A 131,929-nucleotide genomic window follows, 5' to 3' on the forward strand; every position below is an offset into this window, starting at 1 on the left:
ATGATTTATTATAAATAATTTATCCGTGCACATCATTATTTTATTCATGTGCCCTCATCTTCTTTAATCAAAATCACTTCCCATTCTTGTTTCAGAGTCATCTCTTCTCTTCTCTCTGATGGCATGTTTACTGGCATGAGGGCGGGGAACCTGTCACTCACATGAGATCGACCAATAGCAAACCACAACCATCCAATCAATTCCCAATGGAAAAAATAAAGTCCGCCCCTACATTTTTTATTGTTTGAAAATTCACTCAGATATACATCACAATAGGGAAAAAAACACTATCGCACCTTCCGTTTCATCCCAACTTTATAGGGGCATTCGGCAACTATTTCCGTTTAGAAATCATTTGGATGGTTTAATTAACCTGTTCTGGTGAGAATGGTGACTTTCCCCGCTCCCCCCAGCGTTCCCAGGCGGGAAACCAACCTTGCAACATGAGGATTAACGTCCCGGTAAGTTGGAAATAGGAAGTCTTGTGAGAAGCGAGAACGAACGAGAAACACAAACTGCTTTATGGTAATTCGACATAAACACACACGCCGCCCTCAATGTGTATGATGTATTACCCACCTCGGTAGACATAGCTCCACACGATAAAGTTGGCCGGCTCCGATAATAACAAATGCACATGAGCAGCGGTAGAAAGGGGGAGGAGGGTGCCGCAAGTGAGACATTGTTGTGAAATATACGCCTCACAGCTGTATAGGGGGAGCTCGTTGAGAAAACATGCGACAACAAAAGTGAAAATCAGCGAAGAAATAGCTAGAGTTGCCGAATGCCCCTTTAACTAGCAAATGTTGCAAGAAAAAATCTTTGTTTTGGTTTCATGCAAAATCATGTTTCTACTATTGTCTATCTTTTTATTCACTCCTAAAGAAGGATGCATGGGAGAGATATTGTTGTACTAAATTCTAAATATGAATATTTCTTTTGTTTACAGTATGGATGACATCAACTAACATACTGGAATACAACAAATCAACTTTAAAGCCAAAATGACTGATTCAAGGCAACCAAACATTTTAGCAATCATGCACAGTCCAGTTCTGTTCACTGGTACAACATGTTCTCCCTGAGAAGAGATGACTCAAGGAAACCCTTTACCATTGGAATTCGAAAATCTTTTGACGGTCCTTCAACTAAGCTCCAAAAATGGAATGGACACCTATGGGATTTCTTTTCATGGGTTTGCACATAGGTTTGCAGTTTCATATGGACTTAACAAGCACCACCTAGTGCGTGAATGTGATTTTGCGCTGTATTAGAAGACATTTAGCATCTGCTAAGAACATGAACATTACTTATTGATGCATATTTTTAAAATTGTAAATATCATTTAAACTTACACCATGTAACATTTTTTTGTTCAAAATTGACAACATTTAAATAATGAGTAACACATCATCAATCCTTCTTACAAAACGTGATTTTGTCTTACCCGATTCAGTATGGTAAGCCTATTATAAGTGTTTATATTTTAGTTTTGTTTTTTAACCGAAAAGTTTCATATACCTTTAAATTCAATTCAATCAATAAATTATTATTGTAAAATATTATTAATTACATAATTGTGTCAAATTCATTGGAAAGTGAGGGATATTAATGGGCCAATATACAAAATAAATATTTTCTAAAATATTTATATATATATATATATATTTATATATTGTCAGAAAGATTTGCTTTGTTTGAGAACATTCTGTGGTCAAATGTGTAATCAGATTTTTCTTTTCTTTTATATTTTTTTATTAGAGACCAAAAAGTCTGAACATACCTTCCTCTAGTGGACAATATAAAAACCATCAGGCTAACTCCATGAACAACTACTGACAACATCAGGCTAACTCCATGAACAACTACTGACAACATCAGGCTAACTCCATGAACAACTACTGACAACATCAGGCTAACTCCATGAACAACTACTGACAACATCAGGCTAACTCCATGAACAACTACTGACAACATCAGGCTAACTCCATGAACAACTACTGACAACATCAGGCTAACTCCATGAACAACTACTGACAACATCAGGCTAACTCCATGAACAACTACTGACAACATCAGGCTAACTCCATGAACAACTACTGACAACATCAGGCTAACTCCATGGACTCATTTTGTTTCATACAATATAAAGCAGTCTTGACACAAGACAAATTGCTTATGAGAACTGTTTAGGCATTCAGTTAATTTTAATGCAATTATTTTATTAAAATTATTACTGTAATTATTTTTGTATTTAATTATTTAATGTAAAGAACATTTAGTTGTTTAATTGTATTTTTAAATAGTATTACTGATTCTTAATCCTATTGTTAATTGTGTAACAAAAAAACAAATATATTGCTTAAAATTTGAAAGGTGTCCAAGATAATAAAATACATATGCACAACCAGAACATTCACATGCAGTACACTGGATAATACAAGTATAAGCCACACTTAAAATATAGAAATGGCATTGCATTAAAATACCCTAATATATAAAACCATGTGGCATTTATTTCAAAAACACACTTTCCGACCAGAAAGAGTCAGATTAAACATTTAAAGGGGCTATATGTAAAATTAAAAAAACTTTTGTTTTTAGTGTTTTTAGCGCACTTGTTCACACGTAACATACAAGAGACTGAACGTGATATTAAGGCCCCGATATACTCACGGCAAAGTTCTTTTTTGTTCTTACCTTAAAATTAAAAGAAGCTGGAAATAAATTTTCAGCGAGCAACACTGTTAGCGAACATCCAGACATCCATTACGTTTTTAGATGAAAATGTGCTTCGCGCTTTCCTCTCAGTAACAATAAACACAACAAAAATGACAGCGGTGAGAACGCATCTGTTCATAGCGATATGGATATGTTTGCACCAGTTCTGCAATTCACCGGCATCATGTCTTCCTGTATGTGAGCTTAAATCCATTTTCTGTGCATGACACATAGAAATTAAAGAACAGAATGGCTCTTTCGGCATTATCGCACTAGGAACACACATTGTATGTATTTCATTGAGAAGCTTGGTTGCGCATGTAAACGTCACATCCTTTTGATCTTCCTGGCAAAAACGTCCCGACGAGTCCTCCACACAAAACATCAGCCTACATGCTTTCATAGGCAACCTAGGAAGTCGGGGAAGTTGTTGTTTAAGTTTCATTTCCATCTGTTCACATCGACAACGAAAAAGCGAGTAAAACATCTTACATATAGCCCCTTTAACATTTTAATTGTGACCTTAAAAATATCCAAATACTTTTTGGTGCGTCTGTAGTGTCCACAGCGACTATGAAGTTGTTAATGTTATTTCTACAGTACCTGCTTTAGGACCAACATTACCAGGTGTCTGAGACGAGGATAATTACAGATTAAGGCCAGGATGTTGTGTCTGAGATCATAGGTAAAACACACAAACCACGTTACTTGCATATTGTAATTGCTATAGTAGGCTGCAATAGTTGCATAAACTGTAAAATATTTTAACTTTTTTTTTTATCACAAAGCAATGATTGTGGTACCATCTGTAGCTACAGATGTATGTCAACGGAAAACGCCCCTATGTGTAACGGGAACATGATACAAATTGGATGGGTTCGGCTGTTGACAGGCTAAGTGTTTGTGTGTCATGATCTCTTTTGCACTGTTTGCTCTGTACAGTTATATGGGCCTCTCTCCATCTCTCACGCATGTCTCCACCGCCATCCATCTCTTTCAGATCTCCTGTGTTGTTCCCCACCCGCCGTAATGACTAAATGATGAGGTACTGTCACAAAAAGTAACCTATTTTTATCCACTCAAAGTTCTTGTTAAAATGATAAATTATGAAAATGACTTTGTTGAGCAGCTTAACATACCTGGAACAGGAAGGTATGATTTGTTGAGGGCTGAGGCCCTCCAGAACAATTCATCTAAATATTTTATAATCTTTTATCATTCATAATCTTCCAAACATTATTGCTGTAAAATGTATCGCTTGTCCATGTACTATAGTTTTGGCAGCCAAGTGTAATACCAATGCCCAGTGATATGTCATAAATAATAGAATACAATTGATCAACAAACAAAACACAACATAAAAGAACAGACAGAAAGAATTGAACACAACTCAACAGATCCAAATACAACATAACACAACAATAGAATAGAATAGAACATAAAACAACAGAATAGAAGTTAATAGAATAAAATATAGCTTTTACGTTATTGACCCTTTCTTTAATATTCTTTCCCCCATTAGTTTCTGTTTCTCCGCTTTGTATAGTTTCGGTTTCCTTGATTACTGATCATATCCTTGTTTGTTTGTATTGTTACTTATGATTTGCACCTGTCTCTCATTATGTTCGCCTTGTATTTATACTCCCTGTTTATTTTAGTCCTTTGGCGGTTCTCGTTTATGATTTATGTGGTTAGCGTTCATCCCTTTGTGAGTTCTTGTGTTTCTTAATATTTTGAAATGTAATAAAAACTGTCTACTTAAAGAATAAAACACAACTCAACAAAATAGAAGAGAACACAACAAAATAAAAAAAGAATATAACTCAACCCACCACAGAAGACCAAAACAGAACATAGAATAGGATTCAACAATATCATAGAACAAAATAGAACAAAATTTATCACACAATAAAGGAACAGAATAGAAGAGAACACCGAATAAAATAGAACTCAACTCATCACAGAAAAACAGAACAGTTCTCGACATAAAAGAAAAAAAATGAATATAAAAACACATAGAATAGAACACAAGTCAACACAATAGATCTCAACACACCACAGAATAAAAGATAAGAACACAACTCAACTGAAGGACAGAAGAATTAAACTGAACACAATACAATAGAACTCAACTCAATACACCACAAAACCCATGGTTTTAAATTTGACCCACCACAAAATCCAATACACTTAACAAACCATAAAACAGAATAGAATAAAACAATAGAAAAGAACCCAACACACCAGAAAAGAACAAAATACAACAGAGCACAAACTGAAGCATAAAGAATAGCGTAGAATAAAACTCAACACAATAGACTAGAACACAACAGATTAGAACTTATCACACAATAAAATAACTTAATATAATAAAAACAATAGAGTAGAATGCAACATACCACAAAAAGAGCAGAACACAGAATTGAATTTAACTACAAAATAATAGAATATAATAAAACAACACAATAGAATAGAACACAATAGCATACAACTTAACACACATAAATTAACGGAATATAATAAAACATTATAGAACAGAATTTACCACATAAGAACTAACTAGAAAAGAATACATAATTAAATAGAACTCAACGCAAGAACAGAACAGAAAAAAATAAAATAGAACAGAGATACCAAAGACCAGAAGAGAACAGCACATAGAATAGGACACAAGTCAACACAAATAGAATTTAACACACAAGCACAGATTAGAATAAAACTCAATAGGATAGGATAGGATAGAATTAAACTTAACACGATACAACAGAACTCAACACACCACAAAATAATAAAACAGAAACGAATTTAGAAGAAAAATAATAAAATGAAATACAATAAAACACAGTAGAATAGGAAAAAAAATTTGAACAAATTGGAGTTTAACTCGCTATAAAGAATAGCATAAAATAGAACTTAACACGCCATAAAAACTGAATAGAATAATACAATAGAATAGAACAAAATAGAATAGAATATAGAGTAGAAAACAACCCAGCACAATAGAATAAAACAATACAGCTACAGATCAGCCCTTTGTTTAATGAATGACACACACTCACACGTGTGTGTGTGTGTGTGTACGTGTGTGTGTGTGTGTGTGTGTGTGTGTGTGTGTGTGTGTGTGTGTGTGTGTGTGTGTGTGTGTGTGTGTGTGTGTGTGTGTGTGTGTGTGTACACAGCATGCATTAAGAGATGAAAATATCAGGTCATGGGCACGCAGGGGGTTGCATTTGATCTAGTGTTCCATGATCTACCAGGCATGTCTTTTCAGCTCACCCCCTCCCAGTCCCCTCCCTCCTCTCCTGCTACTACACACTGGCTGTCAGCTGCCGGTCTCATGACCCGGACGGCACACACTGAGCATGCCCGAGCTGTCGTGGGTTGTCAGGGAGAAAGCAGACATCGGAGACAGCGAGGAAATCAAGCTATGAGAGGAGCCAGATGAGAGACAGTGACGCTAGACAATAGGGCTACTCATTTCTAATTAAGACTCTTTGTGTCAGCCAACTCACTTTATATATACACACGCTTCCTGGTGTAGAGCATTTTGGGATGTTTTGTTAAGGTTATGCCATACAAACCTCGTTTAAAGCATCTGCCTTGTCTTCAAGAGGTAAGACTGGAATTTTATTTTACAGTGCAGCACTACTGCAAATGTAATATAGCTAGTTTAATATTCGATGGATTATTGTGCCCATATTATGTTGTATTCATTCATATTTTTGTTCATTCATTTATTTTTTCAAGAAAACATCAGAACATCCAACAGGTGTACAAGATAATTACAAATGACGTCTGTAAAGAACAGAAACAATGGACTTATACATTGTCCACATTATTGATTATTATAATTACTTTATTTAAAAATACTGTATTCGATATAAAAAATATATATTAAAAATAAATCAATAAATGTAATCCTCCATTTAAAATACGTACATGCAATCACATTTTAAGTGTTTTGTAATGTGCACCACACACAAAGTCAATATGTGGTGACACTAAATGGATGTTTAATGAATTACCACTCTTGCATTGTGTTGTCACAGACTGCCATGGAGATGACTTTGCTAATATACCCCAATAATATACCCCAATGAGCACAGCCCTTCAGTCGGCTTTGTTCAACCTGCGTTGACTTCCCAAACAAATCCCAGCCTAGCCAAACCACACTTAGCTGGAATGGATGAATGTGGCCGAGGGAAATCACTAGAGCAGCATCTATGAACAGCATGGTAGGGAAATCAAACATGCTAACCATTATCTAACGCACTGTACGCAAATAACATGCCTTGACGGACAGTATAACCAGACCTAGCGGATGATCTAAGATGTAGCCTGCCCTACTGACACACTCACCTCGTTGAGTAGCTTACTGACTGACTGATAAGGGCTATTCAGTGTCTAATAAATGGGGGATGGGTAATGAATTAGTGCTTCACATGAGAAATTAGCTGTTATTGACCCCTGATAACTTTTTCAGAGCATCGGTGAGCAATTCTGGAGCGACGAGGACTCGGATGGTGACAGCGATGGTGAGGATTTCATCTATGGCGCCCAGGTTAGCATATTACCAAAAAATCTATTAGAAAATCATGCTAAACCTGAAGCTAATTAGCTTAATTAGTAAACAAAGCTAGTTTTGTTCATTTATTCATGTATTTTATAGATCTATCTACATGTATTTTATCTATAATTTGTTATTTTGCTCATCTACATATGTCAGTGGCTGAATGTAGAGTGCATTGGGGTTACCAAAGTGCATTGTGGGGTTTTCAGGGGATTAGTGTAGGTTTAAAGCCGGCTCCCTAGTATGAGGAGCAGCAGATGGCTCCAGTTTTTCAGATTACCTGAAGTTGGTTCAGATTTCTTGGCAAAACGAAGAGTATCTGTCCTCTCTTAATGAATAATAAATGAACGTATCGTTCGGGACATTATTTTCACTTGGTTGAGCTCCTAAAACTAAAATTACTATTGGTTTTAGTTCAGCGTCAATGTAAAAACTGCAAGCTAAATCATTAAACATAATTTTGATATTACAAATTAAAGAATGGTTTCCCTGTCAGATCTAGCTGTACACACTCTGATTAAGTGCTAAACTTCAAGTAACATGTATTTAAAGGGTCTTTTTTTTGTGTGTGTGCAAATATTCATGTGATAACAGTCACTAAGGACAGGAACTTTTTTTCACCATAAATATGCCTTAAAGATGATTTCGGTAATGTTATGCAAAACTCCAACCTGTGTGGATATAAAATACACCCTGAAAGGGCATGAGAAGCAGCATTCTAGTTCTAGCATATCTTTATTTGTAAAAAACAAAAAACAACAACAACAACAAAAAAGTCCAACAACAGTTGACTAGACACATTCCTAACTCATGCACACACTCATGTGTGTCTCCTCTGACATATAGAAGGTTAAATTATAATAAAAAACAATCTAAGGCAAACAATTCATTATCGTCAATGGACATAATCACATAGAGCCAGGACAGTATATATGTTATCTACGAGTTTATAGGTCGCATGGTTGACAATTTCAACATTTTGACTCATAATTTTAATTGCAGGCCTAGTCGGGCCAACCACATGCTATTTTCTTGGTCAGGTTAACGTCATTTGAACATATATTTGAACTGAAATAAATATATATAACATAAATATATTGCAAACCATAACAATGTACCCAACATAGTTGATAGTTAATTAATATACTCCTTGACTTGACATGTTATTTTAGATACATTATTGGAATTAAACGAGAGGGCTCTTACAATAATATATTTAAAATAACACCATAAGATGCCTGTCACATTGTGTGGTGATACACCATTTTTTTTAGTTACAAGAAGTTTTTTCGTTCAGTACAGGGTCATAGTCGTTAAATATACATATATTTTTTATTACTTATGTTTATTATCATCAATAGAAATGAAATGTATCCTTGTAGATTGTAGATGACTCTTATGCTAACGCAAGTTTCTATGCAGGGTCATTATGCCACTGACCTGAGTCGACACCCGCAGCTGGACATCGATGTTGGTGCAGTGAAGGACATCTATTCTGAAAGTGCCGTTTTTGTCAGGTACATTTTGACCCACAAAGCTTCAACAAGTCCCCTGAAATACATAGGAATAAAAGGAAATCAAATAAGCTTGTATATGAGGATCATGTCATTTCTACTGTGATTGAGGTCATTGTTCATGATTATTGTATTATATTATTTGGGAAGCCTCTGTCCACAAAATGTCCACCATCAATATAACTGTGGAGTTTTTACCTGCTCTCTTTATTTCAGGGAGTATGAGACCATTGACGATGTGGACATTGACCTGCACATTAATGTCAGCTTCCTGGATGTAAGAGCTTCTGGAGCTTACTTTAATAATTTCCATATTTAACTTATTCTAAATGAGCCATTTGAAAAAGGGCAGAAATGGAATTTCTGTTCACATCCCCTACTCGGGGCTATTATAGTTAACTTTAACTAAAACTAAAACCATAAAAATTACTTTTGTTACTCGAAATAAAATAAACATTAACTAAAATAAAATATAAAAAACGTATTTCATTACAGCTAGTTCCCAATGCATCATTTTCATTGAGCTTAGCTTGATGTACTAAAATAATTCAAAAAAATATATATAATAAAAAAACATGAAAAAACTCAATAAAATAAAACTACTAAAATTTTAACTCAAAGTGAAAATGGAAAATAAAAAATTCAACATATAAAAGAACCTATAATAGTATTTCAATGCTACTAAAATAATGTTTGCATTCTGCAGGAGGAGGTGGCGTCAGCATGGAAGGTCAGTAGAACAGAGCCAATCATTTTACGCCTTCGTTTCTCCCTCTCCCAGTATCTGGATGGACCAGGTGAGTAACTATTTTAGTTACGAAAGACAGGAAGTGACTCAACTTAAATTCGCTGACAGCATCTCCACCTCTTTAAGAACCCACTGTGGAGGTGTTCCAGCCAACTTGTAAAGATGCTTTCTGCCTTGGGGTCCAGCTTAAAAGGTGAGCTGTGTTTCTATTCTATTTCGTCCAAACTGACATACTGCATATGCCTCGGTAATGATTACACCAACAAATATTGATGTCTTCTCGCAGAATTCTCAGCAGTTTTGTATCTAATCAATGGAAACATCTCAGCAACGAGTTCCTGAACGCACAACAGAGAAAGAGACACAGCTGGTTTAAGGCTGGAGGAACCATCAAGAAGTTCAGAGCTGGACTCAGCATCTTCTCACCAATAACAAAGTAAGATAAGATCCAACCTAGAGCAGTGGTTCTCCACCGGGGGGGTCGCGGCCCACTAGCCTCAGTGATCATTCAAGGGGAACCGCGAGAAAAAAGTAAATTACAAGCTACCTTGTTACCAATCACCTCAACGTGTGATCGACAACGAGTGGATCTCTGAGCTGGTGTGAGTGAATGGAGGCGGGACTAATTTGCATATTCATAGATCCGCTTGCAGTATTGATTTGGAGAAGAAGTGGGACCTTGGAGTAAAAAAGGTTGAGAACCACTGATCTAGTGAGTAGAAAATATGTGCCAAATATCCTAATAGTAATATTAACAGTGTTACATGTCAACGGCTATTTGTCCCCCCAGGTGTTCCAGTGTTCCTCTAATTCAGGGCCCTGGGGTGAAAGCAAGGCCAGCAGGACAAGAGTTGAGAGTGACCCGCTTGATGAGCCGCTCCATGTCCTGCACCAAAGGAGATCTGCACACCTCCAACCCAATTGGACAAGTGCGTTTAAACATGCCTACATATAATAATGTATCATGATATCACATGATGGATATAGATTTCATCAATGTCACATGTCCTTCAGAAATCAAGAAACATTTCTTAATATTATCATTGTTGAAAACAATTGTTAATATTAATATTAAATATTTTTGTGGAAACTGTGATGCATTTATTTCAGGATTCTTTGATCAGTATAAAGTTCAAAAGAACAGCATTTATTTAAACTATAAATCTATTATATTGTCATCACTTTTGACCAACTTAATGCATCCTTGCTGAATAAAAGTATCACTTTCTCTTACTGACCCCAAATGGTATTGTATGTGTATGTATAAATACACACACACACACACACACACACACACACACACACACACACACACACACACTGTCTCTTTGTATATATTAATCTATTGAACAATTTATGTCAAATGATTGACACAGTGCTTTTTTTAACAGACTGTGGCCGTCCCAGACTCAAGATCCACAGTGCACATCACCACCAGACAGCTCATTCAACTCTTCTTCTCCTCACAAGCGCTCATGCACTGCAAGAGCATCCCGACCCTGGAGTACGGCTTCCTCGTTCAGGCAAACCTCAACTTTATTCAATGCATTCTACCTTTAAATGTAAAACACTTCTAGTATTTGCGTAACGAATTGCAATTAGTCTTATTTCTTGTATTCTTTCTATTAACTATTTAACCTGATTATCCAACTTACCTAATTATCATTTTTTGTCCTCTAGGTTATGAAGTACTCAGAACAAAGGATCTCAACTCTGAATGATTATTGTGTGGTCTGTGATGAACAGCATGTCTTTCAGAACGGCTCCATGCTCAAGGTACAACACATACTTGGAAATCTCCATTAAAATACACCGGTACGTCCATACCACTATCATCACAATCTATTTTCTCATTGTGTCGTTCAGCCTGCTGTTTGTGCGAGAGAACTGTGCGTGTTCTCCTTCAACACTCTGGGCGTCATGTCAGGAGCTGCAGAAGATGTAGCCACAGGAGCTGAGGTATCACACACACTTCACTTAGCTAAATCAAGCCGTACCGTAACATAGAGGTTATATAAGATGATTTTCTATAAAATGTATATACACTACCGGTCAAAAGTTTGGTATAATTACGATTTTTTTATGTTGTTCTCTCTTATGCTCACCAAGGCTGCATTTATTTGATCAGAATACAGGAAAACAGTGATACTGTCAAATATTATTACAGTTCAAAATTTAAACAGTTTCTATTTGAATAGATTTTAAAATGTTATTTATTCTTTTGATGTCAAAGCTGAATTTTCAGCATCATTACTCCAATTTTAAGTGTCACATGATCATTCAGAAATCATTCTAATATGCTGATTTGGTGCTTATGGTGCTTTATTTTTTTAAATAAGAAATTCATAATTTTATTCAGCAAGGATTCATTACATTTATCAAAGGTGACAGTAAAGACATTTATAATGTTACAAAAGATTTCAATTTAAAATAAATGTTGTTCTTTTGAATTTTCTATCAATTATCAAGTATCACGGTTTCCACAAAAATATTAAGCAGGACTGTTTTCAACATTGATAATAATAAGAACAATTATTATTAACCGAGTACCAAATCAGCATATTAGAATGATTTCTGAAGGATCATGTGACACTGAAGACTGGAGTAATGATGCTGAAAATTCAGTTTTGATCACAGGAATAAATTACATTTTGTGTATATTTACCAGTGAATTGAAAATAGTTATTTTAAATTCTAATAATAATTCACAATATTACTGTTTTAGCTTATTTTTGATCAAATAAATGCAGCCTCGTTGAGCATGAAATACTTAATAAAAACACATAAAAATTACTTTTTTATACAGGTAGTGGACCTGCTGGTGGCAATGTGTCGTGCTGCACTTGAATCTGCCCGTAAAAGCATTATCTTTGACCCTTACCCCTCTGTCGTTGACCCTCATGACCCCAAGTCTCTGGCCTTCAATCCGAAGGTAGCTTCTTTACCAAACAAAACGTTTCTAATTTCAGTTTTACAATTCTGGAATTTGATGCTTAGAATGACTGTGTGACTTTCTTCGTTCATTTTCCGCTTATAGAAAAGAAGTTACGAGCGGCTGCAGAGAGCATTAGACAGCATCATGTCAATCCGAGAAATAACACAAGTGAGACATTTGTAAAATGCCAACACTATTTGAGATACACAAGTTTACATTATCCGTGCCTTGACATTATTCCAACCAAGTTTGAAGCGATTCTGGTAAATATAAGAGGACAATTTCAAAGCCTGTTGTTTTGACACACTTCCTGCTGCTATGACTGTGACTCACAATAGCTACATCAACGTTCACATTTTATAGGCCGTCCATTGTCCTTGTTGAGGAAATGATTGACACCTAAACTAATATTTTACAGGGCTCTTATGTTGAAATAAAAAAACAGATGGACAAAATGGACCCGCTTGCACATCCTCTGCTACAGTGGTGAGTGAAGCTGAGTTTCCTCAGACATTTTCCTGTCATCGAAATGACCCTTAATCTTCTTTTTCTTCTCAGGATTATATCCAGCAACAGGTCTCACTTTGTCAAGCTCCCCTCCAGCAGGGTAAGGGCGTTTGATCACATTTTCTCTCAAATAACAGTGTGACTAAACCTTTATTTCCCTACTTGTCTCACTCTCCGTTTTTGTGCTTCCAGCAACTGAAGTTCATGCACACCTCTCATCAGTTCCTGCTCCTCAGCAGTCCTCCTGCCAAAGAGGCCCGCTTTCGCACCGCCCGAAAACTCCACGGGAGCACGTTCGCTTTTCAGTGAGCTTCAGTTTAGCATGAGATCATATCATGACCACTAACATAAACCAGCCTGGAGCAACATGAAAATCTTGACTTTTGTTACTAATCCCTGGTTCTCTATCTTCAGTGGTTCTCATATTGAAAACTGGCACTCCATTCTGCGAAATGGACTTGTAAATGCCTCCTACACGAAACTGCAGGTACCACGGTTACCCCTAATGTAGTGTGTTACCCCACCACAGATTTCCTACTTAGCATATTGAGCCTTGGCCAATATTTCTTCCTGTTCTCTTTGACACAAGCTGCATGGGGCGGCCTATGGGAAGGGCATCTACCTCAGCCCCATCTCCAGCATCTCATTTGGATACTCAGGTAGGAGTCTTTGGTGCAACATTTTTTTTATTTTAAATATGCATCGAAAAGTTAATCGTTTTGGACATTTTGAGAGACCGAGACATTTTGGATGTATTTTGACAATTTGGGACAGGGACCATGGTAATACCATGATTTTCTAGACATGTTCCATGATAATACCAGTTAGGTCTTCTGGGGTTTTCTGACTAGGGTCCAGGAACTTTTTAGGGCTGCAAGGGGGTCACAGAAAATTTGAGAGAAAGAAAAACATATTGTAATGTATTCTAGTTTTTTCAAGGTTATTGTGTAAACCTAATTAACCTAACCTAATATTAATCAAATATGTTTAATGCAATAATTTAACATTTTTGATTTATCATTTTCTAAAAACTGGTCATATATTATTGGTCAGATTAATTACCATAAATATAAAGTTTAATCACAATATATCTATAAAAAAAAATCTAAAAACTAAAGACATTATGAGATTAATCACAATAAATATAAATTAATTGTATTTTCTATAGAAACTGGTCAGACATTAGATTAATCACAATAAATATAAATTATTTGTATTTTCTATAGAAACTGGTCGGATTATGAGATTAATCACAATAATATCAATTATTTGTATTTTCTGTAGAAACTGGTCAGATTATGAGATTAATCTCAATAAATATAATTTATTTGTATATTCTATAGAAGCTGGTCAGATTATGAGATTAATCACAATAAATAGAAATTATTGGTATTTTCTGTAGAAACTGGTCGGATTATGAGATTAATCCCAATAAATGTAAATTATTTGTATATTCTATAGAAACTGATCAGATTATGAGATTAATCACAATAAATATAAATTATTTGTATTTTCTATAGAAACTGGTCAGATTATGAGATTAATCACAATAAATATAAATTATTTGTATATTCTATAGAAACTGGTCGGATTATGAGATTAATCACAATAAATGTAAATTATTTGTATATTCTATAGAAACTGATCGGATTATGAGATTAATCACAATAAATATAAATTATTTGTATATTCTATAGAAACTGGTCAGATTATGAGATTAATCCCAATAAATGTAAATTATTTGTATATTCTATAGAAACTGGTCGGATTATGAGATTAATCACAATAAATGTAAATTATTTGTATATTCTATAGAAACTGATCAGATTATGAGATTAATCACAATAAATATAAATTATTTGTATTTTCTATAGAAACTGGTCGGATTATGACATTAATCACAATAAATATAAATTATTTGTATTTTTTATATAAACTGGTCAGATTATGAGATTAATCCCAATAAATATAAGTTATTTATAATAACTTATTAATATTATTTTAAACAGGTCAGAGAAAGTAATTATAAATTATTTATATTTATTGGGATTAAAATCATTTAACAACCTTTTTTGTATTATAGACACTTTATAGTATCATAATAAATGGTTTTCTCACATAAATGTATCTTCATGTATTAAAATATACAGCTGCCTTTATATTCTAAGGAGGAGGCCCCTCACAAAGGTATCATACATTTTGAGGGTCCTTGGCATCAAAAACTTTGAAACAAACACCCTTATGAATACCTTAATATTTGAATATAAAAATCATTCTCTACTATGATTTATATCGAAGTACCATCAATACCACTTCCAGATTATGTTTTTAAGGAAACTTTTCTGAAGTATTTGAAATAATTTTGAATGTTTTACTGCAGTGTTAATTAATGGTGCTGTATTGGTGTGCAGGAATGGGAAAAGGACAGCACCACATGCCTACTAAAGAGGAATTAGTAAAGCACTACAACCGGGTCAACACTGTCTTACAGGTATTAACTCTATATGTGGAGATTGGACTGATACGGATGTATTACAGGTGCAATCTGTAGTTAATCGTACTAGGTGAGTCGAACCTGATTGGAAACAATATAAGCAGAGTCATATAAGTGTTATTTGTTCACTTTTGGGATTGCACTCACATCGCTAGTTTATCAGCTACAAGAAAGACACTTCTTACTTTCTTGTATTGTATGTATCACTGTTAAATGTGTCATTTTTCTTTTGCAGTGTCGACCCGTACATTCAAGGTTTCTTCAGAGTCGGAATCTGAACTGCGTTGCTCTGTGTGAGGGTATGATGTTAAAAATACCTGGAAATACAAATTACGTCATTCAAATCATTATAGAGACTTTTTACTAATAATAAACATTTTAAAAGTGCCTTATTCATTTTTTTTTCAACAGTAATAACATCCAAAGATCTACAGAAACATGGAAACATTTGGGTTTGCCCGATTTCTGATCACGTCTGCACACGGTTCTTTTTTGTGTGAGTATCTTCCCAGCTAACAGGGAAGGTTAACTTTTATGATTAAACAAAATTGTCCATTTTGATTTCATGCCGCCTTTAATAAAACATTTGTTCAAAGTTATCTGGTGTTATTAAAGTTCTCAAAACGTTAGCACAAAAAAACATAATTTATAGAACATTCATGGAACGTTTTTAGCTGAAACCTTTTGTTGGACATTTCTGAAATGTTACTACTTGTTTAAGAAAGTTCAGAGAACATTAAAAAGTAACAAACCCATAAATGATAAAAGTGAAGAAAGAAGAAGAATTAAGGGGGGGGGGGGGGGTAGTTGGTAGGATAGTGTCTTGGCAGTGTCCACCATAGTGCTGAATATGTTGTTGTTGTTTGGGGGGGGGGCATTTTTAAAATGTTATTTTTAACAACATTCAGATATAACGTTTTTTAAATATTAACATTAACAAAAGAATCGTAAAACATATTTTTGTTTGCTTCGTCTACGCTTTAGCATGTTCTTTGTCTGTCATTCCTCAGGTACGAGGACGGTCAGGTAGGAGATGCTAACATAAACACACAGAACGTCCGGATACAGAAGGAGATATTGCGGGTGATTGGAGGACAATCGACCTGACTGACCTGTTTCACCACTGTGACGCTTTGAGAAACTCTACAAGGGAACATATCAACTGAATATGGGAAAGAATTACCTCAAACGAAGTGTTTTTGGTGACGCTACCCTCCAGTCAAGTTCGTCTTTACATGGAAAGACGGGATCTCTTTTGTAACTTTTTTGATAAAACATTTTCTTGATTTTTAATTTAGTCTCTATTTATGTCATGATCGCTTTACATTTTCTTCTACATCATTTGAAGTGCTGTTAATTAGCGTTGAATTTACAGCAGTTAAAAAAAATTGTTCCCATTTTGCCCACTGGGGGTCTCTATTGCCTAAAGAGAAGCATAACAATAGCGTTTGCTTGGAAATGAAATAGGAAAGTCTTCTAATTCTATAAACCTGCCATTTTAAAGTGTTTACATCTACCACTAGAGATAGGTCCTGTTTAATGTATGTTTACTGGTGAAATGCAGCATATCCGTCAGTTGATTGAGTTTATTTTCAATATAATGTTGTGATGCCCCTTTTTATATGGATCTTAAAACTCTTAATGTTACATGAAATGTTAACAAGTTTGGTGCTGTGCACTAGAAAGCATCCTGTTCTCATTCACTCTTCAGAGAGCTTCGAGCGGAGAAGACTGACAATAAACTTCACGTAATGACACATTACAGACGAAAAAGGTATGCTTTTTGTCGACGTCAAACTTAAGGACGCTAAACTAATCTGAGGGTTATGCTTTCAAACGGCCCATTTTTGTTTGTCAGCTCATTTTCAATAAATTTAAAGCATGTAACGACAACATACATTCTTCAAAATTTCTTCGTTTGTGTTCAGCAGAACAAATTAACTCATACATGTTTAAAACAACATGATGGTGAGTAAATTATGGTAGAATTTTCATTTTTGGGTGAACTGTCCCTTGTACGGCTCAATTTCCCGAACAACGTTTTATAAATGGACTGAATAGGCCTATGTCTAAACCTGCCGAAACGTTTCTGCAAACTGTTGGGGTACAGTATATAAATATAACTTTGTAAAAACAATAGATGTCAATGGAAAGTCCCCATAATGTTAGAAATAAATAGGGTAGGTCGGTTGTCATACTGTTATCTGTAACGACGAGTCACGACCCCTAAAAAAATTAATAGTGTGTTGCATCGCGTCAAAGTCCCAAAGGACATTTTGACTTCTCGGTTTAGCCAGCGGGTCTGTTCTCCTCTGAAGCAGAAACACATAATAATTCATAACAGTGCACTACATCCACATGAGCCCCGCATCTGCTCCTAGACCCCATACCTCCCTTTTTACATCATATTACATTTTTAATTAACCTACATAATTTTATTAGAATATTATTCGTGTGTGTGTGTGAGAGAGAGAGATTTACAAATATATTATGTATTTACAGCTAAAGTTCTGCTACATATTCATCCCATATTAAATGCATTTAGCAAAATTATAATGTTCAATTATAAAGCCATTCAAAAAATGATTATTGTTATTATATTAACAAAGTATGTTTTTTACGTTGTAAATAGGTTACATTAAGGTCCTTTACAAAAATGTTATAGGTCAGGCTTAAAAACACTCATTTTATATATGTAACTAAGGTCCAACACAATCTCTCTGTTTTGAAGATGCCTATAACATAAAACACAATTGTTCTCTCTTCTTGTTTTAGAATAACAAAATTGAAAAAGGCAGTGGAACATCTTGTTTTTGTCACCAGCTTTAATTTGTCCTAATTATCCACTTTGACTAAATTGCCTCTTCTTTGTAGGCTAAATTATTTTTTGATTTCCGAAAACTGCTTTGTATGATAATGTGCACATGATTTTTCTTTCTCATTTACTCTAAAGTTTTCTTTTAGTCGACAGGACCTGTGCAAAATGAATCGATGTTTAGCACATCTTTCATTAAATTACACTGTAAAATAAATGTTGTTTCCACTTAAAATTAAGTGTTCGTTCTGCCTTCATTTTAAGTTTAGCTGACTTGTGAAGTTGTACTAAGTGACAACTTGGATATTTGAGTTGACTAAACGTACAATTTTTAAGGCAGCACGAACGCTTACTTTTCTAAGTTCTTTTCCCAGTGCAGACATCACTGAGACATCCCGATGTTAGTTTAAATGATCCACTTTTTATTCTATTAGTCCTTCTATTCCCCTTTCTTTTACACTCTACCTTTCCCTGAGTGTGGTTATTATCTTTCTCGGGACACATCTGAATGCTTTGACCCTCGCAAATGTTGTACAAGTGCAGATCACGGCTGAACACACCTCGATACAATCCAGCTCGAGTAGTTCTTACACCCTCAGCAAAAAGTGTTCAAAAAGCACTTGGACTGAGCCGTAAGGGAGAACTGTTCCAGAATGGAAGTGAGGCATGAAGGAGCCCTTTTCCAATTTTTCATCAGCCAGAAAATTACCCGGGCAGTCTTCAAGCTTGCATATTTCTCGCTACAGAGGAACTTGCTGTTACAGTTTGTTTTTGAAACGCTCCGGACTGGCGCCCAATTTCTCCTTCCACACCAGCGGACGTTAAGTAAAAAGCCAATCTTTAATATTCCTCTCATCCCTTTGTAAGAGAGATTGCCTCTTTAACCAAAGTTGTCACTGAAGCCCCACTCTTTCGCCTCACACCATTAAACAAACTTCATTCTGACTTCATTTCCCTGTGGGTGTTGCAATCTGCAGTGCTCCTCTTTGAGACCTAATTTTCCTTTAATTAAATTAGTAAGACTTCCAAAGAAATCCGCTAGAGAGGCCCTGCGGCTTGGTTTCTGTTGTCGGGCAGATAACGGCTGTGAGTGTGTGTCGTCTATGGAGATTGATAAAGTAATTGAAACAGTAATTGTCAACATGTTCACTTTTATCTGTTCTGGCAGCTTACTAAAATAAGACCGTCTGGTTGGCAGTGCACTTGAAAGGCCCAGTTTTACCACCAGCATATCTGTAACTGGTCCTATAGCATCTTTAAAGACACTCACTGAAATGTGTCCGCTCTTCAGATTAATACAAGAGAATGTTTACACAGAATGTTGTAAAATAGCATTTATTTTGGTGGGAAACCATGTAAAAATGCTACAGCAAAAATCTTTACCTTACCAAATATGCAAGATAAACATATAAAATAATTTAAAAAAATACACACAAATGAAATAAAATTATAAAACAGTATAAATAATAATAAGTAATTCATAATTTGTGCTTTGTAAAAGACAGAATTTATTATTTTATTTATTTTATCATCTTTTAAAACATTATATTTAACTATATAATATTTATATAATATAATATTTAATGTTTAAAAGTAAAACATTTTTTAAATATATTTTTCAATTATGAATCGCCTTATAATTTTGGAGAAAAACATCCCTGCATCAACCATCACATTTGTATTGATTTTTTAAAGGGTTTCTCTCTTATTATTATTGTGTGTACATTGTACTGTTTAATGTTGTATTGCATTTTAAAGTAGCATATTAATAAACAATATTTTAATAATTTAATAAATTTTAGATTATTAATAAAAAACCTCGAGGAGTACTTTTTCTGTGTATATTGTTTCTGTATAAAACAGTTTCAAGAGAAAAAAAATGATTTCATATAAAAACATATATTTTAAAAAATACAGTATATTTACCATTATAGCACAATATTTTTGAAGTTATATTTTTATAATTATGGAGAAACACATTACTCCATAAACAATCACATTTGTATCAAATTATTTATAGTCATATTTCTTATTATTTTTGTTATCGGTTATGTACAATGGAGTGTTAAATGTTGTATTTTACATTAATTTGTACTGCATTATTTTAGTGTTGATGTTTTGTTTTTGTACCTTGTCTATGTTAGTACTGAACATATAGTTACAGGAAAAGCAACTTATGATAAACTTTAAGACCCTCCATTAATCTAACTGCATATAAAATATATTTTACTTTACATTTACAGTGTATACTTTTGCTTTTTACTCTTTCCACGCTTCGTCTTGTTGAACAGAAAGCTTGCCTTGCCTTCTGTCAACCCGGTCTCTAGAATGTTGGATGCTCCCCTTCAGGATACAGACTGTGTATTTTGTCAAGCAGAACCGCATGGCCCTCTTCTCTGATTGAAATCACAGCCTCGGGGCTCCAACACTTTGAGAGCGTTCAGCAGCCACAGTGGGAATAGATGCAGAAATAGAACTGACGAAACAGCCACCTTCGGACAATAATGTTCACCGTGAATCCTCACTTGGTAAATGGCAGTTTGTTGTTGCTATAACAATTTAGCATTGTTTTTTTTAGCAACACTTTATTTTACAGTGTCCTTGTTACATATGTTACACTTACTATAGTAATAACAGTAAATTATGCATAATTACATGCAACTAACCCCCAACCAAATCCTAATCCTACCCTATCCCTATAGTAAGTACATGTAGTTGATTAATATTACTCAGTACTTAAATATATAATTACACTGTAACAATGACACCTCAAAATAAAGTGTAACCGTTTTTTTATATACAAACATAATTTCATCATTTAAGTAGTTGGCCAAAAGCCAATTTAAAAAGAAGCAGATTCCTGGCATTAGTCAACTGTGCTTATATAGATAATTGTTTACTGGCTGGATTGTGCTGTCATGCATGGGAGGATGTGTTTTTAAACTCTCAGTCTTAATCAGTCACGCATGTTAATCAGCCACAGACACGCGCTGATTGACAGGACTTCATTAACACTGAGGATTTTAAACGGGGAACTCGGGTAAGCATTTGCCAGGATGAAATTTTCAATTCTGCACGGAGCACTTGCCAGACACAGTTACTGTTTCTTTAAGAGATCTTTTGCCTCTCCGCCCTCCTCCCTCTCTGTGTCCCTCACAACCTCTCAGATTGGGTCTTCAGTACGTTCTGGAGTGTGGCAGTCACCACTTAAGAGTAAATATGCGAAAGGTCTCAGATTATGAGCAGGCATCTAGGGTGAAACGCAGTGACAGATGCAGAACTTCACCTTACAGTGGACGGTTATGAGAGTTCTAAGAGCAAAAAGGTAAATGCATCACTAGACGTTTCTTCAAAATCAATTCAGCGTTAATTTGTTCTTGTTCCATAAAGTTCTTACATTTTTATTTTATTAAATTATTGTATTTTTGTGTAATTGCATGTTTAAATACGCTTGACTTTTATATTATTATTATTTTATTTATTACATTTAATTGTTATTATATACACATTTTATTTTAATTGCGTGTAATTGTATATCTAAATACAATTGCCTTTATTATTATTTATTTTTATTTCTTATATGAATCAAAATCTGCTACGGGGTGATTTAATGCAACAAATCATGTTCAAAGTGTATCATCTTTTATTGGAAAATTAAACAACATTTGATCAAACTTTGATTATTGCCTTAATCTTTTAAACAACTGAGAGGATAGTGATCAAACTACATTTTATAAAAAAAATCACCTGTCAAATGTGTATTACATCAGCATATGAGAGTCAAATTGGAAGACTGCAGGGACTCATTTCAAGATCAACGCATTGTACGATATTTACAAACCCGGTGAGGTTTTTTAATTGGATTGGCATTTATTCTATTTAGCATGGAGTGGAAAGTATTTCACTAACTTCCCTGATCATTCAAATTTATACTCGTGTGCGTTTTACGTACGTTACCATCTCTGACAGACAGCGGTTGGGTCCCAAATCACATACTCTCTTGAGTAGGTACTTATTTTGAATAAGTAATTACTTCACGACTGCTAAAAAAGTATGTTCTTATAGTATGAATGTGTGTAGTATGAATATAATCCAGCCACACTACATTCGCCATGTTGTCATTAGTATGTGACCTACCAGCATCAGTTACGTCGCTTCACTGCCATTCACAAATCATCTCCGTGGCCTTATGTGATATTGAAGTATCTATCGTATGCACACTTCAGAATCTCACCAGAAGTAGTAGGTCATCCGGGTACTTTTTGCCTACTCTTTTATGCGTTCTGTGAATTCAAACATACATCTTTTATCACATACTCTTTTTCACCTATATAGTAGAGAAGTATGAGATTTCGGATGCTGCGCGAATGTTGAAGTCACTCAGGCGGCCATTTTCTTCCTCTTCTCAGAAAGCAGTGACGCACTCAAAACATCCGGTAGTGTGGGTTTTCCAGGAAATGCGTGTACTTCTCGTAAAAACTACTGTCTTGTGCATGTTATTTTTTGACAGACTTTGATGTCGTGATATTCAAATTATGTGGATTTAAAAAAAAAGATGGATCCTACGGTAATAATTGTTAATTTATTAGCCAGCAACTATTCAGTGCAGTGATTGATGCCCATGAGTGTGTTTATGTCGTTGTTTTTAGTTCCAATATTCCAACAGCCAGCCTAAGTTTTTGACGGACGTGATAATGTGCACAAGGGTTGAACTATGTTTGATTTTGGGGAAATTCTAAAATTCGCGTTCAAAGTGCTTTTTGTGCAGTTCATTATACTTATTTTATGAATTAAAGTTTATTTTGTATAACTTAAATTAAATGTAACTCAGAGTCTGACATGTTTGGCTTGTCAAAAGTGTTACATTCAGCTGTCGCAAATTCATTGACTTTTGAAAATCAAGTTCATTTTTTAACCAGGAAAGGAGTGGTTTTGATGCACAGTTGTTTCTATTGTCTCTGATAACAAAACTATTTTATTAACTGGGCATCAATCACTGCACTGAATAGTTGCTGGCTAATAAATTAACAATTATTACCGTAGGATCCATCATTTTTTTTAAATCCACATAATTTGAATATCACCGCATCAAAGTCTGTCAAAAAATAACATGCACAAGACAGTAGTTTTTACGAGAAGTACACGCATTTCCTGGAAAACCCACACTACCGGATGTTTTGAGTGCGTCACTGCTTACTGAGAAGAGGAAGAAAATGGCCGCCTGAGTGACTTCAACATTCGCGCAGCATCCGAAATCTCATACTTCTCTACTATATAGGTGAAAAAGAGTATGTGATAAAAGATGTATGTTTGAATTCACAGAACTCATAAAAGAGTAGGCAAAAAGTACCCGGATGACCTACTACTTCTGGTGAGATTCTGAAGTGTGCATACGACAGATACTTCAATATCACATAAGGCCACGGAGATGATTTGTGAATGGCAGTGAAGCGACGTAACTGATGCTGGTAGGTCACATACTAATGACAAAAAAAAAAAACATTTACCAGCAAATAAAAGTGGAAATTCACTTTTTAAAACAGTTTTTTCATTATTACCACTTAGCAGATTTTGTCTCATATATAATTTTTGTTATATATAATGTGTTTATTATTTATATGTTTTTATTTTAGAATTATTATTTGGAATTTTATTTTATTTAAAATTATTATTTTATTTGTGTAATTTTGAATACATTTGCTTATACTGTAACTGTACATGGCATCATCCATAAACTAAAAGCTGAAAACTTTGAAAAAAAATTACATTATGCCCAAAATGAGCTAGTTAAATTTAAAATGTGGTTTTGCCTCTGAATTCATGGTGTTTTCCCCTTGTTTGGTTACAGCTCCCCTCTAACGGAGACTGAAATATGCTTCAAAGGTAGTGACTGAGAAATTGCTGATACTCAGCACATTCAGCTTTGATGAATTTGCTCGATTTACAGACCAGATTTTTTTCTTTTCTTCAATGTCAACTGCCTTGTCATTCAGTTCAGAGCTTTGGGAATAACAGAACATTAGCATTTAATATAATTTGGTTTCCCTCACGTTTGTGCAATTTCTTAGACGTTGGAATAGAATAGTGCTACGACTCAGTTCTGGGAAATATTATCAAGTGGTACTAAATTTTGCAGCCTCAAGAACATAAATAACCTATAAATATGTTTATGCCGGGCAGTGAGCTACATGATAACACACAATCTACATGTACCACATCTATCCAACCCTCTAAACTGAATCCCACAAACATTACTGGATCTCCTAACAAACCAAAGCAAGAAGGATTCAGGAAGGTCTGTTCCACTGGAGAACCAATCCCATGTCCAATCCCAGGACTGGCGTCTGAGGTGCTGGAAATGCGCGTGAAGGAAGGAAGCAAGATCAGGAACCTTTTGGGTTTTGCCATGTCTCGGTTTCAAGGCGACGGGAACGCGGCTCCAACCTCGCAGGTTCTGTTCAGTGGGACGGGACGGGCTGTGACCAAAACCATCACCTGTGCGGAGATTATGAAACGGAAAGTGCAGGGCTTACACCAGGTGTCAAAGCTCCAGTACAGGACAGTGACTGAGGTGTGGGAGAGCCAGGAGAGCGGCCCGGTTCAGATGACCATACACAGAACGCTTCCTTCCATTTGTATTCTTCTGTCCAAAGAACCGCTGGACCAGCAGGAGCCGGGATATCAGCCTCCAGTCGAGACTCTCTCGGAGGAAAGCAAATGGGCAGATGGACCGCATGGGAATGGAAAGCCAGAAAAAAGACCACTGAGTCCTTGTTCTCATGATCTTCCCAGTCTTAAAAGAGCTGCTCTGGAACAGGACAAAATTGCAGCTTTGGAACCAGTTAAAAAATGTTAATATAAAAGTATATTTTGTGTATAATTTGCTATATGCTTATAACAGTCATACAACTTGGCCATATTAGGATGCAATAAATATGAATGTGTGATTTGAATGATAAAATGCATGAAGTCATTTTGTTAGTATTACCACATGGTCTGTGTTTAAATGACATCCAAAATATAAAACCAAATAATTTATTTTCGGCTAGTTTTCTTACTCATTCACTTTCACCTTGCCTGCTCGGTGTTATTCATATTTGTGTTCATTTGGTAACACTTTGGAATACTGTTCCATCAGTAATTAATAACTATGAACAAATGAGTAACGCAATATTATCACCTTAACTAACAAGAAACTCTGATTTATGAATTAGTAAGTAATAGTGCTCAGTTGAATGTGGTAGTTCTCTATCAGCTAATCACTATATACTTCCCAGAACTACCATACAGGTTCATAATTAATGTGAATAATGCATAAAGTATCATTCATTTCAAAGTGAGGGTCATGATAACCCACTAGTAATGACTCAAGTATTACCAAATCCTTAAGAAGGAATTACTGATTATTTGGAACAGTATTCTAAAGGGAAAAGCATGATAACTCACTAGTAATGACTGAAGACAGGCTAAGGTTTTGCGTATAATGACTCAAGTGTTACGACATCCTTCTAAAGGAGTAAACAGTAACGTGAGTTACATAATCTGATTACTTTTTTCAAGTCACTAGTAAAGTAAAGCATTACTTTTAAATTTACAACAAAATATCAGAGTTACTTTTTCAAATAAGTAACGCAAGTTACTTTGTTTTCCCATTTATAAACGGACACCTCTCCTGTCCCCATGTTGAGAGAAATACTAGGTAAATGCGGAGGAGGAGTTGTGTTTGCTGTGTGAACATGATGGTTATTGTAGTTCTAGACTAAATATGAGCATGCATTTACTCATCTCACTTGAACAAACACATTCAGTATTCCTCAAAATGAATGTTAACAGTGAAATGCAAACTCAGAATATTACACAAACCTGCAATAAATATGTTAACACAATTACTTAATCTCACTTTATACTTATGTCTTTGCTGCTGACCTTCTATGATCTAATTCAACCATACTAGTAAGCAAAAATGACTTTAGTTAAACATCACTTTTGTTTTTCATTTTTTCGTTTTTATTGCTGAAGTAAGTGTTGATTCAACTTTCTTCTCTGTTCTTCTATTCAGAATGGCGGCAGAGCTGAAAGGTTTGTTTTAGCTGTGCTCTCTATACTGAACAGGCGTGAATTTGCATTTCCTTCAGCCTGAGGCTTATTCATTTCACTTTTGGTCTGAAAGGGCCTTTATATTTGCCAAAAAATTGAATTTTTAATAGAATTGTTTTAAACAAACAAACAAGCCCAGCAGAGTGAGAAAACAGTGACGCAAAGGTAACGTAACAGATTACTTTTTTTAGGGAGTAACGCAATATTGTAATCTACTACTTTTGAAAGTAACTTTCCCCAACACTGGGAATCACAAATTAGTATGAGTGAAGATCATGGTAACCCTGGAATGACTCAAGAGGTTTCAAATCCATCCAAAATCTTACAAAAACCTCAAAAGCGTATATGACTTCAGTCATTATTCCTGCTTTTCACTTTAGAATACTGTTCCTAATTAGTCATTCCTTCTGAAAGATTCGGTAATACTTGAGTCATTCATTATAAGTGGGCTACGATGATCTTCAGGTTAGAATTAATTATACATTAATTCAAATTGATCACATTAATTATGAACCTGTATATACTTCTTAGTAATCCTCTGGGAGGTATGTAAGCTTAACTGGCGCTATTACTTACTAATTCGTTCATCAGAGTTTCTTGTAGTTCACCCAAAAATGAAAATTCTGTCATAATTTACTAACCCCTCAAGTTGTTCCAAACCTGTATGAATTTCTAACACTTTATTTTGATGCTCCCCCAACAGCAAGTACATGACCACTCATTCAACTAACCCTAATCCCTTACTAACACTAACCCTACAGTCTACTAATTCTCTGAGAGTTAGTTGACAGGTGCAGCGTTACTTATAGTCAACAGAATATTTAAAGGGGACCATCACAATAAAGTATAACGGAATTTCTCACTTCTGCTGAACACAAAAGAAGATATTTTGAAGTATGTCGGTAAACAAACAATTGATGGGCCCCATTGACTTCCGTAGTATTTTTTTCTTTACTTTGGAAAGTCAATGGGGTCCACAAACATGTTTGTTTCACATATTCTTCAAAATATCATCTTTCGAAATTCATACAGCTTTGGAACAACTTGAGGGTGAGTAAATGATTAGTTCATTTCTGGATGAACTATCCCTTTTGCTAATAGTTACTAGAATGTTAATATTGTGTGTAGTTATTATTCATTAATGACGGAACAGTGACCATCATTTTATTTCAATTTTAGTTATTTTGCTGCATCAAGTTAAAATAAATGTAGATAAGAGATGTTTCATTTGCAAATATATATATATATATATATATATATATATATATATATATATATATATATATATATATATACAGGTCCTTCTCAAAAAATTAGCATATTGTGATAAAGTTCATTATTTTCCATAATGTAATGATAAAAATTAAACTTTCATATATTTTAGATTCATTGCACACCAACTGAAATATTTCAGGTCTTTTATTGTTTTAATACTGATGATTTTGGCATACAGCTCATGAAAACCCAAAATTCATATGCTAATTTTTTGAGAAGGACCTATATATATATATATATATATATATATATGTAACAATAATGTTTTTATTTAGTTTTAACAATACCTTATGAAATGTAATACTGCCCCCTGGTGATGAGAACAACTATTTTGGTAACACAGATGCTTGATGCTGTATTTTAGCTGTATTATTTGATAATAATGCCATAATATAGCACAAAATAGATTACTAATGACGGCATATAATATCATTTAAATCATAAATATGTAATGAAAATTGCTTCTATATATATATGCAATAAATGCAGAATATTTGGCGTGGTGATTGTACACAGTATAGAAATGTATCTTTTGTCCTTCATGCTTTTTTATAATCCTCTTTAGCAAACCCCCCTCACTAGTCCATACGCTACTTTATTGCCAAAGATGTGCGCATGCGCAGTGACGCGACAGTCGCGTGTTAGCAGGTCGGGTATCTGAACTAGCCTCAGCAGCGCGAACCCGTGTATCGTTCTTCAAGTTCGAGCAGCGCTTGAGCCCGGTGATCCGCACAATGTTCAGAGCCGCCCTTCGAGTCTCAGTCTCCGGTGCTCGGAGTTTAACAAGGGCACGGCCACAATATACAGGTAAATGCAGATTTTGCCGTATTACTTATGACATATTTCATAGAAAAAACTACAATAAGAGGCAGAGTTAAATGAAACACCTTGAACGTAGCTTAGCATATGAGCTAACAGAAGCCGGTGCCTTGCTTGAAAGGTTATACCTTTTAGAGGTTATTATCACGCTCTCATTTATCGCTTTTATTAAAGCATTTCTATTTCATATTCGTGTTTTCCCTGTCATTTATTTAGTCCTGTAGATGTTTTCTCACAGTGTCCTTGTAATGACCCACTAGAGTGAGGCTTCGGCCCAGCGCGCGGAGGAAACGCCACACTCAAACCGAAAGCTTCCTAGATTGACACATTACTCTAAGCTATCGTTGAAACAGGAAGTCTAAAAGATAACTGCATTTTAAACACAGCAAACAAGCTGTGTGGTTTATACTTTTTGCTTTGTAGCAGTTTAATCATATAGTCAATGGCTACGTGCAAGACTTGCATTTTAAGATGAAGAATAACGTTGCGCAATACATTCACCTTGCGTCAGTGCAAACTGCACTTTAAATTAGCTACAATACATTGACCTCTGCGAACCCACACCTTAGATCATAATAGATGCAAGTATAGTATCATCAGAATATAGACCACATCATACAACATCTAGTTTGCATCTCATTTTTAGAATATCAGTTGGATTTATTGCCTGACAGTTTATTTAGCAAACAGTTAAGATTTAGCTTAAATCGTACTTCCCCATCGGACAAGGTAACATGGGTCAAACTAGAACTGGACCAGTTCCAGCTTGAACAAGGCCTGAATGCAAAATTCCACTCCACTATTCAGAGTTGTTCGCAATCATTGATACATAGACTAAATATTTAGAGCATTATTATGAGAATAATGGCCCTTTTACACCTACACCATTGACCATGACGGCAATGTTTTTATTGTTTGGATGTCATTCTCTAACTAACTTATTTAGTGTATCAAGTCTCTTCCGATCTGATCGTCTATGGTCTTTTACCCACAGCTTCGGTAGCTGCTCGTTCTTATTCCCATGGCAAACAGGAGACTGATGAAGAGTTTGATGCCCGCTGGGTCACTTACTTCAGCAAGCCGGACATCGATGCTTGGGAGCTGAGGAAAGGTGGGTGACTGAGGCGTTTTGACCTCATTGAATCAGCAGCTGTGCATTCAACTGCTGAGCTTGTAAAGCAAGGATTTACTCTCATAAATGTTTTTTAATGGCCTTACTTTCAATCTAAAATCCTCTTTTATTTGAATGCTGCTCTTTATGATTGCCGTATTTTAGAAAGTGAATTCCGTAGCAAGTTATGTCCCTGAAATGTTTTTGATGCTTGCTCCCCAATTTCCCCAATATATTTATATTTATATATATATTTATACACACACTCTCACAGTACCAATCTAAGGTTTGGAAACATTGACGTTTTTGAAAAGTCTCTTATGCTCATTTAATCAAATTTAATCAAAAACACAGAAAAAAAATAGTAATATTGTGAAATATAATTACAATTTAAAATAATGGTTTTCTGTTTGAATATACTTTCAAATGTAATTTATTCCAGTGATGTAAAGCTGTATTTTTCAGCATCATTACTCCAGACTTCAGTGTCACATGATCCTTCAGAAATCATTATAATATGCTGTATTTATTATCAATGTTGGAGACAGTTGTGCTGCTTAATATTTTTTATAACCTGTGATACTTTTTTTCAGGATTCTTTGATAAATATTAAATAAATGCTGTTCTTTTTTATGCACTACCATTTGGGGTCAGTAATTTCTTTTTCTTTTTTGAAAGAAATTAATACTTTTATTCAGCAAGGATGTGTTAAATTGATAAAAAGTGATAGTAAAGATGCTGTATCGCCCTGTAACTATACTATACCATTATACAAGTAGGTTTCCATAATTAAACATAAAAAATGGATCTATATTGTTACAGCCTGTAGTTTTTTTTTTCTTTTTAATGATTACAAACCTGTAAAGCTGGTTTAGTTTGATCCGTTGGTATAAAAAAATTAACGACCGTCTATTTATCTTTAACCTATAAAATCTTTGGAACAAGGAAGTGCAAGTTGTAAGGAAGACAATGTCAACAGAATGACACCCATCTGATGTCTGTGGAGTAAATGTCTGTCCTCTTTTCTTTTTTTTTCGCTTCAGGAATGAACACTTTGATCGGTTACGACTTGGTACCTGAGCCAAAGATTCTGGAGGCAGCCCTGAAAGCCTGTCGGAGGCTCGACGATTTAGCCAGTGCCATCCGCATTCTCGAGGCCGTCAAGGTCATTCAATCTCTCTGAACAACTGCAAAATACACCACCGTGACATTATTCACTTCATCTCTTGAAGCTGTTTAACGTGATTTTTCTGAAAATGAATACAAAAAAATATTTTTACAAATTTAAGTAAAATTGTACTTGTATTCATTACTTTTTCTTTTACACAGGACAAATCTGGCCCACACAAAGAGATCTACCCCTATGTTATCCAAGAGCTGTTGCCTACCCTCAGTGAGCTTGGTATCCCTACACCCGAGGAACTTGGCATTGACAAAGCATAGATGTCTGCGATTGTGGTGAGTATCAGCATGCATGATGTATTGTTCCTCTAAGTAAAGTGCAAGGTGTTTTCTTATTTGATTGAACATGTCCACTGTATCTTTTCTTTTCACCTACAGTTTTCCAGAGGACTGCTGCTCTTGTCTGGACCGAGTAGACCACTGTACTTGAAGTCATTGCCTCGTGTCATGGTGTTTGTGTTATATTTAATTGGCCTTTATTATGTTCTTTTGCTTGTAAAATATTGATGGACCTAATAAAGGGAGATTTATCTTTACTCAATCTTGTTGTGTTTATATCTGATGCCAGACTTTGCTCCAGACTTGCTGTATTAACTGTTGACTTAAAGAGACAGTTTGGCCAAAAATTAAAATTGTTGTTCCAAACCTGTATGAATTTCTTATGCTGACATTTTAAAGAATGTCAGTAACCAAACAGTTGTGACATTTACTTCCATAGTATGAAGGGAAAAATACTATGAAAGTCAATGGGGCCATCAACTGTTTGGTTATAAACATTCTTCAAAATATTATCTTTTATGTTCCACATAACAGAAACTCATACAGGTTTGGAACAACATGAGGGTAAGTAAATGACAATTTTCATTTCTGGGTGAACTATCCCTTTAAATGTAGTTTTGTTTGTTTATGTCTTTAAATAGTTATAATCAATCACAAAAGTGACAAATCTATCCACAAGTCGTTAAATGTTACTGATTTTTTAAATTTAATGAAAGCAACTTATTTCCGGTGAATGTGCAAGACTTCCGATTCATTAACCGCTATAGGTAAACTACTAGACGAATAACAAAGCGCAGTAAACGGTAAAACAATTTGCTTTTCAAACCAGTGTTTATTAATATCATATGATTATACATTTAAAATAATATATATATTTTTTTAAGTACCAGTTTCCAACAACAATTAGCGTAACGAAAAATTCGTACCTAAAATAACAGGAAGCGGCCGATACCGGAAGCCTCGCACATTCGAGGTAAACATAAACGCGCCCGCCCTTACGTTAAAAATAAGGTGGATAGTAAAATGTTTTTGACACCATAGACTATAATCATATAGTAAGCGTTATAGCAGTTTTGAATCAGTAGAGGGCGCAGCAGGTATGCTTTCAAGTTAAATCATATATCAAAAAGTCAAAATTACAATCAATAGTTGTGGTGTAGCCTATACTTAAAAGCCTTTTTTTTTATCGTACTTTTTCCATCGGAGAATTTTTACATTTGGTCTTCAATAAATAGTATGCTCAAACGTAGCTAAGCTGTGGTCAGAATTTCGAGTCTAAAATGAAAAATGACAGCCTAATATTAGATCCATGAAATAGCCATGTAAGTGTATGATAAATTTTGTGCTATAAATATTTTACTTGGCTGCTTGCATAGGGGAAACGTAAGAACGTGGTAACTTGTTGCACGAGCGAGTGGGGCGGGATTTAAATATGCGTGAATGTGCGGGGGGATTGGCTCCGGGTGGAGGAGGAAAAGTCGAGGGGACTGTGGGAGTCCCTGAGCGCGCAGTTCGGGAGGTGAGGTCAGGCGTTTCCCCTTTGGCTGGCCCCAGTGTCGAGTGTTTTTTCCCCTCCCTCTGCGAACACCGAGAGGTTTATTACCGTTTGATCAGAGGGGATATTAAACGTCCGGGTGGATGCACACGTACTCGGTGCGCTGAGCAAAACGCACAGTGGTTTATCTAGGAAAAGAGTGATGGTGGACAATTCCAGTAGCAGCAAAGCGCAAGTGGTGAGTTCCGTCCTGTTGGCACAGAGCCCTGTTGAATGTATTGATAAGCTACTGTAATATTTCATCAGCCGATCTCGAGCGAATTAAATATTGTATCATGTGTAGCCTACATTTAAGATTTTCTAACATAGTCGCAATGGATCAACATGGATTTAAATTACCTTCTTGTGAGTGATCAAGCTATTAAATGTAGCGAAAATCCACATTGTACACGTCATGATATCAGGATTTTTTTTTTGATGATACTACTCGTGCTGTTTATTTGTTTTTAAAGTTTCAGTTCGCGCGCTGCCGTATTCGAATTCGTCAAAAACATCTCTGTTTGTTTCCATTAGAACGCGATACTTTGTTGCGTCGTGTGTTCGTTCTCTCTTTTAATAGCTTAATTGTTTTTGGAAGAGCGCCATACTTTTTGGCAGCCATGATTCGACTTTGCTCTGAATATCTTCTGTAACTGCGCGCACTTATCAAACTATGCTTTAATTAGTTATAAAGTAAAAGCATAACTCGACTGGATTTGGCTAAATATTAATTATTTAACAAAGTGTAAAGCGAGACGCTGTTTTAGCCGGACATCCGGTCGTTCCACAATCCAGACTGATCGCCTGTATTGGGGGGGGTCAAAGGTAGGTTGGCCTACTGGGCGATAGGCGAGCTGCGGAATGCGACTTTAATCCTTTTGTGACATGAAAACTGTTAACACTTATTAAAATTCTTGTAAATATTAATTCGAAATTTCGAAGGCTGACCGGGCCACGTTCGTTGTGAAGATTTACTTAAAACCTATTTGTTCCGTTTAAATTACATTAATTTGAATTCATTATTATTGTTGTTTGTGCTTATTTGTTTACCCATTTTTGTGAATCGAATTCCCCGTTTACGGCTCTTACTGCGTTTCTATTAAGCAAATACTGTTAATTCGAATTAAAAGAATTGGAGTTGCAAAAAAAAGTAGAATGTGATTGTTTACAAATTAGTTGTGTTACGTGACTGAACGTTTGAAAGTGAGTTATTCAGTTGTTTATTATTATATATTTGAGGGAAATTTTTATTATGAACTACAGTACAGGTCAAAAGTTTGGAAACATAACTATTTTTAATGTTTTTGAAAGAATCCTCTAATGCTCATCAAGCCTGCATTTATTTGATAAAAATACAGAAAAAACAGTAATATTGTGAAATATTATTACAATTTAAAATAATGGTTTTCTATTTGAATATACTTTCAAATATAAGTTATTTCTGGGATGCAAAGCTGAATTATCATCAGCAATTACTCCAGACTTCAGTGTCACATGATTCTTCAGAAATCAGTCTAATATGCTGATTTATTATCAATTTTGGAAACAGTTGTGCTGCTTAATTTTTCTGTGCAATCTGTGATACTTTTTTCAGGATTCATTGATGAACAAAAAATTACAGCGTTTATTTAAAATAGAAATCTTTTGTATAGTTTATATATATATATATATATATATATATATATATATATATATATAATTATTTTTATTTTTTTCCTCCGGGTGAAAAAACAACATATCATGAAATTGACTTAAAGAATTTATGTACAGAGTGAATGTATTTACTTATTTTCTTCTGTCCACAATCCAGCCCAGCTTGTCTCAAGACAGCAGTCTGGCTAGTGCATTTTCCCAGGCGGCTTTCGGAAGTGCGGCTGGTGTCAAACTGGAGGCAGTTATGGAGCAGCTCCAGAGACAACAACAAGCTAAACTGGAGATGGAGCGCAAGGAGAGACAATTCAGGGAAGCCCACATTCTGTACGCCCAACAGCTGGCTGCACAGCAAGCCATCATGGCCTCCGCTAGGGCCCAGGGCACCCCATTAACCCCTGATTTTTACAGCAAAAACTCCAGAGACAGAGCGCTGAAAGGCGACCAGGGGCCTCCAGCTGCCAGGGGGCCCATGAAAACCAGCTCTGACCTAGTACACGAGGAGGACGCCGCTGATGAGATGGACAGGGGAAGAGGCTCCGAGGGGGACGAAGAGGACGATGATGAGATGATGATGGATGGAGAAGACGGCAGTGAAGAAGAGGAAAGCGAAGGGTTGGAGTTCCTCAGGAGGCAAAGCCTTGCTCTTCAGCAAGCGGCTGTTGGAGTCCCTCCATATCCGTACGCCGTCTACGCCGCCTCGCCCTCCGCTGCTAAAAAACGTGCCCTGTCACCAACCACTAAGGTGAAAGATGAACCCGAAGACTCCCTCAACGACCAACAATCGTTCAACACCCCAAACGGGCTGGGAGATTGGAGCCTCGATGACTCATTCAAACAGGTTTGCGTTTATATTTCTATCTTGTCATTGTGTTCTCTACCACTCTATCACCATTGACCTACAAAAGCAGCCATACAGCATATTTTCATTCAACAGATCATAAGATGAATTGTAAAGAGTCTTTACATGTTCAAAAACTGTGAAACCACTAAAATCAACTGCAATGTTGTAAGCTCTGAATCGGACATTTAATCAAGTTTTCTTGAGCACATCAGGAATTTGTGTTCTAAAAATGCACAAAAGAATTTGGTTGTTACTTAGAGGTAAGGTTTTAGTGAAAGATTATAGTGGCATACAACTTCATAAAACACTGTTGAGGGTAATCTAGAGGGGAGATTTTCACAAAATCTGTCAAAATCATGTCAGAAGAAATACATTTTTGTTTGTTTGTTGTAAAAAAAGTCTAGATTTTCTGAATTTTTATTGCCATAATGTTATTAACTAAAGTTATAAACAATTGGTTGTACTTTGGTATACTGCCCTTAATTTATGCTAATTTTAATAAAATTTAAGCGATAATGGAATCATCGATGGAAATATTAAAAGGAAATATCAAATGCATTATGGTAATGAGAATTAAGAGATTCAATTCCAATTCCAGAACGCAAAAGGAACATGCATTCTCCCAAAAGTGTACCAAACAAATTGTCCCTCTTTTTTCTCTTCTTGTTGCATTCTCCTTCTTTCTGAAGCTATTGTCTTCCTCTTCCCTTATCGTCAATAGTGTCCTGCTGTGAGCCAAGCTGTACCCTCAGACATGGTCCTTCGACTCTGTCAGTTAATTTCTCCGTTTGTTCAGCCCGAGTCTTTAGGGAATTCTGTCCTGACATAAGGCTTTTGTCCCTGGATATCCCTGAAGTGTGGCGTTCTGGCAGGCGGCCCAACAGGAGACCGCTTTGCTTTCATTCTCTCTCACTTCTTGCCGTCTCACTTTCCTCTGTCATTCCCCCTACCGCTGGTGTTTCTTGAGAACAAGCTCTTGGCAGTAATGCTGTCTTGGCCTGTGACCAGAGAGGCACGCTGTCAAGTTGCAATACAAGAGGGAGAATGTTAGAGAATGCGCATGCTTTTGGAGAGCCGCCCTGACAGGTAACACGTGTAGATTTTGCAGGATTTAAATCTTCTAGAGTGAACAATTGCATTTGGGACACAGTGCATTTAAAGAGATTATTCATCAGAAATAAAAGAAATTTGGATGTCATTTACTCACCCTCATGTTGTTCCAAACCTATGATAAAACACATAAGAGTGTATTTTGAGAAATGTCTTTTTGCCCATACAATGAAAGTCAATGGGGTCCAAAGTTGGACATTGGACATTCTTCAAAATATCCTTTTGTGTTCCACAGAAGAAAGTAAGTCATACAGGTTTGGAACTACATGAAACGACTTTGGCATTTTCATGTTTGTGTGATGTCATTTTCGTAAACGCAATTTCATGCTTTTAAAGCACTCGCGTCAATCATGATAGGATGAAGCCGTCTTTAAGAAGACTGTCTAGGTAGGTTTAATATGGAGTGAGACATTTCCCTGTAGTGCTGTCATCCATTTTAGTGGCCTCAGGTCTGAGCTCTTTGTTTGCTCAGCTGTGCTTGAGTGATCGATCAATCAGGGAAAAATGGATTGCTCTAATTTCAAATGCTCACTCTCATGGCTTCTTGAGCCCTTGATATTTGCATACTTTCACTCAAAGCCCATTTACCCTTCTTAATTATACTACGTTGAATAACTCATATATATGTATATATATCGAAATCCCTAAAGCAGCATTTAATAGTAGTACATCCATTTTAATTCTGTAAGTGTTGCCATCTTTGATGTTATGACCGTGTTTTTACGCTAAACATCTAACATGGTTTTATTGACAGTTACTGACATCAAGCATGTTCAAAACGGTTTTATTTGCGTTACATCAGTAACAACAAGCACAAGTTGGGAAAACTATGGTGATGGTTGGGAAGATAGTGTGTTGACAGGCAGGTCTGTGATGTTTTCATCACACCCATGTCATTATATATGTATTTATAGAGGGTAGTGGTCTGAGGGCTTGTATACTGCTTTTCAAATATAGGCTTGTTCACGTGTATAGGAAACAATAGGAGATTCAGTGCCCTGAAAAGGCTGATGGTTGGACTTATACCTCATTACTAAGAGGGAAGGGTTTAGTGAATGAGCTTAATAGAGTCACTTCATGTATAGTGCATTTTTAAGGGTGGGGTTTTCACAAAGAAATCTGCCAAGAAAATGTCCAGGTCACTCCAAAATCAAAAGTTAGCATCCAGGAAATAATTGTTTTTTCTTTAATAATATTTAGGCTCTTTTAACAACCATTACGATTTTCTGCATTATTACACTATTTCATTAGTTCTCCCTAAATTCTAAATACTGTAATGCATAAAGAAAACTTGTTTTTGTATTTTCATTACAGTAATGTAAATAATTGAATATTTGTAAAATTTAATATTGAATTAAAATATTTAAAAATGATGGTAATATTTTTTATATCACCCTTAATTTATGCCAATGAAACTTTTTTTGAAAAATACTGATTTGTGGTAATGAGAATTACCAATAAAAAAATGGAAATGGTGAAATGTCAAATGCATTACGGTAATGAGAATTAGGGGGTAAAATGTGCCTAATTGTCCTAAAAAACAATTGTTGATCCTACATGTGTTTTAAGTATATATTCTAATAATCAAGTATAAATTCTTTTTTGATCGATACGTTTTTGAGATGACCCAGACATTAGTATTTTGGTCAAATTTTAATGCACACAAAAAAAGAGCAAAACGCTTATTAAATAAGACCTGTTTTGGAGCTTGAGGGGTTCAATCCCACCCCCACCCTCTTTTTTTTGGTCCCACTCGTCTTTATTTCTGTCCTTTAGTATTTAATGATGCTCTCCGTGGTAACAGTATCAGATTGCATGGTGGGATGGGGGGGGGGGGGGGGGGGGTGTGAAGAAACTGGTTTGATGGCACTGACTACACAAAAGAGAACAGATGCCACAAATGGCATTTTTAAATGAGGGTGGGGGGTTGTCTTTTTGAAGCTTTTCACACTTAAATGGTTAAGCCTTAGTCAATCAGTAAACACCTTTAATAAAAGCGCAGTAATCGGGTGTAAAGTTGGCGGTAGCGTTTACTCATAATCTTAGCAAACGGGGGAGTTAATTGGCAGTTTGTAGATAAAGGAAGTTCACGCCAGCTTTGTTTAATATCTCCAAGGGGAAGGACTTTGCAGGTTTTTCAGGGGATGTTACTATCGTAATTTCTGCTTCCTGTGCTTTGTTGTTGCTGATTTGTTTTTCAGGTTTACTAGCGTTGAATTCAATAAATCATCTCCAAGTCAGTGAGGGGGTCAAATGGTTGCCATTAAACTTTTCATTGAACACATGGCTGAGGCTAGTCCAGATAGCTCGGCGCCCTTTAAACCTAGCGTTTTTAGCGGTAGCTGACACAATGCCCCTTTAAGGGAGCTCGGCATGGTAATCTTGGGTGATTAATGGAGTTTTAATCAGGCTCAGTTGACGTCGGAGCGCGCATGTGCCTTGAGTTACGGCCTCCCATTTGGTGAGTATGATGACCATATCAAAGGCATCGGGTCAATAGAAACACCCCCACTACTTTGATTCTGCGTTTGTCAGGAGAAATATATGGCAGCAATTAGCAAAATCTTTTTAACCAAGTACCTGTTTATTATTTTAGGGGCCGAAATATTCACTCCAAGTCTTACTGTGAAGCTGCCAATTGCATTTTTGCTACCCAACATGGACTGGGATACATTGTCTTCCTTGGGGTTACTATGGTAAAAGTGATGTGTATGGATAAACAAAAAGACAGCAGTGCTTTAGATTGCACACTCTTGACGTTTTCCCTTCCCCCAAGGGTGTTTCTAAACGAACAACAGGAAATTTGTCCTTGGGTTCGAGGGACAATCTTGTTTGTCGAACTGTTGCATTATTTAACTGTCAGCGTCACCTTGACAACATGTCACCCCCATTCTAGCGATATAACCCAGCCGGTTGCAATCAATTCTTATTATATTGCTGTCGCAGTGGAATCATTTTCCATATAAATTATCAATGACCTGATGGCCTCACATTTGTACGTTCCCTCTAAAAGTTAGCACGTACATCTGGAGTACATTATTAGCACGTTGTAGCTTATTTCTCTAACGCGTTACGAGCATTAATGCGCTCGCGAGGTCTGCCAGTCTTACTCTGGTAGCTTTGACTGCGCTCGCGGTCCATCTTGATGGAGAAGTTTCAGTTGAACGGCCCTCCTGGGTCCTATGATGATGTGATCGCTGGCGTCAGCTCGAAGTGCAGCCCATCTGTGTGATAGATCAGCGGCGATTCAATTAGCCCTCAACAATATCAGCCCGATTCCGTGATAAAACACGGTTTATTTGAGTTGTCAGATGGATGTTTTATAGCTGTGTTTTGGTGCCATTTCACCCTTCCCGTTCCAGTGTGAAGTATCTGGTAGGGTGGTAACTCTAACCCTTGAATAGGAGGCATTTGATAGTAAAAATCTTTAAAGGCCAGAGGCAAGAATGTGAGTGTAGTGAGGGTCTGGTGTCTGCGTCTAGTTTGTCCAGCCCCACCCAGAGGAAACATTCCAAGTGGAATTAGAGTTTCTTTTCTTCAAATGGTGAGAATTCCCATTAGGGGCCTATGCATAAAGGGAGAATAGAGGGAGTGTCTTTGTCGCAGCCGTCCTATGATTTGTGACCTTTTCTAGTCCATTTCACCAAGTGTAACAGAAGCAAGTAATGGAGGGGGGAATGGTAATCAACCAGAAAGGTGTATGGTGAAGGGAGGGTGTGTTTTCTTATTTGTCCGTCCATTTCCTTTCCCTCTTAACAAGTATAGAATGTTTGTCCCCAACCCCCCTCAAAACATGTCCCAACTCGCCAGAGGTTCGTTCTAGCCAAAAGCAGCTTAGGACTTTATCATAACATAGTATCTATTTATCAGTGTGACTAGAATGTGGAATTTTAAGCACACCTAGGAAGTGCTAAAGAAATGCATACCTTCGTAAAAGTTTTGTCGGACTGGCATAGGTGTTTTTGCTTAAAATTGTTTCCCAGTGGGGTTAAAAGTAAGGTTTTTGTGTCAGATGAAAACTGTTTATATGGGTTAAAAGTACATTTTGGTTTATATTACAAAATAGCTCTTTTTGATTAAAAAAAAGACAAAAGAGCAATTTTCTATTTATTTCTTCTACTTATCATTATTATTATTATTATCTTATGTAATTTACCTTTTATATGGATGTGTTTTGCAGATGTAGACATGATGCAAGAATTGCAAAGTATTATAAACAGTAAATGCAAATATCAGGGTTATATTTCAGGGTTCAGAACATGAATGATATTTGCATTTACGGTTTATAATACTTTGCAATTCTTGCATCATGTCGACATCTGCAAAACACATTCATTAATTTAGTCAAATGGGACTAACAACTTGATCCCAACACTATAGATGCAGTCCACCTTTTTCAAAAGAAGTTATTTAAAAAGAAAGTTAACTTACATTTTTAACCAAAAAAAAAGAGAAAAACAAAACATCCTTTGGTTTTAGCACAAATAGATAAAATTATGTTTTAAAAATGATGTTTTTAAATTCTTGACCTTGGTTCCACAGACAAGGCTTAAAACTACTCCCAGACTAAGATGTCTAAACAGTTTTAACTAAAAGAAACGTGCCCTGACATATCTTAAAACATCTCAAGATGTACACCAGTAATGTTTTTTCTAAGACCCATTTATAAAAGCTACTTAGATCTCCAAATTGAACTATGACCTAATCCTGGCTTAATCCAAGCCTGGTCTGTGAAACCAGGCCTTAAAGTTAGTAGAAGAGCCACTGAGGATGGGTAAGCTTCTGGGATATGATGTCCTCCTTCAGTTCCTTCCTTTACAAATTTCCAAAGGGCATAAAACTGTGATTGGACCATGGTGGACAGAAATGTTCACACCTGTGTCCATTTGTGTGAAAGGCCATCTCTTTTCTCATGTAGTAGCACCCAGTCAGGACAAAGATAATGGATGTGAACTCTGCCTCAGGCCTTTGCAGGATGTTCAAGGATTTGGACAAGCAGTTACAGGCCCTGGCTTTGGGCCTTTTGTCTCTCTTTTCGGCTCTTGTCAACTATGTGCCATTTGTATTTTTCAAAGGACTATATCAGCAATAAGGCCTAATAAAGCTGCTTTGTTTTTGTTTTTTACCCCTCCTCCTTTTATAGTAAACTTTACGTTTTGTTTTCCAATGCCCTTGCATACTTAACACTGCATATTTTACAGACTTTTCACCATATTTTTTCCACGTCATCTTACTCTGGGATACTGGACCACCTTAAAATATTGTTTACCATTGTGCTGCATACAGCAACGAATTGATTATAATGGATCCATTACAAATTCCCAGGGATAGGTGTGCCAAATCTACTCCCTCCCCCGGCCTCCCCGGCCTCTATTGCTCCTGGCACAGCAAGGAGCCGAATAAGGGATACTGTGACTTTTGGCAGTGGGGAAGCAGTTATTTGATTTGGATTAAAAGATCCAGGCCATCCCCCATGGTGCTGCTCTCTGCTGTTGCCCATGGAGCAGCTGCAGCGGTGACATAAATTCAGTCAGAGAAAGTTTCCCTGATCTATGTCTTTGTCTTTTATTAAATGATCATTGTAAAGTTCAGTTATTTCCCTTTTTATTTTCGTTTTGCATCTTGTTTTTATTTTGGGAAATTTATCAGCTATTTATTTATTTTTGGAACTTTCTTTGGTTTATTTATTTATTGTTTTATTTTTTGTTTTTATTTGAATCGCCAAATTTCTTTATATAGCACTTTTTACAATACACATTGTTTCAAAGCACCTTTACAGAAAATCATGATGTTAATGTTTATAATATCTTAATATTTTCATGCCGTAGTCTCATTTAGCAGATTAGAGCTGGAACTGTACAGTCAATCGAGTAGTTGACATTTGCTATATAGTAAATCTCGCCCTATGTGGGTATTGTGTATGGAAACAAGTAAAGTTGTGCATACTTGACTATCTTACTTTATATAAAGAGCTGGGCAATAATATAGTTACATTTTGTGACAAAATAATAATAAAAAGGCTATATTTTGGTTCGTTTTTGTTATTTTTAACTTATTTGGGTCATTTACTTTTTTATATTATAATTTTTTTTATTCTTAATAAATTATTCTTTTATGAAAATAAAACTGCCTACTTACGTGCCTCTGTCTCTTCTCATTTATTTATTTATTTTTAATATATTTTGTGTGTTATTTTGATAACTGCTTTTTTTTCTTGTTTTTTTTTTATTCGGTTCAGTTTTATTTTTTTATTTTGGAAACTTGAGTGCCTTTCTTTTTTCCCTATTTATTTAATATTTTTATTGGGTTTTTTTTGTTTGTTTTGGAAACATAACCATACCACAGATCAGTTGTATATGGCTTCATGTTGCACTGTTACTCAGCTAATGTGAAAGACCTACATTTAAACTGGATTCATGTGATGCATCAAAACCAAACTATAATCAACTAACCTGTCTACTCTGGAACTTCATATACAATATAGCAGAATATCTATGCCATCATAAAGCCCAACCCTATTGTAAAATAATGGTTTAAGAAAGAAAATCAAACAGCTTAACTGCCTCAACTTCATGTTGACTCACGGTGAGTGCTAAAGACAAAATTGTCCCTCACAGCATGATCTCTGATTTATCAAAATACAATTACCACCCATTCCTATCAGCATACTGGTATATTTGCATTAACACCCAGAGAGGTCTGCTTGATAGGGGAGGTTACCGTTTCATCTCAGTTGAACAGTCCCGTCTAGGTGTTGATAGCACTTTGGGAAGCCCATTCTGCTATAGCATTACTGCCTGTTGACTTAATGTCTCTCACCACACTGGTTTCTCTATGGTAGACTGTATTCACATTAGAAGATCTTCGCTTGAGCCCTTCTGTTAGGATGTCACTTATCTATAAGACTCATGCTGTGGTTTCCACCCACATTAATGTTGGTGTTGTTGTTTTTTACTAAAATCAAATGGGAAAAGATTTTCATGAGCTAGAGCCTTATGTTCCTAGTAGAGACAATTGAATTTTGTGTTTTTCCCTTCAGCCCAAGTAATTATTTGCCGCATTCAGATGTGACAAACACTGGACAGCACCATGTGTTTGTTCCTTCTACTCAAGTCATTATTTGCCTGGGTCAGCTAGTGTAGTGGTTTCTGTTGAATTAATATGGGGGAAGGGGCTTACATTTCCTTTGGGTGACCCAGATGGTCATCTGCTTCTTCTCTTCTCAGCTAATTTGGATACTAGCCAATCAGTTCTCCCTTAATATGATTAGTAAGGCCAAAGCTTGACCTGTAAGCCTGATAACAGCTTGCACAGTTCGTAAATGTCTTCAATGTAGGATTATGTTTTGCATTCGGATCTCGTGTCGATGCCATTTGGCGTGGCATGTGCACCTGACAAAATTTGTTGAGGTCTGCGAAGCCTGAGATTTCTTGTACTCCTTTTATATTGGAATTCAATTTACAAGTGCTTGTCATTTTCAGATCCCCTCAAAGTAATACAGTAGATACTCTAATTTCTCTACTAATCTTTTATATATAAAATAAATATGGGGTCTGTGAAGTTTGAGATTTCTCGTAATCCTTTTATAATTATACAAGCGGTTGTTTTCAGATTCCCTCAAGGTTATACAGTAGATGGTCATTCACTTGACACATCACAATAGCACACAGCATGGATGCCCACCGCTGTTGATCGACTTGATTCCCTACCGGGTTCCCGGCCGCTCTTGGGCCCAGCTGGTGTGTATTTGCTGTAAACGTGAAGAGGGCCAGGCTGTAGACTGCTCTCTTCCCCAGCTGTGATTCACTTAGCATATTAAAGAGTGGGGTGGTGGATGAGTCCTGTAAACTGCTTTATTGCCACTCTGCCTTTTCCTTTCAGACTTTGTGTAAATGAATACTGGAGCCACAGTGGATAACTTGTAATCAAGAACAGGGCATGTCCACAGAGGGACTATTAGATTTTATAACGGTTTTGTGGTCATGGCTCCTGGGTAACAACGGTTACGTGGCGCTAAATCTAATTGCCTTCAAGTATATGAGCTAAAAAGATTGCATCAGTGTTAATACTAGAGATATATCAATTTGTTTGTAACATTGGTTATTGGCTGATATTACATATTTTAAATTTAACATTATCAATCCATATTAGATGGATATCAGATTTTGTTTTACTATTAGTATTGGTTGATTTGGGATATTTTTCAAGCTTGTTTCTCCAGTCTTACCTATTTCCCAATTGTCCATATTGTTGTATTTGGATGATGATTAGAGTTTTTTTTTTTTTAGTAGTTTTAGTTTATATTAAATTTATGCTTCTTTCCTCTATTTTTACATTTAAATTCACTTTAAGTGAGTGTTAAGGGCGTTCACACCAAGGACGATTCAGGACGGTTTTTTTTTCCATCTAATGAATGATAAACATTGGCAGCCAATCAGAATTCAGCCTCCTTTAAAGAGCTCAAGCATTTAAAGCTGCAGGCGACAACTATACGGCACGCTTATAATAATCAGAACGATATCGTCCGCTGGTGTGGGTACTAATATAGTTATCTTTAGATATCGTTCTTGGTTTGAACTGGCCTTTAGATGATGGCCAAGGTAATTATTTAAAAACTATTTAGTGATTTAATAACAGTGTAAAATGTAATCTTAAATAATCACAAAATTAATATACATTTTCCGCACTATACATTTATACATTTATTGTGATGCCTAAATTCACTTTTGCTTTTAAAATTAATTTCTTTTTTATAGAATATATTACTTATTTATTATTTTTTGACAAAATTGTATGCAATTTTAATATTAGCCATTTATTGTTTTTTGGTCATTACAGGAAAATAATTATCAGCCAGAATTTGTACTTTCCCTTGCTGTAGCTTCTGTCCACTGTCAGCCCGCCATCAGCTCCATACCCCTTCATTTTAGCTTGAGGAAGACCCTTGGAGTTCAAAGGTTAGAGCTAAAGAAGGCCTTCCTGACATGAAGAGAAGAGCCTGTTTGTGCATCTTGACTCCCGACACCCAATAACTCACTTTTTTGCTTGTCCTTTCAAACAGTGGACCCCAATGTCATCCCCTCCCATCACATTTTTGCTAATTGTTTCTCTTTCTTTTCTCGTAGAATGGAAATTCAAGTTGGAATGAGGAAAGCGATGGTGGGAGAAGCCGAGGAGAAGCCTCCAGGGACTTTGCCAAGGTAAACATTGCTTTTGTTAGCCACACACATAGTCATTACACATTTTGTCAGTGACACACTAACACAATTTTGCTGGGTTATTTAACCTTACATCAGCGTGTGAAATAACTACTTTTTATTTATTAGAGCTGTCAGTTTTTCCATCACAATGAATCAAAAACATTTTTTGTGAACTCATTCAGTTCTATATTTTCTATATTTCAACTATAATTATTGGGTTCTGAGTTTTTTTTTCTGACACTCATACTGGAATATATACACTACGGTTCAAAAGCTTGGGGTCTGTAAGATTTTTTAAAATGTTTTTCATAGAAGTCTCTTATGATCATTTAAACTGCATTTATTTGACAAAAATGCAGTGAAAACTCTAATATTGTGAAATATTGTTACAATTTATAATAAAAGTTTTCTATTTGAATATATTGTAAAATGTAATTTATTCCTGTGATCAAAGCTGAATTTTCAGCATCATTACTTCAGTCTTCAGTGTCTCATGATTCTTCAGAATTCCTTCTAATATACTGGATTGCTGCTTAAGAAACATTTATGATTATCAATGTTGAAAACAGTTGTGCTACTTAACATTTTTTGTGGAAACGGTGATGCATTTTTTTCAGGACTCATTGATTAATAGAAAGTTCAAAAGAAGAGATTGGCATGGTGTTATTTCAGTTAGCCTAATAGCTGTTTTGATTTGCATTGAGAGATGATCTTATGGAAAGTGCCCCATGCCAATCTCTAGGTATGGTGAAGGGAATGTGATGATGTGGGGATATTATAATTCCAAAGGCCAAGGGAACTTTCTCAGGATGCATATTATCCTGGATCCATGAAATAACTGGCCTTTAACAATAAAAATCTGCCTGCCTCTATGGGAATTTAACATAGGGGTGTCCTGACTTATGCAACCTGTATTTTAAGGAAGAACATTTATTTATTTACGATACATTATTCATTCACAAAGAAAATTGATGTCCTTGAAGGTTGGATTTTTCCTAATTTTTTTTAAGGCATTAAGATCAATTTCCAAAAGATGATTTTTTTATTCCTCTTTTTAGTCAACTTTAGCATGGGTGTGTTCACTTATGTTAAGCACTGTGTATAGATAGATAGATAGATAGATAGATAGATAGATAGAGAGATAGAGATATATAGATAGAGAGAGCGAGCGAGAGAAAGAGAGAGACTGCTATCATTCAATTCATCTGAAGTTTCCGATCAGTAAAAATCACACAGAACAAAATAAAACGGTTATAATGTCAAAAGTAATGATGCGTTAGCATATTTACAGTATTATATGTGAGGGTTAATTCACGGCTAGCTGTGCAATAAACTATTTTAATCCATGATGTGGAGGCAAATGAATGAATTATAGCAATTTATTTAAGTTCATTATCGAGAGAGATACGTTTATGTTGTCCTTTTTCCATGTGCACGGTGCGATCTCCAATCTCTGTGTGCAAGCATTGTGCCCGCTTCACTGAAAACAGCGCATTAATATAGAACAGTGATTAAACTGACTGGAACTACATGTGCATTAAACTGTTGTAATGCACACCTTCTAGCCTATCAGAATCAAGTATTCAGACAGACCATGGTATAAATGTATTTAATCGCATACCTTTACGAAATTTGACAGCCCTTATATTGGTTAAATTAATTCTGTATTTTATCAAACAAGTAAACAAACAAGGGCTTGTCCAACAGTACTAACAGTAGCTTTATGTGTACAAAAAGATTGATGTAAAGACGGTTCCAAAAGGATTTCAGAATTATTAACTTATTAATTGTTCACAATTTTTACTTGCAGCTTTATGAACTGGACAACGACCCAAAACGGAAGGAATTCCTCGACGACCTCTTTGCGTACATGCAGAAACGGGGTAGGACGGGCTCTTTTAATCCCATTTCAAACATCAATTTTGAAAATATAGGGGAAGTCTCCGTACAAATAATTTCAATCCACTTCATTTTCCATTTTCCAATCCATTTTCTAGCTTCACTCTTTGGTGATGTGCGATTTCATCTGACACCTATACCTAGCATAGAGACGGCCCTCATAGTTAAGTGGAATCATATGTCCCTGGTCTCAGATTAGCATACTGTGACAGGAAGATGGCCCTGCCGGCGTCATCCAACTAAGACTAAGCTCTCAGCGACACAGCTTGACGGGGCTATTAACCCCATACCACGGGTTTAAACTCAACCAGATGGAGAGCTGTTTGTGTTGGTCTACCATCACACCCCCGTACCACCTACTAGTGTGCGTAAGTGGGGTTGTCAGCTGAGACTTCATAATAGGCGGGGGATGGGGAAAGTGTGATCTTGCCAAATGTCCGTCATGGAGGTCCTCGCAGCCATGATTAATGATGTTTTTTTTGACTGATGGAGTGTGTGAAAATGACTTCTCTGGGTGACGGTTGTGTGTTATTCAAAGGATCCATCCTGGAAGTGTTTCAGCGTGCGCCTCGTCTGATTTTTAAGCCTGTGGTGGATATCTTGTCAGGCGTTTTGCATATCGCAATGCAAATATCTAGTTTACCTGTGACATTCAGCTCAGTGACCAAGACTAGGGGTTTTGTACTGGTTTTGTACAGATTGTGTCCTGTTTCCACTCGGCAGCTTTGAAAAGCAAACAGACCTTGTTTTGTTGATTCGGGTGTCTGGTGTTGTTCTGAAGGGTCTCTAGCTAACTGTCTCTCTTTCTACTTCAGTTTATTCTAGTGGTCGACCGCTAAGGAATTTTTTTCTTATCTTTATCTTAGAGAGCAGGTGGCCGATATATAGTATACCATGTTGTTTAATTGAATTTTACTGCAAAACATTTTGTATTAGGAAAATGAATCGGTATGGAGAAATTATTTGTAATTGATAAATCTTTCAAATAAACTTAAATTTATACTTTAGATTGAAACTATCTTTTTTTTAATAGTTAGGTCTAATAAATTACTAGACCAATGTTAAACAAAGACCGTAAATGGATGGAAAGATGGAGAAGGGAGCTCCTGTGTCAAAAAAAAGTTATTCAGTTATGCTATCAAATTAAGTCAATTTCCGAAACTTAACTGCCAAACAGAAAAACGATTGTGAAAAGAAAGTTTGACCAAATATTAGCCAATATAGATCGATCAACCACTAGTTTATTTCAACACCACTTAAAAAAACAGGATGCTGTGTAGCGTCTTTAGACATATTTTGGTGTATTTGATGTCCAAAATAGGTTTGTTGGTGGCCTTTTTTGGGAAGATTAAAGGAATATCCCAGGTTGAATATAAGTTCAGCTCAATCAACAGCATTTGTGGTATAATGTTGATTACCAAAAAATTACTTCCACTTGTCCCTCCTTTAAAAAAAAAAAAAAAAAAAATTGCAAAAGTTTGTTGAATGGGGCCATTTTGTAAATGTTAAAATACTAAATGGTACAGCCACAATACACAAACAATATGTGAGTTAACATGAATTTAGTTTTGACAATGTAATGCCTAAACTCAAAAATGACCCTAAAAAGGATGAAAAAAACATTACAGCTCAAATCACACACAGAAAGATTAAAGGGATAGTTTACCCCAAAATTGTAATTTAAGATATTTTGAAGAATGTTAATAACCAAACAGTTTATGGGCCGCATTGACATAGTTTTTCCCCATACTATGGAGGTCAATGGGGCCCGTCAACTGTTTGGTTACCCATGTTCTTCAAAAATATCTTATTTTATGCTCAACAGAAGAAAGAAATTCATACAGGTTTGGAACAACTTGAGGGTGAGTAAATGATGGCTGAACTATACCTTTAATGTATTTATAAAATTCTAAGCTTCTTATTTCTCCTTTTAAATCCTCCAAACATTGGCCCCAGTCACTTCCATTGTAAGTGCCTTTTTTTAATGACGGATGAATCAAAATTACTTTAACTTTATTGGTAATCCACAACTGTTGTTGACTGAGCTTCACTTGTATTGAACCTGAAATATTCCTTTTAATGGCACACCCGCTGTATAAAGGTTTTTATGCTTTGATCTTTTTAACTTTGCACGCACTTCTATAAAAGTCGGCCTCTGCCCTGTGTATTGTCCACATCAGAGCCCTTGAAATTTGATAAGATGGGAGGAGGACAGGAGCAGTGGCTGCAGGGGAGTTTTGTGAGGGGATGTTCAGTGTGTGTGTGTGTGTGTGTTGATTGGGGGCTGTGAGGGGGCCGTCTTTTGCTCGGGGCCTGAGGGGATCAGATAGAGGGTGGGTGAGGTGGATTAAGGGGCCCCTGTCCCTCTCCCTCTCCTAAAGATTAATGAGACCCTAAAACTCAGGGCCCCACCTTTGATATTAGAAGAATGACAGACAGTAGAAAAGCAAAGACAATGCTGTGACTGCTGAATAACAGCGGGATGGGGAGGGGATTGCATGGATGAGAGGAAATGATGACAAGATGAGTAGAGAAAGAGAGGGCGCAATAAGTTATAAGAATGCTGAAAACCAGTTAGTGAACTTGTGTGCCAATAGTTTCAAAATAGAGAAAATGAGCCAGAGTTAATTTGTTGTTTATGGAGAAGTGCAACTCTGTATATCGATTGAAATGTATGGATCTTACTAAAACATTAAGGGAATCGGAAAAAAACCCCATTGTAAAATCATTACAAAACAACCTAATTGACTCTTATGCAGGCAATAGCAATGTAAATTACGGTGCCAATATTCAACAAAGTTAAATATATTTATAATCATGGTAATAAGACAATTCTTGTGACAATTAGTCTAACAAAATGTTTGAATGTGTATGTATATTGAATGTTTGCTGTTTTTAAATGTGACTCATCCAATCGGATCTTACAGCCAGAACTATTTGCAAGTAAAGACTAATGTCATTAAGAATGCACAAAATATTAGTACTATATCAGATTATATACAGATGGTGTTATTTATTTATTTAAATTTATCTGTATTTGTCCATATTAGATGTAAATTGGCCAATATTGAGTATTTAATTGTACATTCTCATCCGTATTTTTACATTTTATTTATCTTTTGCTTAAGTTACATTTTAAATGCATGAATAATTTAATAATGTTGTTAAAGGTAATCGTTAATAAATCTCCAAATTAATATTTTTTTCAGTCTGTACATTTAGCATTTGGAGGCATTTATTTATTATTTTTATGTTTATTTAGACAATATAATGTAGAATTTTAATATCAGGCATTTATCAGTTATTGCTTTTAACATGAAAAGAATCAGTTAATCAGTATTTGTCAGAATTTCTTATATCAGTGTTTTTTTTTGTATTAATAAAAAAAACTTTGCAAAAAACTTTGACAAGTACCAAATGTTACTGTACCAAATATATAAAAATTTCCAAAAATATTATACATTAATTATACAAATATATTTGATAGGGATGCACCGATGCGGATAACCAATAATTCTTTATATTTCAAAGCCGATAAGCGATATATTGGCCGATTAATCTAAATCCAAATTTTTATATAATTTCTTATAATGTTCTCATTATAATTTTATGTAGCCGATGTAGCCAGACTTGCGCTGCACATGTTGCATTAATTGTATCTTCCTTTTCTGAACTCCAATCATATTTCAAGCAATTCAAAAACATCATGGCGAACAGTGCGCATCTGAAGTGTCTCAGCTGAAGGAAATAATCCATTTATCGGCTTTAATATATTGGCCAAATTTTCTTATCGGTCTGAAAATGATAGCGTTAAAAATGAACATGTATCGGCCTAATCATATATATTAGAACATGTATACTACAGGCCTGATAGCGTTCCGGCGCCACGCCGGATTTCCGGCGTACAGACGTGTCTGCGAAAAAAATAAAAATAAAATCAACAGCAAAAGAAGCTGAGTTCGACCAATCATAGCGCTGGGTTCATTCCAATAGCAAGCGGGTATGATTGACAGATGAGTAAGGCCTATAATTAAAAAGAGACTGAAAATCGACAGCAATAAAGAATCCCGCTCGATCCCGCTTCCACTCCCGCGGCCGCCTCTGACTGAGTTCATGAGCGAGGACAGTAGGCCACAGTAGTCACGGCACTTCTGACTCCTGAAGGTAAACGGGCTGGGGTGGATGTGGAAAGTTGAAGTATTGTATTGAGTTAACTTAATCTGGATTCTATTATCACATTAATAGTGATTCGCATTCGCATGGGTTATCTTAAAATACTCTGTCATTCATGTCACTCAGATAAGATGAAGACATCATACAGCCATGCAAATTATAAAATGCTTAAGTATTGTTGAACAATAAATCTAAATAAAATTAAAATCGCTATGGCTTACTGATTATGAAAGTGCTGTGATTTGTGGATTAATTTAGCCTCCTGATAAGGAGTCTGCAAACAGGCGTTTATTTATTCATTCTCAGTGTTGAGAAACGTAGCCTGCATGTGTTACGTTATTGTGTTATAATAACTAAAGTACCTAATTATGTTAACTTACATAATAATTTTGTATGAAAACTAGCGCGTTACTTGTGGATAAGAAACCGTTGTACCAGTGTTGCGCTAGCTCTCTCTCTCACAAACACAGAACGCGCGCAAACAGAGAGAGATAATTGTAAAATGAAAATTGACGAACTGTTTTGTTCTTGGTTGTGGTTTTTTTCCTGTCAAAATGCCAGAAAGCAATTTTTATTATCCATCCCGTGTTTTTAAAATTCGTTAAATGACGGACGTTTTATTATTAACACAGGCCTATGTCATATTCTTCTAACATATACTTGATATTCTTTTTAGAATAAGTGATTCGTTTTGCTATTATTGGTCCTGTGACAGGACTCCTGTCTATTCATTTTCAATTATTTTCTATAAGTATGTTTGTATTAGCTAACGTTTATTCAGCTAATGCGTGTCCTGTTTAAAATGTGCAATGTTCAAATGCAAAGACAGCACGGCTCAAATAAAAGCCCTTTTTTCTTTTCTTTTTATCAAGTAGGCTATCATATTTGGATATTGGAATAACAAATTAAGTAGAACTATCTTAAATGTACAAATGTTTTTTTACTGTTTTCTAGGAGTTTCTTAATTTTAGATTAGTTGACCAGTACATTATTTTGCAATGCAATATTAATCATGAAAAAAATACATTGCAGTGCAGTGCAAGTGAAATTTAGGATTTGGGTCGAATTCAAAAAACTAAAAAGAGTTATGTAGATAGGCATGTGTTTGTGTGTGTCTTGCATTCTCAAAAAATAATGACAAAAATATATGACAACAATATAAGAAGACTAGAAGAACAATCGCTCATCCACTCGTTACTTTGTGTCAGAAATTGGCGGAGGATAAACTCGCCCTACGCATCCGTCCCAGGGAAAAAAGTTCAGGCTCAGGATTTTTTTCTACTATCACCCCTGATACTAATATGGTGACCGATATATCGTGCATCCCTAATATTTGAGACTTATATATTTGAGGCGGTTGCAATTGACCAATCAGAATCAGGTATTCTATAGAGCCTCATAAACACATGTTCATAAACACTTCCAAATTCATCACGGTATCCTTTGTTGAATTATTTAACTGGCTCCTTTTGTTGCTGTTTTAATGTTTGTAGCTTCTAAAAGAACAGCTTTGAATTATGACTAAGAGCATTTGTTGCCCATTTTAATTTATCGTTGACATACCGAACAGCTGCAATAGAAGCGCTGCTCGGTTTCCTACAGTCAGCAGGGAGGAGGCTATATGTGTGCACGGCCTCTATTGTGTGACTTCATAATAAGTGTGGCATGTCCTGTTTGGAGCATTTGTCTTGTCACTCCTGAGGCTTGTTACTCTCCTCAAGCATGTTTATGACATCCTGGGTTTGAAGTGGGCCGCTCGTTTCCCACCCGAGCGTCTCTGTCCTTTTATGACCACCGACTACAGATTTATCTTGTAAAGTCAGGAAGATCCCCAAAAAACTCTTTCCTTATCCCTTTCTCTTTGCGTCAATGTTCAATCTCCCCAGGGAAACGCAGCCTTGTACTGAGCCCTCATTCGTTCGTTTTTATGGCCCAGTGGTATAGGGACGTGGCCCTCCTAAACCAGTAAACATGTTGAAGTCTTAATCGAATGCGCTAAATCAAACTCGACCTTAAATTCCTTCTTGTGCAGTGTCAAATCAACTGAACTATGACCCGTGTGTTTATAATAAAGAATAAATACTTCGAACAAAAATGTGTACATGCATCTATTATCAGCAATATGTCTTCTGCGTGTAATGTCTTGACATGCTCATCTATGATAAGAAATTAAAACTAATCCTAATTAATTCAGATAATAATAGTTTTCTCTGCAAGTAAAGCTATTAGCTTTAGAGCCAGGGCGGCTATATATGCATGCTATATATGTGTGTGTGTGTGTGTGTGTGTGTGTGTGTGTGTGTGTGTGTGTGTGTGTGTCTGTCTGTCTTTGGAGTTGTGGAGTGGAAGATGGGTGTTGGAGGAAACATGAATATTTTATACAAGAACGGAAAGTGCTTGTTGCCAAAGAAAATGAAAAATGACTCTCGCTCTCCCTGTTTGATGCGATTTTTCTCAATTTCAAGGATGTTGTGGGTGAAAATTCCGGTGAATCTCAGAAAATCTGTTTGTTTTTTCTTGACATTGCAATAATTTGCAAGTATATCAATTATATTTTAAAAATAAATAATTATTATATAATCATTTTTGTAAAATAAACTAAATATGTTTGTAATAATTATTGTACTGCCTTTTTCCTGTGCCATTTAAATAATGGTCGACTGATATTTTGCCACGGGAGACATATCGGCCGATATTTGGCTTGCTTTTTTATGTGCATCAGCCGATACGTTTTACTGTTTCGCCAATGTCGGAAGTGGGACTTTTATTTTGACAGCGTTGAGAACATCAATGCCTGAACACAAAGCGCTCCCTTTAACAGTTTAATTAAACAGAACATTTAAAAGAAAAAAAAGTATGTTGTTTAAAAAAAAAGTATTAAAACATTTGCATTTACATTAGTAATAGAAAGTCAAAACTATATTTTCTCATTAACCGTCAACATACAAATACGCATTTATATCATATAAACAAGTCTTTGAATATCTAATAAACATTTAATTTCACAAACCTTGCAGACTTACAGACAAGCTGTGAGATCTTTTGAAATGTGTGTTTGTAGACTGCATGAACGCATGTTACTCTGTGCAAATTAAACGAGCACAGGAAACTTTATTTTAGTCATTTTTAAACAAATTCTTGATTCTGCAATCCTATTACAGTGTTTTTCAAAAATAAAGAAGTTGCCATCCGAAGTATACGTTTGATCATTTTACTGTTTTATTTATTTTTTTATTCATTTTTAAATAATTTCTCATTTATTGAATATTAAGTAAATACATTTTTTACATATTATATCAGCCATCGGCCGCCATGTTCTCTAAGATATCTGCATCGGCAATCAAAAAAGAATATCAGTCAAAAACTACACATTTAAAAATAAATAAATTACTATTACAGTAAAATTTGTGTTAAGAGAATCTAATGAAACCATTACATTTATTCATTTATATTTATTTATTAATTTATTTGGTCATTTGTGTCGTATATATTGTGCAAAAGACTTGAACAGCCCTAAAATGTACTTTAGTTTCTGTAAGCAAAATCTAATTTCTTCTTCTTTTTTTTTTTTTTTTGACTTGACTGGTGTGAAATGTGATCTGGCATTACCCTAACGTTTTTCAGGTTATCATAACAAAAGATCTAACCACACAACATCATCCAGGATCTTTCATCGGGTGTGAGACCATGCACTTCCTGTTTGCCCCCTCACTTCCTCTCTGCAGCAGCCATACAGTAAGAATGGCAATCATTGTTTAGGTCAGAGCGTGGAATTTCCTTCACCAGCCCGGCGTCTCGGAGCGCCTTATTGGTTCATCGCAGCACGGAGGCTTCTTAATGTGGGCAGCTGTTTCCTCCTATATTTAGGGCAGTGGTCAGATTCACTGACCTATTTTTTCGAGCAAACAAATGGGGGAGGGGATGGAATTAGATGTGTTATTAAAAAAAAAAAAAAAAGAGAAATTAGTTAGAAATTTCTGCTTTGTCTTTGAACTCCAAGTCCAAACGGTAAAGAAATGACAGCATTGTATCAGTTTATAATAACTGAAGAACTAGTAAAGTGATGAAGCCACAATACTAGTAATGTGTCTGTCCTTTTCTAGAACCGAGTGTGGAACTGTCTGGATTTTGTCTCATTTTTTTGTCCTTTCTGAACATTTCAGTTGATGTTAGTTAGAATTTGTTCTCTTCATAGATTTGTTCAGCGTTCACCCATTTGCATACCCTGCAACCTCATGCTTTTATTTCATTAACCCCGTCTTGACGTGTCTCATTGCCCATTTCTTAAGACGCATGAAGGGAGACAACATGATATCAATTAGGAGTGCAGTGCTTCAGCATTAAACCCTTGCACAGCGTACATCAATCAATAATGAAGCCTCTTTAGCAGGAAAAGGCTTCCAATGACTTTTCCATTCTTGAGTTTGAGCTAAATTGGTTTTGCAGTTACGGAGCGTGTCACAAGGCCGCTCTCTAGACGATTTCCTGTGGACCTTTACCTGCATCTCCAGCTCGGTGACCTAGCACTAACCTTTTGCTCGAATCTGAGCAGCGATTGTTTGATGAATGAGTAATGTCATTCCTAGCATTAAATAACTGCCTTTCAAAGGAAGCCCTTGCTCCGGTCTCTCCGGGGGGTGCTGGGCCTTGTCTTGGAGGCCTCGGCTTCTAAATTACACTGGGTAAATGAACGCTTTATGGCCGTTTGCTGTGAGGACTTTCAGGATGGAACATTCTGAACCCGATAATTCAAGAAGAACCTCACAATAGAATCGGCCATTAGAACTAGGTGTTTATTCGGAACTAGCATTATAATTCACATTTCTATAAGAACATTGCATGAGTGTGTTCTGAAAGTGTGTATGTATGTATATGTATATATATATATATATATATATATATATATATATATTAGAGGTGGGCATAGATTAATTTTTTTAATCTAGATTAATCTCACTGTAATCTTGGAATTAATCTAGATGAATCTAGATTAAAATGGCTCATTTGAATTCGGCCGAAGGCATTCAGAATATGTGTGCTACCCAAATAATGACTAAAAGTAAGTCTTTGAGAATAGTTCGCCTTGCGTAGGGATGTGAATTTCTGCCAAAAATGCCATTCGACAATAGAGGAGCAATAGTCGAATATCGTTAAAAAAAAAACCGCACACTCACAATGACAGAAAGGGAGGCCAATTTCATCTTTAGCGATTTGTCAAACAAACCGTTTATTAATTGAACAAGTAACATGTTTTCGTCGTTTTTTTAACATAGTAGGCTAATTGGAAGTAGAAGGAAGAAAAAACATTAAGCACGACGTAGCTACAGTCCGTTTTTGCATCGCCAAACCAGATGCTCGTCGTTAGATCAAAAAATTATGTCATAATGATTTTATGTGAACCGCCTTTACCGGCAATAGCCTCCTCCTTTTTAAACAAATTAGTTTCAATCAATGTATACTATTCGTGTGACTATGCCCCTGCGCAATACACACACATTACCGCAGGCTGGCGGGTGTTCATTTCATAAACTGTACACAATGGTAGCTTATTAACCTGTTAACCTTTGCCAGTGCGCCGACACTCTGAAGCGTTTTTTTTGTAGCCTATAAATTAATGTATATGTCCAAAAAACAGATAATGTCATACTTTTTAGTAGTGCTATCGTGTCGTAATAATCTGTTTGGTTGTAAAATGTATTACCTGAATGAAATGAAATCGAATGCATCGTCATGTGGAATCATTGATTCACTGACAGCTTACGAAGATGTTCAACTAATAAAGATCGTCATCGCTGGCAAACAATATGATGCATTTGCAGATTTGCTTTCACTAGACTAAACTCTAGATCCACGGGCACTTCATCCACACTCTTGATGTTTTTAAATCTTCCTGTTACGACTCCGAGTCGAGTGTGATTGAACACGCTTCAGATGATTCAGTGCGTGAGGAACTGAACAGATCATTCAGACTGATTCGCGAACCGATTTAGACAGATCTGCCAACTTGTTTGATGAATTCTTTGAACAGAATCGACTCAAAAGAGTGATTCATTTGTAAATTGAGCATCGCTCATGCCCATAAAAAGATACAGCGCGCTTGGAATAAACTCATCTAACAACATGTATTGCATTAAAATAAAGTAACGAGAGGAACGTCGCCCAACATAACATGTAAAAGTATACACCTTGTGTCCCTGACAGGAAAATACCCTGGTGCGCGATCTGTGACAGTAGGCGCGGCATCAATTATGTCAAATATACTAGGCTACACATGGAATTGCGCGAAAATATAACGATATTCGAAAAAGCTATTTTATGATCCCAACCCAACTTTGAGAATAGATTAACGGCAATATTTTTTTTATCGCCCGATAAGAGTCTCACGTTAACGCAGCATGTTAACGCCGATAACGGACCACCACTAATATATATATATATATATATATATATATATATATATAATGTGTATATATATATCTCACCTAAAAGATTATTAGAAACACCTGTTCAATTTCTCATTAATGCAATTATCTAATCAACCAATCACATGGCAGTTGCGTCAATGCATTTAGGGGTGTGGTCCTGGTCAAGACAATCTCCTGAACTCCAAACTGAATGTCAGAATGGGAAAGAAAGGTGATTTAAGCAATTTTGAGCGTGGCATGGTTGTTGATGCCAGACGGGCCGGTCTGAGTATTTCACAATCTGCTCAGTTACTGGGATTTTCACACACAACCATTTCTAGGGTTTACAAAGAATGGTGTGAAAAGGGAAAAACATCCAGTATGCGGCAGTCCTGTGGGCGAAAATGCTTTATGGATGCTAGAGGTCAGAGGAGAATGGGCCGACTGATTCAAGCTGATAGAAGAGCAACTTTAACTGAAATAACCACTCATTACAACCGAGGTATGCAGCAAAGCATTTGTGAAGCCACAGCACGCACAACCTTGAGGCGGATGGGCTACAACAGCAGAAGACCCCACCGGGTACCACTCATCTCCACTACAAATAGGAAAAAGAGGCTACAATTTGAGCTCACCAAAATTGGACAGTTGAAGACTGGAAAAATGTTGCCTGGTCTGATGAGTCTCGATTTCTGTTGAGACATTCAGATGGTAGAGTCAGAATTTGGCATAAACAGAATGAGAACATGGATCAATCATGCCTTATTACCACTGTGCAGGCTGGTGGTGGTGGTGTAATGGTGTGGGGGATGTTTTCTTGGCACACTTTAGGCCCCTGAGTGCCAATTGGGCATCGTTTAAATGCCACGCCCTACCTAGGGGTGGCACGGTACATGAAAAACATCCCAACCGTTCGGTTCATGCGCAATGTAACCTCGTGCCAGTTACCTCAGACAGTGTGTTTACTTTTCGCGCGAAATAAGAGATGTGTGGACAATGGACATACATATGAGGCTTGTTCGACTTGAACCGGTGCTGCACAGACCGATCGATGAATAACATCAAAGTACCGCGAGAGCAACGGCTCCGTATGCTTTTCAATCACTCTCGCGGTACTTTGATGTCATAAACCGATCGATCTGTGCAGCACCGGTTCAAGTCGAACAAGCCTACAGTAAAAGTGGAGTATGGAGTGCTGCAGGTCTCGTCAAGTATAGAAATGTCAAGTGGGAGATATAAGGAAGGCTAACCGGAGTTAGAGGATGCGCCAGCGTCGTATAAGTCCGGTGTGTGGGAACATTTTGGATTTCATGTTACCTATGATATTTAAATACAGTGATAAGTTTAGATAAGAACACCAGTCATATGTTTCCAAATACTGCACTTTAATTTCAAGTGAAGAAAATCCTCACTCTCAGGGAATAGAAGGATTGTTGATACTGTTTTTGTGTTGAGGTTGAACTTATGTTTCACTTTATGGTTATGCCTTTGCTATTGTTATAGCCTCATTATAGGCAATTATGTGTAGCATATTTTGACTTATTTTAAAGATAGTGCTTTAAGAGTTTCTCTCTTTTTCTTTTAAAAAATAAACATTTTGTAAGAGCTACACTGACGTTGACAGTTTGATAAATGCAAGTTAATTTTAATCTTTGTGTGCTAAAAATGCACATAAGTCCCTGTAGAGATAGCAATACACATTCTCCTTTTTTGCCAAACAAACAAAAGCATTTCATCAATGTCTTCTCTCTTGCTGTATCAAAATGTCACCTAGCTTTCCTCAGAGAGGGTCTCAATAATGTGCTTAAAGTCAAGTCAAACTCAGTTTGTGCATGATTATACATGATATACATTTTTTTTAATACTGTTTCCTAAATTGTGGATAATTAAGCTATAGTCTATATCATATGCTGAAGTACATTTCTGGAGTGTTAAAGATTAAAAGAAAAAATAACAACAAGAACCGTACAGAACCGAAAACCGTGACCCTAAAACCGTGATACGAACCGAACCGTGGGTTTTGTGAACCGTGCCACCCCTATGTCTACCTGAACATTGTTTCTGACCATGTCCATCCCTTTATGGCCACCATGTACCCATCCTCTGATGGCTACTTCTAGCAGGATAATGCACCATGTCACAAAGCTCGAATCATTTCAAATTGGTTTCTTGAACATGACAATGAGTTCACTGTACTAAAATGGCCCCCATAGTCACCTGATCTCAACCAAATAGAGCATCTTTGGGATGTGGTGGAACGGGAGCTTCGTGCCCTGGATGTGCATCCCACAAATCTCCATCAACTGCAAGATGCTATCCTATCAATATGGGCCAACATTTCTAAAGAATGCTTTCAGCACCATTTGAATCAATGCCACGTAGAATTAAGGCAGTTCGGAAGGTGAAAGGGGGTCAAACACAGTATTAGTATGGTTATACAGTATTAATACAGGTTATACATGCATGAATTTTTAACAATAACCATTCTTGTCTTAGGATAACTTAGAACTTTTTTGATCCACTTGAAATGTTGACTACTGTGTATGTGTATATATATATATATATATACACACACACACACACACACACACACACACACACACACACACACACACACACACACACACAGTACTGGTCAAAAGTTTGGAAAGAATGTTTTTAAAAGAATCCTTTTATGCTCATCAAGCCTGAATTTATTTGATCAAAAATACAGAAAAAATAGTAATATTATGAAGTATTATTACAATTTAAAATAATGGTTTTCTATTTGAATATACTTTAAAAATAATTTATTTCTGTTATGCAAAGTTTAATTTTCAGCTTCAGTACTCCTGACTTCAGTGTCACATGATCTTTCAGAAATGATTCTAATATGCTGATTTTAATGTTTTTTTTTATAACCTGTGATGCTTTCAGGATTCTTTGATTGATAAAAAGTAAAAATAAATTATCAAATCAGCATATTAGATCATTTCTGAAGGTTCGTGTGACCAAAGTATATTAAAATAGAAAACCATTATTTTAAATTGTAATAATATATTATTTTTTTCTGTATTTTTGATTAAAAGAATGCAGGCTTGATGAGCATAAGAGATTTCTCTCAGAAAAATAAAAACTAGTAATGATTTCAAACTTTTGACCAGTACCGTATATGAATGTGAGTGTATATAATAGATTTAAAGACAGAATTACATGCATATTCGTTAGCCATATAATTAGTGTTAATGGTTGATATTTGTTAGTGCACAGGTGCCCATCTATGTGCATTTGAATACATGTTAATGAGAATAGAGAATGGAGCTAAATTAGGGCATAATCCTGACCTCAGGTCACCAGGACTATTCAACCCCCCGCTTCTCACAAAGCTCACACATACATTAATTGGTTTTATTCCAGAATAGGCCCAGCGTGGTATGTGGGGGGAGGATTTGAGCATGGCATTATGGGGGCTCAAAGCCCCTCCCATTCTGTTCTGTACACACTTTGGTAACTGTGCTAACAGAGCGTGTGCGTGTGTGTGTGTGTGTGTTTAGTTGCTGCAATCCCTCCAAATGCGCTTCATGCCTACCCACACCGGCTCATTGCTCACAGATTAAAAACTCAATCACTTCAATCCCTGGGAAGGGGTGGGCAGCACAAACACTCATGAGCTTTTAATGCCACAGATTGGCTTCTGCTTGCATCTCTATTTCAGCCCATCACTTCCTAACATCAGCTTATCATTTAGCATAGCTACTGTTGATTGGCCCATAGCTGCCCTTCATCAGCCTATATCTGACCATAGTTACTGTGTTGTTTACCCATCACTTTCCACAGTCAGCAGCTTTATCAACCCATCATTATGGTCTGAATAATGTCCTTCACTTCTCACACTTACTGTGTTCATGAGCCTATCATTTCAGTTCACTACCCATAGATACTTTCATACATTACGGTCTTAATAAATCCCATTACTTCCTACAGTACAGGGCCTATGAAATCCATTTTATTTTTCCCAAATGCCATTATTTTGCTTGTAGTTTCCGTTTTCGTTCATTCTGTTTTAATGGTTTAATTAAATTTGAATGATCAAAAAGAATGGCTAATTAATAGAAATTATTAAATGTATATAATTTAACAACTAGGCCCTATTTATTAAAAGTTTAAATAACATTCCCCGTTAAATCCGTTTTATTTTCCCCTAAAAGGTTTCAGTTTTATTTTTTCTAGAGTCTGTTTTGTTGGTTTAATAAAATTGTTGTTATCCAAAAATGTTGAAGTAATAAAATTCATGAAATTCATTCATTTTAGGAGTTCATAACATTTTTACAATTTAAATAATTTATTGTTACAATAAAATGGCCATATTAAATGTTATATGAAATGAGTCCAAATTTAATTTCACACAAATGTATTATCAAAAACAGTGGTAATAAAATGAAGCCATAAAAAATTACAATTTAATTAAGATTTTAAAATGTAATCGAATGAAAATGTAACAGTTCATTTTATTTTTTTTGGCTAACAACAAAACTTTAATTTCAAAGTTTAAATCCAGTTGAGCCTAAACTATTCCCCTAAACACTCAACCAACTCTACTTTCTCAGCTGGTTTGATGTGACACATCATGCAGAATATTTAAACAAAGGCTCCTGTCCGTTCTGTCTCCTCCAGGTACACCTGTGAATCGAATCCCCATCATGGCCAAGCAGGTGTTGGATCTCTACATGCTGTATAAGCTGGTGACTGAGAAGGGAGGTCTGGTGGAGGTGATAAACAAGAAGATCTGGAGAGAGATCACCAAAGGCCTGAACCTGCCCACCTCAATCACCAGTGCCGCCTTCACCCTCCGCACACAGTAAGATCCCCTGACGTGTTCCATGTACACTGCCTACACACAAGTACTTTTGCCATCAAGGTCTCTAACATCTCACATAGTAAGCTGACAGTATCTTATGTTCTGTGGCAGGTATATGAAGTACCTGTATCCATACGAGTGCGAGAAGAAGGGTCTGAGTTCCCCTGGAGAACTGCAGGCGGCCATCGACAGTAACCGCAGGGAGGGCCGTCGCCCCGGGTACAGCAACAGCCTGTACCGCTTTTCCCCTTCTCCCAGTGCCTCAGCCCCTCACCTCCTCTCTCCTCTCAAAATGCACCTGCCCGCCACGGGACACAACGGACTGCAGGCCACCCCCAGTCCCGCCCTGAAGAAAGCCACAGGTGTGCAGTCTTCTTAATAAGATCATTGAAATTTGGTTTTGTTGGCCTGAGCTGGAATGATTATCTGTTTAGTTCAAGTAAAATTACACATCAACATAAACATTTGGTTTATTTCCACACACCAGTGGTGAGGAGAACCACGTTCTTATTTATTGTCACTGGGTGTGTTTATATGCACCTAAATAATCTTTTTTATAATCATATTCATGGCGCAATTGGAGTGAAAAGCCTTCATGTAAACACCTCAATCTGTCAGAATGAGCTCGATCCCAATTAACCTGTTTGAATCTGACCAAATTGACATTTATTCATTGATTTATTTTTTATTTAATCATTTATTCAAGTTATGGAAGTTCCCATTTATTTTTATTTTATAGAAAATATATATTTTACAAAATAATTTTTACTATAAAATAAAAAAGCCATATATCTAACAAAGTTGTGTTCCAAATTTGAAGTTGATATCACAACGATTGAAGTTCGAATGAGATTTTGTTTAGGCGCAGTACCAAAAATAACCCACATTCCATTGATTTTTGTTTTTATTACGTTTATGCATTCTCCTGTAACAAATTAATAAATATCAGTCCAGATTTCACTTTTATCACAAAATAGTTAAGAAATATGGACCCTACTCACTTTGACGACTTCCGCTTCTGAGAACCTAGGATTGTGAAAAGGGTCCATAGGAAAATATTAAGCATGTAAAAGCTTAAATCTGATGACATTTATTCATTTGACAGATCAATTGTATTTGAAAATGTGTTGTGCACATGCATGCGCAGTGCCGTGATGTGTATGTTTACATACGTTTTCCATCTTACGAACGTAAAAAAAGCTCTTTTGGCATGTTAGCTTTCTTTTTAGATATGTCATTGAGGTAAAAATGGCGGTAATAATAATTCATAAAATATTTATAGCGCTTTTCTCTGCACTCAAAGCGCTTAGAAGGGGGAATCTCCTCAACCACCACCAATGTGCAGCATCATCTGGATGATGCGACGGCAGCCATATTGCGCGCCAGAACGCCCACCACACACCAGCTTAGTGGTGGACAGGAGACAGTGATGAAGCCAATTAGTGTGTGTGTATATATATATATATATATATATGGGGTGATTAGGAGGCCATGATGGACAGAGGCCACTGTACAAATTTGGTCAGGATGCCCGGGTTACACCCCTACTCTTTTGAAAGACATCCTGGGATTTTTTGTGACCACAGAGAGTCTGGACCTTGGTTTAACGTCTCATCAGAAGGACGGTAGTGCCAGTGACACTGGGCACTGTGTGTGCGCTGATGATTTGAAGAAAAAAAATGAATATTGGACTACAACATTTAGGCTTCACATAAATGGAAGTTTCAGAATCTGATTGTATTCTTAATATTGGATTCATTCTGATTCACTACTAAAATTATAGTCATGCAGTGAAATTTTAGTTTAATTGGTTTTGATGTTGATTGCATTACATTCTATTCTTCAATCTCCACACCTCTACATGCCATCTCGATGTGGAATAGAAACAAACCCAAGCAGGAAGTGTATTTAGGAAATGGAGCAGGTTTCCTGGCCTGATTGGGGAAATGATCGGCCATTAAGGGGCTGTGTTTTCCTGTGAGGGTCTACTGACAGAGACAAACCTCAGGGGCCGCAGTAAATGAAGCGCTTGCCTTGATGTGTAATGCAGGGACCCATGTTCATGTCAAAACATCCTGCTTCATAACTTCCTGCTGGCTGATGAAAAGTTCACAAAAACGTACCAAAGAATTAAAGTTTGAGTTGATCTGTCTGTCTATCTATCTATCTATCTATCTATCTATCTATCTATCTATCTATCTGTCTGTCTGTCTGTCTGTCTGTCTGTCTGTCTGTCTGTCTGTCTGTCTGTCTCTATATCTCTATCTATATCCATCTCTTTCTCTATCTATCTATCATACTTCTTTATCCAAGGCCAATGAAAAGTTGGCCACTCAGATTCCAATGGATAAATCATGGGGGGGGAAAGTCCTCATCAAATAACCTGTTGAACTAAAAGATGCATCTCACTATGGAAGTACAATGCATTTCATGTTGGTGTGAACATGCAAGGGATTATATCATGCTGATGAACATTATGGATGTGATACAGTAACAGAGTGAGTACAACATTTTTGTGGCCTCTCCTCAGTCCCAGAGGACGGTCCAGCCTCCATGTTGCCAGGTCGTCTGCCCCTGGCGCTGGCTCTCGGGCATCAGCAGCAGCTGGCACGTGCTGCCACACTCGAGCAGCTGAGGGAGAGGCTGGAGACCGGCACGGGTGTCGGAGTGGTGAGCGCGGGACCTGCTGTGGTGGAGGGGCCCGAGAGGAAGATGGCCCGTCTTGCAGAGGAACAGCAGAGGCTACTGCAGCAGGCTTTCCAACAAAACCTGCTGGCCATGGCGTCACAGGTGAACCCAGCCCACCTGCGGATGAACAACACCAGCACCCGCGGTAAGTACATCAGTGTTTTCATCCAAAATATCTACAGTGACTTACAAAGTGTGTCATTGACGTTTGTATCTTGTTTTCAGAGGACAAACAGGACCTGTCTCTCAGCATCTCTTCTAATGGCTCTGCTAGCATTACTGTGTCTGTGGAGGTCAACGGGGTTATTTACTCAGGTGTGTATTATTGTATTTATACACGTGTGGGATTGTCCAATATTGTTGAAGGCACTTAACCTCAGGTTACTCCAAGACCCCTTTTCCACTGATTGGGCCGGCTCCTAAGAAAATCCTTTGTATTAGAAAAAAAATTTAATTCTTATATTCTGATTATTACTAACATACTCGGGTACCAAATGTAGTATTTTAAAACGCTTGTAGATCTTGGCTGTTTTTTTTAAATCATTTTATTCTGATTATTTATTTATTTATTTATACTTGCCTTGAGGATATTTCCATGAATATTTCTTAAGGATCCTCAAAGCCTACAAGTATTCTAGATCATAAAAGTATTATATTGTAGTACTAATGTAAGTTTTATATAGTTTATTATACACTTATTTGAAGCAATATAGTAAAAAAAATCAATAATTGTGGGATTTCAGTGAAAGGCCACCCTAACTTAAATAGAATTTTGAAAAAAAATAATTTTAAAGGAAATAGAATTTTGAAAAAAAATAATTTTAAAGGTAATAGAATAGAGTTTTAAAGTTTTTGAATAATGTTTTTGAAAGAAATTTCTTGTTCAGCAAGGTTGTATTTATTTAATGAAAAATACAATAAAACAGTAATATTGTGACATTTTATTACAAATTGTGTGTATGTATGTGTATATATATGCACACAAAAAAAATTCAGCATCATTTACCAGTCTTCAGTGTCACATGATCCTTCAGAAATCATTCTAATATGATGATTTGCTGCTCAAGAAACATTTCTGATTATCAATGTTGAAAACAGTTGTGCTGATTAATATTTTTGTGGAAATCATGATACATTTTTTTCCAGGATTCTTTGATGAATAGAAAGTTTTAAAAAAAACAGCATTTATTAGAAAACAAAATCTTTTGTAACTTTTTTTTACTTTTTATTATTAATCTTACTGACCCCCAACTTTTAAACAGTAATGTATAATACTAAAGTACTCCTGTATGAAGTAAATTTGCTAAATGCAGTTTTTTTTTAATCCTCTGTACAGGATCCTTATATGCCCAGAAGTCTGGAGCTGCTCCCACCGCTGTCACAGCCATGTTCCCAGGCCAGACCTCCACCCTCAGTCCCAGTATCCCCTCTTCCTCCTCCTCTTCCTCCTCAAAGGGTCCTGACTCTGTGGAGCCGGCCACAGGAGGGTCACCCTAACCGTCAGCTCCCTGTACCAAACAGCCCGTCAGTCCACCCTAAACTAGTCTTTCCTCTGGAGCGGCATGAGTCGTTCTGCCCCCTAGAGGCGGTCTAGCAAATAACAGTCTGCCTCCTGCACAAGCGCGCAGCTGTGTTTTCCTTCCAGTGAAGGGAGGACCACACACATACACTTTTACAAACTCATCAGCTGTTAAAGCTCATCACGGACCCCACCTGCTCTTTTCCTCAAGATGTTTTCTCAGGACTGAGAAGGTTTTTAGACATGTTTGATTCAACAGAATACCTCAGCGTACACACTTCGGTGATCGCGTAATCATGCCTTTCCACACCCTTAGTCATTCTCTCACAAAGATCTGCAAAGCAATCATGGCATGATCAAATCTACTTCTGCCAAAGTCACATCTATGAGGTTGTGGTTGACACTTTCTTTTTTGCTGTCTATTAATTCTCTTATTTAAAGTTTGCTGAATTTACCTCATCTGCAGTGAATTTAAAAGACTCAGGATCGATTATGATACTGCTGTGTTGTTGTTTTTTTGTCTAATTTGATGGATTTTAAAAGCAGGCTACAATCCCCATCTAGTGTTGCAAATTTGTTTCAGTAAGAAAAGGGGTCACATATATTTTTTCTTTTTTTAAATATTTACTTGATTTTATTGTTTTCTATTTCCGTTGTTTTTTAGCTTCTAGATAAAGAAATATTAATATGATTTGAAAAAGAGTTTTGAGTTTGATTGCATTTTACACTATAAAAAGTGATCAGTTGACTTAATTTTAAGGCAACGGGTTTTCCTCTTTTTTAAGTTATGCGTAATTGAAAAAATTAAGTTAGGTGAACTTGAAAATTCCACATAACTTAATTTTTTCAGTTACGCATGGTTTATTTACTTAAAGGGAGGAAAACCCTTGCCTTAAAATTCATATAAGTCAACTGATCACTTTTTTACAGTGTACGCAGCTGACAGGTTTAGTTTTTTTGTTATTATTAAGACATATTTACAGGCAACAGTTTGGTTGAAAGATTTTTCTCTACCTCAGACACAAGACAATGTATGGTTGAAAAGAAATTATGTCGACATGCACAGTTAGTGTCGCACATGTCAATCATTTCTGTGCGTTGGACGATCATGTACAGGCTCATAAATAAGGGCCCTGATTAATGTACTATTCTACTCTGGTGTGCATATGAGTTCTTTTTAAAACAAACCAGGTCACAGAAAAGCAGGATAACATTCAAATCAAACGAAGATTGGATGTTTTTTTGTTTTAATTGTTGAACTTCAGACCTCACATATCTTTCCATATTGGAAAGCGAGTTTCTCAGGAAATCTTTTTTTTTTTTCTTAACAAATTTTAACTTCAGAACCTAGACAGTCTCACTCCTGAAACGAATGACACTATATATAACTCGGTCAGTGTGGGATTGAAATAGCTACCTCAGTCAGGATTTACCTCGGATGTAGTTCAGAATTACCTCAGACGTTCTGCTGATTTTAATGCAAAAAACATCTCAGGTAATGAATTCACAAAATACCTCAGAAATGTAAAGATAGTGAAAGGCAGAACGTTAATACAGGAGTGTGAGATGAGATTATCGCTTACAGAGTTAGATCTCATATCCATGAAGTATTGATTATTAATGCATAAACTGTTTTCCAGTACTTCCAATAAACTTCCAGTAGCATCGAGGCTGGTCATGTTCATGTACCCATGCTGATTTAGCCTCATTAACTTTTTAGCCGTTTATAATCCTGCATTTGCTTGACCCTGGGACCTGCTGGGATACAGACACTTTTAGTTTCTTCTGTTTTAATTTCTATATTCTTCAGATAATTGCATAGCTGAAAACCAAAGACCTTGTGTTTGTTATCCTCTTTGATGACCTCACTGTATAGACACATGCAACTTTACACAATGAAATTAAAGTCTGATCTGATGCAAGATTTATGTGGTGGGTTTTTTCTTACTCTTTGTGTAGGATATTATTACTTTTTATGGATTATCTTAAATTAATTGCAGTCATACATCATGGTCATATTAGTTTTATTTTATTTTTGTTTATTTTTGCGTATTTAAATGTAAACGTTGCATTTACCCCAATTTTTAGTCATGCAGTCTATAAAAAGTAATTAATGTTCAAAAGTAAAGAAAAAAGTTACAAATTACTCTTGACAGAAGTCATGAAAATGATGAAAAATTGCAAATAATGGTTCTTAAAGGCTTCATTTTCTTTATTAAATAAATTTATCACAATGCATGGTTGTGCACATTGAAATCAGTTTTAAGGAAAGATGCAGTTCATGTCACAAGACACCAAGAGGCAGTAGATTAGTATTATGCTTTTGAAATCAAACAGTTGCGTCCACAACTCAGCCTGATTTTATAGATCTGCCTTCGTAATCCTCATTAATGTCTGATAAGATTGACGAGTGAAAAGTGCATGTTATAATGAAATGCATATTTACTTCTGTATCTGCTTAAAAACGCAATTGACATTAACTACGACATTTTCATTACGTGCAGAACTCGCAGTGGATGTGACAGATGCTGTTTTGTGGGGGTGGTAGGATGGGATTGTTCCGTTGATGCCTTTTTTAATAGGCACAGTGTGGGACACATGGCATGGTTGTCCTTGACCCGTCACCAGTATAGTGTCTATCCCATCTCTGGCGTGTCCCGCCCCTGTCCTAAGCTGGACCACCCCTCTAAACTCATCTTAGTTTCTCACCACAGGAGTCAGTGTAGAGGATTACTGCCCTGGATATAACTAAAAGACAGATGTAGGAGAGGAAAGACCACAAGCAGAATCAATTGGATTTTAATCGTATAGAAAATGTAATCGACATCAGACAAATTGATGGATGGTATTATACACCTAATCTTGTTTCTTTAAATTGGGAGACAGGTTTAAGGTTCATCTTAAAGCATCTTGATAAAAGAACGACTCGACAAAATTCGGTTTTGACTTCAATTTAGAAAAGGACATTAATGTCTTGTAGAACATTTGACAGAAAGATGGAGTGGAATTCACAGTTCTGAAGTCACCCCTGTGAAGATATATGATGTTACTCCAGAAGGTGAAGATGCGGTGAGAAGCTGTGGCGTTCCTTGGTCATCATGCCTACTGAGGAGGAGGAGAACTCTGGGGAACCTGTGTGGCAGTCTGTGCTAATGTTTGGCTGTAAGGGAATGATCGAGGGAATCATCGTTCTCTTGTTTCTCTGGCTGCTGGTTCAGGTGCTTTTCACAAAGCAACTTGAAGGTATGGTAGACCTAGCCCCTAGTGCAAACTATATAATACTTGGGTGTTTTTGCCAGGAAAGTTGTGAACAAGTAGTTGTCCATTCGGTCTGAGAAACCAACCATTATTTAGATTACTTATATTTCAAATTTATGCAGTTCATGTCTGGTTTGTTACCATTCTGTTACTGAACACTGACTGATGGGGATTAAATAGTGTCCTTTGTTTGCGGATTACAACTTAACAGTTGTTCTGTCATTTAGAATGATAGTTTCGGATTAAAATGCTGTTCTAACCAGCCTCTGTCTCTTCAGTCCACCTACAGATTCTGTTGAGTGTGGGCTTGGTGGTCCTTTGTTTATCCCTTATCCTGGGCTGCGTAATTTGTTGGTTAAAAACCAGACACAAACCACATGAAGACGAAAAGACTGTGAGGACCCCCCCTCCCCCTGATTCTGTGGATCATGTGACTGTGGCATTAAGTTCCTCCCCATCATCTGGAACCACATTTACCAAATTGCAGTATGAGCAGCTGGAAGGAGAGGTTCTAGACTACCCATCTGCTTTTGAGAGCTCTACACCATCAGATGAAGAGTTCACTGCTTTCTCAGAGGTTAACAACCAGAAGTCATGTTTCCAAATGAGACGACTCAGTTCTCCAGCTGTCTCCTCTTCTCTATACAAGCCCATGGCCAATGGCCGCTCCTCTCTCCCCTCTTTACCAAGACTTAATCTTCTTGCAAAGACCCGGAAGGTTCTGGAACGCCACTGCACTGTGGCTGGGGATAGTTACTCATTCAGTGAACATAGAAGGCTCACTATTCCTAAACTACAATCACCTTGCACCCTCTCTCAACTTCAAACTCAAGGCCTACTACAGGAAGAACCTTTATTACCCAACTATGGTACAAATTCTTGCAGCAAGACCTCAGATCCCTTCTTGCACTTCACCCTGATGTTCTCTTCAACACAGAACACACTCACTCTATCCTTAGTTGGTATTACTGGTGTAGTCCATCATCTAGAAGAAGTGACTGTCCAGGTCAGGCTTCCCCCACTTTGCCCTGGACCTCAGGTTATATCTGCCCGAGATTACAACCTTAGCTCTGGGCTCTATAAACAGAACTTGGTGGTCAATGTCGGATCTTTAGAAGGGCTTAAGAGTTGCATACTCAGACTGGCCGTCTTCACTCAGGATAATCCAAAGACATCCCTATTTGAGGAGCTGGAAGTTTGCTGCAGTTGTCTGGACTGGACACCAGACAGGCCTGTCACCTGCGTTAGAGAATTAAGGCAAGTTGTGGACAAGACCTAGAAGGTCACTTCATAGCTCTTGTTACGAGACTACAGTCTTAAACATCAACCTAGACATCTTAAATGCCTACACCTCATTGTTCTCTTTCAAAGGAAACAGTGGCTCATATTTTATTCAGCATGCTCAAGATATGAACATATCTGAACATATGAGGTCCTTCAGAAAATTACATCTCAAGATTCACAAGGTCACAAGGTCTATGGTCAGCTCTTCATTTTGTTGCAGTACCAGTCCATCAGCTTAAAGTCCTGATCCTGAAAACAGACAATCTTACCAACCAAACTCCAGGTGAAACTACAATTCAATGTTCTCATTCTCTCCCAAATGGTACCCTCGGCCCAATATTAGTTAAGTTATACAAGTTTATAGATCATGATAGTGTTTCTCTCCCCAGGAGCCACCTCCCAGAATGTTTTAGATGTCTCTCTAGTCTATTCAAAAGACTGATGAGCTGAATCAGGTGTTTTAATTAGTGAGACTTCTCTTACATTCTGTTAGGTTGGTCCCCAGGACTGCAGTTCAGAAACACTGAGTGCTTCTTAAAACTCAAATTGATGCTTCCTCTTTTCCTCTGTCCTCCAGCCTGTGACCCCTAAATCTATCGAACTAAGCCATCTTGAAGGACATCTCAATTCTCAAATTGCACCATGAGGACAGAGGAGTGAGGAAGCTTCCTGATTAGTCATGAGCGAGGATACACAGGTGTATCCTTCCGTCAGCATCTAAGGGGATGAAGCTAGGATGCGAGGAAAGAAAGCGAGGATGCACAAATAAGAAATGAGAAGCACCCACTGATGTAGACCACACTGAATTCCATACCAGTGAACCCCACCATTTTGAACCCTAAAAAGGGCTCTTCAACTCCAACACTAGAGGGCCAGTTTCCTGATGAGTTAAACTCGAACCCTAACCAAATACACCTGAACAAGCTAATCAACGGGTTAAGAACTACTTGCAAATTACAGACAGGTGGGTTAAATTGAAATTGGAACTTAAGTCTATAAGACACTTACCCTCCAGGACTAGAGTTGAAGACTGCCTAAAATTATAAATGGAATTCCCTTTAACAGGGGTAGCCAACCCTGCTCCTGGAGGGCAACCATCCTGCAGAGTTTAGCTCTAAACCTGATCAAAAACAGCAAAAACCAACTAATCAAGGTGTTCAGGATTACTTGATAACAACAAGCAGATGTGTTGGAACTGAAGTCTGCAGGAAGGTAGTTTTCAAGGAGTTGGGTTGCTTATCCCTGCCCAGACTCACAGACATTTTACATCCCATAAGGGGACGAAAATAATTTTATTGTTCAGAAGTGTGCTATTATACCATCAATGTGCCCTTTCGCCAAGACCATACTGATGCTTTACAGCAGACTTCTATTTGGGTGGGGCCAAAAAATGTGAGGTGAGCACATCTGAAGTGGCATATGTATCATAAGTTTGTGATGGACAGAGCTGGTATGAATTTATTGTGTGACTGGAGATGTCACCATCAGACAAGATGGATGTAGAAAGGTTAACTGAAAGGCTAACAATTCTGAAAAATTCCCTTTTTTTTGTTATTAAAAATTGTGGAAGGACGTTTTTTTCCTGTGGAAGCAAACAATTTAGTCATACGTAATCTCCTCACAAAACACACAACTTTCCTCTTCCTGTTTGAAATTCTGCATTAACAAAAAATTACAAAAAGCTTAAAATGTCAAGAGGTAACATATTGTCTAAAAACTGTACAAAATCGTTCCCAGAAAAATGTTTAATGTCCTGGGAGTACATGAGAGCATATTGCACCACAAATCCCTCCTATCAGATAAATGAATATGTTTGTCATGATATGCATACAGCAAGTCCATCTTACATGACTGTTATGTAAAAGCTAAAGGATTTATCCATCATAAACTAAGCCTAAATGTTTGCTTTTAATGTTCAGGATTAAATGCTTGTCTTACAGGATCCAAGATCCACAGGAGATCAGCCTATTTTAATGACATTGTAGTTTAATCCCCCCTCCCTCTTCAATACTTCAGACGACAGTCCGATCCTTTTTATTACAGATCTGCTCAAACCTCAGCAATGGGAGTTCATGGCCATGAGGTCATTTACTTGTATAGCATTTATCCCCATAGATAACACAATGTAATCTCATGGCACGTCACATGTTCCATGACTACACATTAACACAGGTTTTGATATTTAAGTGTAGAGAATAATGAAAAGGCCTTTCTAAATAATTTTACTATGGATCATGTACATGTTTTTAATAGTCTATCATGTGCACGTCAATCTCCACCATAATGGTATGGTGATTGGTTCTTTATAATGCATATTTTCTTGAATATTTCACTTTTTTCTTTTGCCAGAGATGCACCTACTTTGTGTAATTGGACATGTTTACTGGGTATTGGTTTGGAGGACAATGAAGAGGGACAAATTAACTATGGCACGAATGAAGTGGATACTGTGTAACATCATCTTATATTCAACCATAAGTGCAAAATGAAAAGCTGACATGATGACCTCAAGTCTGACCCAACCATGGACAGATATTAATGACCTTTACCCTATGTTGGAAGACTTTTTATTATTGTTTTAAAAATGATCTCTTTAAATTATATTTAGAACTAAATAATATTTTTATTATGTTACTGTTGTATAGATTCAGTGCAAATGTATGTATCAGTGAAATCAAATATCTCTGAATATAAGACAATAAAAATGAGTATAAATGGAAAAAGTGAAAATTGCAAAAATGAATACATTTAGTCTTCAGTTTCATCTGACATCATTGGTGTTTTGTGTCAAATTTTAAATGTACCTTACAGTTGGTTCAAGCACTACTAAACTACAACTCCAAACTGCATTTAGATAAGTTGTCAGTGCAGTATAAATCTTTGCAATGGATTATTATCACTCCAGCAGTTGTCTCCCCTTTCCTTCTCCTCAAATGGATTATTCTGTATCCGAGTCACAAACCTCAACCTTGCTTGCTAGGAGTGTTCCATCCTTGCAGCCCAGGGGAAAGTTTGGATAAGAAGATGTTACTTTAGCTGGACCAGCAAGATAGAAAGGAACACAATTACACCACATTAAATTATTGATATATGGATAACATTTCAATGTAACATAAAGAAACAAATAATTACAACCCCACACAAATTTCTAAAACTTGGCCCCAATTTCTATATATAATTGGACTTTTGTCACTTTTTTCACCTTCAAGGAGATTTTCATTTCTCTCTTTTAGATTATCCTTTTTATCTCTCACTGCTGACATCTGCCGGGGAAAGTAAGTGTAAGATATTTTAATGTTGTTGTTTTTTGATTCACCATTTATTTTCATAATATCACACCACAGCATAAAAGCTGTTTGTCCCATTGTAGTTATTTTCTAAGTATTGCAAGGATAAAACAACTATACAACATTAGAAATCTCATTCAGTACAGGGTTTCTGTTGCGTTTTATCCCTGCTTCTGACCACATCCTCTGCAGACGTCCTCCTGCAACCCTAAAAGCTGCTTATGTGCCCTCCATCCCAGCATGCTCTTTGATTAAGAAAAAATGTTAGATCAGGACACTTCAATTAAGAGTCTATGCCCTGATGTTCTCTTGCATGGAGTGGTTTTGTTTGCAAAACTTCCCTCTCTAAGATATCACAGATTGCAGTCGGATGATTATGAATTAGACTTCAACTATACTGTAATTAGAACAGAACTAGAGTATACCTGGGCCGTCTTGCTGAGATGCTTCTGGTTGGTTGACTGTTTCTGTTCCTCCCCTCTCTCAGACCTCTCTGATCCCCCCTGAGAGACTGAAATATGGGATGATGAACCCTTTGCTGCCCCCTGCTGGAGTTCTTGCTCCAGTTTCTGTGTTTTTCTTCCCTGATGGTTTAATGTGTCCACAGCATTCCAGTCCTAAATGTGTCACACACAGCTGCTATTAATTTCACTATTAAAAGGTATCATGATTTATGGCCAAAAAACAAATTTACCACTTGAAAACGATGTGCTTACCTTAATACTTGTAACATTTTGGACCCCGCTTTCAACCAAGCTAGGTCTTCTTGGGACCACTGGAGATCTTAATAGTACACAAGACATACGTAAACATTTTCTGTCAAACGTCAACCAAATTTGATTTATGGCCTCCTCTCCAGTTGGGTTTTTATGTCCTATCCTGTCAAACGTGAATTATGACACTGGGAAAATTCCAGCATCCCCACCCCCACTCCTTTCCCTGAGCCAGGATTCACGCAGATATATTGACTTAAAGTTGGGAGAATTTATATCCTGTCGATTTAGAACTAAAGTATTTGATTAACAAACAAAGAAAACTAAGCAAGACAAAACAAACACCAGTCAAACTCCTTAAAATTTCAGGAAGTGTTTTACTTTCTTTTTTGATTTCAAAACTTGTGGTTTAAGGATTTCCTTCAAAACCGATAAAAGCAGTGAGACACACCTTGACTGATCTTGTTCAGTGTGTCTCCCATTCAGTGTGTCTGTCCATCCATTTAAGCGGCTCACTTACTGATTTTTCCACAGATTTTCAGTTGGGAACAGGAGAAGGGGGAAGGGAGAGTGCTGGGGCCTCGGAGTCTGGAATTTCCCCACTGTCTCATTTTTATATAGGAAGGAGTGGAAATAAACCCGCCTTCAGGGGGGAGATAATGAATCAAACTGACTGACAACTGACAGTGTGTTCATTGTTTACTACTGACCTTTCTCCCTGTTGCTCTCTCTCTCTGAACAGCCTTTTCAGCTGTAACACAGAAATAGAAGTAAATAAGCACAGACAGGATGTTATAATAGTAAGTAGCATGATGAAGTGTTTAGTAGTATTACTATGCACACTGTATAGCACCTGCTCAGTGACTAGCCTCCTCTGTTGGATAGGATCTACAAGGTCTGAACTAACAGGTTTCTGGTTTTTGTTTTCTGGTGGAGATTCTTTCTCTGCTTTACCCTATAGAAAGAAATTCACTTTAAAAAAGCTAAGTATCAATGAATAAACACTAGCACACGTGCAAACAAACGGCAATCATTACCTGATAAGGTACAAGGCTGATACCTTGGTCTCTCTCCTGCTCAAGCGTTTTAGCTCGCCTCTTGCTTTCTGGGGCCACAAAATAAACACAAGCAAAGTTTTAGGCCAGGAGCATGAATTCGGAGGTAACACATTCCTGTTGTACAAAATGTGAATTCTTGAGTTGTTTTGGTGGGAACACACCTCCAGTACACAAGGGGGCGATAGAGTCACCTAAAAATGGCTGTGCTTTTTAACTTCCCTGAATTGTAAGTTGAGTAGACTTGCTCCCTCTGTCAAAATTGAGTGATTCAGGGTCTGTCCAAATAAACTTTCCTCGCCAACTTGACATAGTTTAACGCACTTCAAAATGGCGGTGGGGATTCCCCCGAGGGGAAGTGCTAAGAGAAGTTTGCGAATGTATGTCTAAAAGTGGAGTTAAACGCAACTCAACTCTGGCCCTCAAAATCCACTTTTTCTGCAGAGTTTAGCTTCAACCTTGATCAAACTCACCTACAACTTTCTAGTACTCCTGTAGACTTTGATGAGCTTGTTCACGTGTGTTTGATTATGGTTGGAGCGAAACTTTGCAGGAATGTGGATTTCAAAGGCCAAAAACCCCTGTTTTAAACAGTATGAGTTAGTATTCAGGTAGCTAGCCATAACTTGTTTTAATTTAAAACTGTTGCACCGCTTTTATAGCAGATGTGCTAATGCTAATGTGGTACAGAGACCCTTCTTGTGTAAATGCTATGCCTTCTTGCGTTGTGTTTTTGAATTCAGACACATTTCGGAACACAACAACGTGTGAAATCGAGCTTGTATAACTAGGTGCTTTTGTGTTTATGTAATTGCAACATATTTGCAGGCTTTACTCAATCATAGCATGTGGAGATACCTTCTAGTAAGGCCTTCAGTGACTCAGAACCGCATTCACTGACCACTCCTTCTCTCGACTGAAGCCCTTTATGTCCAAAAATCTGCCCAAGGTAAGAGGCACAAAGATGTGGCATAACAAACCTCATTAGATTAATCTGTTATGCTGTGAGAAACTTTTAAAGTCATGGTTGTAGTTGTACCTCCTGCTCCAGGGCAGATATCTTGATCTGAGCCTCTGCTTTCTCTGTTATCCTCTGTATCTCCAGGTTCTTCAGATCTTGATCCCTGTGATAGAATGAAAAAGAGTTGATGACATGAAACATTAAAGGAACAATAAGCAACTGCTTCCAGTTTTACTTGTTTTTAATAGCTCGCATGGTCATGTTACATGACCGGTAAACCCCCCACTGGAAATAAATGGGGTCCTTTGTCCTGATGAACTTGTCTGACTCCTTTAAACAGTCATATGCATTATTCATTTCCATATGCCATAATCTTTCCTTTTTTTTGGCAGTCAATATGAAAAAAAAATTGCTAATATATATATATTTTTTTTTAAATTTCCTCTAGGGCTTTCAAATCCATTAATCATGACATAAAAGTTTGTGTGTGTAAAAACAGTATGTTTATATATATTTATATATGTGTGTGTTTTACAAACTTTTTTAATCGATTGACAGCACTAATTTGTTCCTATATATTTGTGCCATTTTTATATATTGTCAATTTAATATAAATATGTATATTTTTTAGGATACATTTAACAAATTAATTGCCTTGCCCCTTGAAGCACATATTGGTCTTAGAATGTTTAAATGAAATATATTTTCAGTTAAGAAAATTAATTTCATTAATCCATATACTTTGATATAAACCATATATATATATATATATATATATCATATGTACCATATACCGTATATACGGTGTGTGTGTGTGTGTGTGTGTGTGTGTGTGTGTGTGTGTGTGTGTGTGTGTGTGTGTGTGTGTGTGTGTGTGTGTGTGTGTGTGTGTGTGTGTGTGTGTGTGTGTGTGTGTACACTTTATCTATATGCGAATGAATTATTAGTAAAATACATACTTCTTTTCAATTTCTTGATCTCTCTCTGCCAGTAACTGCTCCATCCTCTGGACTTCACTGCTCTGTTGTGACATCTGCACAGTATGAAAAATCATATCTCCATCATCCTCGCATTAAACCAACCAAGATTACACCGATTTCCGTGAGGTTTGCAGACCCCACCTGAGCGCGAGTAGACTTCAGCTCCTGTAACTGTTCCTCCAGCTCAGTGTCTCTAATCTTCAGCATGTCCCTCACCCTCAGCAGCTCCTGAACTAACTCTCCTTCCATGTCTTCAAGCGACACCTTGGGAGGAAATGATGTGAAAAAAAAAAAAAAAACTTTGTTTGGCCTACAAATCAACATCACTAAACAGCTCTTGCCCTACATATTATATATTTAAACTTTTAAAGATCCTGTGGGAAATTTTGACTATGAGATCAGGATGGGTGGAAAGAATTAGAACAAAGGACATACAGAGCTACCCATGAGTCTCTGCTGCCCATGGCTTCTGTCCGTCTCAGGCTCTATCTGTTGCCTGCAGTCATCTAGTGACACTTCCAAAACATCAGCCTCTCGCTGTAAGACAACATTTAGATATACTAATCCTATTGAAAAAAACCTTTACCAAAATGTATTTGAAATAAATTTATTTCATATTAAGTATACTACAAACCATTAACATATTTACTGACATATCGCTTGAGACTTACTGAACTTGATTTGGAGTACTTCTTTATTGCACAATGAACATTTTTTTATATTAAGCCTAAAATGTGTTTTCACTATAAGTAAGGATAGTATGATCTCTGTATAATATCAGTCTTTAAATGCAAGAAATTGAAAGTGTATACTTGCAATAGTTCCACTTTAGCACAATCAAATATACTTAAGTACATAAATATGTAATGGTTTTTGTAGTATACCTAGCATAAAATAAATGTATTTCAAATACATTTTTGTATATTTATTTATTTTTCACTAGGGAACACACCACAGTAACACTACACACTTGCCAAATGATCAAATCAGTCCAAAAAAAGGGGGACCAAATATTAAAAAACGAAAGTTACTTTGTCATTCTCACGCTGTTGACTCCTGAGCTCATCAAGTTCTTCCTGTGTCGAACATAACGTCATCGCCACATCCAGCCATCTCTCGTTCCAGTGAGCGGCCACTTTCCTTAACTCCTCCTTCTCCCGCTCAAACTCCACCCTCATACACTGATGCTCCTCCTCTTTTTGCTTATACTCCGCCTCCAAGATTTGGACATTTTTTTCCAGGTCTTGACATTTTAATTGCAGAGTATGATTTTCTTGCTCCAAATTGCCCTGCAGTTCCCTTGATATATGAAATGAATAATAAGGATTAGAGACATAAACAAAACATCTGTACAATCAATACAAACAATACTTTGACAATGGGCAAGTTAAATAATGAACAGTGCTATCATACATGTGCTGGGATCTCTCTCCCAGCTCTCTAATCTTCTCTTGAAGTCCGTCATCAAACGTTTTCCTCAGTTCCTCCTCTCCAATCAGCTGCAAGCGCTCAGTCTCCAGTGCCGCAATCAGATTGGTTTGGATCAGTTTCTGTGCCTCCAGCTCGTGTAGCTGGTTAAGGGTCACCTGTAGCCTCTCTGTAGCCTTGGTCAGATCCGACGACAGCTTTTCATTCAACTGAATGTACAAAGCATTAAGAAAAGGTTGTTTAGAGCAATTCAGAACATACTAGCTAAAATCCAAAAGTATTTTAATGAATGCCAACCTAAGTGGCTTAAATAATTATTGTGTTATATAATATTAATGTTATCATCTTCTCATGTTATTATTTTGAATGATCTGACTTTCCTGAATGTTTTTTTTACCTGATGAAATAAGTTATATGTATATTTATTTAGATATATTTATTACTTATATATATATATATATATATATATATATATATATATATATATATATATATATTATATATAATAAATATTAATATATATCTACAGAAACAAACTGTACTATTGCGAAATATTATTACAATTCAAAATAACTGTTTTCTATTTGAATATATTTAAAAATTTAATTTATTCCTGTGATGTAAAGCAGAATTTTCAGCATCATTACTCTAGTCTTCAGTGTCATATGATTCTGTAGAAATCATTCTAATATCCTGATTTTCTGCTCAAGAAACATTTCTGAATAATATTAATGCTGAAACAGTTGTGCTACTTTATATTTTTGGGTAAACGGTAACCCCTTTAATGGAAAGCAACTCCTCCTTCATCAGCATGGTTTCTATCTTCTGTTTGTTGGCCTGGCTCTCAGCTTGAGATATCTCAGAATGAAGCTCACACACTTGCTCATTGAAGCTCTGTTTGCTCCTCTGTTCCCTCTGCAACTGCAGATCCAGAGTCTGAACCCTCTGATGAAGCTCTGCTTTCTCCTTTACAGACAATCATACACAGAAGGGTCATCGTATTTAACTAATTTAAATCAGTGGTACTCAACTGGTGGGTTACGACCCAAAAATGGTCAAGTACAGCAGGGGGAATCAATGGTAAAAGCATATGATAAATGTAAAGCGTGATAAATCGCCTCGCCACTTAATGTCCAATGTAAGTTAATATGAAATGTTATATCAGACCTGGACAAGATGGTCTTTGTCCATTAAAGCTCCAGATAGTTTGACCTTTAAGTCTTTCAGATTGTCTTCTAGTTTCTGTGTCTTAGTGGAAAACAGGTCTTTTTCCTGAGGAAGAGAGATAATAGTTATTCTGGCAGTACTGGGTGTCGTGTCATAATGAAAAATTAGAGAGTGTAGCATAGCTTTTTTGCTTGTACCAGCTCCATTTGCCCCAGGCGGCTGCGGGACTCATTCAGCTGGTCCTCTAGCTCTGCCTGGGTCTGGACGGAGATGCTCAGTCTTCGTTTAAACTCTTCTGCTTGCTTTATTGCATCTTGCTTACCCTAGGTGAATGTTTGCAAACTTTTTAGATCTAATATTAACAAAAATTTTGCATTTATGTTAATTTTAAAATTACAATGACCAAATTTTAGGAACAGTTCACCAAAAATGAAAATTCTGTCATCGATTACTCACTTACATGTTGTTCCAAACCTGTATGACTTTCGTTCTTCTGTAAATGCTTTTCTCTTATTCATTTTGATGTCTTTATGTGGCTGACTTAGGTTAACCTTTTGTTCTTTCTGTAAGTCTGAAAGTTTCCACTAGACAGACCACAATGGAGCCAATGTTTTTGTTAAAGTTATACAAGATTTTATCTTAACTATCATGTCTTCAGAAAAGACATCTTGGATGTAGGGAAAAAGGGGGGAGGGGGGGGGCAGCTTCTTTCTTTTTTTGTATTGAGACTTTTCCTGACACATATGGTCCAGAAGAATGTGTATCTGTACTCTCACCCTAGGGTGCGAAACCATCACAGCCAGATATGTTTAATCTTGTAGCTGTGTCTGGTGGAGCTGCTTTGCTTCATTATACAATGAAAAGAGGAACTGGGCTTTGTTCCGCTAAGTTAACTGCATAAGAGAGAGTAATTTCTCTACAGGTCAGACCTTTGCTCTTTTTGCGATCGATTTTCTTTAGGCAAGAATATTATACTTAGAGTGTGACTTAGATTTTATTTAGAAATATTATAAGGGATTTTAACTGTTCATGTTATCTTTCTTTATTAAACTTTAACTCCTGATTATGGATAAAATATTATTATTTCTCATTTATTATTTCATTATCTGCAGCTAAGAAATAAAAATTGAATTATAAAATGTTATTATCTGACTGGATCTCCTCATTGCATCAGTCTTCCATGTAAGAAAGTCATACAATTTTGGAATGATGTGCGGGTGAGTAAATGATAAATGGTGAACTAACCCTTTAAAATACTTGGAAATGAATGTTTAACCTCTTCAGAGGAATGGAGCCGTCTCAATGCACTGTCTTTCTCGTATTCCAGGTCCCCAGTTTTCTCCTCTGCCTTTCTGAGAGCTTCTCTGAGCTTCTTTATCTCATTCTCAACCTGCCTCTGTTCCTGAAAGAAGCAGCAGCATACAAAACCTTCTTAATTGATTGAGATGAAATTTTCTCATGTACTTTTGCAATTGATATTGTGATCCTGTAAAATGTTAGGGTTTTTTGTCACACGTAGTGAGCTCTACCTCTCTGAGGGCTTCGTCTTTTGTAGCAGGCAGAGTTCTGTTGAGTGGGTTTGGGGATGTGGGTGGAGTCCTTCTCTCAAGGTTCGATCTCATCTTCAAAATGTCCAACTCAAGCTGCACAACTCTTAGTTTACATAGAGCAAATCAACATATCAATGCAGAAATATGCAGCGTGGTCGACATTTGTCACATTTATAGGGATACTGTGAAACTTTTTTTTGTTCAAAATTAACCAAATTTAATCAGTCAATGCATCATCAATCCATCTTTCAAAACGTGCTTTTGTCCTACACTGATTCACTATGGTAAGCCTATTAGAAGTGGTTATATTGTAGACCTGTCGGGATGGTTTTCGCAGTCATATCCGTAAATAGAGAAAAGGAGTGGCATATGGTTAGTTGGCATAACGAGCGATAAAGTTTGACATGAAGCACGTTAATCTCAGACCTCCAGGGAATCACCTATTTTAAACAAGCGACAAACAGAGGAGAGTCTGCTGGCAAAAAAGAAAACGCGGCAAAGCTTGTAATAAAATGAGAATCAACATTGGCTTTTCAGAAGTGGCTGAGGGATTTGAAATGTTGTAAAAGCGACGCGGTAATGGTGTTTTTATTACTCAACAGGTGAGTATGGTATTTTATTGAACAGATAAGTTGCCATATGTAGCCCTCTAACATAGTTTACTGTAAAGCGTTATCTATTGAGAAGGGTCACTACATTATGGATGTTGTTGTGGAATCTGGAATCTTTAAGGAAGAACCGTGTCTATTAACGGGTATAGTGACTGTAACATCTTCAGTCAGCTTGAGTTTTTAATTAATCATAACTAACATTTGTTTTTCTTGCAGGAACAACATTCATATGCTTTTGAATTTGAAATGTATGTTTCCCCTTTGGTGAAAACTCATGACTTTGGTTGTGTGAGTGTAAAAACAAATATGGAAGATGTATTTAGTAACAAGAGGGCTTGTCTATGAAGAACCAATCAAATTGTGGGGAGATTAGGGAATGTTTCATGTCATTTCTGCAATACCCCTATTTTATAAAACCGTTGTATTCGAGTTTTCTGTTGGGATTCCCTCTGAAATTTGTCTGAGATCCTCAGGCCGTGCTTAAAGCTTCTTCTTGGGGGAAGTTCTCTGAGGAAATGTCGAGAACTCTCTCGGCCGTGATTAAATTTTTTTTAAAGGACATTTTCCGAAGTCTGTCTGGTTATTATTGCTGCGCAGCAAGTTAGATAGGGAAGTAAGTTAGTTAGGGGAAGAATTGAGAGATAGGGGACATCGATTGTAGACAAGACCCAGGTAGACTAAACGACTGTAGACATTTGGGGACGTCGATTGTAGAAGAGACCCAAGTAGTTAGGTTTAGGGAAAAATCTACCACAGATCCTTTCCATCTAAACTGGTTAAATCTCTTAAGCTATAAATAAATGTTTAATAAGCAGTAGGATCACCATATTCATCAGTACAGTCACACAGAGCCGAAGCACAACCAAAACAATGTTCTTCAGCAGAATGCATGCATATGTTTTTTAACCGCTAGAGGACCAAAACTTACATAGTGTACCTTTAATACACAAATGTTCATTGCAATCTATACTATCGGCATAGCAATGAGTGAAAAGTTATTTGAAAATTAGCGTGTCTGTACAAAGCTGCATGATCAATTAATGTCACAAATGTGTGACCAAGAAATAGTGCAGAATTCTCCATACTTATTTTCAATTAAACATTATGATTTGTTTTAAATCTTTCCACATCTTAAAAATGTGTTTATTTCCAGGTTTAAGAGGAGAAAAATCCAGAATTTTCAATGCAATCTCAGACTTTTGGACCCCACAGAACAGTCCAAAAAATATATAAATATATATATATATATATATATATATATATATATATATATTATATATATATATATTTTTTAAACAAATAATACTTTTATTCAGCCAATATATTCATTAAATTGTTCAAAGTGACAGTAAAGACATTTATAATTTTACAAAAGATTTCTATTTTAAATAAATACTGTTCTGTTGAAGTAGGCTACCCTAAAAGTAAATTAGCAAAAATACAGCATATTAGAATGATTTCTGAAGGATAATGTGACACTGAAGACTGGAGTAATGATGCTGTAAATTCAGCATTGCATCACAAGAATAAATTACATTTTCAAACATATTAAGACAGAAAACAGTTATTTTAAATTGTAATAATATTTCACAATAATACTCTTTTATTGTATTTTTGATCAAATACATGCAGCTTTGGTGAGCATATAAGAGACTTCTTTTAAAAACATTTAAAAAATTCTTACCAGCCCCAACCATTTGAAAGGTACTTTTAAGTATGTAGTGCTAGGTAATGCATGTTTAATGTTAGTTTAGTGTACTTGTTACATCATGTATGGATTCCATTCAAGGTGCAATGACTGTGTAACTCACTTGTCGTGTAATTCCCCTCGACGGCGGCTCTCCTCAAAGCGGCTCAGTTCTGCAGCTTCCTTGCCTTGTTCAAGAACACTCACTGCTTCAGACAACTTCTGCGAGGCAGGAAAATCAACAGGGATGAGTGTTCCTTGAATGCAACAGCAGACTTTGAAATCTCTTTCCTTTATTTCAGCCAATCAAACCAATATCAAACAAAACACAATTGTAAAAAAAAAAAAATTCAGTTGATTTCAAGAAGGAAGCAAGATATCCATACCTTGTACTTCATCTCCAGAATGTTTGAGATGCGCTGTTTTTGTTGAAGCTGAAACCCTTTGGTTTTCAAAAGGTCTGTCTGAGTGTCCAAGTGACCTTTGGCCTCTCTGAGCCTCTGGATGAGCTCTGCCCTCCTCATGCTGCTTTCCTCCAGGGCAGCTCTGAGCTCAAAGTCCTCAGAAGAAGAGTGAGATCGTGGAGCTCCTTCTGGAGCCAAGCGAGATGCAGATGACCATCTCGTCATGCCCAAAGAGCCCTTTTGCTTCTCACTGCCAAGAGTGCTGATACAGAGAGAACAGTACGTATGCGACAAAAGTAAGGGATAATGTACATCCAGCCATATCATTTTATTTTTGAGATAACAACCGCCTCGATGTACATTATCCCGCTTATTATACTTGCAACATAAGTAAATAATTATACACAAGTTTCTAGTAAGAAGCTTTGGGCCTGCACATACTTTTTTTTAAAAATCACCTGCCTTCATAATCGTTAATCAAAATAACTTCCCCTCCCTCTTGCAGTTGTCTTCTCTTCTCTGATGATTTGTTTACTGGCGTGAGGGCAGGACAACCTGTCACTCACACAAGATCCACCAATAGCAAACCAGAACCATCCGATCAATTCCCAATGGACAAAATCAAGTCCTGACCTACAATCTTTCTTGTTCGATAAGCCGTTTCACTATACAATGTTATATACATCACAATAGGAAAGAAAAGCCAGTCGCAACTTTAATTTCATGCCATTTTTTGAATGACAGCCATTTGTAGGGGACCCTTGTGTGCTGAAAGTGTGTTCCCACCAAAAAAACTCAAAATGTACAGCAGGAATGTGAGAAATGTCCATTTTATGCCAACTTTAAGACATAATGTACAGTCGTATCACATATTAGACAGCTTTTCACCACATAAAAAAGGACGATTTGAGAAAAAAAACATTTCAAAATCTTACCTGTTTATTATCTTTTATTCTATTATAGCGTACAAAACAATCATTCTAGCAACAAGCCAAACAGCTCAACAAAATTACCTTAGGCCTACTATTATGTTTTTCAATTTACAGTAAATACAGTTGAATAACTGAGGCGCAAGTTAGCACCAGCTGCGTTTGAATGAAACGAGGGAGAGAGTGAGTCCCTTTACCCGCCCTCATGCCAGTAAACACGTCCTCATAGAAGAGAAGAGATGACGCTGCTAAAGGGACAAGTTATTTTGATGAAAGATTATGAGGACGTGAATAAAAAAAATGATGTGCACAGATAAATCATTTATATCAAATACTGCAATATTCGATAAAAAATAAGACCTGTCCATTTTGATTTCATGGTGACTTTGAAGCACTAACCTGGTGCTGATTTTTGGATGGAGAGTCGATCCAGGTAAGCCCATACAGTTCCATGCTGGAGATTTCTGAAGGAAGGGAAGTTTTTCTTAAAATTACGTAAAAGTAGAATATGTGGGGGGAAAAAATATTTCCATCCCCACAGCTTCAGTTTGTACATACCCGAGTTTTAAAAAGAGATCTACCATCCCAAAAATCAAGATCCGAGAGAGCGAGGGGACTTAGAGACCTAAGAGTGTGCCGGAAAGATCTACGGCCCAGTTCAGCGTCCCATTCCTGGTCATTCCAGAAATCTGAAGGTGAAAGCCTTCGTCTTTCTCCTCTCCAATTGGCCATATTCATGAGAGCTCTGCAAAGTGTGTTGAGATACTGTGTACTCAACTGCAGACTGTCCTGCCCTTATACAAAACAATTTCACACGAACCAGAGAGTTTGAACGGAGCACGTCAGAGTAGCACAACAACATGGAAACAATGTGGTATGTTTATTTGTTGCTATAATCTTCATTCAGACTTGGTAACTCGACAGTCAAGCAGCCTCTGTTGCAGAAAGGGTTATGTAGTGTTTACTCATTCATAATTTGCATGTTATTAAGAGTAAATATTCATAGTAACCTAATATTAATTGAGATGAATGTGCCACTAATGTCTATTATTCATTTACAAATACATAATCATCCAAACACAATAACATACCTTTTTTTAATCCTTGGTTATGGTTGTTTTTCCTCCTTGTTTTTTCAATATGCACACTCAGTACTTTCCTGCTGAAAGAAAGCTTGGCAGCAGGTATCTATGGTGACTGTCATATACAGGACACGGAGAGTGTGTGTGTCCAACCCACCTCTTCAGTGAATAATCTTTTGGTGAGCTCATGTGGCTATTTCTGCAAGGTATGATTATGAACATCTTCCATGGCATGTACCTGTCAAAAGACTGACCAGTCAACAACTATGAAATATCTATTTAAGAGAAATAGTCGACATAATCTATTTATATTAGGGCTGTCAAGCATTTACATTGTTGTTTTTTTTAATTGAAATTTTTTATTGCTTCTTTTGGAAGGTTGATAGGTGACAGGAGTACAACAACATTACGATAAAAACAGGGTTACAGGTTGCTGTATACAGGCACATTTTGACCATGAAATAAAATACAGTACAAGACAAAACACAAAGTGGTTATCTATTCATTTTGAGACCTTACTGTAATATGTGTCCAGAATTCTTACCTAGGAGACAATCCCTCCTCTCTAACATCGGTTTAGTTAAGAATAGATTAAAAAAATTAGATTTCTACCATTGTACTGGCCCACTCTTTCAATTCTGGGGCTTTCATTGTCTTCCAGTGTCTCAAAATAATCCTACTTGCCATTGTAATACATACCATAATACAAGAAAATACACGGTTTGAAACATTAGGAATTTGAGACTTGTTACCAAGACACTATAGGAGTTAAGATATTTTGAAGCAATACAAGCATCTAAAAAATGGTTCCAGAATGGTTTACCAAGACTACATTCCCAAATACTGTGTAGAAAGGTACCTGTTTCCAGCTGGCATTTCCAACATAAATTGTCTTGCATCATTTTCATCCTGAAAAATCCTGTGTGCCTCGCATCTGTGGAGAATCTTATATGAGTGAACTTCTCCCTTGCTTTTACATATTTAACAAACTCCACCAAAATGCTAGACCATTTTTTCTGAATCAGTTTCTTCACCAATGTCCCTCTGTCATATGGAAGCGCTTAAATTTAATTAATTACAAGATGTGGCGATTAATTATTCGCACATCAAATTTGGCTGAGGAATTGCCCCCAAAAGATAACTTAAAATCATTTTTGTTAGAGATTGAGCAACTGAACTTTTGTAGAATGTGTATATGTATTTTTATTTTACGCAAAAACATTCTAATATATCTTATATATATAAGAATGTGTTTGCGTAAAATAGAAGCAGTTTGTTCAAGTAGCGCTCTGTGACGTCTCACAAGTGTCAAGCGCGTCTGCGCATGCGTGACAGACATGTGGATGGAAAATAATGTAAACATTACGAGGATATTTGACTAGTTTCAGCACTAACGACATGTACAGAGGAATAATCATGTGGTTCCGCGGTCAGGAGACTGCATTTCAAAGAGGAATGAGTTGTTTAATGCGTTTATACGTGAGCAACGTCAGATCAGAGAACGATATAAAGAACTTCATTATAGACAACACAGAAGTAATACGCAGCCAAAGTTTAACTCCAGAGATTTCTTTAAGACTGTTCACACCCACCTGCCGGTTTTGGACGGAGAAACCTGAATTGTGGCCTTTCCCTGACCCGTACTGGGCTATATATTGGCCCGGTGGACAGGCGCTGGCTAGGTAATAGTGTTTATTAACAACCATTAATAATAATGAACGCTACTGTAAGATACTCTCTGTCTACCTGCATTCTTTTGTCGTTTTTTATTGATGATGCTGCTGTGAACTGTTTTGTCAGGTATCTCTTGAATAACCCAGAGGTGTGTGGAGGCAGGAAGGTGCTGGATCTCGGCTGTGGTTGTGGAGCATCAGCCATTGCTGCCAGACTCAGCGGAGCTTCCCATGTGGTGGCCAATGACATTGATCCAAGTGAGATTTGTGTTTCTGCACCTCAAGCTATTCACATTGTGATTTGTGGAATTCAACTCGACTTAAAGCACCCAGATGTACATTCTTGTAGAGTTAGTCATTTTCAAACAAAGCCAAATTCAAAGCAAACCCAAACTCTGGATGCATTCCTAAAATATATATACTTTTTATTATTATTCAATTTAAAATGTAATGTTTTAGTTTTTAACTAAATTAATTGTTTTATTGACAAATTGTAAGTGGGGTACCCTTTAAGTGAAAATAACTTAAATACTTTAACTTTAAATAGACATAAATGATGTACTACTAAATCAAACAAACACACAGACATGTGTATATATATATATAGTGCTGTCAAATGTAACTTAAAAGTTTGTTTACATAATATATGTGTATATATATTATATTTTTATATATTTCTCTGTGTGTATATACTGTACACACACACATATATATATATATATATATATATATATATATATATATATATATATATATATATATATACACACACACACACACATTATATAAACACAAACTTTTATGTTAGATGCGATTAATTTATTTGAAAGCACTAACATATATTTAACATACATATATATATTGTAAGGCGGATGCCAGAAAGTCTGGGGTACCCCTCGAGAAAGCAAAAGGCTCTCCTGAGAATTAACATTTGAACCCTCACTTGCATAATTATGTAACAGCAGCATCCGAGACGCAGCACACAGTGTAACTCACACCTTACACCTCACTTTGACAATCTCCCCCTTCTCCTCCTCACCTGAAACTCACTGAAAACCCATGAAATGTTAAGTGTGTACAAAAAAAGTAACTATACATGTTTGGTATCATTTAAAGTGTCTCAGTGCGCCTGGTAAAATGGTTTCATTCTCCCAACCATAATGAAAAGCTAAAAGAAGTTATAAAATATGATAAAAGTGATGAGTCCCTTAAAGCTGTTCCCTCCCCCAGATCCTCCATTCTGATCTCACAGTTGTGAGCCCCTCACTAGGGGACCAAAATCTAACTATAGTGACTGACACCACCATTTGGTAAGAAAATTGAATTATCTGGGTTTATAAGGAAAATGGGCAAAAAGGTTCAGGGAGTCTGTAGGTAGACTTCCCACATGATCGCTGTGTGTAGTTTTCGTTGCCAGGTAAACATTACTTGAATTCCTCGATTTCCGATTTGTTATTATATTTGATTGATGAATTGTAGTCATAATTAATTTTTATTAATTTTTTTTATTTTGTTTTGTCACATGGCTTACATGTGGTTACACATGTAAAGTTACAAAACATGTTGGTTACACCACACTGACTGACAAACAAAAAATCTATAATATTAAATATAAATAAATAAGTGCTTTATTTTGTTATTGCAGTTGCTGCCATTGCCACAAAAATGAACTGTGAACTGAACAACGTGGACCATTTACCTTGTGTGACAGAAAACATGATCGGTTCAAAGCCTGAGGCCTGGGATCTCATTCTTCTAGGAGACATGTTCTATGATGAAGGTCTGGCTGATCATCTGCACAAGTGGCTCCAGACGTGTATAAGCACACATGGAACACAAGTGCTCATTGGTGACCCAGGACGGGCTCAATTTGAAAGCCATAACATTAGAAAATTATTACATCAGCTGGCTAACTTTGAGCTACCAGACTCAGTTAAGGAGGAGAATTATGGACTAACAAGTAGCACAGTGTGGTGCTACAACTACAAACCTAATCTTTAACAGCTAATGCATTCATATGTAAACCATCTACATAATTAAATCATTTTTTAAAAATTATTCGCACGTTTCTGTATATGTGCAAATTCAGCTTCCCCTCCCTTCTCTGTTACTTGCAAATCAAATTTAGATCTACCCAAGTCATGGGGTTATTAGTTCTTTGATTATTCAATGTCACGGGCATTTCACTGTCCAGCCATGTCCTTATGTTTCCCTTATTTCAACACACAAACTTTGGCTAAAGTGTTGGTATATTTTCTTCTCAAAAACATACAATTGATTAAAAACATTACAAGTTATTACTTAGATTTAGTATCCTTTCTAGATTTAGATTTTATATCTTGCAATTCTGACTTCTTTTTTTATCACGCAATTCTCACTATAATTCGCAATTGTGAGTTTATATCATGCAACTCTGACTTTACAACTCACAACTCCGATTCTGTGGTGGAAACAAACTTCAGTATTAACATTTGCTTATCAGCTTTACAGGAAGCTCTGTCTTAAGAGCAGTCTAAACTCTCTCCACTAGTTAGTAGGGATATCTCCTCACTCTACTAAGTCCAAGTTTTACCTGATTGATGAATCAAGCAAACACTTTTTTTATAAGGTTGGACTGGTGCCTGTCAAAATATAGCAATGTTGTTAGTTTGACAAAATACAAATAACTGCTCCTAGATCTGTAAATAATCAAGTTACAAATTGATAGGACGAGTAAAATTGATGCGATCTCTAGAGATAATTGAACATGCAGTACCTGCGCACGAGGGAAGAGATGAAAGTCTCGTTTAAATCATCAGTCGAACATGTTTGGCTGTTTCAATGTCTCTCTCCTCATCCCGTGCATTGGGTCCGTCAGGCTGTTTCTCTGTCTCTCATGGCATCTTGTTTCCATTGTTGTTTTTGCTTAGTGTTTATAAATGCCAGGCCCTCAGAAATATCAGCTTCCTCTTTCAGGGGTGGAGCTGAAGGTCTATTCCTCTTCTTCTCTCTACAGCCATGCTATTTCGTCTCCGCCTCACTCGTTGAACTGTGTAGTCGCTCTTATTAATATTTGCAGCCATCCCAGAAGCCATGGTCTGGTTTCATCTTAAAAATATAAAACACTCAAGAGAGACGCTAGAATCAAATTGAACCCATGTAAATTCTGATCAGAGTTGAATATGAGCAGGTATGGTATGGTTTTCAATCACCTCTTTCGATGTCTCTTAATTTTATTTTATCATGTGGTTGACAGTAGCTGTTCCGTTTTCTTCCCACGGAGAGGGTAACCCAGTGTACCCAGGATATTATACTCAGTATTCCACATTTGCTCCTCATATTATTTTAATAAATCAGGTACTTCTTTGCAGAAAAAGAGCAAGCAATTTCTTCTTTGCAGAACGCAGAAAAGAGCAGTTAACTACCCTAAATGAATACATCAGCATAATGGATTTTGTAAGGGCCACCAGTTGGCCCAACGACGGAATCCAACGGTGTGGGCGACGGTATGATGCGTGTATGCCTTTTCAGCGCTTCGAAGTTCACCTTATTTATTAGAATTTAGTTTCAATATTAATTTAGCTCTGTTAATCTGACTCCAATTTCAACTGATAATCAAATTTAGATTGTGTTTCTTATTAGAAAATAATCATAAATATTGATTATGATTTAATTTAGGTCTTTGATTATTCTAGGCATCCCATAATTTCAAATATTTATTCATTAAGGACTCATAACAAAGGTGTCATTTTTTAATAGTCGCAAGATGCAATGTGCCAAGTCAGTGATAGTCTGAAATCGGAAGGTCTCCTTAATGAGTTGCCCCATGCTCCATTCATCAGTGCCTTCGGTGTGATCATCCTGGACAGAGATTTGCGGGAATACCAGACTGCATATTAATCTACTAGAAATAATGATTTCAGTGTAATGGCGAATAAATCAATTTTATTTGTCAGGTAAAAATGTATCATGCCAATTCTACAAGTAAATGATTAAAAGCCAATTCAGAAGTATTAAACAAATAACATCAATTGCTCAAAGATGACTCTAAGAGTAAGAAATGCATTCCTGACAGAGACACACAGTGGTGTGTGAGTGTATTCTGAGTGTAAGACTCGAGAAGCCACTGACACAGCACTGCATGGGGGTTTTCCTGGTTACAGTTTCCCAAAGACTGCTCTGTTAACTAGCCTTAAATACCCAGACCAGAACAAAAGGGTTGTACCAATATTTTTCAGAGTTTGCTTTAGGTCAAGTCCTGTACCCCAGGGGGTAGCACCTGGTCCCGAGGGAGATATCTTGAAAAGACATCATCAATGGAGAACAGGATTCTCTTAAGTTCTCAATGTTTCTTATAATCTCAATGGCTGCATTGAAATTAAGACCATTTTAGCAATCACACTGAGACATTTAAAATGAAACCAAACATGAAAAGGAAAAACAATAGATTCACAAGATACATCATATGTGATATATAGGCATTCTTAGTGAACTTTTGGTGTCTTGACTCAGGGGGAGAGGGGATGAGGGAGAGGGGGATGCAGAGATAAGGGACAAATGTTTGGACAGGACAATGTCCTGTTGCTCTGTCTTTGCGATCTTCTGTCCAGGGTGCGTTTTATGGCTTTATTGCAGGGTGAGTTTTATTTAAACAGGAAAATCAGTTCTTACAATTTTGTCAAATTCAGACTTCAATCTCATTCTAGTAATAGTAAATAAAAGTTGATAACCAACGTCAAATGGTTGGTTTACAATTTATTTTACAATCAAGTAAACAACATTCTTACATAATAATTATATACTTAATGTTAAATACAGTAAGTTAACATTTACAATGCAAACGCTGTAAAAAAAACAGATTTTATCTTCTTTCTTTCTTTTTTACCTCAAACATTGACAATTTAGCAAATTTGAAAAGGATGAAGTTTATCTTAATGGATGAGTGCATTACATGTATGACAATAAAGTTGTTGTGCTGTAGCTCAGTTCAGTTCAGTTAATCACATCAGTACACAGTCCAAGAAACCTGTTGGATCTTGTCGGGGCCAATAAGGTGTTGTAGTGCCTCCCTTGACTCATCTAAAACAGACACATAGCAGGTATGAATGCACAGAAATTTCATATTTGGGTAACAATATATATGTTACCATGTGATTTATGGTACCATGTGACTACCTGTCATCAGGGGACATCCATGGAAATTGAAAATTCTGATGTTTGCACAGTTTGCAAGAACAGCAGTCACAGCCAGATCAGTCAAATTGCGACATCGTACCATCTGTAACTCCTGTGATTATAAATAAGTTATTAATAAATAATAATATAAAATTGAAATAGTCTTAATGAAAAAATTTGAATTAGTATGCAATACCTTAAGGCTACTCGAACAAACTCCTGTCGCAAGTCCAATAACCCCTTGATCAGTTACCTTTAAATAGAATTTACAAGTAGTAAGTATTTGGTGAAAACAATAAACATCAATGTGTACAAGCAAAATGTCAGAGTCGCATTTTGGTATATGCTATATACTTACACTGATGAGCCAAAACATTATGAGCTGCAGTCACAGGTGAAGTGTATCATTGATCATCTCCTAACAAGGCCACATATTAAGGTCTGGGTAGATTAGATGGTAACAAACAATCAGTTCTCATAAGTTGGATGCAGGAGAAATGAGCAGGAATAAAGATCTGAGTGACTTTGACAACGGCCGAATTGTTATGGCAAGTCGACTGGGTCAGAGTATCTCTGAAACGGCAAGGCTTGTGGGTTTCTCCCGGTCAGCAGTGCTGAGAATTTACCAACAGTGTCCAAAGAGGGACAAACCACAAACCGACGGCAGGGTGTTGGGTGCCAAAGCCTCATCGATGCACGAGGGAAAAGGAGGCTATCCAGTCTGGTCCGAGCCAACAGAAGATCTACTTTGTAAATGTTAATGATGAATGTGTCACAACACAGTGCATCACACTCTGCTGCGAAGACACAGACCACTCAGAGTGCCTATGATGACCCCTGTCCACCATCGACAGCGGCTACAATGGGCACGCGAGCGTCAGAACTGGACCTTGAAGCAGAGGAAGAAGAACGCCTGGTCAGATGAGTGTCGTTTTCTTTTACATCACTTGGACGGCCGTGTACGTGTGCGCCGTTTACCTGGGGATGTGATGGTACCAGGATGCACTGTGGAAGGACGACAAGCCGGTGGAAGGACAAGCCTCCAAATTCCAGCACGCAGAGGACCAACTGCAAATTAGGCATGTGGTCATAATGTTTTGGCTCATCTGTAATATTGTATACCCAAGTCTGAAAGCCCAAGAACAGTGTAAATTACCTTTGTCCCAGAAAAGTAAATGCTGTGCAGCCTCCTGCAGTTCGACCCCAGCTCCAGCAGGGCTCTATCACTGAGAGCAGTGCAGCTATGGAGCGAAATCACCTCTAAACATTTGCAGTATCGAGCGAGAGCTTGAATCCCTGAATCTGTCACAGCGGTACAGCCTGTGAGATCAACTACCTGAAGACAGGGGCAGCGGGATGCCAACACCTCTACACCTGTGGGAAAGACAAATATAGTGAAGACTGATGTCTTGAACAATTCCATTGAAGTCATTTTTCAATGTGCATTTTTAGTATTTGAAAAATAAAATCTACATAAATTGAATTTATTTTTATTTCAGTTTTCATTTTAGTAATAGTACTTTAACTGAAACATATTTTTTAGTCACCATGGCAACATTTCTAAGCCTGATTTCACAGACAAGGTTTAGATTAAACTAGGATTAGGCCCTAGTTCAAATTAGGATATTTAAGTTGCTTTTATAAACATGCGAAATAGAGACATAGAGAAACACATTATTGGTCAGCTTTTTGAGACAAAACAATGGCTATGACATTTTAAGAAATGTCCGTACAAGTTGCTTTCAGTTAAAACAGTTTAAACATGCACTTAGTCTAGGACTAGCTTAATCCTTGTCTGTGAAACTGGGGATCAGTTTTCAAAGTTTTTCATCTAATATTTATATGACCCGCATAAACCATCAATCTGTGAAAAGAATACCCTCAGATGTGATTTCTGAACAGCCTTTTAACAGTATTGTCTTCAACTGCAGACAGTTGATTTGTTTAAGCGCAGTGTCTGACACCATGCAGTTCTGCAGATCCAGTGTGTGAGTTCCAGCATGCACGAGCTGAAATATAAATCACACACCCAAGCGAAGACACTGCATATTGTACACTGCATATTATCATCACAAATGCTCTTCTCAGAGAGGACACCTTACCTGGCTTATGTTGGAGTCGGTGACAGTGCCAGAAGACATCTTTATTCGTAATAATCTGTCTTTAACGGCAGCAGGCAACATCCTGATCTCATCATACTTCTCAGATCGCTGAGCAACACTAAAAGCACACCTGTGAACGGAGAAACATTTGTATCACTTACAGACCTGGAATTCATGCTAGAAAATGAGCAGAAGGAATTGTCTCAATTACAGCTTTACATATTTATCTAGTAGCTGTCTCACAAGTTCATTAGAGAATCTACGGTAGCCATGGTTTGGTCGCTTTCAGCGTTGTTTATAGCTAACCGCGAGAATATCACGAGGAAAATACGTTCATTTTTTTTCTTATTTGTTCACAGCATCGACTGTCTATCTGGTATCTTCGTCACTCGCACCATTGTTTTGGTTTACTCCTATTCGCGTGCATCAGCGTGGGCGGGACACAATTATAGTATTACGTCATTCACAAGCGACAAAACAAAAAGCAAAAAAAAACTTCAAAAAAAAATTTTTTTTTTCCGTTCTGTTTTTGAACTATTTTCTTTGTATGAAGAAATTCCAAATTTAACATTTATTTCCTATTATTAATTTGGGTTAGGCATTATTTCTGTGAATGTATGTTGAATATATTTTATGCTAATTTATGAAAACATTTGTATTGTTTACTTGTATTACCGGTAATCACCACCTTCAGTAAATCATGGTATAACAAACCTTAAAATCCAGGAGCAACCACAAAAGGTATTACAAAATGGTTTTATTAAAAAGCAATAAAAAATGTCTTATAAAATTATACATAAATAGATTGTCAAATTTTTACAAACCAGTGGAATCAAAATAAAAGCACAACAATATATAAAATGAACCTCCATGACAAACATGTTTCTTGAAAATGTAGTCAAAGTATAAAACTTGCACTTGTACAAATACTGGAGAACAAGGTTACTAGCAGCTGTTGAACTGTATAATCAGTGTGCAAGTGGTGCATTTATAATATAATACAAAACTTCAAGTACACCGTAAAATGAATCAGTACATTTTGCAATTGCATTTGTTAGATTCATCCTATTGACAGGGAGTAACACATAACAAAAGGTACGCATGACAAAAAAAACCCATTTGCTTAAATTTTAATAAGGAATCAAGGTCTTTCATTAGAATTCTACTTTGAAGCCATTTCCTTCTTTTTATGATATCTCTTCTTAAACTCCTGGAAGAGGCTACATGAGCCGGAGACATCTGTGACCTGGATGGGCTGAGTGTGCTTTTTCTTCAAGGGGCTGAAACTCCAAACACCTGCAGATAGACAACCACAAAACCATTTAGATGAGTGATACACTACCTGCCATAAAATTGTACATGATAGACCGATACATGATTCAATTCTCACAATATACCCTGGTTAGGCTTTAGAACTTGGATTAAACCTTAACCTGCGATTATTGGATATTAGTTTATACCATTATGTTTATTAATCATTATTCAAAAGGAATGAGCTTTAACTTCATAAGAGGTGAATACAAATTTACTACATATTAAATTAACAAAATAAATTCTGTGTCCAATACCTTGTGTTGGCAAACAACTAGTTTCCATCGGTTTAACTTTATCTTCTGGGCCTGACATCCCTTAAGAAAAGGGAACAAGAATTAAAAAAAAAAAGTGTACATTTGATAAACTTACATACACCGAGTATATATTTTCAGCAGTTACCATTTTGTGTACTCGGTCTCGTGTCGGCTTGAGCGCAATTGAGTTCAGCTCCATCTTCAAAGTTAAAAGACTCCGGCAATACTTTGAATTCCAATGAAAGACCCTCCTCCAATGGCATCAAAGCAGGGTTCCCCAACTCGTATTTACTTTTAGTTACATTCTCGGCTGAATGGAATATATTGGATGGCGCAGTCTTCCCTCTGATGACATATTTATTCATAGACATTTGTTGCGTCGAAAACTTATGCAATCTCTTCCGCTTATTTCCCTTACCCAAACGGACGCCACTCTTTGCATTAGCACTTGGACAAAGCAGTTTTTTGATTGAGGTAGATGAAAGTGCATTTTTGCTGAGTTCAGAAGTGGGATGTGAGGGTAAGTTGCTATGCAGAGCCAGGTCTTTGAAGGATGCTTTTTGTAATCTCGCTCTCTTTTCCACTACATCTTCATCCTGTGGTTCCACCCCTGTGCAATTCGTTGGCTTAATCTTCCTTTTAATATTCTGATGAGAGAGTATAGTTATTTGAAGAGTTTCTGGGGGTTCTTCACAACTTTCTTTCCCTTTAGATCTTTTAGTTAGCTTCACCTCTTTTCTTACAGAAGATGAACCATACAATGCAAGACATATAGTATTGCTCTTCCTCTTCAAATCAGGAGTTGGGGTTTCTTGCTCAATCTCATTCTTCATGGTCACATTTGTTGCACATTTTGAAGGAGAGTCATCTCTTGTCTGCTCTGCAATTTCAGTGTCCATCTTACAAACCTCTTCAGAACTTGATATGTCCTTCAGAATATTTTTCTTAACTCCTTTCCGAACGATCCTACTCAGAACTTCGTCCTCTGTGGTTTCAGAATAATCTGTTGTTTCAGAATCATCTGTTTCAGAATCATCTGTTGTTTCAAGAGGAGAATTGTTCAGTTTCACCAATTCGTTAGGATCCTCCTTTTCAGTCTGCAACTCTAAACTTGTGCCGTGGACCTCAATTTTAGTCTCTTCTCTGAACTCTGCTTTTCCCTGGCACGTACAGAACGAACCATCTCCATATTCTAAAGTTTTAAACCATTTAGCAAGACAACAGTAAGACTCTAACTTTTCACCACTAGAACTTTGATATTTCCCCTCTTTTGGCTTCACATCTTCTAGGAGTAATTCTTTTTCAGACATAAGCTCCAGGACTTGAACTTTAACCTGGTCCTTGGTGGCAATATGAATATCAATGTCTTTCTGCAAGTCCTTAACTTCCATCTCACCAGCAAACCATAGCTCAGCCATGTCATGAGGGAGAACATTGATCGTAATAGAGTCTAAAGCGTCCATCTTGTTAGTCTCCACTTCACTAGGTTTTGGATCAGTCTCATATCTCATACTCTCATCGTTGAGCATATAGTCAATGTCAGGCATTTCTTCATTGAATTCATTTTGCATTTTTGATGGTTCTGTGGTCACAGGATAAAGTTTCGGTGGACTGGTATAGTCAATTTGGCAGGTTGATCCAGTTGTCAACACAGAACATTTGGCTTTATGACAAAAACGGTCATCCATATTTGATGTTGCATTTACAAGCTGATGATTGTTCTTCAAAATCTCACAATTTCCAGTTTGGTGTTTTGCTCCCACCGGCCTCACCAGATGTGTCATGGCTTTCAGTGGATGTATTATATTTGATTGGCAATTGGTTTGTTCTGCAACCAAATTTCCCTCTGATGAGCAGTTACCATTGGCTTCTTCCAACCTCCACATGTGCATCTGTTCTTTTGTTGATATGGTATCTTGAGGTGTATATAACAAAGAGGTCTTATTTATTATCTCTGGTGGTGCCGCAATGTCTTTATCTTCCATCAACTGACCAGCAAAGCATTGTTTAGCCACTTCCTGAGGCAGAACATTAATCCGAATAGAAGCTGCAGCGTCCATCTCGACAATCTCCACTTCATCCATTTGCACAGGAAGTTCTTGACTAGATTTTGGATCAGTCTCACATCTCACACCCTCATCTGTGAGTACGCAGTCAATTTCAGAAATTTCTTCATTGAATTGCATTTGAGATGGTTCTGCAATCACAGGATGAACCGTCGGTGGACCCGGGCAGTCAATTTGACTGGTTGATTCAGTCAACGCCAGACGTTTGGGTCCATTGCAAAAACGGTCAACCAGCCTTGATGTTGTAGTTGAGGGTTGATGCTTGTCTTTCAAAAAGTCACATTTTCCAATTTGCCGTTTTTCTCCCACTCCCCTCACCAGATGTGTCATGACCTTCAGTGGATGAATTGTATTTGATGGACAATTGATTTGTTCCACAACCTCATAGCCCTTCAGCGGGTAGTTACCATCAGCCTCTTCCAAATTCATCTCTGGTGTTGCAGCTATGTCTTTAACTTCCATCAACTGACCAGCAAAGCATTGTTTAGCCACTTCATGAGGGAGAACATTAATCCTAATAGAAGCTGTAGCATCCATCTCGGCAATCTCCTCTTCATCCATTTGCACAGAAAGTTCTTGACTAGGTTTTGGATTTATCTCACATCCTTCACAGTTATCACAGTCACTAGATTCATTTTGCACTTGAGTTAATGACACAAACTCCGGTTGTTTTTCAACTACATGACTATGTGTCAGTGGACTACTGCAGTCACCTTGGCTGGATGATTCACTTGCCAACACGGGACTTTTGGCTCTCACACCATTACAAAAAATATTGTTCAGTCTTAATATTCTAGAGGAGTTTTGATGTTTTCTTTTCAAACCACTGCTTTTATTAAATACCTTTTGATGCCTTCTTAAAAAATAATCACGTTCTTTCAATGTAGTTACCAAATTCTTCATTCCATTTAGTGGATTTATAGTATTTGGTTGGCGACTGGTTTGTTCTTCAACCAAATTAAGCTTCAGTGAGCAGTTGTCAATCACAGTTGGAGAATGAGCATTAAAGGGAACTGGAGAAAAATATGTACAATGAGAGTCTTCGTGAAAAATTGCCAAAGATGTTTGTTCTTCTACTTGTACTTTAACAATTTCTGGGGATGTGTTTAACAAAGATGTCTCATGCTTGTCTGGTGATGCAGCAATGACATTATGTTCCATCATCTCACTAGTCTCACACTGTTCAGCCATTACATGCGGTTGTTCTGCTACCACATTGAGCTTTGTTAAGTTTGTGCAGTCACTTTGGCTGGTTGATTTAGGCGACAAAACACTTTGAGCTCCAACATCATTATTACTATATTTGTCATCCGAACTGGCCATTTCAGTCTGGACATCTTTTTTATCCAAATCCTTCACAACAGTAATCATGTCCTTTAAAGAATTTGCATTTGTTTGACTGTTGGTTTGTCCAGCAACCAAACAATCACGCGTTGGTGAGCAGTCAGCATCAGTCACAGATGGAGATTGCCTATTAAACAAGCTTTCATGAAGACACTCATTGTCCAATGTTGGTTCTTCTGCTGGTACTTTGTTCTCAACCTTTTGTGCCTCCTTTGTGCAACCATTTGAGTTTTGTGCTTCGTGGTCAGGGGCATTTTGAAAGGACTTATTGAACCAAGAATAACCACACTCCTTCTCGATGTCATCAACATTTTCATTAAGATTTAACCAAGAAGACTTATATGTCATCTTCGGTGGCTCTTCGTTGTGTTTTAAAACATGAAAATCCTTGTTGACTCTGCTACGTGCATCACTTTTAATTTGCCTCAGTATCACAGGCTCTTTCATCAGACAGTAAGCATAGACTTCTTCCATTATGTTTTGATATATACCAGTTTGCACAGCATTATAAAACTTTTGAAAATCACCATTCCAAAAAAGCTTTAAGACGTCCCTCCCAGCATCAGTCTTTTGGACATTCTTCTGATGCCCGTTTTCTATTTGCTGAATCATGGCCATTAAGGTGTGCAATCGATCTATTGGCCATTCGATAACAGGAATAGTTTCCGTTTCAGCAGTTTTCTTGTCTGTGAATGTGCAGTTATTGTTTATCTTTTCACTTGGATCATTTTGCATTTGAGTTGGCACAGATATTTGTTGTTTTGCAACCACACTTTTAAGCTTCGGTAAACTTGTGTGGCGACTTTGGTCAGTTGATTCATCGGTCCAAATGGGACTTTTGGCTCCAACATGGCAAAGTCCATCATTCAGCCTCGGCTCTGCTGACTTCGGCCGTTGATGCTTGCTTGTTGGGTCATTTGGTTCTCCTTTTTGGTTATTCAGATTAGCATTGGTCTCCAAAGCATGTGGAATATTTGGTGGATCCCATACAACCTCTTGCTCAGACCTTACATTCATTTTCATATTAGCAGATTTGTCTGAAACGTAAACAGGTGCTGTTCCTATCGGAGATAAGGGTGTGACAACGGCAACAGCTCTCTGTGCAGCAATGTTCTGACCACATGTAGAAGGTGGGGGGTAACTAGTTGGGGGGTAATATTTCAGATCAGATGGCAAGCTTGTTCTTGTTTTTGATGAGTCGTTTGGCAAATTAGTCAGAGAATTTGCATGTTGCTGTTGGCTATGCAAACTGATAGTGTTCACATTTCTTCTAGTTTCATTAAGACTTGTAGTGTCCATTGTTTTTTCTTTAACCTGTTGCGAATTATTTGGGCCAGCTACCAAGGAGGTATTTTGCTGCTGCATGTATAAACTGCTATTTGAGTTAAAGGCACAATGTGACATGTTTGGCCCATTATTGTTGGGAGCACCCTGTAGATTTATGTTGTTAACAGGTAAGAATATCTTGCAATTTGAGGGCATGTTCCACAGAATCATTTGCGAGTCCTGTTTTCCTGTCGGCAAAGTATAAATTGAAGTGAGAGGATTTTCTTGTGTAAGCATTGTGTCTTTGGTAGCTTGAATGCTGCTAGTCAAAATCTGGTCACTGGTTGCCGGTTGGATTGTGTAGGTGAACTGTGTCAAATAATTTCCAGTGGCCCCCTGTCCTGGATAGGAGGGGCTTGCAGCGTGCGATGGTAAACATAGCTGATAAAAGTTTTTGCCCAAAGTATTAGATGTCCCATCTCCAGGTGTGGTCCCTTTTTCATGCAAATTTGGCAGTTGTCCTGATTGTTGTGAATTAGCTTGCATGCTAATGAGTGTTCACTTTTATCTCTAGAAGGGGTGGGATATTCACATCCCTGGAAAAAAAAGCAAAATATTAGTGTATAAAATACTTTTAACAATACCAACATTATTTTGATACCTGACTAAAATATCTTGATACCAACACTGAACCAACACCATGGCAAAAATCTAAAGCCAGAAAAACAATTGAATAATAGATGACAGGAGTTCAAAAATTCTTATTAATTAGTTCTGAATGGCTATAATTAGTCACTAAAATTGGGGGGTAAATCTAATAGAGGCATCAGTAGCATTATTGGGGATGTCTTTTATAAAAAGATGTAATTAAACAAATAGCCTATTTAAAATGTAAGCTACAACTAGGTATCGCAATATATTTTTAGTACCGGTTTATCCTTACTGCTCTTCCCTTCCACACCAAAACAAGTTTTAGTCAAACACTTAAGGGCCGTTCACACCAAGCACGATAACTATAAAGAGAACACCAACAACCGATAACGGTCTTTTTATTCTAAGCACGCGCGCACCCGCGCTGCGGTTTCAAAGTAGCGAAAATGGATGAGCTGCTGCTGCTTTACGTTACAAAAAAATATCAAAAGAAAAAAGCTTTTTTGGGTACACGATATCCTTAAAAGACGAGAGGAGTTGGGAGAATCCGTCACTGATTAAAGAGTGGTCGTCTTTTGAGGACAAATTGTGTTCATATTTTCGAATGAATCAACAACAGTTTCATTCAGAAAAACGAACTACAATAGCTTTAATGATATTGACTGATGTTATAGATTACATTTTATTATTATTGTTGTTTACAACATGTCATTGAATATGTTTTTGCTGTTCTTATTGCCTTTACACGTCTTTGCCAGCAGATGTCCTCCCCCAGCATGCTATGTCCCGAGCGCATCTAAACAGTGAATCTAGCAAGTCTAGTGTAATCGATCTAATCTAACTGTGAATTTAGCTGACAAAATCAATGATGGGATAAAAACATCGCCTAGTCAACACCTTTATGTATACAACGCCTTTTTCACTGCAACTTCAGCAATGTTGTCAAAACTAGCGCTGCATAGCCTAACTTACCTGAGGTAATTTTGTTACCGTTACACTATGCTAGACTGCATAATATCTCATCGTTAATACTTCTCACCATTTATTCCCAGTATACGACCGATTGCTTTCCATATATCCATCTTTTTTAACGTATCCTTGAAAAGGGGGGTTGACTTGTCAAACAGTGGAGGATTTTTTTGTACCTCGACGATTAACTTCTCTGCAATGTCATCTGCCATTTCAAATTGTCGAGACCTTTAAATTAGAATGGATTCTGTTTGGCTGTCAGTGTTTTATCGTTCGACAGCAGGAAAAGAAATCGCTCTGAAAGTGATCCCAACGATATCATTCCTCATATCTTTATCGTTATAGTTGTGGTGTGAACTCTGTTATTCTTTAATATGGAGAACGATTTTTAGAATTATATCTTTATCGTTATCTTTATAGTTATCGTGCTTTGTGTGAACGGGCCTTTAGGCCGTGTATCCACCAAAGCGTTTTTTCATGCACCTGGCGTAAAATTCCAATTGTTTTCAAGGGGAGCGCCGCATTTTTTGAACACCATGAGCGTAACGAGGCGCTGAGCGTGTATTTAACGCTCAAGCACTGAGCGCCCGGCGTTTTTTACTGGTCGTGGAGAGTTGAAAAATGTTCAACTTTGGGTAAAACGCTGCGCTCATCACTGTCACTTTTTACACAGCCGTCCAATCACAGTGGAGGAGGGGCGGGACAAAAACCACACCGACCAACTGTCACAACATTCTTTCTGAACAACGACGTCAACCAGCAGAGCTAACCGAACAAAATGGATGAAAAATAAATTGAAACAAGTATGAAACAAATTATCTACGAAATCAGTTACAAGTAAACTCTCCTGCGGATATTCTGCATCATAGCAACGAATTGTCTCAACTGAAAAAACGCAGCACTGCCAAAACGCTCAAGCGCCCAAAGCTAGGCGTTTTCAGCAGAGCGTCTAGCGTTTTCAGACGGCTAAAAACGCTTTGGTGGACACACAGCCTTAAGATTGAAGGATTTCTGTCGTCTCTACCCCTGCAGTTTCACACAATTTCCACCATCAGTAGCACCCCCCCCTTTTAGACCAAACATATAATGGTGACTGAGTGCGACCTGGACGCATCACTGAAGGATGAGATATTTTGCTAAATAAAATGATCCTGGCAAAAGAATAGCATGAGAACTTAATTATGTCTGTTCCGTCTGTATCATCTCAGTGAGCTTTTATGAGGTTTTAAGAATGCGCAGTACAGTAGGCTTGCTGCGATAGTCGGTGTTGCACATTGTTCAACCGAAACACAGGTTAAATCACTTGCTCACCTCGGCACTGCCCCCCACCGTCGTTTTGATTTTTTTATAGTAACAAAAATAATTTAGTTCAGTAAGAGAACAGACACTACAATTAAAAACTGAACATGTCTGATCAAGTCAGCATGAGCTGAACAAGAGTCGCAGCACAAATCAGCAGCCATCAGATTTCGCCTCAGATGATGGCTGAAGATTTGGTTTCAAAGCGAAACAAAAGCGCCCATTTAAGAGAGTTGGTCATTTTACCGTTTTTCTGTCGTTTTTCAATAAGAATAGTAATGGACCCACCATTCAAATAATTGCCACCCCTGAATTGCCACTAATTCACTCCTTGCAGATTGACAGGCGATCTGACCAATCATAATCCGCTATCCGCCAAATCCACCATTTTGTCGGACAAAGCAGTCAGGAGAGTTAGTCGATTACGTCAGTGGACTTGAAAATACGGTGTACTGATGTCCTTCCGTGGTTGAAACAACATTCCTTCTGATGTTCATTCATGTTTATTTGATGCTATAAATTAACTAGAAGGAAGAGATGATCGGATCACGAGGAGCTTTAACTGAGGCGCTACAGCGATCTGTCACGACGCATTAAAGAGCCACAAAATGGTATTTATTGTTTAAATTTCTTAAAGAAATGACCAAATTTGAAAGTTGAGACTTTGTAACCTGCTCTGTCCTGTCTGTCAGCATATTGTCAGTGTCCTCTTAGCTCTGTGATGTATTTTTCACTGCGTGAGAACATGGTGTGTGGAATGAGCGTGGCATGGCTTGTCAGACATCGCAACGTAACCAAGGGGGCGGGTCTTTGCGAATGGTCAATTCCACTGGTGCGAAGCAGAGCGAGGGTTTTCAGTTCATTCCTCGGGAAGTTAAATTTCCATAGAAATTAATTGAAAACGCTCGCTCTACTCTGCGTGGCGCCAGTGGACACGATACGCACTGCAAGCAACTGAAAAGCGAGGAGGAAAAAGAGGGGAAAACTCCAACAGCCCTTGTCTAACACCACTACTGACCCCAAAAGGAGCTGTAACATCTGGTGGGCATATCATTAGGCCTAACTATAGATCAGTGGGCTTGCTGCAGTTGAATATCTAACTAAGAGAGACATCATGTAGGCTAAGTGCTTTAAGTTACAGCTATTTGGTAATTTGGTTTAGTGCCTGTCCAGTCTGTTTTATTTAAAGTCAAAATTCTATTTTTTATTACAACATCTAGAACATTAACTATAACCTAATAATTTTATTTGTAACAAAATCCTGTTAGCCATTTCTTTTATATGGGGACACTTTCACAATAGCGGTCATTACGTTTAAAGTTAAGTTCAAATTTCATTGTAAATTGGTGGCTTGATTGTGTAAACAACTTCAAAACACTGCAATAAATAGGCTAAATAAATGGTTTTGCCAAATATTTGGGTCAATTTAGTCAGCTTTTTCACTGAACCAGAGAGAAACATTGAGGAGGACGACAATGGCACGGTCTCCACGTAACACTAATAATAGTAGTAAGGCTTTCCTTGCAAGTAAAATTTTTTCAGCATTTGTGTCCCCTTCAAAAATTGCTCTTGAGAAATGTTGTTTATTGACTCCCCCAACATTTAGATGAAATTCATGCCCCTTACAGAATGCACTGATGAAATGTGATGTCTGCACGAGCAGGTGCACGGAGGTATGGAAATGCATACGTTGACAGGCAGGTAGATTGGACAAACATTTTTTGGTCCTAAGACTTTCCCATAAGATATGTGTACTTTTAAATGTTTAGACCACTTCTATTATTGATAGATAATAGGCTAATAGATAACCATAGGTTATAACAAAAGTGTGTATGAAAACCAATGCCTACCCTACCAATAATGTAATCATGAAATCAAAACCGACAATTCTTTTTTTATGGAATATTGCAGTGTTTATAATAAATGATTGATCCGTGCACATCATTATTTTTTCCACCACGGAATAAAACAATTTTAAAGATAGCCTAATTACTACTTTTCCCTCTCATATTTCTGACTTTTTCTCAGAATTGCGAGTCATAAAGTAAGAATTGTTTTTTCCCCCTTGCAATTGCAAGTTTACGTCTGGCAAATCTGAATTTCTAACTTTTTTCAGAATTTTGAGATATTAACTTGCAATTGCGAGTTATAAAGTTCAACTCTGAGGGGGGTAAAAAATTATACCTCACAATTCTAACTTTATAACTCACAATTTTGAGTTTACAAAGTCGCAATTACCTTTTTTATTTTGTGGCAGATAGTAAGCTTCGATATATATATATATATATATATATATATATATTTATATATATATAAAATTTTTTAAAGTATATTTTTATTTTTTTAAATTCACGTGCCCTCGTAATCTTAAATCAAAATAACTTCCGGCTTTAATTTTGTGCGGGTACACATGTTATTTTAAAGATTGCTCAAAACTAGCTACAAACAGTTTCTTGGGGGATAACGTTACAACTTTAAGTAGCCTAGGTCTAGGATAACGTTACTGAAAAACTTTGTTGTTGTAATATGGCAATCCAGCTCCATTTCTACAAAATTTCTGCAGCATGTAAACCCTTTTATTGGAAGATAACATTAAACGAAGGTCTATATGTCGTTGACTAGATGGTTGTCATTAATTAGCCTAACGTTACTTCTGTTGTAACATATCGCTGCTTTTACTGACCTCATGCAACGAAACAGAATTTAAGAAAGAATTGAACAAAACGTAGAGAAAATCGCATTTAAATACTGTCAAATAGTCTCGTGAAGGAATGTCTTTTCTAATCGAACACGTTAAAACAAGATGCTTTAAAAAGCGCAGATTTGGCTTGGTTCGGGTCTCCAATTATTATTAGTGAAAAACAGCGAGATTTGGGTAACTTAAATGCTGGCCGTTTACGAAAATCAAAAAACGGGGGTTCAATTAAGAGCTCTTTTCTTTTTTGTAGACATAACGGCCACATTTTAAACAATAGTATAACCGTTCACTGCAAGGAAGTATTAAATTACTTACTGAAGATTCTTGTAAGAAACACTCCACTATCTGCGATGTATTTCATTCAGCTGCTTTCTCTGAATACTTCCTCTCAGTGAATCTTTTCAGGCCTTTGATGTGCACGAGGGGCTGGACCGTTGGCTCGTGTTGCCAGGCCCATTTTGTTATATCGATTAGGGACTGCCGTTCTTTTTCTGTGATTGTAAATTTGTTATAACAAAGTTTAATTATTTTAACATTAAATCGTAATTATTTTCATTATTTCATATACTCTATCTATGCAGTTTCGCCACTGATCCAATTTATTCAATATTTCGTTAAAATCAGTGGGATCTGGCAACATGTTGAATGAGAGACATTGCTGTTTTCGCTGAAACATACCAACATCAGAATCAGGATCAGAATGAGATTAATTGCCAAGTATATTTACATTTGTGTGTGTAATATAATTTGTATGGGTGACAGAAGCTTCCAGTGCAGAAGAAAGTACAGACATAGAGTGGACATAAATGATAGTGCAGACATAGGCTACTTACACATTTGAAATGAAATATAACAATAATTTAAGAAATACAAATAATAATAATTCAATATAATACAGTGGTAGCAATATATAAAGAAAAAAATATATGGGCCCATATATATATATTTTTTTGTTTTAATGAATGTAGGCCTACTGAAATGTTATATACAAGTGTACAGTTTATGATGTAATTGGCAGATTTACAATTTTAGATGTTATGAATGTACAGTTATGACAGTGTATAGTTATGAGAGTTTAATTGTTTAGACTGAATAGCCTGAGGGGAAAAAAACTGTTTTATTGTGTCTTGCTGTTCTGATGCTCAGTGCTCTGTAGCCATAAAATTGTTTTTGCCATAGAAAGATATAGGAAAAATAGAAAGAGTAGTATGCTATGCGTTCCGAATTCAGCAAACGTTAAGCAACTAAACCAGTACTCAGAGTAAGCTGTTAACCTTTTCATTTTAAATGTATATAGGATCTTTCAGGAATGTCATAATATCTACCCTGTTAACATAAAACCTGCTCCAGACTATATCACTATCAAGAATTAATCAATAATATAATAATTTGATATGCTAACAATAATATTGTATTTAAAAGACATCACATCAAACTCTTATTGTTCATTTATATTATGAACATTTTCATATTGCTTCTAAAATAATAATCACTACTGTACATGAGCACCTAAAATAACAATGCAGCTATTTATTATAATTTATGCTTATGATTTTATTTGATCAAAGTCAAACAAGCACAATACGTGGTAAAATAGGTTGTCAGTAATCAGTCTGTCGGTTTTCCACAACTCTCTTTCAAAGGCCTGCAATCATGACCTTTCCTGTCTTGCTCTCCAGCTGAAATACACTCTAAAAATGCTGGGTTGTTTCAACCCAAATTTGGGTCAAATATGGACCAAACAGAAACGTTGGGTTACATTTTGTAAATAAACTTTTAACCCAATGTTTGGGTTTGTCCATATTTCACCCAGCATTTCTTTCGGTTGAAACATTTGTTGGGGAATCTCATCTGTCTCATGCAGAAGTCTGAATGCTGTAATGCCAAGCAGAAAACTAGGTCACAGGGCATGAGGACGGAAAAGTACCTAAAAAACCATGTGCAATATATCTTATGAACAAGTGGACTTGGTGGAAGGTACGAAGAGGTACCTACTTTTTTTTATTTTTTTTTAAAAAGCACATGCACATAAATTCTCCACCAATAGAAAGAAGGCCTCGGAGAAGATATAACTGTGGCGAAACTTCGAGGAGGGCTGTTGTGGCAAAAATTCTGTTAAACATCATCACTGCGTAAGAGACACTCAGAGTCAAATTAATAAAAAGAAAAGTATTTATTCTTGCAAGAATAGGTTCAGTCTAGTACACATAAGTTACGCTGTGCAAGAGAGTGACACACAACAGGAAGATATGAGACAGCCTTTATACTGTTTTCAAGGTTCCTCCTCACCCGCTGTACCTTTCACCCACTCAGATAAGGTCCTTACTGCTGTTCAGTTTCTACTTAAAGACACAAACTGGTACTGAAATAAACTGGCCAAAACTGACCATCCCTAAGGTCAGAGGTCCTGTCCCATATGTTCCTGAAAAGTCACGCACAAGCACGTACACACATATACTTTTATACATTGAATAGGTTCTTTCTCTTATGATACCTGTTTGGGATCAATGACTATTAAAATTTCCACAACAGGGGCAAAAAGAAAAAGATAACTGTACAGATGCTCATTGGGTACCTAACGATAAGAAAAAGCTATAAGACCTGAATGCTGACCATTGTAAGTCAGATGGGCATGTAGCTGGCATCTCACTTTGTTGAATTGTTCAATAAAGTTAATTCTTCTGAGACCTGGAACTTCGACTCTGAAAGATTTCTTTGAGACCTGAACCAAAGAATTTAAATCTACCACAACATAATCCAGCAAGTTTTCTTTAAGTTAACTTTACATCATATTTATAGTTTATTATTTATATATTGTTTTGCACTTGGAATATACTACTATGTTACACCTTACAGTTTTACCTTTAACTGTACTTTACCTCTTTCCCTGCCAGTATAAAAACAAAAAATTGATTTTTGACATAGCATTGAAAAGACTACTTGTAAGATAGCAAGGTTTGTAATAACATACAGTATTTCCTTTGTGAATGTATAAAATCCTCTCTCCTCGCCTGAGACAGGACACAATCTGAAGTGTAACCGTGTGAACCGCCCCATCAGACAGTCTGGCTGGGAAGAGGCTGGTGAAGCGGTAGGGAGTCGCACTGGAGGTGTGATGTCATTCATACTGTGCCTTTGTGATGCGGTAACTCAGACTGTATGGGGGGTTGAAACTGTCACTGTTGCAGCCAACACATTCATATTAAATTAAATATTAAATAATCATTACTATTATTGCATCTTTTCTATGATTGCTCTTTAAACAAATAGTTCAATAGTCCAAAAGCATAATACCAAAATTAGGACGATTTTGGTTACAAATAACTGTACAGATGTTAATGCAAAAGCCTATAGTGTTAGTGGCTCCTGGGCCTAGGGGTCTCAGCGCTAGTTTATGTTTAACATTTTATAAACACGACACTAGGAACGGTTGCCTTGTAACGTGCCCTGGCAAGATCTAATTTAAACTTTTAAGATTATGCTTTGAAATAAATTTATGAACAAAACAGGAAAGTTAGCAGACAAACTTTACATATGCTGTGCCATTGTAAAAAATTGTATGATCAATAAGTGACAGCATTTTTACATTGCTTTAACTCATTAAAATAATTTAAGCAATTTTCAACTTTTTTTATACAAGTTATAAGTTATACAAGAATCAACTCATTTCTTTTTTACATCAGTTTTATGTAATTTCAGTTGAAATGACTAAAACATTTTTAACTGTAACTGGAGACGTTTCTCAGTATAAAGCAAAAATTTTATTGAGTGAACACAAAAGCATTGACATATATATTTTCCAACATTTTATATGTTCCAATTTCTCATTCAGCTGGGTTGGTTTGGGTGTATTGTACCGACAGTTACCCCATCCCTGTCTTGTCCCTTTAGGGACACCGTAGGGCAGCAGAGGAGCAATGACTTTACTTTACTAGAGAGGAGAGTCAGTATTTATTTAACACTTTCTCCTTTTTTGGTTGGTATTATTCTCAAAATAGGGTGACAAATTTGTCCTTTATTTATTTTTTGTCATGAAACAAAAACAAAAACATAGTTCGATAATATTCCCAGGTGTTACCGCCAAAATATCAACAGTTAAATATCCACAAAATCCTTTGTCCTAAATCAGATTTTTTTTTTTTATCATTTAGATATGCATTATACCACTGACCATAAACACATTAATGCTGTGGGAGAAACATACAAATAAGAATATTGGAGAAATGACGACACAACTGTGGGACAAAGAAATATTTTTTATAAATTAAAAAAATTAAATGTTTTTTTTAAACATCATATTTTATGTGTTCTAAAAATTGTTGTTGTCCTTATGTTACAGACTCACAGTGTGTGTATTTAAAGCACACAACTGTTTCAAAATTCATATTTAATGTGTAAATAAAATTTAACAAACACATAAAAACAAAATGAATTATGGCCAGCAAGAATTTAATGTAAATTCATCCAAAGAAAGTCACTGATATAAAATGGGCCACATTGAAGAACATAGACTAGAATTTAGGTTTATTTTTGGAATTTGCTTGATAAATGCAGATTGCTTTAAAATGCTTTCTTCATGTTAAGCGAACTGCATCAATACAAATTCATGAAAACATTGAGAAAAACAAAAAATTATTTACAAAAAAATGCCCCATTTTGTTTTGTTAACATCTTATCAAACTAAAATTATACATGCAACATGGTTTTCTTCTCTATATATAAAGGAGCAAAGCACTCATTCCAGTAAATTGCAGAAAGATTCACATTTGTACTATTTTATTGCTTTAATTGAAGGTCACGTTATTTTTTAAACCCCTCAGGACCCTTTAAAAGTCCCAATGTGTGATGTCAAACAAACAAAAGAAACACCCGACAGACTAGTCACTTAAAATCATAATTTGTGTGCACAGAAACACACGGAGCACACATGAAAACAAGCTATATGAAAGTCCAGCTCTGTGACCTGTGAGAGCAGAAGAAGAGGGTCCGCTGAAGACCAACCACCGTTCAAGACCTTCACTTGTATGTGGAAGTGTAGAGGCTTGATTTCTGTATGTGACAGTGCAGCACATCTTCAGGAGAACTGGAGCTGTTGCACACCCGGGATCTGCAACGCAAATAAAAGCATGACTCAAAATGCTTGAAAAAAGTGTGCTATCTTCATTTAAAATGATTGACACTTGGTTTAATGGAGGCAATAGATGAAAGATCATGTCTGATGTTTTTGGTCGCAAAGAACATGCTAGCATTCTCACCTGCTGATAGGAGGTGGTGTACACCATCACATGTGGTTGCTGTCCATCAGCTGTTATGATCCCTGCAGGTATTGGATTTGCTGAGAAATAACAATATTTCATTGTGTTAGATCATGATGTTTGTGTTGTACAAATCTAAATGTTGTCTGTCCGTCCGTCCATCCATCCATCCATCCATCTATCCATCCATCTATCTATTGTGGTGGATTTTTTAGCAAATAAAAATGAATTATGTTACTAATGAAGAAAAGAAAAGAAAATTCCACTACACTTTGGCGAACCAGCCAGGAGCCCAAGGATTGGTCCCTCCATCGGCGAAGGACGTTCCGGAAAAACGGACGACAAGATATAGGTTCTGAAAAAAAGGGAACTTGTATCTCTTATTATTTTGATTTCAAAATCCTGCCAACTTGCAGCAGATTCAACACCGAAGGAGGGACCACATCTTAGACGGGCGAGAAAAGGAAAAGAACCTAAGGTAGGACACACAGACTTCAGTTTTCTGTTTCCTTTTTTTTTTGATGTGTAAATTAAAACATTTTTGTGCGTATGAAATTTTTTTTTAAATAAGAATTTGGAACGTGTTGTTTGTTCTGTTCTGATGATTGTAATTGAAATTTCCAAATTTGAAAGATCTGAAAGAGGGATTTTGGAAGAGTGAAATTGAATTGGGAAATTATTAACCATTTAAAAAAAAAAAAAAAAAAAAAAACTGGCTGCACTGGAGGCACCTAGATTTAAACGCAGTATCCCGTTATCTTATGGGGAGGATGAAAGACAATTAAATTTGCCACAACGATATAATTTCTATTTGACAAGATATACGTATCTACGACGACGTATAGGATTGAGATTAAGTGGCCAGATAGAACAAATATTTGAGGAAGATCCTGCCGTGTTGGGGATTGGATGCACCAGGGCGTGGCAGCAACCCCAACCAGGACTGGAATTATTAATAGGGCAAACATCTCTTTATTTAATCACCAGGCCTAATTTAAGACCTTACATAGACAGAGCAACAGGTGAATTAGGATTAATTCCTATTGCAAAAAAAAACTAGGGTATCCACAAATTTGGGCTTGGAGATACACATCTAACATATACCCAGTAAACTGAATTTATAAGATTGTTTCCTTGTGTTTGTAAATTGTTTTCTCTTTTTCTATTTCATTTTGTTTTTGCTTTCTGCAATTGAAGAACTGCTTCTAACAAAAGATGGGGAATTGTTGTGATAAGGGAAAAACTGAAAAAACTGAAATTCAGGGTGCGTTTAAAGAGTTGATCAGGAAGTGGAAATTGGGAGATGAGCAAATCGCTCAAATCAAACTGTGGTCAAAATTAACAAAGGGGCAGTTTGCTGATTGTGGGACTTTGAGTGTGTCAGTTTTAGGAGAGACACGACGTCTCCTTGAAAATTTGCCCCCAAGGAAACGGAAGAGGATTGACTGGACACTTTTCCGAAGATGGGAACGAGAGGCTGAGGCACGCTTTGAAAGCCAAAAAGAAGGTGAGCGAGCTGCAGATTCTCTGATTGCTTTGCAGACAAAACAGAGGAAGCAGGAATTGGATGAGATTCGGCCGCCGCCCGTGTCAAGGCCCCCTCCCTACAGAGCAGATGCTGCAAAAGCTGAAGAAGGGGAAGTTCGCCACACGTTAAGAGATGGCGACTCTGCAGAACCACTCCGGAAAGAAGAGGAAGTTGAAACGGAGGATGAGAGTTCGGATGAGGATAAGGGTGAAGCAGGGGGCATCTACAGAGAGGTGAGGAAACTTTTAGATGAAGCAATGACACCAGAACTGAAAACACCACTCAAACGAGTGTTTAAAAGTGTCAAAAGAAAAGCAGCTGGGAAACCACCTCTCCCACACCCAATGAAAACCCGGGCAATTTCTGCAACTGGGGAAGGATCCCAAGAGGCTTATAATCTGCCTATGCTCCAGTTTCCAGGTGCAGACGGTCCGGTGTGGCTGGAAAGGCCATGGGATCTGGAGGAACTACGAAATGTGACAGCTGCCCTTCCGAATCCAGAAAAGGGAGTGGAACGTTTTATTGTCGCAGTAACGAATGTTGATGTGACTTATAAACCCACAGGTCGAGATTGGGCTGCCATTTTCAGTGGAAAAATGGGCCTGAAATGGACTGAGATCCGAGGAGTTCCTCCTGCCCCTGCATTCAACCCCGCCCTTCCGCGCTTGGAGGAAGGAGGAACTGAAACTCAAGAATGGAGAGAGCAGTGGACAGCATTGATCGAACGCCTGAGGCGGGCCTTTCCCATTAAACCTGATTGGGCAGCTATCACCAACACAAAGCAATTGAAAGGTGAGACGGTCTCTGCTTATCTTGCACGACTAAAGACTGTTGTTGATGAATGTGCAGGGCTTCCAGAAGGAACGGATAATTCCAGTGTCCTGAAACATCACTTTGTCAACGGCCTCCTTCCAAGCATTCAGGGAGCTGTGCGACTGACCTGCATTGCGTGGGAGGCACAGGATCTTGAAGTGGTGACGCAACACGCGAAGCATGCTGAACAGAATGACGATAAGAAGAAGACTCTCACTATGAGCGGTTGCATCTGGCTGTCCGTGGGCCATTGCCCCCGATCGGCCGGATGCGGTTGAGCCCGATTGAGCAATCAGAAATCCAATACCGTAATTTTGCTAATGCACGGGGTCTGCCAGATGTAGTTGTGGCCAATCAGTCTGATAGAGAATCAGTAATTTGATAATTTTTCAAAATCAATAATGTGATGTACTAACCAGATCAGATTTTTGGTCATAGAAATTTATGACCAGAGGGTGGAAATGTCGTGGAAAAAATTATAATAGACAAAGTCAATCATGTCACTAACCATAAAGTTCTGATTTTATATTATAATCAGTAAAGTTAATAATATTACTAACGTTCTGATTTCGTATTTCTATCAGATATCATGATTTCAATATTTCTCTCATGTGATACAATCTATCATGCTTCCTACTTCTCTGTCTGAAGACGACTAAAACTTTCCATTTCTTATTCTAACAATAAAACATAATGAGACTTACTTCCTTTATTTCAGGATGTAGCCATCAGGCGTTCTTTCCACATGATCTAACCATCTAACAAATATTTGACCCAAATATAACCTTGGTCAGGTTGAAGTTTGACATTGAACTAAACGTTCTGTTCCTTGAACATATGCTGATGTCACTAACAAAGGAGGGGGGCTTGCTTTAACAAATGTGACAAATCATGTGGGTAGAGCGGGACAATGATTTTTTGCTTAGTGATGATGATTCTATTTTTGATGTGTCTGGCTTTTCCACTATAAAGCCTGTTGTATTCTTTGATTAATTTTGAGACTTCTCTGAGTACTGCTCGAGAGGACTCCCAGCTGAAATAAAGAGCATCTAAAGGACATTTACTGAAGTCTGTCTGTCATTTAAGCTGCGCAGCAAAGGAGTTGTTAAGTAAAGGAAAAAACTCGAAGCTAAGATGTCGACTGTAGACGCAAGAAAGCTTGAGTAGAGTAGTTTAGCAAACTCGAAGCTAAGATGTCGACTGTAGACGCAAGAGAGCTTGAGTAGGGTAGGATTAGTAAAAAAACTCAGCGGTTGTCGATTGTAGACGCAGGGAGCTGGAGTATTACAGAGTGAGCATTTTAGGAAAAGCGGATAGTCAGATTATAGGTTAGCATTAGGAAAAGAAAATTCCACTACACTAACCATAAAGATCTGAAGTATATTGACATCTCGTGATAAACTTTAATCACACTTCCTATTTTCCTATGTCTGAAGATGACTAAAATTTCCATTCCTGATTCTAACAATGAAACAAAATCAATCTTACTTAATTTTCTCTAGGATGTAGCCATCAGACAAACTCTAACCTCCTAATAAACTTTTGACTTAATATAACCTTGGTCAAAGGAACCAAGGAGTGTGACATGTTAGTTGTATTCTTCTTTTGAGAGGAGATTCTCTGAGAACTGCAAATCAAATCAGAGTAGACCAATCACCACAGACTGGGCCATCTGACCAATCAAAGGAGATTAGACCAATCACAACAGACGGGACCATCTGACCAATCAGAGCACAGAGTAGACCAATCACAACAGACTGGGCCATCTGACCAATCAAAGCAGAGTAGACCAATCACAACAGACTGGGCCATTTAACCAATCAAATCAGAGTAGACCAAACACAACAGACTGGGCCATCTGACCAATCAAAGGAGATTAGACCAATCACAACAGACGGGACCATCTGACCAATCAGAGCAGAGTAGTCCAATCACAACAGACTGGGCCATCTGACCAATCAGAGCAAAGTAGACCAGTCACAACAGACTGGGCCATCTGACCAATCAGAGCAGAGTAGACCAATCACAAAAGACTGGGCCATCTGACCAATCAGAGCAGAGTAGACCAATCACAACAGACTGGGCCATCTGACCAATCAAAGCAGAGTAGACCAATCACAACAGACTGGGCCATCTGACCAATCAGAGCAGAGTAGACCAATCACAACAGACTGAGCCGTCTGACCAATCAGAGCAGAGTAGACCAATCACAACAGACTGGGCCATCTGACCAATCAGAGCAAGGTAGACCAGTAACAACTACCGGTATACAGTATATAAACAAAATGAATACATTCAGGTTCAGCTGTATGTAGAAAGCTACAGCAACAGTAACATACCCATCAAGTTCATAAGATACTTACTGAAAGACTCATCGGTCAGCTCCTCTCCCATGCCTTCGGTTACTGTTACAGTGCTTATGCCTTTCTCTCCTTTCATAGCCTGAGAACATACAGACAAATGTAAGATCAATCTGAACCAATCAAAACGAGAAGACACACCTCTGATAGTTGTGCAAAGTGTTTCCAAAAAGCCCTTATTTCAATGATATTTGATGGCATGGCATTAAAAATGTTAATGCTACCTCTCTGAACTTCTGCAGGTAGAGCTTCAGAGGCTCCACATACATGTCGAAACCCAGCGTGGACATCGCGAACAGGATGTCTTCCCCGTTTATCGTCTTGCGTTTCTCCTGATGGCACCTCTCGCTGGCTTCTGAAGTGATGAAACTGATGAACTCGCTCACACACTCCTGCACACACTCCTTGGCATCTTTTGCAATCTGATTTGATGGACGGGGGGAAACATTTTTTTTTCTGAATAACATGCACTTGACATGAAAGTTTCACTTTCGCTTAGGAAAACAATGTGCCTTGTATAAGCAGCTTTGAATAAATGAAATTAATAAAAAGGTGACCAAAACGTGCATCTTTTTAATACATCAACAAAAATAATTAACATTTAAAAAAGCATTTAATTTCTCCAAAGAAAACTGCCCGAAAAAATAAATTACCTTTCCTGTTTGTGGTATTCCATTCTTCATGATTCGGGCAACGTTAGCGATTGGGAGATAGATGTCTTGCTCCCGTAGGTTATCTTTGCTTCCATTCCCATCCTCATGGTCGTTGAGTCCCTCATCACCTTCATCTGTACAAAATAATAATAATGATAAATGCATAATCTAAATAATAATAATTAAATAATTCAGAATCATTTAAATATGACTTATTTTTTTATTGAAATATTTGATTTTTATATATAACATTAATTATTAATTATTTATAATTATATTTATTCAAAAGTCATATTTAAATGAATCCAAATTATTTATTTGTCATTTAAATGTTAATTTAAAAATATATTATATTATTTATGAGTCAATTATCCATAAATAAATCATTTGGATTATTTTATATCATGTTTGACTTCACTTACCATCCTGAGCTTGGAGAACAAAGTGACTACCAGCCATATATTCTCCTGTTATGCCAAGCTGGGAGGCATCTGTGGTTGAACTGTCTCCGTCCATCTGAAACATACATTAAATTGTATTACATCTGTACATTATTGGTCTTGTCTTAAAAACAAGTGAGCTGCCTACCTAGACAGTATTTTTGGCCATCACAGTGCACTACTGGACTTATGTGGGCATCCAATATTTTGAGACAGCCATTTTGTCATCATATATGTACAATTAATAAACCATTCATATAAATGTAACCTTTATTTTATTCAGTAATAAACGTTTATTCAGAACTGTCAGCTCAATGGATCACTTTGATTTCACACAAACATATATTTTTCATTTAAAGAACAACCAAACAAACTAATTTTATAGGTTTGTTATTCATATATCTATACCCACACACACACCTAGGATATTAAAATATGTCATATGATATAAATGACATTATGTAGCCTAAACTGCCTGGCTTCAATATACAATTAATAATAAGACTCTTCTGTGTATCTATTTAGTATATTATACTGATAACGTTATTGTATCGACATGCCAAACCACATTTGTGTATTTTATTGGCTAAACAGCCGGTGATGTCAATGAACATGTAAGATAAAACACGCTAAATCAACACAAACCACATTTCCCCCTGAAATATTCAGACAAATTGATAACAGCAGTAAAGAGCAGAAGGGGGCAGATAGCAAGGACGACGAGCCAAATCACCAGTGTATCCGTCAAAACTGGTCGTAGTAAACAAAGGGGCCGAGCACCATGACGGGCTTTTTACAATTATTGTCACACAAGCGAGCTGCTTTTCATATCGCGCGCTTAATTTCACATTCTCCCCGCCAACTAATAATAAAACACTCGCGCGCGGAGATTTCCATTCGATGTAACAAAATATGGGTTAGCAATCATTGGCCGGAGCCGCACACTAACCTGCGATGAAGCCCTGGTTGGTTCGCGTCTCAGTTCGGCCGTTTGGTTGGACAGAAAATGGCTGCGGGAGAGCCAGTCCCTGCGCAGGGCTGAACAGTCCTCGAGGAGGAGCGTCACGCACACACCAGGTGGCGCTATAGGCCAGTTTAAAAATAAAACCGCAATGTGTCGAAACAGCGCCTCCTATTGGTAGTGGTTGGTACTCGCACTAAAATTGTCTTGAGAAGATAAGTCTAACTGCTTAACACGCCAAATCCCTTAAAGTATATCAACGTTTGCTGTTTTTGTTATATCAAGGCCACTTTTCTGTGTCTTAATGATTTATGTCTGCTACTTTTCAAATGTTTTGTGTGTACAGAAGTGGACTTTCCCCCCTTTTCCAAGAGACTGAGACCTTCAGTCTTCAACAATCCATCATAAAAACATGATATTTTAAAACTATATGAACAGAGTAAAAAAATTATAATTCTCCCTAATATTTTTTTTAAATGAGACAAGTGTCAGTGAAGAGCTTGAGATGAAATGTGAGATGTGTGAAGAAAAAAGACATTTATTTATCACAAATATTTTTCTCATAGCTCCCAGTTAGTCGACTTTTTTCAGTCTTAGATCTTGTGTTCAAGGTGTTGTAACACTAAAGTGGTTTGATTTTGATTTGACACTAATTTATTAACTAAGGTTAATAAAATGATATTTCTAGGTGATATTTTAATGATTTGCTTTAAATAAAGTACAGTAACAATATCAAAATCTGTTAATTTAATGTTGTTTGTATAGGCTGATCATTATATTGCTAATATTTTTATAAAACAGTTTTCTCAGAAAAATTTAAACAATTTCTAATGTTGTTCTTTTATAATATCATGCATATAAAGACAAATTACTAGTAAAAATGATTTTTTTGAACTGTGGATATTAAATAATGTTAAATAACTATAAATGTCATGTATGTGGTAAACCAGGCATTTTTCAGATAATTTAAATGATTTTTATACAAATCATTTATACAAATTACCTACAGTAATTTTCTTCCTTTCATCAATCTACATTAGCATTGATACATTTACATGAGTGAGTTGATACGCTTTATGTCCTTCACAGCAAAATATGATAAAATAATAAACTAGCAAAACTAAGACATTATTGTTTTAATCCATCCTGACCAATAACTAATAAATAGAAAAATAAAATACACATTCATTAGTAAATTGTACAGGCTGCCCAACGTAAATATTTGGACATCAATACCATTTAATTGATGGCCTGCCACAGCTCAATGTACCTAAATACACTTTTCTGAATTATAAAACATATTTATTAGAACCATATTGAAAATTCTGCTCTAAATAACGATCAAGGAAGATGAGTTCAAATCAGTCATATGTTTAACATAATAACATATGGAAACAGCTGTTCTTTATTCAGTGAAGATGGTCATGTGACTTGGAGAAGTACTATTGTCACATGAGGCAGCATGTGTGATTCATTGAACTGCATGTTTGGAGAGACTGATATTTTCAATTATTTCAAGTAAAGTCATTCACTAATGTACAACTGTGCAGAGAAATGTAAACCGGCACATCAGATAGTGGTGATAGGTTAGATCTAACCTGTTTAATGAAATATGACAATGTCATTTCAACATTTATGTAACCTGTGACAATAGAAGAAAACATAGCGCTAGAAAGGCAGTGCCCAACAAATCCGCCAGAGCCGTCAGATACGGGATAGAGAAGCTATCAGGGTCCCTGCCGTATTTCCACAAGCAGTGAACCATCACATCAGCGGTGCCCAGCAGGAGAAACACCTGAATGGAAGAAGATTCATAGTCAAATACCACTCCTCTCCTCAATAAGACACACGCTGACATCACTTGCCTGTGTGAAAGCTGCTACCAAATAGAAGGAAATAAACACAGCAGTGGGTGGAGCCGGGCTGCCTTGTATTAGGTAAATGGTGTAGATGAAGATCAGGTGACCTGGGATGGCCAACACGAGTAGCACCTGTGCTGATCTTCCATTCGGCCCTGTAAGAAGCAATGCAAAGGTGATATTTGTCTTAATTTTGAAACCTTAGGGGTTAGTTCACCTATCCTACCCTTCCCTGCACCTCTCCTTCGACAGTCTGAAACCAGACCTTATCGCCGATAAGTTATCGGACAACAAAACCTTTTTAGTTGCACCCAGCATCACCGCCTCCTCCAAACCTGAGAATCTTGAGTCTCACGTTGTCTCGTGGATGGTCTGCTCGATCACTTCTGCTCGCTATCCTCACGCACGAGTAAATCCGTTTCCTCGCTAAAGAAGCTATCCGTTTTTCCGCTTGCAAATTCCAAACATTTTTCCCATCGTTAAACTAGCAAAAGTGTATTCGGACACGCCCTGAGTGCACTCGCGCCCTGCGCTTAGACCATTGGCTTAGATCGTTAAAATAGGGCCCTGAGGCTGCGTCTGAAATCCCATACTCTCTTGATAATTATTTGGAATAAGTAATTACTTCACAACCGCTAAAAAAGTATGTTCTATATAGTATGAATGTAATCTCGACGTACTATATTCGCCTTGTTGTCATTATCATGTGCCCTACCAGCGTCAATTACTTTGCTTCCCGTGGCCTCATGGGATAGTAAAGTGTCCATCGTATGCACACTTCAGAATCTCGCAAGAAGTAGTAGGTCACCGAGTACTTTTTGCCTACTCTTTTATGAGTAGCCTACTGTGAATTCTTTTGTCACATACTGTTTTTCGCCTACTATATAGTAGGGAAGAATGTGATTTCAGATGCAGCCCATGAGTGTGGGGACTCTGCCCCCTTTTGGAGTTTAGCCCTGTTTTGGAGTTCTCCGGTCTGCAACTATATCTACTTGGAATTGAGAGCCAAATGCAGAGCTGGAGCAAACATATCTACATCGCTATGATCAGATGCTTTCTTAACTGCTGTTTTTATTTTGTTATTGAGAGGAAAGCACGTATTTACATCTAAACGTCGCTCCAAACTGTGTGGATGGCGTCAGGATGTTCATTCGCTAACAGTACTCCGCTGCAAAGGTATACCACAAAGTCTTTTACCCCAAAGTAAAGAATACAAAAGAACTTTTGCTGTGAGTTTATCAGGGCCTTTACCTGTGGTGTAAAAGCTGCGGCAGGGGCAGTAACACCGTTTAGAGTCTTCTGGAAGTTCGCCCGGCGGACAGTGAAAATGAAGATACGTGGCCACACGACTAGCCTGGACGGAAACCAGATTACCACCAACACCTTAAGGAAAGGTTGATATTGGAAATTTAAAACAGTCACAGTTGATCAGAACACAGCAAGTGAGTTTTGTTTGACCCACCATTTATAACAGGAGTGTAGAGAACAATTCCCTCAAGCATTGGATCTGCGACGGTCCGGTCCAGAATCAGTCCTCCAAGACTGGAGATATGAAATAAAAAAACAAAAAGATGAGCTGGTTGAACCAACATAATTAAAGGTTCATCATCACAAAATGGTCCATGACTTATAGTGTCTTATATTGTCTTAGACTTATATTGATGTACTAAGTGGGGAACATTTACCTGCTGATCACCAGTGCGGTTATTATTGGCTCCCAGCTGGAAAACAACAGTTTTTGGCTTTCAGGGTGCCGAAATGAAAGAATGGCCCACACCGGAGTCAGGGACAGGAAAACAATACACACCAGGTAGGTAATATAAGGGTAAGGTTCTACAAAAACAGAAAATTACAAAATAAAAGGGTGTTAAAGAGTAAAAATAGCCCACACCTCTCAGTAAACTAATCTTTGTCCAGTGAACTGGTCTTTCATTCTCACCCATGCAGTAAAATAAGCCTTGACTGATGATGGCGAGCAGTCCAAGTGTGATGAGGTCACCAAAACTGGCAGCGATGGGCGTGGCTATGTTGTCAGGGTTGACGCCCACCTTCTTGGACCCAAAAATCACACCAACCATTAAGATCCCTGGAAAAATGTTAATATATCAAATCCATTCAGAAATTATATATGCGGTATGAAATTTACAAATAAATTCTTATATACAGTAAGTCTGGGGTCAGTTAACTCATACAGTTGCACCTTCCCCAGCTCCACCTGTATAGATCTGCTAGAGGTTATTTCATATATGCTAAGGTAGGGACACACCAAACCGACGCCAAAGAACTAGCGCTGATGAAAGCCGACTGTGTTGTCGCTTCGCGTCGCCTGCGTCGGGGGAAAAAAGCTGCACTTGAACACACCGAGAGAACTACAGCCGACTGTCAGATAGAATGCGTGTTCTGCACCTGCGTGTAAATGAGACAACTGTCTATTTCTGCAGATATATTCATCACTCGTCATTCAAAAAGGAAAACAGACGCTGCAAGCTGCAGATACACAAACCGTAAACAAAGCAGTGCATGCTTACCGTTTTAAATATCAATCCTGCTAAACACTTTCTTTATTCCCCCCCTTCATGTTAATATTGAAATATTCGCCAAGGAACACTCAGGTAAGATGACGTAACATTAGAACAGCCTTCTATCTGTACCGTTTTGACTCTGCTCCTTGTTTTGCTATTATTCTCGCGCACTGACTCGTTCACTAAGCTAAACAGCCAAAGTTCTCTCTCAAACCGACGGTCAGACTCCGATTCAACATGTCGAATTATCCGAAAAAAGCCGACGAGAACCAATTTCAGCCGGCGGTGCGAAACACACTGAGAAAACTTAGACGGCCGACCGTCAGCTTGGTGTGTCCCGGGCTTTACATGTGCAGCAGAAGCAGCAGCATGTCTTACATTCTCACAGCAATGTCTGTGTACGTATTGGCAGTAGCAAGTCTCGGTACTTGCTCTGCAGCAGCAACAGCAGAAGCGTAGCAGATCTATTCTGACCAAATACATTAACATTGCCAAATCCATTACCATGCTAATCTCTATTACCATACCAATCTCCTGAGTTGTCATGACAGAAATAATGTTCAGTGCTTAACCTTGTTTGTCATCACTAAGGATCTGCTTCCATTAATCTTACTGACAGTTCTATCCATTTATGCTAAATGCTGATAATGTGAGCTATGTGGCCTGAGGATATTGGGTCTATATTCGGGAGCTGCGTGGAAAATGGGTTTGCGTGGCCAAGATCACAAGCCATAAGCCATTCAAGTGAGAACAACCACATGATCAGCACCGACAAAGATGATGTCCTCAGAATTTGATGACCATGAAGCATTTAATAGTGTTATAAATGGTCTATTTTAGGTCGATAAAAATTGGTCAGAAATGTGGATGCAAACCCTGCAGCAGGGATGCTGTGAACGCTGTTACCACGCTGCAACAGCAAAGCAGAGCTATATGGTTCATGAAGAGCTCCTCTTCCAGGATCCATCCAAGAGCTGATGCTACAAGTGCAGCCAGGAAGCCCAGAACTGTAGCTTGTATCTAAAGAGACAAATTAAGTTGAATGAAGAACAGAACAGAGCCACACAATTATCAAATGAGTAAATGAGCTGCATTAACCTGTTTGAGGGCAAGATTTCCGATGATCAGGTTCCACTTCTCGCTTGAAGAGTTCATTCTGCCAACATTCACCTGCAATATATATATTGAAGAGATGAATGACTGTTATTTGGTTTTTTTTAAGCAATATAAAGCATTACAAAACTAAACCTTTTTGCTCAGTTCATAACGCTATGTATAACCCTGAGGGCTGTATTTATTCACAGCATGGTATGAAGTTCCTCACCATGACCAAAAGCATGTGATGAAAGGGAAAGAACACAACGCAGATACAATACAGCAGATCAGACTTCAACAAGGAGGAAAAAGTAGATCATCTGTAATGGGACAGTGGGCAGATCAGGGTTCCCACTTCCCACACATTTCAATCAATGAATTTCCATGACTTTTCCAGTCGTTCGTGAATACTGTCAAAATCAAAGAAAATCAAAGAAAGAAAATCAAAATCTAGCAGAGTAAAGCTTTTTTTTTCTTTTTTTTTGATGAGCATATAAAAAGGCAATGGCTTTTAAATATTTTATTAATTTATGAATAATTAAAACAACTGAGTAATTAATCAATTTCCATTATTTTTTCCCTTTTAAATTACCCATATATTTCCCCTTACTCTTAAAAAATAAAGGTTCCAAAAGTTATTGTTTTTTTTGTAGGGATGCCATGGAAGAACCATTTTTGGGTTCTAAAAATAACCTTTCAGTGAACAATTCTTGAAAGAAAATTTTTTTCTTAGTGTTAAGAAAAATTTAATAATAGAAACCTTTTTCTCTATGATGAACCATTTTGTGCACTGGAAAGATTCTACGGATGCTAAAAGTTCTTCATGGAACCATATAGATGCCAATAAGGAACCATGATTTTTAAAACTGGACATTTTCACATTGTGGATTACATAATTATAATAAATTAAAAATGAAACACAAAAAACTCAAATCAATTGCTTTACATGCTACAAGTGAATTTATCCATTACAACATTATAAAGTTATTTATAAAGTTACAAAATAAGTGCTGTCAAATGGATTTATTGCAATTAATTGCATCTAACATTAAAGTTTTTGTTTACATAATATGTGTGTGTATATATTATTACATTTATATATATTATATATGTCTGTGTGTGTATATACTGCATATGCACACACATATTTATTAGTGCTGTAAAATGAATCGCAATTAATCGCATCTAACATAAAAGTTTTGTTTATATAATATATGTGTTTATATATATATTATTATATTCATATATATATTATATGTGTGTGTGCGTGTCTGTGTATATAAATATAGACATATATACACACACACACACATAATAATATATATACACATAAATTATATAAACAAAAATTGTGATTAATCGCGATTAATCGATTTTACACCACTAATATTTATATATATATATATATATAGATACATATATATGAAAATATATGTATCTATATATACACAGACACACACACACACACACATATATAATATATATAAATCTAATAAAATATACACAAATATATATTATGTAAACGAAAACTTTTATGTTAGATCCAATTAATCGCGATTAATCGATTTTACTGCACTAATATTTATATATATATGAATATATATGTATCTATATATACACAGACACACACACATATATAATATATATAAATCTAATAAAATATACACAAATATATATTATGTAAACAAAAAACTTTTATGTTAGATCCAATTAATCGTGAATAAACGATTTGACAGCATTAAAAAGGATATTCAATTTGAGATTACATTCAGCAGTGTAATTACATTTTTAAAGATGAACTGTAAGTGATCAATAAATGACAGCAAAGGTAATTAGAGAAAATTTGCTAAAATAATTGAATTTCTATATTAAAAAAAAAACAAAAACTAATAATTGCCTATAGCCAATATGGAACCAATATACTGTGCACCCCTAAACCTTTTTCTGGGGAAAATCATGGCTTTTAAAAACCAGCATAAACAAGCCTGAAAATAAATGCTGGTCCAGTGCGATTTAATAGGGTATATACATAACATAGTAATCTTACAGCGGTGGAGAGTCTTGATGCCAGTGTCATCTCCAGGTTCCCCTTTAGGCCCAGTAAAGGTGGGACAAGGATGAAGATCTCAGTCACAGTAGTGAAAACGTCCCAGTGCTAATTTATAAACACAAGACAACAATTTATAGTCAAAAATCCCAAACATCCACCCAAGATCATCTCCCACACTCACCTGCACTAGATCTAGCAACATCCCTGCCAGCACCGTTCCAAAACCTGCAAGGAGGAATGGAACCAAAATCTGTAACACCATGGCCCAGATCGACTCACTTGGCATCTCCTGGCCATGAAAATTCTGAGGCTTATCCTGCGATATGGTCCAGGAAGCCGATGTTGTCCCGATGTTGTCCTGATGTTGTCCCAGTTTTGTTCCCACATTAAGAAGCAGAGGATCTGACTCTGAAAACTCCTTACTGCAGATACGAGTGAAGCTTGATTCTATGTCAGGTCTTCTGGTCTCTGGTATAAATTGATGCCCATTTTCTCCAGATGGCAGGTGAGCTGAGGTCCGCTCACACTCTTTCTGGTTTGTTTCAGTGATGGATCCCATTACACAACCTTTCGAAAAATAATTAAGGTGTTCGAATTCAAAGTACCAAGAGTTGTTTTTTAGAAGTCAGTCATGTAAAGATATTTGATATAATGAATCATGTGTGTATAGATAAATTTTAGATCAACCCCATTAGAGGGTTGTACCTCATCTGTTTTGCATGTCTCTGAAGGAGTTAGTCAGGGGTCAGTCCGAAGAACAATGTCATTTTCTTTATATATAAATAACATCTGTGATAATATTCATAATGTTAAGTATCATCTTTATGCAGATGATACAACTATTTTGTGTTGTACATCATTGGCTTCACACGCTCTCCAATTATTAACCTATTTACAGTCAACTTTTGATATTGTATTGTTTGTGTGAATTAAAACTGTAAATCAAGTTTTAACCATTAAGCTTAAAGTTCAAAGTTAAAGGTTTTTATTTGTCCAAAAATAAACAATATAAAAAAAAATCTACAAACTCACCAATTTGAGATGAAAAATAAATTCTGTGGCTATGGCACAGTGTGGGCATGATAGACCTTTTTGACAGAGTGCTGTGAAGGTGTTTCTTCAGCTTTTGTGAAGCCAAGTTTGAGAGTGAATGTCACTAGAGTTTAAATTGAGAAAAGCACAGATCAGTGCATATTTTTTTTCTCATCTACATTTTACAGACAACATAATTATCATTAAGTACATGTGATTATATTGGTCTAGACTCTAGCATACCAATATATACGCAGAAAATGCTTAATATTTAATAAGATGTGCTCAGGTAATCACTATACTAGTAGTAAGCAGTACTTATAACTTAAATTCAATGTTTACAAAAATGTACCTTACCTTATAGCACCAAAGCCCTAAAACCAACAAGTTGAACATGTGGTGGTTGACGAGCACATGTTTTACTTTTTCTCTCATTCAGCCTTCCATACACATTAATAAGCAGACTGACTGTGTGACAGTAAAGTCAATCTCTTTGTGCTGAGCTGACTGACCATGAACTAATTTGGCACACATTTCTCATTAGAAAACCGAGGCCAGACTAAATCTTTATGAATGTGGCCTTCAGGCGTTTGCGGTTCAACAGACTGGTAAATAACAATGGATTCATCTGTACAATTCTCTATCGTACAATTACGAGGAGAAAGTTGTTTCATTATTTGTGTTGTAGCTGTGCTTCATGGCGCCACCCGCAGGACAGAGTGAGAACTGCAAGTCAAAAGTCACTGATTTCTTGTTCTTGATACGTAAAGCCAATAGTTTTTAATAGCAATGTTTTTTTGTTTTTTTAATATATCGGAGATTATAAATTTACACAAATGTAATATTTAATGTGATCTTCTTTTATTGTATTTGTTTGATCAATTTTACGACTTTTACATTATTAGTATCCAAAAAAAACTCTCTTCAAAGCATCATTTAAATGTTCATATATATATATATATATATATATATATATATATATATATATATATATTGTGTGTGTGTGTGTGTGTGTGTGTGTGTGTGTGTGTGTGTGTGTGTGTGTGTGTGTGTGTGTGTGTGTGTGTGTGTGTGTGTGTGTTTGTGTATAAAAAATGGCCGAAATAGACAATGATAATGGCAATTTTTCTACGTGCTTTTATTATGGATTTCTCCCAGTGACGCAGACCGGAAATTCTCTTGATGTGCGAATCATGTGACTCTAGCACAGCCCCTCCTCTCTCTGACACTGTGTGCAGTAAACCCCCAAACAGACTGACCTAATGGCAGCTGACTGAAAACAGAAGTCTGTGTCGTTTCTATCAGGATGGCTGTGGATTCATTATCTCCTGATTGGGAGTTTGACCGCTTTGATGATGGATCACAAAGTAAGTAACGCGTCTGATCGGGATGACATTAGGAATGTGTAAAAATCTGAAAAATCTGTATAGACCCTGCAGCTAGCAGAGTAATGTTAGCCAGCTGTCAGATGACCAGGGTAAGTGGCCAGCCAAGTTTAAATAATGTGTGTGGGCTTTATTGATTGCACAAACATTTGATAAGGAAGACTTTTACTTTCATTTGGAAGTGTCTACACATCATTGTATTTGATGTTTCGATTTCTTTTAATGCAAAAATCGGTAATTCATTTAATTAGCCAGTGAATTCAGTGCTCAGAATAACACATGATTCACATGATATTATTTAATTTAAGTTATGATTAAGTTAGATTTACATGCTAAAACTCTGAATATAATACATGCTATAATATAATTATTTTGGTCTATAACGGGAGGTCAAACTTTACAGACCTATAGACCCCCATCCAGATGGATAACGTTAAAATAGCTGTAATTTCAGATGATGAGGTTTCATCAAAGTTATACATGAATTTTGAACAATACCTGTTCTTGTCTTAGGACAACTTTGATTAACTTTTTTGATCCACTTTAAATGTTGACTACTGTGTATATAAGTATACATACATATTTAATGAATCAAATACATGTATACTTAGAATTTCCTGTCACCCAAATAAGGAAGGACATCATTTGGAGCTTTTATTGCTGGTTTTGTGACCGTTGATCTGTTGCATTTGGTTCCTTCCTGTGCAGAAATTCACACAGAAGTGCAGGTTAAAAACTATGAGAAGTTTTTAGAAGAATATACCGCTCAGCTCCAGGGTATTGAAGAAGCCCTAGACGACTCTATTGGAGATGTATGGGACTTCACCCTGGATCCCATCGCTTTGAAGGTGTTTTGTAATTATTACATCTTCATATCAGGGATTATTTCTTGTGGAATTGCATTTATTTAAGATCACTGTCTTTGCTCTTCCACACCAGCTTCTGCCGTATGAACAGTCCTCACTGTTGGAACTCATCAAGACAGAAAATAAGGTCGGATAATTCTTGGTTCTACTTAGAACAATGTGCTGTTCTAGATGCTGCCGTTTCAGACTGCAAATACTGAAGTGAAATTAGTGTATTATGAGTTTACCTCTCTCTCTCTCTCTCTCTCTCTCTCTCTCTCTCTCTCTCTCTCTCTCTCTCTCTCTCTCTCTCTCTCTCTCTTCACCAGGTGCTTAATAAAGTCATCACAGTGTATGCAGCTCTTTGCAGTGAGGTTAAAAAACTGAAATATGAGGTAAGTTGGAGACGAGTAATAAATGGAAACAGTACAATAACATACAAAAAGCACGCATTAAATTGAGCAAAAGTAAAGACACTTAAAAATGTAAAAAAAACATTTATTTTTGTAGTTTTCAGTTGTTTCAAAGTCCAAAGAACAGCATGCATCCTGAAAAAATATCAGTTTCCACAAAAATATTAAGCAGCACAACTGCTTTCAGCATTGAAAATAATAAGAAATGTTTCTTGAGCTGCAAATCTGCATATTAGAATGATTTCTGAAGGATCATGTGATGATCAATGATGCTGAAAATTCAGTTTTGCCATCATAGGAATAAATTACATTTTAAAATGTATTCAAACAGAAAACAGTTATTTTAAACTGTAATGATATGCAATAATATTGCGGTTTTTACTGTATTTGTAATCAAATAAATTGCAGTCTGAGTGGTGAACATAAGAGGCTTATTTAAAAAAACATTTAGAAAAATAATACCAACACCAATCTTTTGAACAGATAATTCTAATAATCCAATTAATCAGAAGTAAATTTATCAAAGCTAATAATGGTTTTGTCTTCTACTTTTAGGCTGAAACCAAGTTCTACAATGGCTTGTTGTATTATGGTGAAGGAGGTAACA

General features: G+C 36.8%; 11 protein-coding genes across 22 annotated transcripts in view; 6 read left to right on the forward strand and 5 right to left on the reverse strand.

Moving 5' to 3' along the window:
• Window positions 1–6,060: 6,060 nt before the first annotated feature.
• parp6b (poly (ADP-ribose) polymerase family, member 6b) lies at window positions 6,061–17,382 on the forward strand. Of its 4 annotated transcripts, none has more exons than XM_077210963.1 (23): window positions 6,061–6,334; window positions 6,771–6,956; window positions 7,205–7,282; window positions 8,714–8,808; window positions 9,022–9,082; window positions 9,512–9,602; window positions 9,680–9,746; window positions 9,840–9,989; window positions 10,344–10,482; window positions 10,945–11,076; window positions 11,234–11,329; window positions 11,420–11,512; window positions 12,360–12,485; window positions 12,591–12,656; window positions 12,907–12,974; window positions 13,047–13,095; window positions 13,188–13,300; window positions 13,410–13,482; window positions 13,585–13,654; window positions 15,407–15,486; window positions 15,725–15,788; window positions 15,901–15,985; window positions 16,500–17,382. In XM_077210963.1, exons 2-23 carry the CDS (start codon window positions 6,912–6,914, stop codon window positions 16,594–16,596), a joined length of 1,938 nt encoding a protein of 645 aa, XP_077067078.1. In that variant the 5' UTR covers window positions 6,061–6,334; window positions 6,771–6,911; the 3' UTR covers window positions 16,597–17,382. The 4 variants fall into 4 exon arrangements, 3 of the variants coding, with proteins under 3 accessions (XP_077067078.1, XP_077067080.1, XP_077067079.1); XM_077210965.1 differs by having other exon boundaries at window positions 6,119–6,334; window positions 7,205–7,256; XR_013196661.1 differs by lacking the exon at window positions 16,500–17,382 and having other exon boundaries at window positions 6,092–6,334; window positions 15,407–15,559; window positions 15,901–15,969.
• A 4,100-nt stretch (window positions 17,383–21,482) lies between these two features.
• Window positions 21,483–26,190, forward strand: rpp25a (ribonuclease P/MRP subunit p25, a). Its single transcript, XM_077210966.1, has 2 exons — window positions 21,483–21,629; window positions 24,153–26,190. The coding sequence occupies exon 2, from the start codon at window positions 24,468–24,470 to the stop codon at window positions 25,158–25,160; it is 693 nt and encodes a 230-aa protein (XP_077067081.1). The 5' UTR covers window positions 21,483–21,629; window positions 24,153–24,467; the 3' UTR covers window positions 25,161–26,190.
• A 2,131-nt stretch (window positions 26,191–28,321) lies between these two features.
• On the forward strand, window positions 28,322–31,324 carry cox5aa (cytochrome c oxidase subunit 5Aa). Its single transcript, XM_077210967.1, has 5 exons — window positions 28,322–28,483; window positions 29,490–29,606; window positions 30,650–30,771; window positions 30,936–31,064; window positions 31,167–31,324. Exons 1-4 carry the CDS (start codon window positions 28,411–28,413, stop codon window positions 31,047–31,049), a joined length of 426 nt encoding a protein of 141 aa, XP_077067082.1. The 5' UTR covers window positions 28,322–28,410; the 3' UTR covers window positions 31,050–31,064; window positions 31,167–31,324.
• A 1,012-nt stretch (window positions 31,325–32,336) lies between these two features.
• arid3b (AT-rich interactive domain 3B) lies at window positions 32,337–68,847 on the forward strand. 2 transcript variants are annotated; one of them, XM_077210974.1, is made up of 9 exons: window positions 32,337–32,800; window positions 34,412–35,092; window positions 45,331–45,405; window positions 47,216–47,288; window positions 62,535–62,718; window positions 62,830–63,080; window positions 65,249–65,551; window positions 65,632–65,721; window positions 66,743–68,847. In XM_077210974.1, the coding sequence occupies exons 1-9, from the start codon at window positions 32,765–32,767 to the stop codon at window positions 66,901–66,903; spliced, it is 1,854 nt and encodes a 617-aa protein (XP_077067089.1). In that variant the 5' UTR covers window positions 32,337–32,764; the 3' UTR covers window positions 66,904–68,847. The 2 variants fall into 2 exon arrangements, with proteins under 2 accessions (XP_077067089.1, XP_077067090.1); XM_077210975.1 differs by lacking the exon at window positions 32,337–32,800 and adding an exon at window positions 33,688–33,804.
• A 5,223-nt stretch (window positions 68,848–74,070) lies between these two features.
• Window positions 74,071–88,269, reverse strand: LOC143720968 (uncharacterized). Of its 5 annotated transcripts, none has more exons than XM_077210970.1 (25): window positions 88,181–88,269; window positions 87,331–87,570; window positions 86,798–86,984; window positions 86,639–86,703; window positions 85,293–85,572; window positions 85,031–85,128; window positions 82,588–82,711; window positions 82,335–82,460; window positions 81,256–81,381; window positions 81,059–81,163; window positions 80,669–80,857; window positions 79,877–80,100; window positions 79,495–79,762; window positions 78,899–79,000; window positions 78,605–78,727; window positions 78,443–78,516; window positions 77,562–77,646; window positions 77,381–77,462; window positions 76,505–76,572; window positions 76,321–76,422; window positions 76,178–76,218; window positions 75,471–75,537; window positions 75,180–75,371; window positions 74,670–74,730; window positions 74,071–74,503 (listed from the first exon to the last, which is right to left on the reverse strand). In XM_077210970.1, exons 3-25 carry the CDS (start codon window positions 86,975–86,977, stop codon window positions 74,406–74,408), a joined length of 2,880 nt encoding a protein of 959 aa, XP_077067085.1. In that variant the 5' UTR covers window positions 86,978–86,984; window positions 87,331–87,570; window positions 88,181–88,269; the 3' UTR covers window positions 74,071–74,405. The 5 variants fall into 5 exon arrangements, with proteins under 5 accessions (XP_077067085.1, XP_077067084.1, XP_077067083.1 ...); XM_077210969.1 differs by having other exon boundaries at window positions 86,798–87,028; XM_077210968.1 differs by having other exon boundaries at window positions 86,798–87,033.
• A 344-nt stretch (window positions 88,270–88,613) lies between these two features.
• On the forward strand, window positions 88,614–91,049 carry etfbkmt (electron transfer flavoprotein subunit beta lysine methyltransferase). Its single transcript, XM_077210976.1, has 3 exons — window positions 88,614–89,003; window positions 89,122–89,252; window positions 90,640–91,049. Exons 1-3 carry the CDS (start codon window positions 88,720–88,722, stop codon window positions 90,993–90,995), a joined length of 771 nt encoding a protein of 256 aa, XP_077067091.1. The 5' UTR covers window positions 88,614–88,719; the 3' UTR covers window positions 90,996–91,049.
• A 1,852-nt stretch (window positions 91,050–92,901) lies between these two features.
• On the reverse strand, window positions 92,902–96,678 carry LOC143720972 (protein AMN1 homolog). Of its 2 annotated transcripts, none has more exons than XM_077210978.1 (7): window positions 96,494–96,678; window positions 96,251–96,380; window positions 96,028–96,157; window positions 95,305–95,522; window positions 94,345–94,401; window positions 94,149–94,260; window positions 92,902–94,052 (listed from the first exon to the last, which is right to left on the reverse strand). In XM_077210978.1, the coding sequence occupies exons 1-7, from the start codon at window positions 96,520–96,522 to the stop codon at window positions 93,979–93,981; spliced, it is 750 nt and encodes a 249-aa protein (XP_077067093.1). In that variant the 5' UTR covers window positions 96,523–96,678; the 3' UTR covers window positions 92,902–93,978. The 2 variants fall into 2 exon arrangements, with proteins under 2 accessions (XP_077067093.1, XP_077067092.1); XM_077210977.1 differs by having other exon boundaries at window positions 93,831–94,052; window positions 94,138–94,260.
• Window positions 96,679–96,990: 312 nt separating this feature from the next.
• LOC143720973 (uncharacterized) lies at window positions 96,991–108,555 on the reverse strand. The gene is made up of 4 exons (XM_077210979.1): window positions 108,427–108,555; window positions 97,964–103,090; window positions 97,819–97,878; window positions 96,991–97,546 (listed from the first exon to the last, which is right to left on the reverse strand). Exons 2-4 carry the CDS (start codon window positions 103,038–103,040, stop codon window positions 97,413–97,415), a joined length of 5,271 nt encoding a protein of 1,756 aa, XP_077067094.1. The 5' UTR covers window positions 103,041–103,090; window positions 108,427–108,555; the 3' UTR covers window positions 96,991–97,412.
• Window positions 108,556–111,849: 3,294 nt separating this feature from the next.
• nfybb (nuclear transcription factor Y, beta b) lies at window positions 111,850–120,220 on the reverse strand. 2 transcript variants are annotated; one of them, XM_077210981.1, is made up of 7 exons: window positions 120,110–120,220; window positions 119,143–119,236; window positions 118,721–118,854; window positions 118,292–118,489; window positions 118,071–118,149; window positions 113,367–113,446; window positions 111,850–113,218 (listed from the first exon to the last, which is right to left on the reverse strand). In XM_077210981.1, the coding sequence occupies exons 2-7, from the start codon at window positions 119,234–119,236 to the stop codon at window positions 113,186–113,188; spliced, it is 618 nt and encodes a 205-aa protein (XP_077067096.1). In that variant the 5' UTR covers window positions 120,110–120,220; the 3' UTR covers window positions 111,850–113,185. The 2 variants fall into 2 exon arrangements, with proteins under 2 accessions (XP_077067096.1, XP_077067095.1); XM_077210980.1 differs by lacking the exon at window positions 120,110–120,220 and having other exon boundaries at window positions 119,143–119,245.
• Window positions 120,221–121,695: 1,475 nt separating this feature from the next.
• Window positions 121,696–129,188, reverse strand: slc41a2a (solute carrier family 41 member 2a). 2 transcript variants are annotated; one of them, XM_077209915.1, is made up of 12 exons: window positions 129,037–129,188; window positions 128,680–128,803; window positions 127,829–128,214; window positions 127,645–127,752; window positions 125,601–125,672; window positions 125,378–125,522; window positions 123,920–124,066; window positions 123,666–123,813; window positions 123,443–123,522; window positions 123,232–123,363; window positions 121,987–122,135; window positions 121,696–121,916 (listed from the first exon to the last, which is right to left on the reverse strand). In XM_077209915.1, the coding sequence occupies exons 2-12, from the start codon at window positions 128,726–128,728 to the stop codon at window positions 121,755–121,757; spliced, it is 1,578 nt and encodes a 525-aa protein (XP_077066030.1). In that variant the 5' UTR covers window positions 128,729–128,803; window positions 129,037–129,188; the 3' UTR covers window positions 121,696–121,754. The 2 variants fall into 2 exon arrangements, with proteins under 2 accessions (XP_077066030.1, XP_077066032.1); XM_077209917.1 differs by lacking the exon at window positions 128,680–128,803 and having other exon boundaries at window positions 129,037–129,137.
• A 697-nt stretch (window positions 129,189–129,885) lies between these two features.
• Window positions 129,886–131,929, forward strand: part of washc4 (WASH complex subunit 4) — a 17,937-nt gene continuing 15,893 nt past the window's right edge. The window contains exons 1-5 of the mRNA XM_077210982.1: window positions 129,886–130,046; window positions 130,773–130,912; window positions 131,004–131,057; window positions 131,239–131,304; window positions 131,878–131,923. Coding sequence (XP_077067097.1) covers window positions 129,986–130,046; window positions 130,773–130,912; window positions 131,004–131,057; window positions 131,239–131,304; window positions 131,878–131,923 — 367 coding nt within the window. The 5' untranslated portion in view covers window positions 129,886–129,985. The remainder of the gene's footprint in view (window positions 130,047–130,772; window positions 130,913–131,003; window positions 131,058–131,238; window positions 131,305–131,877; window positions 131,924–131,929) is intronic.

This window comes from Siphateles boraxobius, unplaced genomic scaffold, assembly GCF_051911475.1.
Source record: "Siphateles boraxobius isolate OS27281-9 unplaced genomic scaffold, OSU_SipBor_1 65, whole genome shotgun sequence".
NCBI classification, from domain to species: Eukaryota; Metazoa; Chordata; class Actinopteri; order Cypriniformes; family Leuciscidae; genus Siphateles; species Siphateles boraxobius.

What these genes read in the sequence shown, in the direction of transcription:
- nfybb (XM_077210980.1), bottom strand. Translation starts at nt 119,245, where the DNA reads ATGTTTCAGATGGACGGAGACAGTTCAACCACAGATGCCTCCCAGCTT. An exon ending in ACCTGCAGAAGTTCAGAGAG is followed by an intron (nt 118,150 to 118,291) that starts GTAGCATTAACA and finishes GTATGTTCTCAG; the next exon opens with GCTATGAAAGGAGAGAAAGG. An exon ending in ACACCACCTCCTATCAGCAG is followed by an intron (nt 113,219 to 113,366) that starts GTGAGAATGCTA and finishes TTTGCGTTGCAG; the next exon opens with ATCCCGGGTGTGCAACAGCT.
- slc41a2a (XM_077209915.1), bottom strand. Translation starts at nt 128,728, where the DNA reads ATGCCCACACTGTGCCATAGCCACAGAATTTATTTTTCATCTCAAATT. An exon ending in TTATTTTTCATCTCAAATTG is followed by an intron (nt 128,215 to 128,679) that starts GTGAGTTTGTAG and finishes ATTTTTCGAAAG; the next exon opens with GTTGTGTAATGGGATCCATC. An exon ending in CACAGCATCCCTGCTGCAGG is followed by an intron (nt 124,067 to 125,377) that starts GTTTGCATCCAC and finishes ACATTTTTCCAG; the next exon opens with GGATCTTAATGGTTGGTGTG.
- LOC143720973 (XM_077210979.1), bottom strand. Translation starts at nt 103,040, where the DNA reads ATGCAAGCTAATTCACAACAATCAGGACAACTGCCAAATTTGCATGAA. An exon ending in GAGACCGAGTACACAAAATG is followed by an intron (nt 97,879 to 97,963) that starts GTAACTGCTGAA and finishes CCTTTTCTTAAG; the next exon opens with GGATGTCAGGCCCAGAAGAT. An exon ending in TAGTTGTTTGCCAACACAAG is followed by an intron (nt 97,547 to 97,818) that starts GTATTGGACACA and finishes GTCTATCTGCAG; the next exon opens with GTGTTTGGAGTTTCAGCCCC.
- cox5aa (XM_077210967.1), top strand. Translation starts at nt 28,411, where the DNA reads ATGTTCAGAGCCGCCCTTCGAGTCTCAGTCTCCGGTGCTCGGAGTTTA. An exon ending in TGCTTGGGAGCTGAGGAAAG is followed by an intron (nt 29,607 to 30,649) that starts GTGGGTGACTGA and finishes TTTTCGCTTCAG; the next exon opens with GAATGAACACTTTGATCGGT. An exon ending in GCATTCTCGAGGCCGTCAAG is followed by an intron (nt 30,772 to 30,935) that starts GTCATTCAATCT and finishes TCTTTTACACAG; the next exon opens with GACAAATCTGGCCCACACAA.
- arid3b (XM_077210974.1), top strand. Translation starts at nt 32,765, where the DNA reads ATGGTGGACAATTCCAGTAGCAGCAAAGCGCAAGTG. An exon ending in CCTCCAGGGACTTTGCCAAG is followed by an intron (nt 45,406 to 47,215) that starts GTAAACATTGCT and finishes TTTTACTTGCAG; the next exon opens with CTTTATGAACTGGACAACGA. An exon ending in CAACGGGGTTATTTACTCAG is followed by an intron (nt 65,722 to 66,742) that starts GTGTGTATTATT and finishes TCCTCTGTACAG; the next exon opens with GATCCTTATATGCCCAGAAG.
- parp6b (XM_077210963.1), top strand. Translation starts at nt 6,912, where the DNA reads ATGTGGCCGAGGGAAATCACTAGAGCAGCATCTATGAACAGCATG. An exon ending in CAGCATCTATGAACAGCATG is followed by an intron (nt 6,957 to 7,204) that starts GTAGGGAAATCA and finishes TAACTTTTTCAG; the next exon opens with AGCATCGGTGAGCAATTCTG. An exon ending in CTTGGGGTCCAGCTTAAAAG is followed by an intron (nt 9,747 to 9,839) that starts GTGAGCTGTGTT and finishes GTCTTCTCGCAG; the next exon opens with AATTCTCAGCAGTTTTGTAT.
- LOC143720968 (XM_077210970.1), bottom strand. Translation starts at nt 86,977, where the DNA reads ATGAATATGGCCAATTGGAGAGGAGAAAGACGAAGGCTTTCACCTTCA. An exon ending in GATCTCTTTTTAAAACTCGG is followed by an intron (nt 86,704 to 86,797) that starts GTATGTACAAAC and finishes CCCTTCCTTCAG; the next exon opens with AAATCTCCAGCATGGAACTG. An exon ending in AAGACGAAGCCCTCAGAGAG is followed by an intron (nt 82,461 to 82,587) that starts GTAGAGCTCACT and finishes TGCTTCTTTCAG; the next exon opens with GAACAGAGGCAGGTTGAGAA.
- LOC143720972 (XM_077210977.1), bottom strand. Translation starts at nt 96,522, where the DNA reads ATGGCTACCGTAGATTCTCTAATGAACTT. An exon ending in GTAGATTCTCTAATGAACTT is followed by an intron (nt 96,381 to 96,493) that starts GTGAGACAGCTA and finishes CTCCGTTCACAG; the next exon opens with GTGTGCTTTTAGTGTTGCTC. An exon ending in TTTGTTCGAGTAGCCTTAAG is followed by an intron (nt 94,261 to 94,344) that starts GTATTGCATACT and finishes TTATAATCACAG; the next exon opens with GAGTTACAGATGGTACGATG.
- etfbkmt (XM_077210976.1), top strand. Translation starts at nt 88,720, where the DNA reads ATGTACAGAGGAATAATCATGTGGTTCCGCGGTCAGGAGACTGCATTT. An exon ending in GGTGGACAGGCGCTGGCTAG is followed by an intron (nt 89,004 to 89,121) that starts GTAATAGTGTTT and finishes CTGTTTTGTCAG; the next exon opens with GTATCTCTTGAATAACCCAG. An exon ending in GGCCAATGACATTGATCCAA is followed by an intron (nt 89,253 to 90,639) that starts GTGAGATTTGTG and finishes TTGTTATTGCAG; the next exon opens with TTGCTGCCATTGCCACAAAA.
- rpp25a (XM_077210966.1), top strand. Translation starts at nt 24,468, where the DNA reads ATGTTTATGCCGGGCAGTGAGCTACATGATAACACACAATCTACATGT.